Consider the following 144,179-nt stretch of genomic DNA (forward strand, 5'->3'; position numbering starts at 1 on the left):
TAATAAAACAAACTGCTTCATATTAAAGAATACATTCTAGCGTCAGACAAAAGATTTTCTATTATATTTAACAGGTAATTTTTTGGCGCGTAAGAGGTATATCAAAAATTCTCCTTCTCGCAAATGAACTTAGACAACTCCAATGACCAAAACAAAAAATGACTCTTCTGTTTTTTTTTTCTTTGTGCATGTATGGGCAAATTTCCAGTGGTCAAACCTCCTGCCAGTTGACGTAGACTTTGCAGTGAGTTTGCCATCAATGCATATACTAAGTAATGTCACTTCAACCATAACACCTTAAAGAGTTTCTAGACTAGTTCTGAGGAGAAGGTCAGTGATGATGATACAATCAATCACTGGACCAGTCATTCAATCACTACAATGAGCAACAATAATACACAGATCTATCTTAACTTATTTATTATTACAAAGAAATGACGATGTAGGTGTCGTGATGATGACACAAATTAGTATACTTAATTAATTATTAACTGTTGTATTTGAATGGGCTGTATACAGATGCAACTTAATATATGCTAAAAAAGGACGACAATTTTAGGGAGTTCTATGTTCAGAATACAGAATCCGTCACTCAAAATGAAAATTTCCTTCAGAAGAAACCTAAAGATTAAAACTTGTCCGTTTGTATTATGCCAAAAACCCAGTCATCATGTACATCATCCTCTTCCACTTGGAAAAAAAATCTGCACTTTTAAAACTTCAGAGTGCATTTCAATATTTCATAAATACCTTTTTGTTATTAATTACATCACATATTTTCACACACAGACATGTTATTATATAATGGTTCCTCATCTGAAGACCATCGCTTTGTTTTGAGAACTAAGCCTGGGTTATCTCCCTTTCGTCCGCATATCGACGAGAGTTACTTCCCTTGTCACAAATCTCCTTATGACACAGTTGACAAGGAATAAACACTCTGTAGGATTGGATTCAAACTTTACCTTATATACCAGCAGCGTAGAAAGAACGGTGGATATTACAGCACACCACAATGACGCTTAAGCAGCACTTTACTCTCAGAAATACACCGCTAGATTTGAACTCACAGCAACCGTGTTGGTAAGAGGTCCCTTGACAACTGTGCCACTCGGGCACCCTAACCATCACGGCCCCTGCATGAATTTATCTAATTATATACCTAATTTATATTTTTGTAATATTTCAAACAATGGGAGTTTGTGGTGTACATTGGCGACAGGGTAATGTTAGCCAGACCATGGGATTGTGGCACATCCTCAAATTTAGCAAAGTCTATTCCAATATTGTAGTCTATGTGATGATAATGAGTGATATAAGGGTCTTATGACACATCTTCCAGGTCATCAAGTGCTGCAACTTTTTAGTCAGGATATGAATGGTATTTTTCTTGAGGCAGATCTTCTATGCCATCAACTGTCTCAGTCTTTAAGGTGAAGGTATAAATGGTCCATTAGGCGAGAATTGGGTCCTGTGGTGCATAAGGCCTTTTACACACGTACACTTTGTGGTTAGACACTGTTATCACATACATGATGTCCTCCCATACCACTGAAACATAAAACACATGCCTAGTGGTTAGACACCGTTAACACTAACATAATGTCCTTCCACACCACTAACACATAAAACACACATCCTGTGGTTCGACACCTTTATCACACACATAATGTCCTCTCACACCACTGAAACACAAAACACACGTCTTGTGGTTAGACACTGTTATTACACACATGATGTCCTCTCACACCACTGAAACATAAAACACACGTCTTGTGGTTAGACACCGTTATCACACACATGATGTCCTCCCACACCAATAAAACATAAAACGCACATCCTGTGGTTCGACACCTTTATCACACACATAATGTCCTCTCACACCACTAAAACATAAAACACACATCCTATGGTTCGACACCTTTATCACACACATAATGTCCTCTCACACCACTAAAACATAAAACACACGTCTTGTGGTTAGACACCATTATCACACACATGATGTCCTCTCACACCACTGAAACATAAAACACACGTCTTGTGGTTAGACACCGTTATCACACACATGATGTCCTCCCACACCAATAAAACATAAAACGCACATCCTGTGGTTCGACACCTTTATCACACACATAATGTCCTCTCACACCACTGAAACATAAAACACACGTCTTGTGGTTAGACACTGTTATCACACACATGATGTCCTCTCACACCACTGAAACATAAAACACACGTCTTGTGGTTCGACACCTTTATCACACACATGATGTCCTCCCACACCACTAAAACATAAAACACACATCCTGTGGTTCGACACCTTTATCACACACATAATGTCCTCTCACACCACTGAAACATAAAACACATGCCTTGTGGCTAGACACCGTTATCACACACATAATGTCCTCCCACACCACTAAAACATAAAACACACATCCTGTGGTTCGACACCATTATCACACACATGATGTCCTCTCACACCACTGAAACATAAAACACATGCCTTGTGGCTAGACACCGTTATCACACACATAATGTCCTCCCACACCACTAAAACATAAAACACACATCCTGTGGTTCGACACCATTATCACACACATGATGTCCTCTCACACCACTGAAACATAAAACACATGCCTTGTGGTTAGACACTGTTATCACACACATGATGTCCTCTCACACCACTAAAACATAAAACACATGCCTTGTGGCTAGACACCGTTATCACACACATGATGTCCTCTCACACCAATAAAACATAAAACACATGCCTTGTGGCTAGACACCGTTATCACACACATGATGTCCTCCCACACCAATAAAACATAAAACACACATCCTGTGGTTCGACACCTTTATCACACATATAATGTCCTCTCACACCACTGAAACATAAAACACATGCCTTGTGGCTAGACACCGTTATCACACACATGATGTCCTCTCACACCACTGAACATAAAACACATGCCTAGTGGTTAGACACTGTTATCACACACATGATGTCCTCTCACACCACTGAAACATAAAACACACGTCTTGTGGTTAGACACTGTTATCACACACATGATGTCCTCCCACACCAATAAAACATAAAACACACATCCTGTGGTTCGACACCTTTATCACACACATAATGTCCTCTCACACCACTGAAACACAAAACACACGTCTTGTGGTTAGACACTGTTATTACACACATGATGTCCTCTCACACCACTGAAACATAAAACACATGCCTTGTGGCTAGACACCGTTATCACACACATGATGTCCTCTCACACCACTGAAACACAAAACACACGTCTTGTGGTTAGACACTGTTATCACACACATGATGTCCTCTCACACCACTGAACATAAAACACATGCCTAGTGGTTAGACACTGTTATCACACACATGATGTCCTCTCACACCACTGAAACGTAAAACACACGTCTTGTGGTTAGACACTGTTATCACACACATGATGTCCTCTCACACCACTGAAACATAAAACACACGTCTTGTGGTTAGACACTGTTATCACACACATGATGTCCTCTCACACCACTGAAACATAAAACACACGTCTTGTGGCTAGACACCTTTATCACACACATAATGTCCTCTCACACCACTGAAACATAAAACACACGTCTTGTGGTTAGACACTGTTATCACACACATGATGTCCTCTCACACCACTGAAACATAAAACACACATCCTGTGGTTCGACACCTTTATCACACACATAATGTCCTCTCACACCACTGAAACATAAAACACACATCCTGTGGTTCGACACCTTTATCACACACATAATGTCCTCTCACACCACTGAAACATAAAACACATGCCTTGTGGCTAGACACCGTTATCACACACATAATGTCCTCTCACACCACTGAAACATAAAACACATGCCTTGTGGTTAGACACTGTTATCACACACATGATGTCCTCTCACACCACTAAAACATAAAACACATGCCTTGTGGTTAGACACTGTTATCACACACATGATGTCCTCTCACACCACTGAAACATAAAACACACGTCTTGTGGTTAGACACTGTTATCACACACATGATGTTCTTCCAGACCACTGAAACATAAAACACATGCCTAGTGGTTAGACACTGTTATCACACACATGATGTCCTCTCACACCACTGAAACGTAAAACACACGTCTTGTGGTTAGACACTGTTATCACACACATGATGTCCTCTCACACCACTGAAACATAAAACACACGTCTTGTGGTTAGACACTGTTATCACACACATGATGTCCTCTCACACCACTGAAACATAAAACACACGTCTTGTGGTTAGACACCGTTATCACACACATGATATCCTCCCATTACACTGAAACAAAAAAACAGATCTTGTGGTTAGACACTGTTATCACACACATGATGTCCTCCCACACCACTAAAACATAAAACACACATCCTGTGGTTCGACACCTTTATCACACACATAATGTCCTCTCACACCACTGAAACATAAAACACATGCCTTGTGGCTAGACACCGTTATCACACACATAATGTCCTCTCACACCACTGAAACATAAAACACATGCCTTGTGGTTAGACACTGTTATCACACACATGATGTCCTCTCACACCACTAAAACATAAAACACATGCCTTGTGGTTAGACACTGTTATCACACACATGATGTCCTCTCACACCACTGAAACATAAAACACACGTCTTGTGGTTAGACACCGTTATCACACACATGATATCCTCCCATTACACTGAAACAAAAAAACAGATCTTGTGGTTAGACACCGTTATCACACACATGATGTCCTCTCACACCACTGAAACATAAAACACATCTTGCGGTTAGACACAGTTATCACACACATGATGGTCCTCTCACTCCACTGAAACATAAAACACACGTCTTGTGGTTAGACACCGTTATCACACACATGATGTCCTCCCATTACACTGAAACAAAAAAAACAGATCTTGTGGTTAGACACCGTTATCACACACATGATGTCCTCTCACACCACTGAAACATAAAACACATCTTGCGGTTAGACACAGTTATCACACACATAATGTCCTTCCAAACATTTTCAATTTCTCATGATGAAATTAATAAGTACCCTCAATTTTAGAAACATACTGAAATCTACAGTCAAGTTGTTTCAGTGACAGATGATGGAATAATGACTTTTTACCCATCAAGAAGGACGACACACAGTAATGGATGAATTCACTTAACAATATTTATTTATTTATTTATTTGATTAGTGCTTTTTATGCTGTACTCAAGAATTTTTCACTTATACAACAGCTGCCAGCATTATGGTGGGAGGAAACTGGGCAGGACCCGGGGGGAAACCCACAACCATCCACAGGTTGCTGGAAGGTCTTTCCATGTATGGCCAAAGTGCGCCTAACAAAAAATGAGGTTCTTAATACATTTGTGTAACAAATTTAATGAGATGTGTAGGGACAGGAAAACCAGATATACATGTACACTACACTCATCTTACCTGACACTCGCTTGAAGGTGTCTCGCCTGTCAGACAACTTTACTTTGGAAGTTGTCTGAGCGAGACTCATGAAATAATTGGCTCGTCTCTCATCGTTCTCTAAATCACCGCCAGACTAAAATAACAGAGCAATACCAAATTTTTATTTTTGTATTTACTTCATTATTTACTTCATTATTTACTTCATTATTTATTCATTCATTAATATGTTCATTTATTTCTTTGACGTTTTAAACCTTACTCAGGAATGTTACTTAACGATACGAAGGCAGTCAGCATTATGATGGGAAGAAAACCTGGCAAAGACTGAGGGAAATCAACAATCATCTGCAGATTGGTGACAGAACCTTTCCTTGTATAACTGGAGAGTAACTTTGTTATTTCTTTGTTCATTTCATTTGATTTATTTACTTATTTATTTGATTGGTGTTTTACGCCATACTCAAGAATATTTCACTCATTCAACGGCGGCCAGCATTATGGTGGGTGGAAACCAGGCAGAGTCCGGGGGAAGTCCATGACCATCTGCAGGTTGCTGACAGACCATTTTACTTGAATGTTTAAAGCTGTGTTTTACAATTTTTCACTTACGAGGCTAAATGTACAATTCAGCCATGGGTGAAACTTTAACTCATGTTATTTAATACCGTATTTGATGGTGGTCACATTTATGTATACATTCTTGGGTTTGAATGTCGTACTTAACAATTCCTTAGTCATATGTTCGATGAGAAATAATTAGGTGTGAGAACATACATATACTGTGTCATCTTGTGGCAAGGCGAGTCCATGTCTCTAAATTTAATTATTTGATTGGTGTTAGAACTTTCTGAAGAATATTTCACTTTAATGACAGCACAGAGCCCGGGGGAAACCCACAACTATCCGCAGGTTGCTGCATGAGTTAAGACTTGAACTCACAGCCACTGCATTTGTGGGAGGCTCCTGAGTCATTGAACCGTGCTGGCATGCTAATCCCCTCTGCAAATGGAAGCCCATCCATGCCACTTAAGTGATTCTGCCACTGAAGTATCATGCTGAAGGCACTAGGCATGAAGCCCACCCTGTCAAATTGCACTGACACTGGGCCAACCAGTCCTGTCTCCTTTCTCTAACCTCTCTGTTCTGAGCTTCAAGTAAGGCAAAAACAGGTACCTTGTTTTGAAGAAGTGTGATCCCAGGTCTTTGGACTTCGAGGTGGATGCTCCATTACGCTACCGAAGTAGACTGCCAGATTTATGGGTGGAGGAAACTGCTCTGTTTTATTTTAAGCTTCAAGCTATTTTGCTTATACCAAATTGATGAGAAAGCTCAATGATTATTGATGGATGGGGGCTTAAAGTTGATTTAAAAATTCTTCATTTCACAGTGTCTCCATTTAATAGGTCATTTCCAATGCTGTCATATTTACAGTGCTGTATCACTGGAATGTCATGCCAAAGAAACCAAACAGTATACCAAATTTAGTCCCAGTATACTGCCACTGTACAATCTTTATTGTTCTGCTGAGCTACATACAGGGAGGTGCCAAAACTGTCTAGTTTAAAGCAGAGGCTTCATTAATTTCAGAAAGGTTATGTATAATGACACCTCTACATATAAAGTGAGTGAGTGAGTGCTTGGGGTTTAACGTCGTACTCAACAATTTTTCAGTCGACGACGAAGGAATCTTTAAGGTGCATGTACGTGTAATGTGCCTCCTTGTTGCGGGATGGATTTCCACCGCGATTTTATTTAGTGCTGCTTCACTGAGACGACTTACCAAAGGCAAGTAAGCCGCCCCGCCCGAGCCATTATACTGATACGGGTCAACCAGTCGTTGCACTATCCCCTTCATGCTGAACGCCCAGCAAGTCTTAGGTGTGACTTGATCAATGCATTGATCCTGGATCTACCGGTCCCGAAGCGGATGCTCTACCAACTGTGCTATCCGGGCCGGTCCACAAATAAAGCTACATGTATATATCTTGATTTTGGAGTGCCGGGCACATCAATACTTGATGTCATACACTGGGCTCTCAATGCTAGCTCTGGGTATGCTCGCCTGCCCACCCACTGCTAACCACCATAGGCAAAACCCTGAAGGATCAATGTTTGTCACTGTATTTTCTTGTCACTGTAATAAACTTTTACCTGTGCAAAAATGTGTTGGTTTTATTTAATCTTACCAGTATTTGTGTTGGCAGATTATGCAGCCATTTGGTCAATGTTGCTGCGATTCAAAACGAGACCTGCTGTAGTAACGTAACTTCTACTTGAGTTTTTGGAGGGCTGACCAGACATGGAACTAAACTGTTGATCTCTTGCTTATGGGGCAGACATGCTGCCATTCTTATTTTAGGGTAGATCAAATAAGTACCTATCACAAACTATCAGCCTTGTATGTGCATGTTTTACTGTTCTACATCAGTAATAAAGTTACTAAAATTTATAAAACCTGACAACTTTTTTCAAACTTTAGAATAAATGAAACAATATAAATAATACAATTACGAGTCTGATATTTACCGAGAGGCCATAATTAAAGCTTTTCTTGATAAATAAAAAAAAATCTGATTTGATTACCGAATGTGTATTTATTGCCCCAAACCTCAGGTAAAGCCTCTTTAAAATGCAGCCCCAAAGCTGAACTACGCTGATTAGTATCCGTAATCATGACATTTTAACAATTTTATTGCACGCTACCTCCAAAGCATACAGCAAAAAACTTACGGCAATCACTGCCCCTTCTTCAGTAAGGACTAGATATCCAAGGGAATCCTGTATTCTCTCTAGCCCCTGGGTAGCCATGGTAACTTGGATTTATTCTGGGAAATAAAACAGAGAACAAGTACCCTGATTAAGTTGTACCCCAGTAACTCTACTTCAGTCAAGTCTTACCCAACTTGTCAAGCCATAAATTTAAATAGCCATAATTTACCTTGACCGCACACTTCTGTGTGTTGACTGTTGCTTTACATCTTGCAGCTTTCTGCTCAAGAATATTTCACTTAAAGCACGAGCTACGACTGTGCTAATGAACAATGTTTTTGTTTTTTCCCCTAATACCTTTAATTTCTGTACACAGTATGTCAGAAGAGCTGGTGATTATGTTAAGATTATTGCCCTGTAGGGCCTTCCTACTCACTGAGCCAAAGAAGTTTTAGTGCTTGGAGATTTATTTACCTGGTAGGGCCTACAATAAATTTGGTCTTGTGATCTATTATTTTCGACTAGTTCCATAATTAAATTAGCAATTTTAAAGAATATAAAATAAATCGAATCTGAATAAAGTCAAATCAATTCTTGAACTGTTCACTCAAGAACGGTTGCACTTCTAATACTATTACTAATATTTGTGGAATAGAATGTCAAGATTTGAGAATAGCATGTGTCTTGCAGAAAAAATCGTGTCAGTCGAGTCTATTCCACAAAGTTGTAATCACCTAACGTCTACAGGATATTATGGCAACAACCACGTGTGTTGATAACGCCACTCAGATCACATCATCCCTCCACCACATCTGCTGAGGTGTTCACGTCAACATCACAAGCTTCGTCTGCAAAAAGTCATGTGAATAGGCCAAAATCTCGAATTCTCACGCGATATCTCGATGATACATTAAACAAATTCGACCGTTTTTTGTCACTCCTAACTCTGATTTCGTATTTGATGACTTATTTCTTTCATCAGTCTAGCGCATCAAATTATCAGTTCTCCGCAGATAGGTTTAAGAAATGGAAAAAAGTCAAATAATGCATTGGTCACGTGATATTGACGAGACGATACATTTCCTGAAAATGGTGGATGGAGCCAATGCAAGGGGTCAACCCCCCTTTTACTATAGGATGTATTCTTTAAATTCTTTGTTTGACTTCACGCATTCGGCGCACGGCAATATTTAGGCCTCACAGCAAGTATAATTTCTGCAACGATGGCAAGTCCAGACAAAGCTATCCCTTTGAATCCGTTCGATCTTCCTACCCAACAGGTTTGCGCCCCGTGCTCAGAGTTCGTCTTAGTGTTGTTATTGTTGTTAATTCTGACACTTGACTGTTTTTCAGCTTTTGTATAACTGGTCATTCTTGGTGACTGGAGTGTCTTTTGGTGGCAAGTAATTTAATCCCGCAAAAAAGACATATAATGAAGGACTAACCGTCTTACTCATTTGAGCTTAGGGACAGCTGATAGATCTGCACATTGATCCCTGCTTCGTATACATGGTACAGTGATCAGCTGTTAAGCGGGTGTGTCCAGTGCGGAATTGGAACCATATGCATGTAGCGAAGGGTACAATTTCTCAAGCCCAGATCCCCACTTAACCGTGTCCATTACTACAAAAGCAGATGACAGTTTGCAGTGTGCTAATGACATGTCATACGTTAGTAAGCCCAACCGGTCGGTCATGGATTGTGCGTTTCCCCCGGGCACTGCCCGGTTTCCTCCCACCATAATGCTGAACGCCATCGCATAAGTGAAATATTCCTGAGTACGGCGAAAACACCAATCAAATAAGTAAATAAATAAAAAAAAACCAATCGGCATTTCTGGGGTCTCAGATGTTCACGCAGATTTAGCCAAGACAGAATGGGGGCTCTCGCAGACTACCCCAGCCAAGAGAAGTAATTTTACGTTTAGTGCCAACAGCGTCTTCGAGTCGACAGACACTTGTGCATTCCATCAAGTAACTACCGTCAAATAATCTGACCTCCTTTATCTATATTAGGTTGGGAGAGAACTCGTGAGAACCCTGAAATGCCAGTTGGGCTTATTGAAGTGAACACTGCAGAGTTGTTCATTTAAATACACAAATTTAAGAGGCAGCCTAAAAGGTGACTGACCGTCAGTTGATAGCGTGTGAGTTTGTGGTGTAAGTCTTGGTAAAATCAGTTTAAAAGATCTTGTATGTAGATTGACGGGTCTTGTCCTTACATAGATATACCTTATGTGTCAGAATTGGACAACTGTTTGCCAAGAAATCACCAAATTTTTAAATACGGCGAGTAGTGTTACGTTAGCATAGGGCGGTGTAAATGCCAACTAGATGACAATTAACATGCATCAGCAGTGTTTAGAAATTCTTGTCCAGTTTTGATGTACTGGTATAATATATGTATAGACAGAACAAACACATGATAAAAGCTGTTGTATAACAGTTTTCCCAGCCCTTAGGCGCCAAATTAATAGGCTGTCAGCATTGTGGGTTAACCATCTTTGTTTCCAGATGCATTTGCCTCCAGATATCCACTTACATGTTGTTCCTTTCCCTTCCGGGAGGAAATCAGTGACTCCACAGTCTCCACTGAGTCTTTGGTCAGTATGGTGGCCTGTTTTGTCTTTGCAACTTTGGGATTCGAGATGATATGACTTGTCCGGTGGCCATTGAATGAGTGAATGAATGAATGCTTGGGGTTTAATGTCGTATTTGACAATTTTTCATTCATATGGCAATGATACGTCATTTGGTCTGGGGACATATGCAATGTTTTCTTGTGACCAGGCGAGTCCATGACACTGAAATGTTTCTACCACTGAAGTATGATTTTGAAGACCCCATACATGATGCCCACTCAGTCACATTATACTGACATCAGGCCTACCAGTCAGGTTTCCATGCTCTAATCTCTCAGTATGCCGAGCACCAAGCACAGCAACAACAAGTACCATTTTTAAAGTCTTTGGTCTGACTCAAGCTGGGTTTAATCCAGAGTCTCCTGATTTCACTAACGATTAGGCCACCGAAGTGGTCTGTTGGCCATGTAATTAGCCACCAGTGGAAGGTACATAAGGGCTGTACTTTTGATGGAGCTCATTTCTTATTCTGAATTATACACCCTGGAATTGTTTACTTGTAGAGACGACTGCGCCATTTCAAGTCTCTGGCCGTGAGGAACCTGGTATGTAAAGGTTACATGGGAAGAGATGTGGTCAAACTACAGACTTACTTCACTCTACACAGAGATGTTGAATCAAGAGGTGAGTTGTTTCCTCCCACCATAATGCTGGCTGCCGTTGTATAAGTGAAATATTCTTGAACACGGCTTGAAACTGCAATGATAGAAATAAGGCAAGAGGTGGGTCCATGATGTCATGATATGGTACAAAATTACATGTGGTAAAATATATACAGTATGTCTGAAACATAAATGTGTAGTGCCCTAAATGACTTGAAATTTCGCTCAAAAAAGTGCATTTTTAGAGGCAAATAAATGTCACAAAATATTTTTTTGGGGGGCTGAAACTTACAATTTTCCAGTAGAATATCACCCCATGTTCCAACCAAACATCAGAAAACCTTTCTAAACTCAGTAGAACTCTTAGAATCCGGAGAAATAAGCAAGTTAAGTCATGGACAAAATTTATGGTCATTTAGGGTATTGAAGAATAATTATTCACCTTAGACAAGACACATACTTGCCCAGAGTGTATAAAAGACACAAGAAGAAACGTCTGCAGATACGAGGAGGTGCTTAGCCAGAGACCTGATTATATCAGTACCAAGTTTGTTTTTGCAGAGAAACTGTCAACATGTCAACATGTGACATTTCAGCATATAACAGTGAACATTATTGCACAGAATGGAAATGCAGCATTTTGGCACATCATTATTGTCATCAATCCGAAGTCCATCCTCTCATGGGGGCCTCCGTGGCTCAGTTAGTTAGCGCGCTAGCACAGCTTAATGACCCAGGAGTCTCTCACCAATGCGGTTGTTGTGAGTTCAAGTCCAGCTCATGCTGGCTTCCTCTCCGGTCGTAAATGGGAAGGTCTGTCAGAAACTGTGGGTTTCCCCCGGGCTCTGCCCGGTTTCCTCCCACCTTATCTGGTCACCGTCGTATAAGTGAAATATTCTTGAGTACGGCGTAAAACACCAATCAAATAAATAAATAAATAAATAAATCCATCCTCTCATGATAACAGCAATGGTACACAGTGTTCATTTGGCAAGGTCACTGTCCCTTCTATGCTTTGAAGGCAAAGTAAACACTAAAATGAAGTATATATCAGATAAAAGACCATCACACACTGTCCAGGAAAGTATTTTGATTTATTTATTTAGAATTCTTCCAGCCAAGTAATTTAAAATGGTTTTAGAAGGTGAGATTCTGTGGCAGTCTGTACCGACTGAGATTTTATATGTGACGTCATATCCATATTCTCTGCTGGAAATAGTTTGTTTCATGGTCCATTCGGCTAATGCCTTCTTAGCTTTTTATGATATGCATTTAGAATGATGAAGTCCCGCAGTCTGCTTGTTAAGTGATAAAAACCTCATGTGACGTCTATTGCCCCAATATGGTCAGAAAAGACTACCATAGAATCCCACCTTTCGTATGCATTTTACTGGGTTGAAGACTATTTTTGTGGACAGTGTTTAATAGTCTGTCGTCTGACATATATATATACCACGTATGTGAGTGGGATACATGTAAGTTCCTGCATTTAAGTAGCAATATGTATTTATATGTAAAAGTAGAGTATGTTAGCAAATTTTATTTAACAAGAGACTGCTAATACTAAGTTTGTCTGCACGCTTACATTTGAATGAAGTAAATGTTAAATTTCTCTATACATGGTTCCGTAGTTAAGATGCCATGTTTTTATTAACTCATGTATGTGTGTGTGTTCATGTATGTTTGCTTTTTATGTTCATTGCAGCATTCTACACCAGTGAGAAGATTATTGGCTCCTTGGTAAGTTTTTACTTCACAGATAACATGTGTAGAAATGAATAATGTCGATATAATAAAAGTGGGTTTTAAATCAATGAAGCATCCCCCATTTTAATCTGATTAGTGTATGAATTAATCTACTGTTTGCGTGAAGTGAGTTATGTTTGTGTATTTTAGTACATAATTTTACTTATTTTACTTGTATTGATTATAGTTTACCTGCTGATTAATTCTTTTGACAGTAATGCAGATCATAAAAATCAAAATTCTAGCAATTCACTTGAGAGATCTTGTTGGTATCCAGTGTTAGCCGGTTAGGCTGCAGCAATAGGTTAGGATTTTTGTTAGATACCTACAGAGACCTGTGTTTACTCTGACTATAGGTTTAGCCAGCTACATGGTTTCATCTACCTTTCTAAGAGGATAGGTAAAGTAGAACAGTAGTGCTATTTGAGCTCCCTGTTTCATACACTTTTCATACCCATGTTTAAGGGCTCTGCCGGGTTTCCCCCCACCCACAAAGCTGAACACTATTCTATAAATGAAATATTTTTCAGTACGACAAGAAAGCAGATTCTATATAAAAAGAAAATGCTTGATGAAAAGAACAAGGTTCAATAGTTGAGGTCATTTTATTGCCAACTTTATTCAGTGTCGTCACAGATTTATGATTGACCCTGTCTGTTTTATTAAATTACCTTTAATCATGATTGTTGGCATGTATTTCAGAACCCCAGCTGGCAAAGCTTTGACCTTTCTAGATTGGGTGAAGAAGTTGATATGGCTGCAAAGTGTATCCTTTCTGTTGTGTATAGGAATCGTATTTGGTCTCATTTTTCTCTCAGGTTCTGTTAGGTATCTTATATCCCTGAATCCAACTGCCTTTTAAGTAAGAAGTAGACAATTACAAAAACAAATTGTGAACCAGTAAAATATGAGTTTATATGGGCTGTTTTATCGGATGTTTACATTTTGGTTTTAGTGTAGTGTGAATTTTAACTTTTGACACTGGTGATGGTGTCCCTTCTGCAAGATTCAAACACATTTTTTGATGATGATGTGTCTCATCTACGTGATTTGGACACATTGTTTGATGATTGGGTGTCTCATCTACCTGATTTGGACACATTGTTTGATGATTGGGTGTCTGATCCGGCGCATTCAGACACATTGTTTGATGATCTGGTGCCTCATCTACCTGATTTGGACACATTGTTTGATGATGGGGTTTCTCATCTCCTGGAATTGTACATTTTCTTTGATGATGGGATGTCTCATACTCCGGACTTGGACACATTGTTTGATGATGGTGTGCCTCATCCACCTGATTTGGACACATTGTTTAATGATTGGGTGTCTCATCTGGCGCATTCAGACACATTGTTTGATGATCTGGTGCCTCATCTACCTGATTTGGACACATTGTTTGATGTTGGGATGTCTCATCTTCCGGATTTGGACACATTGTATAGTGTTGGGATGTCTCATCTTCCGGATTTGGACACATTGTATAATGTTGGGATGTCTCATCTTCCGCATTTGGACACACTGTATAATGTTGGGATGTCTCATCTTCAGGATTTGGACACATTGTATAATGTTGGGATGTCTCATCTTCCGCATTTGGACACATCGTATAATGTTGGGATGTCTCATCTTCAGGATTTGGACACATTGTATAATGTTGGGGTGTCTCATCTTCCGGATTAGGACATTTCGTTTAATAATGGGGTGTCTCATCCTCTAGACTCCGACACATTGGTTTGATGATGCAATGTCTCATCTACCAGATTTGGACACATTGTGTGACGATGTGAAATAAGTCTCATAAGTCAAATAAATAAATGAACAGATCCTTGACAGTGGCACAGTTGTTGTTGTACGGGTGTGGGGAGGCCATGACAAGAAGTTTCGTCTGTTGTTAGAGTGGCAGGTACACTTCTCTGGTCTCGTTTTCCTCACAGAAAAGGTGAGTGTTTGATTTGGCTAGTTTAGTACCTGCTTGTGATGCCATCATTGCCAATTTGATATTACCATTGCTAATTTGGCATGTACATTACAAAATTTTCAAACTCTGAACACTGTACTTCCTGGGTTACTAAGCGTAATCTGGCAGGTATCTAATTCTGACGATCAGTTTTGAAGGAAATTAAAGGACTGACATACACATGCATGCATTATGATACTTACATAAATATATGCATGCATACATGTATACAAACATATTGAGATTCCTTCTGTGTGGGAAGGTCTGCCAGCAACCTGTGGCTGTTTGTGGATTTCCCCGGACTCTGCCGAGTTTCCTCCCACCATAATGCTGACCGGTGTCGTATAAGTGAAATATTCTTGAGTACGGCGTAAAACACCAGTCAGATAAATAAATAAATCTGTCATTCATGTAGCTTGATTTGTACACAAAAACCTTTATGATAATGAAAGCATGATGCTATTTGTAAAATGTTTATGCATTTACTTCAACTTCCTTATCTATAATTAAAGCTGTTGAAGAAATAAATAATTTCTACTAGTGTGACATGTAACTCCAGTTTAGTAAATGAATAAATCACTGCAGTTGCAGAAGGATGGAATGAAGTTTGCTGCCAATTCACTTGTGTTTGGACTCTTTGAGAAATACTTCACGATGCTATCTGAGTCCAGAAGACTACAACAGGTAACTGAATGTAATGTTCTGATTTAAAGTGAAGGAGTATCGCTAAAATACATAAGCCTCATTGGAAACAGGCTTGAAAACTTTGTATGAAACTGTCCTCATTTTTTTCTTTTTTAATTTTTTTCTGATGAGCGGGGGCCTCCGTGGCTCAGTCGGTTAAAGCGCTAGCGCAGCGTAATGACCCAGGAGTCTCTCACCAATGCGGTCGCTGTGAGTTCAAGTCCAGCTCATGCTGGCTTCCTCTCCGGCCGTACGTGAGAAGGTCTGTCAGCAACCTGCGGATGGTCGTGGGTTTCCTCCGGGCTCTGTCCGGTTTCCACCCACCATAATGCTGGCCGCCGTCGTATAAGTGAAATATTCTTGAGTACAGCGTAAAACACCAATCAAAAAAAAAAAAAAAAAAAAAAAAAAAAAAAATCTGATGAGCGACTGATTAAAGTGCAGCCGAATGCTTGAAGTTTATAAGAAATATAGTTTATAAAGAGAACATACAGCATCAAAACCACTCCAAGTAAAGAAGTAAATAAGATTTTATATTGTGATACAAATGATGCTACTTTTGCTGTAACCTCATTTAAAGGTTTCCTTTTAAAACATTTGTTTGACAGCGTTAGAGATTGTTGCTTGTGAGGTCAGTAAGAGTGTCTCAATAAAATTTTGGGTGCAGGTGATGGTCTATTGGTTGGAAGCGCTTGTCTTTCATTGGCTGAAACACTTGAGCTGCGGGTTTAAAACCGGCCTTGGAGAGGTAGTGTGTAGATTTCTCTGCACTCACTGCTTGTGACAGTAAGCATTCAGTGATGATTGTGAGGCTGTTTGTGCAGTCTGTCTGTTCCATCACACATATGGAAAAGTTTGTCATTAACTTACCAAACTTCCTTGGGCACACCAATTTCTTCCACGCATAAAACTCATCACAGTTTTTCTTGTAACTATAAGTGAAAAATACTTGAGAATGCCATGAAGCAATAATCAATCAATCTATCAATCTATCAGTTAATCTTACAAATTGCAGCCATCATCTGAGGCGAATAACGAGTCTCGACAACCTTCAATCAGAGTGGATCAGATGACCGTGCACAATTCCTATGGAGTTAGCTCCCTTGCCAGGTACGTTCCCGATTATCCAGATAACGCATAACTATAGATTCTAGTACATGATACGTGTGTCAGTCTTTGTTTTGAAATTTGCTGTTATTGATCAAAAGTATGGATAAATAGAGCAACAGCAATATTTCTGCCATCTTACGCTGGAAGGTTGTTCAACTTACCAGGTTCATTAGAATGATTCACCGTAGAGTAAAATGTTTGCTGATAAAATGCAAAACATAAATTGACAGTCAAATTAAAGTCAATTTCAACCCTTCTGGACAGAGTAATACTGTAAGTATTCAGAAAACCCATTCTGGTCCATATAAAAAGAATGTTCATCAGTGTACGCTAGCATCCAGAAATACTTGACAAAAATCAAAAAGATAGGGATTTTAAAGAAATTAAAATCATGAGAAAAATGAAAAATTATTTAAACCAAAATGCAAATAAAAGCTTCAGAGTGAGGCTCTTTTTTGATAGGCTGGTTGCATTGTGCCTAATAAAAACACCTTATAAGATGGCCTTTATATGAGAGTTTTTTTTCATGTTGCATTTTGCTCTAGGATCCACACGGTTCTGCGGGCAATTCGTCAGACTCAGGTCACGGTGAGGAGAGTCCACAGGTCTATTGAGGACAAGCTTTTGGCCTCTCAGGAAACATCCTCCAAGGTACATGTCCTACTCATTTACAGCTCAGTTTTCCTTTGTTAATTTAACCCTTTGATGCAGATAGATCTAATTGGTACTGTTATCACCGAGGGCTCAATCACCTGAGCTTTGTCACTGGTTTCCTCCGCTCTTGAAACTGACCGCCATTGCGTAAGTGAAAGATTTTTGTGTATGACAGTAAACAAAAAGCAATAATATATAAATATTTATTGACTTGAGATGGTGTTTTGCACCGTACTCAAGAATATTTCACTTATACGATGGCGGCCAGCCTTTTGGTGGCAGGAAACCAAGCACAGGCCGGGGGAAACCCACAATCACCCGCTGGTTTCATATATAAGTAAAACTGTTGTTTAACTTGAAATAACGAAGTTAAATATTGGGTGGTTGTTTACACTGGGCTCAACTTGATTTCCTTATTTAAATGAAAGAATTGGGGCTCTCAGGTTTTTGCACTTGCGACAGAGAATTGCTTGTTTATGTCCTAGAGTCATCAAGCAGAATTTCTTTCCATGAGTTAGAGTGAAAAGTAAGTCAACTGTGTGCTATTTTTGTCCACAAGAAGAAAGAAATCTGTGAGGTATTCAATAACCAGTTTCATCAGAGTTTCCAAATTGTCTTGTCTTTCCAGCTGTCGGAGAGAGAGGAATTGTTATTGAAGGTGAATCAGTTGAGAGGAGAGCTCCAGTGGCAAACGACACAGCTTCAGTGTGATAAAGACCGGCATGATCGGCAGAGAAACCTTCTCAAACTGAGGGGTAAGTTCTCCGCATTGCTTCTCGTAAAGCTTGTTCTGCCTGTCTGGAGAGGGATGGGTGGTAGGTGGGGAATGTATCTGAGCGAGTAAGGTGCACATGTCCTAACCATGAATTACAAGGGGTGGAGGTTCAATCCTGAGCATGGTCATGGAATTTGTAGATTTTCCTTGTTCTCACTGTTCATGGTCAATTGAGAGTGCTACTGAGGCCAGTAACGCAGTCTTAAGTTTGTTGCAAAGCGTTTGTTTTCCGCAAGTACGATGTGCAATTCTGTACGTCATACACAGGAAAGCTTGGCAGTAACCTAACATGGTTTACCCTGGACTTGCTGGTTTCCCAGACGCCAGGAAAGCTCAGTTCTTCAGTTACGTGGCATATAAAAACATGAAAGAAGTGTCACTGTTTATCACTTATCACCGAGTTCACAACGCTAGATCACTTTCTCTGTTCACGGGTATGTGGGAGGGTCTTCCAGCAACCTGCGAATGGTCGTGTGTTTCCTCCGGGCTCAGCAGGCTCTCCTCTCACTATTATGCTGGCCGACGTCATATAAGTGAAATATTCTTGAACTCAGTGTAAAACACCAATCAAATAAATAAATAAATAAATCTGTTCACAGTTTTAATGCTCCATTTGCCAGAGCAAAATACAACTGCTCACTTCCTGCCAACTTCCCACGACTTTTATGATTTTACGTTGGTCTCATAACTCTTCTGTGTTGAAGCTTTTAAAGTAACCATTAAACCAGGAAGTGACTTTTGTCCAGAAGAGCATTTATGAACCCTAAAGTTTTGTTTACAGCATTTCAGTTTATTAACTTCATAAATAGGTACTGGGTTGGCTGACAGACCTATTACATAGGCTTCATATTAAAATAGGCACTTGGTTGTGTGACAGACTTATTATTTAGCCTTCATAAATGGGCGCTATGCATTTTGACAGTAAATATTCAAATTCTTCAGTTAGTGTGCTAGCGCAGTGTAATGACCCAGTAGCCTCTCACCAATGTAGTCGCTGTGAGTTCAAGTCCAACTCATGTTGGCTTCCTCTCCGGCAGTACGTGGGAAGGTCTCTCAGCAACATGCGGATGGTAGTGGATTTCCCCAGTGAGAATCTTGAGTAAAACACCAATGAAATAAATAGATAAATCAAATTCTTCAACCTTTTCAGGGGCCTCTGTGGCTCAGTTGGTTACCGCGCTAGAGCAGCGTAATAACCCAGGAGCCTCTCACCAATGCGGTCGCTGTGAGTTCAAGTCCAGCTCATGCTGGCTTCCTCTCCTGCCCCAGCAACCTGCGGATGGTCATGGGATTCCACCAGGCTCTGCCCGGTTTCCTCCCATCATAATGCTGGCCGCTGTGATATAAGTGAAATATTCTTGAGTACGGCATAAAACACAAATCAAATAAATAAATAAATCAGCCTTTTCAGCCGCCTATGCAGCCTATACTTCAAAACACTTTGGGAGATATATGACATTTTTAGAAATGATTTGTACAGTTTTATAAAGCTTGCATCTTTAGTGACATAAATAAATCATTTTAGTTTCGTTTTCATAGGTTTTCACCAGGTTGACTTACTTCATGGTTACACATATTGAACTGCGATGACAGCTCAAGAGTGTCTAGATGGATTATATGTATTTGCTCAGCCAATAAAATAAAAATGCTTTATTTAACATGCAGGCTTGGAACTAAAGGAAAACTTTACAGCCATGTCAAACCAGAGAGAGGAATTGTTGCATGGGAAACAGCAACATATCGTTACGAGGTAAGTCAGACTACTCAGTCAGTTTGTGTTGCTATGAAAAAAAAACAAAACAGAAACATGTTGATGCACCAATAAGCTTAGCATAATGTAATAAGCTATTAAGCATTTTTGCTCGGAAAAAGGTTGCATATTTTGACGTTTCAATATTTCGACAAAATTTTATTTGTGATCTTATCTTAAGTTGATAAATTAAATTTTGTCGAAGTATTGTGTAGCAAAAAAAAATAACTTTTTAATTGTCATCTTCAGTATCAGAATTGTCATCTTCATTATCAGAAGATGACAAATAAAACCAGGTGAGCTATCCAGTATACTTTAAATGCCTTGTTTTCCTTTGCTGTCTTCTGTTTTTTAGGGAAACGCTTGTGAAGACTAATGCTCAATTAAACATGAGACGGAAGCAACTTATAGAAGAATTGGCTACTTACATCTACCCCATCAAAGAGGTAAGAGCCCGATTGCTCAAAGTGTGATAAGGCCACGCCAATGTGAATTGTTGTATTACATGGAGAATAAACATGCTTAAATGCTGAAGGTGGATGTGAAAATAAAACTTGAAAATCATCTTATTTGTGGAAAATGTGAAAAATCCCACCATTTTTGACTGGACAAAATGAAAAGGTGACTTTTCAGTTTTATATTTTTTCCATTTTTTAATATTTTCCAGGGAAAAACAAAATAAATTTGATGTTGGCTAAGCTTAGAATTAAATAGATTCTGGATTTTTAACTTTTCACTACAGTTCGACCGATGGAAAATACTTTGACCTTTTTTAACCGCTTAAAGAGTACTTCTCTCTACCTGGTTTCCTCCCTCGTCGCTGTCGTATAAGTGAAATATTACTGGGTATAGCGTGAAACACCAATCAGATAAATAAATAAGAGTACTTCTTTTTTGTCAAAGTTTAAATCTTTTTTTTTTTTATTGTTTACAACTTCCAAGGTGTGACATTGCTGTCCATTATGAAGAGAGTGTATAGATGCTGGGTTTACTGTAGAAAATGTGGTTATTGGTTTACCAGTGACTGTGACTTACTTTGGAACTATTCTAATTCCTCAACCTTTTTCATATATGAAACAGTAACTGTCAGTGCCTTTGATTCATGTTTTTAATATGATTATGGAGACAGAACTACAATGGTGGGTTTGGCCAGTTTCAATTTTGTCAGTCTGCACAGAATAATGACCTCAGAATTTGCTTGAATGATCACCTTGTAAAAAATGTGAAAAGGTTAAAGAATTACAGTAATGGCTGAAAGTTTCCCCAACTTTTGACCAGTATGAGGCTGCACGTTCGTATCCATATTGTGCTGATTCAGTTGTGAACTTACTAATGGCTGAAAGTTTCCCAACCCTTGACCAATATGAGGCTGCACGTTCGTATCCATATCGTGCTGATTCAGTTGTGAACTTACTAATGGCTGAAAGTTTCCCAACCCTTGACCAATATGAGGCTGCACGTTCGTATCCATATCGTGCTGATTCAGTTGTGAACTTACTAATGGCTGAAAGTTTCCCAACCTTTGACCAGTATGAGGCTGCACGTTCGTATCCATATCGTGCTGATTCAGTTGTGAACTTACTAATGGCTGAAAGTTTCCCAACCTTTGACCAGTATGAGGCTGCACGTTCGTATCCATATCGTGCTGATTCAGTTGTGAACTTACTAATGGCTGAAAGTTTCCCCGACCTTTGACCAGTATGAGGCTGCACGTTCGTATCCATATCGTGCTGATTCAGTTGTGAACTTACTAATGGCTGAAAGTTTCCCCAACTTTTGACCAGTATGAGGCTGCACGTTCGTATCCATATCGTGCTGATTCAGTTGTGAACTTACTAATGGCTGAAAGTTTCCCAACCCTTGACCAATATGAGGCTGCACGTTCGTATCCATATCGTGCTGATTCAGTTGTGAACTTACTAATGGCTGAAAGTTTCCCCGACCTTTGACCAGTATGAGGCTGCACGTTCGTATCCATATCGTGCTGATTCAGTTGTGAACTTACTAATGGCTGAAAGTTTCCCAACCTTTGACCAGTATGAGGCTGCACGTTCGTATCCATATCGTGCTGATTCAGTTGTGAACTTACTAATGGCTGAAAGTTTCCCCGACATTTGACCAGTATGAGGCTGCACGTTCGTATCCATATCGTGCTGATTCAGTTGTGAACTTACTAATGGCTGAAAGTTTCCCCGACCTTTGACCAGTATGAGGCTGCACGTTCGTATCCATATCGTGCTGATTCAGTTGTGAACTTACTAATGGCTGAAAGTTTCCCAACCTTTGACCAGTATGAGGCTGCACGTTCGTATCCATATCGTGCTGATTCAGTTGTGAACTTACTAATGGCTGAAAGTTTCCCCGACATTTGACCAGTATGAGGCTGCACGTTCGTATCCATATCGTGCTGATTCAGTTGTGAACTTACTAATGGCTGAAAGTTTCCCCAACTTTTGACCAGTATGAGGCTGCACGTTCGTATCCATATCGTGCTGATTCAGTTGTGAACTTACTAATGGCTGAAAGTTTCCCCGACCTTTGACCAGTATGAGGCTGCACGTTCGTATCCATATCTTGCTGATTCAGTTGTGAACTTACTAATGGCTGAAAGTTTCCCCAACTTTTGACCAGTATGAGGCTGCACGTTCGTATCCATATCTTGCTGATTCAGTTGTGAACTTACTAAAGGCTGAAAGTTTCCCCAACTTTTGACCAGTATGAGGCTGCATGTTCGTATCCATATCGTGCTGATTCAGTTGTGAACTTACTAATGGCTGAAAGTTTCCCAACCCTTGACCAATATGAGGCTGCACGTTCGTATCCATATCGTGCTGATTCAGTTGTGAACTTACTAATGGCTGAAAGTTTCCCAACCTTTGACCAGTATGAGGCTGCACGTTCGTATCCATATCGTGCTGATTCAGTTGTGAACTTACTAATGGCTGAAAGTTTCCCAACCTTTGACCAGTATGAGGCTGCACGTTCGTATCCATATCGTGCTGATTCAGTTGTGAACTTACTAATGGCTGAAAGTTTCCCAACCCTTGACCAGTATGAGGCTGCACGTTCGTATCCATATCTTGCTGATTCAGTTGTGAACTTACTAATGGCTGAAAGTTTCCCTAACCTTTGACCAATATGAGGCTGCACGTTCGTATCCATATCGTGCTGATTCAGTTGTGAACTTACTAATGGCTGAAAGTTTCCCCGACCTTTGACCAGTATGAGGCTGCACGTGCGTATCCATATCGTGCTGATTCAGTTGTGAACTTACTAATGGCTGAAAGTTTCCCCAACCTCTGACCAATATGAGGCTGCATGTTCTTATCCATATCTTGCTGATTCAGTTGTGAACTTACTAATGGCTGAAAGTTTCCCCAACCTTTGACCAGTATGAGGCTGCACGTTCGTATCCATATCATGCTGATTCAGTTGTGAACTTACTAATGGCTGAAAGTTTCCCAACCCTTGACCAGTATGAGGCTGCATGTTCTTATCCATATCTTGCTGATTCAGTTGTGAACTTACTAATGGCTGAAAGTTTCCCAACCGTTGACCAATATGAGGCTGCATGTTCGTATCCATATCTTGCTGATTCAGTTGAGAACTTACTAATGGCTGAAAGTTTCTCAACCCTTGACCAATATGAGGCTGCATGTTCGTATCCATATCTTGCTTATTCACTTATGAACTTACTAATGGCTGAAAGTTTCCCAACCTTTGACCAGTATGAGGCTGCACGTTCGTATCCATATCTTTCTGATTCAGTTGTGAACTTACTAATGGCTGAAAGTTTCCCCAACTGTTGACCAATATGAGGCTGCACGTTCGTATCCATATCGTGCTGATTCAGTTGTGAACTTACTAATGGCTGAAAGTTTCCCCGACCTTTGACCAGTATGAGGCTGCACGTTCGTATCCATATCGTGCTGATTCAGTTGTGAACTTACTAATGGCTGAAAGTTTCCCCGACCTTTGACCAGTATGAGGCTGCACGTTCGTATCCATATCATGCTGATTCAGTTGTGAACTTACTAATGGCTGAAAGTTTCCCCAACCTTTGACCAGTATGAGGCTGCATGTTTGTATCCATATCATGCTGATTCAGTTGTGAACTTACTAATGGCTGAAAGTTTCCCAACCGTTGACCAATATGAGGCTGCACGTTCGTATCCATATCGTGCTGATTCAGTTGTGAACTTACTAATGGCTGAAAGTTTCCCAACCCTTGACCAATATGAGGCTGCATGTTCTTATCCATATCTTGCTGATTCAGTTGTGAACTTACTAATGGCTGAAAGTTTCCCAACCCTTGACCAATATGAGGCTGCATGTTCGTATCCATATCTTGCTGATTCAGTTGTGAACTTACTAATGGCTGAAAGTTTCTCAACCCTTGACCAATATGAGGCTGCATGTTCGTATCCATATCTTGCTTATTCACTTATGAACTTACTAATGGCTGAAAGTTTCCCAACCTTTGACCAGTATGAGGCTGCACGTTCGTATCCATATCTTGCTGATTCAGTTGTGAACTTACTAATGGCTGAAAGTTTCCCAACCCTTGACCAATATGAGGCTGCATGTTCGTATCCATATCTTGCTGATTCAGTTGTGAACTTACTAATGGCTGACAGTTTCCCAACCTTTGACCAGTATGAGGCTGCACGTTCGTATCCATATCGTGCTGATTCAGTTGTGAACTTACTAATGGCTGAAAGTTTCCCCAACTTTTGACCAGTATGAGGCTGCACGTTCGTATCCATATCTTGCTGATTCAGTTGTGAACTTACTAATGGCTGAAAGTTTCCCCAACTTTTGACCAGTATGAGGCTGCACGTTCGTATCCATATCGTGCTGATTCAGTTGTGAACTTACTAATGGCTGAAAGTTTCCCAACCCTTGACCAATATGAGGCTGCATGTTTGTATCCATATCTTGCTGATTCAGTTGTGAACTTACTAATGGCTGAAAGTTTCCCAACCCTTGACCAGTATGAGGCTGCACGTTCGTATCCATATCTTGCTGATTGAGTTGTGAACTTACTAATGGCTGAAAGTTTCCCAACCTTTGACCAGTATGAGGCTGCACGTTCGTATCCATATCGTGCTGATTCAGTTGTGAACTTACTAATGGCTGAAAGTTTCCCAACCTTTGACCAGTATGAGGCTGCACGTTCGTATCCATATCGTGCTGATTCAGTTGTGAACTTACTAATGGCTGAAAGTTTCCCAACCCTTGACCAGTATGAGGCTGCACGTTCGTATCCATATCTTGCTGATTCAGTTGTGAACTTACTAATGGCTGAAAGTTTCCCAACCATTGACCAATATGAGGCTGCACGTTCGTATCTATATCGTGCTGATTCAGTTGTGAACTTACTAATGTCTGAAAGTTTCCCCAACCTTTGACCAATATGAGGCTGCACGTTCGTATCCATATCGTGCTGATTCAGTTGTGAACTTACTAATGGCTAAAAGTTTCCCAACCCTTGACCAGAATGAGGCTGCACGTTCGTATCCATATCGTGCTGATTCAGTTGTGAACTTACTAATGGTTGAAAGTTTCCCCAACCGTTGACCAGTATGAGGCTGCATGTTCGTATCCATATCTTGCTGATTCAGTTGTGAACTTACTAATGGCTAAAAGTTTCCCAACCCTTGACCAGAATGAGACTGCTTGTTCGTAACCATCTCTTTCTTATTCACTTATGAACTTACTAATGGCTGAAAGTTTCCCAACCTTTGACCAGTATCAGGCTGCATGTTCGTATCCATATCTTGCTGATTCAGTTGTGAACTTACTAATGGCTGAAAGTTTCCCCAACCCTTGACCAATATGAGGCTGCATGTTTGTATCCATATCTTGCTGATTCAGTTGTGAACTTACTAATGGCTGAAAGTTTCCCAACAGTTGACCAGTATGAAGCTGCATGTTTCTATCCATTTCCTCGAGGTGACTTTTCGGCAATTATATTTCATTTTGTTGTTGTTTTTTTTTTTTGCAGATGCCAGATAGCCAAGATCATACAATATGTGGGGTTAAGCTCCCTAATGCAGAAGAGTTTCATGGTAGGTAACGCCCTCAAAACTGGCTTTCCCATTCAACTTTTAATACAGGTTACAGAGTAAAATTTTCATGTGTATTAATCATGTGTTCGAGTCCAATCCTGGCTCTGTTGGTGTCTACATTATACGTTAGATGGCAGCAGGATACCTTCGCAGGGTGGTGGCTCTAACGCATGTCAAACTGAAATTCCTCCAGACAGATCGTCAACCTATACAATGTAGCGCAGTCACTTCATGATGATGATTGGACCCAAGCTGTCATGCACAATAACCCCAGGTGATGTCGCTACATGTACCTATGACAGTTTGTGTTGTGTCATTTGACTTCCTATGATACATACACCAATGAGGTCTGTGAGCAACCTGCAGATGGTCGTGGGTTTCTGCTGGTCTCTGCCGGGTTTCCACCCACCATAATACTTGCCGCCATCATATAAGTGAAATATTCTTGAGTACTGCGTAAAAAACACCAAGCAAATAATAAATAATTGAAGGAAACGCTACTCTTTACCCACACATACCTTCTGGCAAGCTTGTGTAATGTGGGTTTTTATTACACAGTTTTCACACCTTTTGCCTGTCTTTGAACATTGTGGTGATTGTGTGGTTCAAAACGCAGTATGTGTTTCAAAGGCCATTCATAGCAACATTTATTTATTCACATTGAAGGGCAGTGTTCATAAGGTGACGTTACTGCAAACCGACTCTCTACATATTCTTTCGAAATTTATAAAAATTACTATTTTTAGTTTGCTATCTAAAGTTTGCTCCATACACATAGTTTAATTGATTTATTTTTGGTGTATAATAAATAGGTTATTGGATATGTTATTGGTCATGTGGACTTAATCTATTTTTTTTTCCTTTGTGGGAGCGCAAACTTGCGAGCTTGTTCACGCTTTCGGGCCACACCAAAATAGAACTCAGTAACCTATAATTTTATGTGTGTGGTCTGGCAGATGACCTCTCTACAAAAACAGTATGCAGGATCAGGATTTTCACAGTATGTAATCGTTGATCAAAATGGCCAAAACATTTGACTAAATGTGGGGGTCAGCCAGTAAGAAGAAACTCTGCTGATTTTGTTTTAAAAGATTTTTCTTCCCTGAATACGATTAAAATATCAGCATAAAACACCAATAAATTAAAGGAATAAGGAATATATTTGTTTAAGTTCATCCTTGATCTTATAGATTCCGTTGTGGGAAACTCATAAAAGAGCACATCGTTTTTTCAGTCATATCAGTTTGAGATTTTGCCTTTTTCTAAACTCATATTAGTTTGAGATTTTGCCTTTTTCTCTTTACATTCAGGTCATGATGATAGCAGTATAGCTGTTGCCCTGGGTTACACCTGTCACATGGTTGTGATGATGTCAGAGTTTCTAGACACACCCCTTTGGTACCCGCTAGAACATCGAGGATCCAAGTCTGTTATACGAGATCACATTATATCCAAACTGGCTGACAAAGACAGAATGTAAGTTTGCACATTCTTCTCGATCTCCATGCATGTTTTAATCTCTGGTATGAAGGTCAGCCATTGCTGTACACAAGATAACATTATATCCAAACTGGCTGAAAAAGATCACATTATATCTAAGACTACTTCATATCCAAATTAGCTGAAAAAGATTACGTTATATCCAAACCAGCTGAAAAAGATTACATTTTATCCAAGATTACATCATATCCAAACTAGCTGAAAAAGATGGCATTATATCCAGTCTAGCTGAAAAAGAAAGAGAAAGCTTGTACACTCTTCTCAATCATTCATATTACAATCTCTGATATAAATGACAGTCATTATTGGCGGCTGCAGCTGTAAGTGATAGTCTGTTTATACCAATTTTGAAATGTAAGGCCATCATTTAAATATAAATTATTTTTCTTGCCAGAGTTCGTTGGAGCATTTTAATGAATTTTTTAAATGACAAATATATAATTTCTGTACTGTTTTAGGTTTGTTTTGTATGGCAAAAGCAAGGACAGGATCCAATTTCACTATGGTGTCTACCTCTTGAACAAAAATATAAGCCAGGTAAGTCCTTGAGTGAGTGAGTGAGTGCTTGGGGTTTAACGTCGTACTTAACAATTTTTCAGTCACATGATGATGAGTAGGTCCTAAATGTGAATTACATATTAAATTATACTTTTATAACTATTTTATATACTTACATATGCATTTTTTAAGCTGAAAGAATGTAGTCCTGTAGAACTTTGAACCGTCTCACTTTACATCCTGTCCTATAATAGAGCCGAACAAAAGTTTTGTATAGCACTACGGGTTTGCACCTGTTTATGTGTTCGTCCGCCGTCTGTCCGGACTTTTTTTTTTTTTTTGATGAATTGTGTATAAAAATGAAATTTGTTACAGTTCTTCACCATGACAAGTTACATATTAAGTTCGCCTTTTGGCGAATTCTCGAGAATTATTTTTCAAAATGGTTCATCACATCGACAGAAGCTTAGAACATGGCCTGTTGCGTTGTTCCATCCATTTTCAACAAAATTATGGCTGTTTTTCATTCGGTTGTGGTCAAAGTGATTTATTTTGACAGCTCAAGGTGGAAGATCCTCTTTGGTGGTAAATGGGAAGGTCTGCTAGCAACCTGTGGAGTGTCCCCTTGGCTCTGCCCGGTTTCTTCCCACTGTAATGCTGGCAGGCGTTGTAGAAGTAACACGTTCTTGAGTATGTCCTGGAACACCTGTCAAATATTTCCAGAAGCCTTGTTTTTCTCGATTCATGTGATTTTTTGTGTTTCTGTTGTGACTAGCTGAGATATCAGTTTGGCCTAGGCACACAAGATCTTCGTCTGACGCTACACAACCTCAAGTCATTGCTGGAGCTCCGACTGGGCGTCAAGTAGTAAGTTTGTATTTGTCAGTTTCATTCACACATTTCTGAAGGGTTTGATGACTTTGTGTTATGTACATTGGATGTTGATATATGCTTAACGTTAAAGTAGTGGAAGTATTTACAAAATATGCAGCTTACAGGAATGATCTGGAATGTACTGAAGTGTATGGATTGAGGGGAGTTTTTCGTTTTCTGTGTTTTTTTGTTGATACCGTATAAAAATGTGTCCTTGTTGAAATTCAGCATCGGAGATAGACTAAATCCAGCAGCTTTGGACACGCTTGAATAAATGTGCCATACCTAACATTCAGCCTTTCCGTAACATAGCCTGGGCTTGCCTATCTCTTAGCCAGCTAGTCAGTGATGATTCTGTATCTCTTTCAAAGTGAAAGTGAAAGCAGAAGTATTTACAAATATGCGGTAAGTACAACATTATACCCCAAGGTTACATACATACATACAAAATATGCAGTGTACAGGAATGATGTGGGAAATAGGGATATGTACAGATTTAAATTGTGAACTTTTTATTTTCTGTGTTTTTGTAGTGACACCGTACAAAAACCTATCCATCCCTCTGTGAACATGGCTGGCCGTCAAGTCAGTGTTGACACCAACAACACTCATTCCAAGGATGGCCTGCTTAGTGGTAACCATGGAAACGACCTCTGTGAAGGCCGTGGAAATGATCTTAATGATCGCCATGGACACGAGGAACAGATGCTGGAGCAGCTGATGCAAGAGAGTCGTGCGATGACTGGAAACTCCAGCCAGGCCTGGGTTGAAAATTTGAATTCAAAATCCACATGGTCGCCAAGCATGCAGAAAAAGTTTGAAAATAATCACAGTGGACAGGGTAGCTGTGAGGTAGAGAAAAATTATGAAGACATTTTCAAGGCGTCCGATGATGAATTTTTCAAAGCTCAAAATTCTGCGCCTGAGGAATTATTGTCTGGAGAAAAATTGTATGCCGCAAATAATACAGTGGTGGAGATGTTCGGAACTCATGAATCCCGTACAATATTAGAATCTGGTGGAATGCATGCCCCGAACCCTAGGTCACCAGATAAACTGAAAAGACAAAATGCTCAAGAATCTTTTGACTCAGAGTTTCGTCATGTTTTGGGTCAAAAGTGTAGTACACAGACTTCAGAACACACCCACACTCAGACTGAAAGTGAAGCTAAAAGTGCCAATCAGTGTGGTAATTCACAGATCCAGCAAGACTCTTTGTCCAGGGCTGAAAGTGAAAGTGCTGGCCCTAGTGAGGCAAACCTGACACGGGACTCTTCACAGATAACACAGGGCTCTCTGTACTCGGATTCCTCAATTGGCACGTTCAAAACTTCTGCATTTAGTAAAGTAACTAGTATTGATTCCAGCGAAGAAGTGACAGAGCAGACAGATTTATCTCCCCTTGATGCACGAAATTCGGTGGCAGATCCGAGCGATCTGACAAATCGGACAGAGGTTTTGTGTGAAGGGCCTACGTCCTTTCGGCAGATTGATGATTTATCAAAAGCAACCATCAGCAATTGACCGTCAACGTTATCTAGTAATAATGCAATAACTACAGTCAGGATTAGTTGTTCAGATGAGGAAAGCAAGTGATTTTATTATCAAAAAATCAAGTACAAATTTGTAACAGATGTGACATCCCCCCCCCCCCAAAAAAAGTTGACCGTTGACAGTGGATTTTTGTGTTGTATTCTCAGGTCTTAAATGGTCTTCGTTGAAAGATAGAGTTCAAAGATTTAACTGATTAATAAATCAGTTAACAGAGCTGTTTATCACAGCTGAAAATGATTTCGGCATACGTGCAACATTTGTAAAAAATTTTATCTTAAGATGAACATGGCAAAAGTATAAAATTTTGTATCTTAAAATATCTTAAAATGAACATGGCAAAAGTATAAAATTTTGTATCTTAAAATGAACATGGCCAAAGTGTAAAAGTTTGTATCTTAAAATGAACATGGCAAAAGTGTAAAATTTTGTGTCTTGAAATCTGATCTGTTTGGCCACATTTCACACAATTTTCACAAACATGGAAGTTTATCAGCCTGGGCACAATATAAATAATGCATTTGTCATCTTGCCAAAATGCTGCATTTTGCAAATTATCATTATTAAGAAGGAGAAAATGTAATTTTTCTTTTGTGTGCCCAATTACAAACATTTCAGTCACTTGACATCAACGTGACATAGACCAGGTCTGTTCTTGGAAGCTGCCATCTTCCTGTATTAAATACCAGAACTCTTCTTACTTAAAGGTAGAAATTTGTAATTCGATGTTCCTCTCTTCATGCTTCTCATTGCATTGCATATTGGCCAGTGTTCAAGTACAGGAATTTACACCCGTTTCTTCAACGGGAAAATGTGGCAATTGAATGGTTTTAGTTACTATACCAACCACCCCCTTTTCCTCAGCAAATCAAATCATGACTCTTTCTGTGGCCTTTTTTTGCATTTTTTTAAAATGATTTTTTAATTATATACTTGATATAGCTGACAAGTACTTTAACAAAAGATTTAGGCGGATTTAAATATAGATTATAGATATTTATCAGGTTGCACATTACATTCACATGAAATTTATCTATTTATTGATTTTCTTAAAATTAATCAATTAGTGTATATTTCCCGTGGGGAACTGGTTTGATTTCGTGTTGATAAGAAATGCATCGTGCAGGTAAGTTTACAACCATGTTGATAGGGATTAAGCCTTGAATTAACATAGACGTCTAGCTTAATCCCAAGTTAAGCTGAAAGCATGATGAGGAATTAGGGAAAATTTGATCCGTGATAAACTTAGTACTCGCGTAACGCGCTTCACTATTAAGTTAGCAAATCTTCAATCAGCATACCTTTTGTTCCCCGTGGATTTTAACTTGTAAGCATTAACATCTTCTGTTGTCTGGAAGCATTTGTGATTAATAAACCTTTATTTTGTTTCCTCCGGACAGCCCGAAAGTTGAAGATCTCGTTATCTCGCTGGCTTGGGCGAAAACAAAATAGTTCCACAAAATACTCGGGCTATCTGGGAAGCTGAAAATTACACATATCCAACGCGTAATATGTAGCTGAAGGGGATTCCAAAATAAGCATTTTCCTATCCTATTACGGAAGGGGTACATTTTTCACCCACGCGGTCTGTTACTAAGGAGGTCACGTGGTTTTCCGGGACGTATTACAGAATTGTGCTTAATTGAAGAATCGCTCATCGCTTTATGTAGACTAAGGGTTATGGGGCCTCTTCTAGAATGCAGTGATCGTTGGGTCGTCGATTGTGTGTAAGCCAGGAAGTAATAGACTTGGTGCATAATGACATCACGATCTGTTTAACCAATGCATTATGGGATATAAAGTGGGGTAAGACTGGATTGCAGGAGTTCATGAGAGGGCTTTACACAGAAAGCAAGAAGTCCTGTTTGTTCATCTTTATGACAGTACTATGCTCTGTAGGAAAATTGATTCCTAGACGTTTTGTACATTTAGGGATAATTACGGAGGCATATGTGTAAATTTCTTCACATGATTTCTTTCACATTAGAAAAGCCAATTGCACATGTATTCTGTAAGACGTGTCGGAATTTGGGGGTTAATGTGGATACCCTTTCGTGTCTGAAACAAAATGGCCGTCCAGTGTTAAAACATTGGGGAAAAGGTCACTTTGCCATTTCGCTGGCAACAAGTAAGGCCTAGTTGTACAAAATAACGTCGCGAAAGCTCTGCAGAAATAATCAGACTATCTGGAAAACTGAAAACTATAAAAATCTAATCGATGTAAGATCGCTGACAGCGATTCAAAAATAGGCATTTCCTATGCCATAACGTTAGGAGAACCGTTTTCTTCACCCGCGCCATGAGTTACTAAGGAGATCACGTGGTTTCTAACTTCCGATCCGTCTTACAGAATAGCCATCAGTTCTTTTCTAACACTCATTTCTTCTGCTTTCCTTGCCTTATTGTCACTCAAAGTTAGACATCACGCGCGATAGCACTTTTTAAAGGGTCAATATAAGAATGCCGCAACTGATTATTGTCGTATCTCCGTGGAATCACCTGTCATGCGTGACATGTATTTCCGCTTCCGTGTTTCTCCCCACTCCGAATACCATAATGCCTTCGGGAGTTAGGAAGTGGTCATTATTCGCCTGGGCCCTCTTTCACAAAACTGCGTAAATCAGTTTTTCGAAACTTTTATCGTAAATTACGCATGACTTCCGACACTATAACCCAGACAACGTCTTTTGCGAAAAACGTTACGCGAAGTATGACTTAGGAAGTTTTGTGAAAGTGACCCCAGGGTTAAGTACTCCATGGTTGTATGAAGAAAACCGCTCTGCCCAGAAAATGTCCTTCGTCATTTGCCTGTGTATACCTGGATAGTGCCCTGTATCCAGTATTAGCTGTGATCTATAGTGATATACGCGTAACAAAACACCACACACATGTATCAGACTGCATGTGCCACTGTTCACTTTGACAAAGTTTTATCCATACATTTTACCGTGCTTTTCTCTACTTTAGTATCACTACCCTTGCGGTATTATATCTTAGACAACGTCGGTTGAGAGAAAACAAATTCGATCAAGAAAGTCATTTATTCAAGGTTCTTGCCAATGTGGCCCCTTACAGCTGCACCAGCTGATGACCCGTGGTGTATTGTATGGGACATGTGGAATGACTATAAAGCATTTGCTGCTCTATATGTTTTTGTCTGGACTGTGATATTAAACGTGTAACTGTTCGTATATACATGTATTCCTGTCTACATACAAAATATATCCCGGCCGTTCTATGGGTAGATTTTACTTTACGGAAGCGGGCCGTGATACAGTGGTTAGAGAAGATTGCCTTTCAGTAAAGTCTGTCACTAACTTGCCACTGGGCGAGGGTTTACGTCAGGCAGTCTGGTTTCCTTCACCAATAAAAATACTGCCATCGAGTATGGCGTGAAGAAAACAAACGAGCAAATAAGTAAACGTTTGCATTACCACATTCAGATTCAGTCAGTGCCGTTCAGTGTAACCGTTTGTACTGTCAAAATCTGTACTGGATCAGAGGGGGCTTTTGGTTGGACCTTGAAATCTGAGTGAATGACGGTAGTTGTATAACTTTTCAACTCTGTTTAGCTCATGCTGACTTCCATTCCGACTGTACGTGGGAATATCTTGCAGCAACCTGCGGATGCTTGTGGTCTCTGCCCGGTTTCCTCCCACCATAAAGGTGGGTGCAGTTGTGTAAGTGAAATATTCTTGGGCAAGGGGTAAAACAACAATCAAATAATATAATGTTTTTCTTCACTGTTAACACTTAAGTGTATTTTGAGAAAATCACTTTGTCTCTCCTTTGACTTGATAAATTTACAATCTAGAGAGACAGCAATAAGAGAGACAACTCCTACTTCGTGCTTTTGTTAAAGATATTATTTTAGTGCTTTGTCGTGAAATTGTAGAAATACAAATCTTTCAGTACTGATTATCGTTTAAGTTTTGTTTTCATGATTAGTTAAAGTTTGAATGACAAGGGCCATTATATGGAAGGGTCATGTCAAAGATTAAAAAAAAACATGTTACATTTGCTGCCTTGCTAGGCGCTCAGCAGGGAATAATGAGAGCAAGGAAACAGGACTGGTTGATCCGGTGTCCGTATATAATGTGACAAGGTGGGGTGTCATGTCTGGTGTTTTTGAAATGCATGCCTGGCTTGGAGTTTAGCATGAAGGGGATAGTGCAACGACTGGCTTACTTGCCTCCGGGAAGGCGTCTCAGTAAAGCAGCACTAGATAAAAGAGCGGTGGAAATCTGTCCTGCAACAAGGAGGCATATTGCATGCACTACAAGCATTCCTTCGCCGTCATATGACTGAAAAAATGTTAAGTACGACGTTAAACCCCAAGCACTCACTCACTCGACATGCATGAAATATACACAGTTGCGGAAGCCTGCAGGAAAAATATACGCAATATACAGATCGGTTGTTCGAGGTACAAATCAGTGGCAGACGGGACTAGATATGTGCGCGTAATTTTGCCACATGAAGTGAAGTCGTTACCGTGTGCCATGAAATTCCGCACAGGTAATACTGTTGAATATTTCAAAGTTGTTCATGATAACTAAACGGAAGTATGTAGATTATGCCTCAGTGCCGATCAGGCGCACAAATCGTACCCAGAGTTTAGATGTCGTCGCTGTAAATTACAAGGTCAGGTTGTAAGAAATTGTGGGACTGATGTGCGATAAATATGGTTACTATGTCGAGAACTGTGTTGGCGACTATTGTGAAGATCGTGGAGAGTTTCCGTGCGAGTGAGAGCAATTCCACTGTTCAATAATTCTGACGCCTTTGAGTGATGAACAAGTGAAATATAGGAGTTCTCTGGTACCAGCAGAAACTCCATTGCCAGCACGTGCCGATTTCCAGTCTGCAGGTCAACCCTCAGCCAGTATCTCCTCCACCCCACTTACATACCTTAAGCTGGGGAATCGAGGTTCCAAGTGCCTGAAATCTCGGACAAATCCGTATCAGCAGCCAAGAAAGCAATCGTCAAACCGAAGAGGGAGAATGGACAATTGTGGGATCTAAGGAACTCGAACCAGAAAAAGAAAGAGGGTGAGGACAACTTGATTACCAGAAGGTCCTGAAATAAACCGGTACCCAATTTGTCGAAAGCTAGACGGGTTACCCCATATGAAATATTTAATTCGCAATGGATATGCCACTGAAAGTTTTGTTAACAAAGATTTATATACCGTCTTTAACTGTGAATGGGCTTAGAGGCGTGGTTAAGCTTAGAAATGCTTTGAATATTGTTAAGGAGGACATTTTGGGACGACACTTTTGTGCAAAACCACAAAGAAATTTTTGAAGGTGAAATATATCCAAGTAACTGCCCCAATGGATACAATTGTGTGGGTGTAATTGTAGCCAAACACTTAGAAACAATGTTGTTGTAGTCGGTCGGCTTGTAAAGGTTAGATTCAACTTTGACGGAAAATTGTTGATGTTATTAATATCTATGCGCTCATTAATGTCACTGAACGTGTCCGCTTTTTAGAACTGCTTAAACGGTTTTGTACTCATAATAACAATTATTGTGGGCAATTTCAACACCGTCTTTTCCAGTTTTGATCGCTCGTGCAGGTTAGAAACTGACAAATCTCGGGCAACACTAAAGCATATTTTGGAAATGCACGATTTACGTGACTTGTGGCGGTTAGGTAACCATGCACTTAATTGGCGTGGAACCGTTGACAGAATTGTTCGGCAGCGCTGGATTGACTAAGCTTTTGTTTCTAGGGATATCCGAACATGCGGGAAACCTGCGGATGGTCGTGGGTTTCCCCTGGGCTCTGCCCGGTTTCCTCCCACCATAATGCTAGCCACCGTCGTATAAGTGAAATATTCTTGAGTACGGGGTAAAACATCAATCAAATAAATAAATGAAAATAACACGAGTGAAGTCAGTCTATTAAAAACACAACAGCTTTAGTGATCACGGTAGTGTATGTCTAAATATAGACTGTGAAGTGGTTGAACGCGGAACGGGTTTATATGTATTCAACAGTACTCTGTGGTTTGACAAAAAGTTCTTTGAACGCATTAGAAAAATAATCAGCGATCAGCAGCACTGTCCGTTATATGAAATGGATATTATGACTTTGTGGGACAATTCAAACTTTCTACTGAGTATAGAAATGCCGCAAATGGAGGACACTGTCACACCAGGGTTATCGAAATCTTGCAACAAAATTTAATCTTTTTGAACAGAAAAAATGTAATGGTGCTATTTTGAGGAGTAAGGCTATCTTCACGCAGGAAAGTCATTGTAACAAGGTATTTTTTGAAAACAATGTATTTTTTTGAGAAAAGCAGACAGGAAAAGAAACTGATATCTGAACTAGTGGGTAATCAACTGAAGTCCTTAACGAACACAGATGAGATCCTAGATAATATTAATAATTATTACAAAAACTTAAATAGGAGAGATGTCGATGGCTTGGTCATGGAAAGAATTTGTCCTCTGTGAACAAAGTATTATCTACCAGGGATTCAGACTTCTGTGACTTAGACATTACCCAATAGGAACATAAAGTAGCTGAATGTAAAAAAACAAGAGTTTGGGTTAGGATGGGCTGACAGTAGAATTCTGTGTACATTTCTGAGAAGAAGATCGGGCCGATTTTATTTGACCTGTACATAGAAGGTTTTAGCTCAGGTCGTCTTTCAAGATCTGCTCGTCTTTCAAGATCAATGAAATCGGGGGTTATTTCTCTTGTTATTTCCCGCTTCCTTTCAAGGGCCAGCTAATGCTGGCTTCCTCACCGGCCGTACGTGGGAAGGTCTGCCAGCAACCTGTGGATGGCCGTGGGTTTCCCCCGGGCTCTGCCCGGTTTCCACCCACCATAATGCTGGCCGCCGTCGTATAAGTGAAATATTCTTGAGTACGGCGTAAAACACCAATCAAATAAATAAATCAAAATCCTTTCAAGGGGAAAGGTGAAAGGTCTGGTCTGAAGAATTGGCGACCAATTAGTCTTTTAAAGTCGATTATAAATTGATTTGAAGGTTAATGGCTAATAGACTTAAGCGTGTAGTGGATACAATAATAGATAACTGTCAAACGTGTTGTATACCTGGGTGTGATAACGCCGACACTATTAGCTCGATCAGAGATGTAATGTGTTTTGTGGAAGCGACCAGTTAAAAGCTTATTTCATCAATATCGATCAAGAGAAAGCATTCGACAGAGTGTCTCACGAATATCTCTTTAAGGTTTTGTATAATTTTGGTTTTGGGAACAACTTCGTGAAGTGGATTAAAATGTTTTACATCGATAAAAGGAGTTGAGTAAAGTGTAACAGTTTTGTTACAATCATATGCCCTATTTCTGACCTGTTATACGTTCTGACGACAAAATCCTTTGGGGTCATTAATAAGATCTTGTCATGAAATAAACGGTATAGATATTCCAAGATCTAGTGCTGTGTCATTCTCATATTAGCATGCGGACGACACCACGGTTAAAGACCGAAACTCGGTGAAACATATGCTGAATTGAATAAGGTTGTATAGCAATGCGTCTATCGCAAAGCTCAATGTTGATAGGCCGGAGATAGATCTGGTTGAAGCTGATGTAGATGACACTGACACAATTGAAAATATATCTTTTAGGAATGTACGTGGATATCAACAAAGTAAGATGTGAGGAAAGGAATTTTAAAGAAAAATTAAGCAAGGTGAAATCTTTAGTTGATCTGTGGTCACACAGAAGCTTAACCCTACGGGGTAAAGTATGTATTATTTCTAGCTTGCTTTGTCTACAGTGTATTACACAATGTCGGTGCTCCCAACACCAGACTGATTTGTGACTGAAATGAAAGAGACATGTATCGATTTTTTGTGAGAGAAGGGCAAGCACCTGATGTCTTATCAAGCTGTTACAGACGAACAATGTGATGCTAGACTAAATCTGCCGGATGTAAACAAACAATCAAATGAATTTGTTTGGAAGTCATGTTTTTCCATGTACCTGGGTAATTTGTTGAACGTAGGAGTAAATGTGGCTTGGTTATATACTTCTTTAACGGAAGATATTCTGTCACGTTTACCGTCCATTTTGTAGAGAGGTTACAGCTGCTTAGTCTGATTTTCAGCGATGTAAATCCTTAGTCTTGACTATCAAGGAACACATTTGACAGCAGTCTGTATTTTTTAAAAGCTGGCTAATTAGAAATGGGAAAACTTTGTTTTCAAAACTGTTCATTAAATCTGGCTTATTTTGTGTGAGGGACTTTTTTGTACTAAGATCTTCCAGGATTTTTGCCAGACATGGCCGTGCGTGAAATAATCTGGTCTGTTATCCAGGAGGCTGATGGTGGCCGCATTGAAATCTTGTATTATTTTATCAAATTTTAGACTGCGCCCCTTCTAGAGAGCTACATAAATTAGTGGGACAGATTTTAGAAGACCTTTTTTAGTACAGGTTTGCTTATATGCTAAATAATCACGGTTATGATAAATTAAATCTGTTTGACTATGTGGATCGTAGTATTGATGTAAATCATTAGCAAGTCAATATTGTATGTAGACTTGCGCGTTAACTACTTTCCAAACCCGGAACTCAAAGATGTGTTATGACAAGTCAGACAAGTCAGTATGTCCACTGTGACTGTTCAAAACTTATGATAACATATTTATGTGAAAAAAGGTTAAAACTTTGAGACAGGTTAATCGAACACTTGTTTTTTTTTATTTGATGTATAAGGATGTGTACAGGACAGCTTTTTAAAATCCATATATGCTGACTTAGGCACAGATCTCCGTCACTTGTGATGACTTACTTATGTAACACATAACACGTGCACACTCCCAGACGACCTCAGACAAAGGAAGATCGTCCACTTGAATTTTGTGAGAAAACTGCAGACGTTGCGAAAGCCTTTGTCCACTTGAACAGGGATTCTTTCAGGAAAGAATATTTCATTTCTTCTGTGGTTACATTCTAAAGCGAGAATTGGTTGCATAGTCAGCCTTGAGAAGAGTGACGTAATGCATGCATAATAGCAATTCGGCTTGTTGGTCTAGTGGTATGATTCTCGCTTCGGGTGCGAGAGGTCCCGGGTTCAATTCCCGGACAAGCCCTAATGTCTTGTTTTGCTCTTTTTTAATTTACCTAAGGTCTTACGTGTTGTCACTTTTCAAGGACCTAAGATCGGGGTTTTTCCATTTGGGAACGAAAGTGTTGTTGGGGGACATAAATTGTAATTGTTAATGTTTAACATTGCACAGGCGTCAGTGTGAATTTGGGAACCGCTCTTACGTTGATTTCTATATTACTGCCTTTGTCCACTTAAACAGGGTTTCTTTCATGAAAGAATATTTCATTTCCTCTGTGGTTACATTCTAAAGCGAGAAATTGGTTGCATAATTTTACATATCCCATGCAAATTTGTCCAGATAGCAAAACGAAAACCTTATAGTTTAGGTGTACTGATAGTAAACAGAGTTGTACTGTTCTGATATGAAAGCGTTTCATCAGCAAACTCTTTTGAATAGGTTACTGCACGACATAAAAAAAAATAGCGAGTAGGCTTGTTGGTCTAGTAATATGATTCTCGCTTTAAGTGCGCCCTAAGGTTTTGTTTTGCTCTTTTTTAATTCACCGAAGGTCTAGCGTGTTGTTACTTTCCATAGACCTAACATCGGGGTTTTTCCTTTTGGGGACGAAACTGTTGTTGGGAGACATTAATTGTAATTGTTAATGTTTAACATTGCACAGGCGCCAGCTTGAATTTGGGAACCGCTCTTACGTTAATTTTTATATTACTGCTTTTGTCCACTTAGTCATGGTTTCTTTCAGGAAAGAATATTTCATTTCGTCTGTTTTTACATTCTAAAGGGAAAATTGGTTGCATAATTTTACATATCCCATGCAAATTTGTCGAGATGGCAAAACGAAAACTTATAGTTTACGTGTACTGTTAGTAAACAAAGTTGTACTGTTCTGATATGAAAGCGTTTCATCAGCAAACTCTTTTGAATAGGTTACTGCACAACATAAAAAAAATAGCGAGTAGGCTTGTTGGTCTAATATTATGATTCTCGCTTTAAGTGCAAGAGGTCAGGGTTTTAATTTCCGGACAAGTCCTTTCTTTAGTTTGATGTGGAAATAATATTTTACGAAGTTTTTTTTCTGCATAAATCTAAAGCCATGTTAAACTTGTGATTCATAAAAACTGGGCACAAATTTGTCCATTGTGTTTCTAATTCAGTTCTCGTTTTGTGCTGGCTTTGATTTTTGTACAACTGTACGATTGGAGTTGCCTTTGGGAAGGTCGAAATGGGCTGGAGGGGACAAATCTCTTTCTTTTAACTGATAATAACAAGCTTGAGTGACAAAAAGTTTATAAACCTTTAAGACAGGTTTATCGAACAGTTGTTTTTTCATTCGATTTATAAGACAGGATACATTCATGTAGTGAGCCAGTGTAAAAGGTTTTTACACCTTTTAGCAAGCTGCAAAACAATAGTACAGCAAGTTATAGTGTGTAAAATACAAACAATAGTAGAGGAATTTTATCGTGCATCATCAACGTTTAATGTCAATGTGGCAGTATATTCCAATGAGCGTCCTAGCAATCTTCAGTCCGGAGGCAATCCTTGGACCTAACTGCATTAACCGCGCATATGTAACCAATGAAAACGTAGACGGAATACAAACTGTGATTGACAGCTCGTCAGAAGACATGGCGCTGTACGCACCGTGGAGAGCAGAAGAGAATTTTTCAGCGCGGCGGGCGACCAATGGAAGCAGCCACTTTGGGAGGGATATGGCCTCCGATTTACACAAAGATACAGGATGAGGATCTAGTCCAACAGATTGACAAGAAATTGGTTTCAGATGTCTGTGAAGAATATAAAAGCCTAGTAAGTGTCAAAAGCCACAAAACATAGTATTTCACGAACTGTATTGAAGGCGTTTTGTTAGTGCCTTTGTCAAGCTTGAAAAGCCTTCTCGCTGGACATCTCTTTAAAATCCATATATGGTAATTTTGAGACAGACCTGCGGCACTTGTGATGACTTGCTTATGTAAGTAAACATGCACACTCCCAGACGGCGTCAGACGGAGGAAGATCATTGCGTTGGATTTTATGAGAAAACTGCAGACGTTGGGAATGCCTTCGCCCACATGACACCACTTTCACTTGGGCGATAAAACCCCACTGATGGGGATTCTCACAGCTTAGTCGAATTGCGCGACATCACAGTGAGCCTTGAGAAGAGTGACGTAATGCATCCGTGATAGCAATTCGGCTTGTTGTTCTAGTGGTATGATTCTCGCTTAGGGTGCGAGAGTTCCCGGGTTCAATTCCCGGACAAGCCCTAATCTTTTGTTTTGATCTTTTTTAATTTACCGAAGTTTTTACGTGTTGTCACTTTTCATAGACCTAAGATCGGGGTTTTTCCATTTGGGAACGAAACTGTTGATGGGGGACATAAATTGTAATTGTTAATGTTTAACATTGCATGGCGCCAGCTTGAATTTGGGATCCGCTCTTATGTTGATTTCTATATTACTGTCTTTGTACCACTTGAACAGGGTTTCTTTCAGAAAAAAATATTTCACTTCCTCTGTGGTTACATTCTAAAACGAGAATTGGTTGCATAATTTTACATATCCCATGCAAATTTGTCCAGATAGCAAAACGAAAACCTTATAGTTTACGTGTACTGTTAGTGAACAAAGTTGTACTGTTCTGATATGAAAACGTTTCATCAGCAAACTCTTTTGAATAGGTTACTGCACGTCAGAAAAAATAAGCGAGTAGGCTTGTTGGTCTAGGATTATGATTCTCGCTTTAAGTGCGAGAGGTCAGGCTTTTAATTCCCGGACAAGTCCTTTATTTAGTTTGATGTGGAAATAATATTTTACGAAATTTTTTTTGTATAAACCTAAAGCCATGTTTAATTTGTGATTCATAGAAGTTGGGCAAAAATTGGCCCAATGTGTTTCTCATTCAGGTCTGGTTTTGTGCTGGCTTTGATTTTTGTACGGCTGTACGATTAGAATTGCCTTTGGGAAGGTGGAAATGGACTGGAGGGGACAAAACTCTTTCTTTCAACTGATGATAACATGCTCAAGTGACAAAAGTTTATAAACCTTTAAGACAGGTTTATCGAACAGTTGTTTTTTTCCATTCGATTTATAAGACAGGATAAATTCATGTAGTGAGCCAGTGCAAAAGGTTTTTACACCTTTTAGCAAGCTGCAAATTAATAGTACAGCAAGTTATAGTGTGTAAATTACAACGAACAGTAGAGGAATTTTATCGTGCATCATCAACGTTTAATGTCGATGTGGCAGTATATTCCAATGATCGTCCTAGCAATCTTCAGTCCGGAGGCAATCCTTGGACCTAACTGCATCAACCGCACATATGTAACCAATGAAAACGTACAGGGAATACAAACTGTGATTGACAGCTCGTCAGAAGACATGGCGCTGTACGCACCTGTGGAGAGCAGAAGAGAATTTTTCATCACGGCGGGCAACCAATAGAAGTAGCCACTTTGGGAGGGAGGTGGCCTCCGATTTACTCAAAGATACAGGATGAGAATCTAGTCCAACAGATTGACAAGATATTGGTTTCAGGGGCCTGTGAAGAATGTAAAAGCCTAGTAAGTGTCAAAATCCATAAAACATAGTATTTCACGAACTGTATTGGAGGCGTTTTGTCAATGCTTTTGTCAAGCTTGAAAAGCCTTCTCGCTGGACATCTCTTTAAAATCCATATATGGTAATTTTGAGACAGACCTGCCGAACTTGTGATGACTTGCTTATGTAAGAAAACATGTACACTCCCAGACGACGTGAGACGGAGGAAGATCATTGCGTTGTATTTTATGGGAAAACTGCAGACGTTGGGAATGCCTTCGCCCACATGACACCACTTTCACTTGGGCGATCAAACCCCACTGAAGGGGTTGTCACAGTTCAGTCGAATTGCACGATATCACAGTGAGCCTTGAGAAGAGTTACGTAATGCCTTGATAGCAAGTCGGCTTGTTGGTCTAGTAGTATGATTCTCGCTTAGGGTGCGAGAGGTCCCGGGTTCAATTCCCGGACAAGCCCTAATCTTTTGTTTTGATCTTTTTTAATTTACCGAAGTTTTTACGTGTTGTTACTTTTCATAGACCTAAGATCGGGGTTTTTCCATTTGGGAACGAAACTGTTGATGGGGGACATAAATTGTAATTGTTAATGTTTAACATTGCACAGGCGCCAGCTTGAATTTGGGAAGCGGTCTTACGTTGATTTCTATATTACTGCCTTTGTCCACTTGAACAGGGTTTCTTTCAGGAAAGAATATTTTATTTCTGCTGTGGTTACATTCTAAAGCAAAAATTGGTTGCATAATTGTACATATCCCATGCAAATTTGTCGAGATGGCAAAACGAAAACCTTATAGTTTAGGTGTACTGTCAGTAAACAAAGTTGTACTGCTCTGATATGAAAACGTTTCATCAGCAAACTCTTTTGAATAGGTTACTGCACGTCAGAAAAAAAAGGCGAGTAGGCTTGTTGGTCTAGTATTATGATTCTCGCTTTAAATGCGAGAGGTCAGGCTTTTAATTCCCGGACAAGTCCTTTCTTTAGTTTGATGTGAAAATAATATTTTACGAAGTTTTTTCTGTATAAACTTAAAGCCATGTTTAACTTGTGATTCATAAAAGTTGGGCACAAATTTGTCCATTGTGTTTCTCATTCAGGTCTCATTGTTTTGCTGGCTTTGATTTTTGTACGACTGTACGATTGGAATTGCCTTTGGGAAGGTCGAAATGGACTGGAGGGCACAAAACTCTTTCTTTCAACTGATGATAACATGCTGAAGTAACAAAAGTTTATAAACCTTTAAGACAGGTTTATGGCACAGTTGTTTTTTCATTCGATTTTTAAGACAGAATACATTCATGTAGTGAGCCAGTACAAAAGGTTTTTACACCTTTTAGCAAGCTGCAAAATAACAGTACAGCAAGTTATAGTGTGTAAATTACAAAGAATAGTAGAGGAATTTTATCGTGCATCATCAACGTTTTAATGTCGATGTGGCAGTATATTCCAATGAGCGTCCTAGCAATCTTCAGTCCGGAGGCAATCCTTGGACCTAACTGCATCAACCGCACATATGTAACCAATGAAAACGTACATGGAATACAAACTGGGATTGACAGCTCGTCAGAAGACATGGCGCTGTGCCCACCGAGGAGAGCAGAAGAGAATTTTTCAGCGCGGCGGGCGACCAATAGAAGTAACCCTTTTCGGAGGGAGGTGGCCTCCGATTTACTCAAAGACACAGTTTGAGGATCTAGTGCCACAGATTGACAAGAAATTGGTTTTAAGGGTCTGTGAAGAATATAAAAGCCTAGTAAGTTTCAAAAGCCATAAAACATAGTATTTCACGAACTGTATTGGAGGCGTTTTGTTCAATGCCTTTGTTAAGCTTGAAAAGCCTTCTCGCTGGACATCTCTTTAAAATCCATATATGGTAATTTTGAGACAGACCTGCGGCACTTGTGATGACTTGCTTATGTAAGAAAACATGCACATTCCCAGACGACGTGAGACGGAGGAAGATCATTGCGTTGGATTTTATGAGAAAACTGCAGACGTTGGGAATGCCTTCGCCCACATGACACCACATTCACTTGGGCGATAAAACCCCACTGATGGGGTTGTCACAGCTCAGTCGAATTGCACGACATCACAGTCAGCCTTGAGCAGTGTGACGTAATGTAGGTGTAATAGCAATTCGGCTTGTTGGTCTAGTGGTATGATTCTCGCTTAGGGTGCGAGAGGTCCCGGGTTCAATTCCCGGAAAAGCCCTAAGGTTTTCTTTTGCTCTTTTTTAATATAGCGAAGGTCTAGCGTGTTGTTACTTTTCATCGACTTAAGATCGGGGTTTTTCCTTTTGTGGACTAAACTGTTGTTGGTTGACATTAATTGTAATTGTTAATGTTTAACATTGCACAGGCGCCAGCTTGAATTTGGGAAGCGGTCTTACGTTGATTTCTATATTACTGCCTTTGTCCACTTGAACAGGGTTTCTTTCAGGAAAGAATATTTCATTTCCTCTGTGGTTACATTCTAAAGCGAGAATTGGTTGCATAATTTTACATATCCCATGCAAATTTGTCGAGATAGCAAAACGAAAAATTATATACTATCCAAAAAAAGAAACGCATAACCCGGTTTTTTGCGGAGGTGATGCAGTCTTTTCAATTATGCATAACTAAATAAGAATTGCTATTCTGCAAATATTTTTTTACACAGATTAAGGAAGGGTCCATATCTAGACAACAAGGCCATCAACTTGAGGTAAGACACTCACAATGAGTCTCCCACTTGAGTGGAATGTCAGTATCTGTTGTGACCACCACGGGCACGAATAACAGTTCTGACACGCCTTGTCATGGACTGGCTGAGACGCTGGATTGAGGCCTGGGGAATGTTCTGCCACTCCTCCTGCAAACATGCAACTTGCTCTTTAAGCGTTTGGGGTTGAGGTTGACGTTGGCGTAGACGTCGATCAAGTTCATCCCACAGATGCTCAATTGGGTTAAGATCCGGGGAACGGGACGGCCAGGGTAGCACATTTACCTTGTTTTCGGTGAGGAAGTCCCTTGTGACACGTGCCGTGTGCGGTCTGGCGTTGTCCTGCTGGAACAACTCCCGCTGAACGTCAATGACAGGTAAGAGGTGTGGCTGCAGGATGGTGTCTCGGTAGCGTACGGCCGTAAGATTTCCCTGAACTTGGACAAGATTTGTACGACCAGTATACGATATTGCTGCCCACATCATCACACCCCCTCCACCAAATCTGTCCACTTGGCGTACGCAGTTAGGGACATAACGTTCGTGAGCACGTCTGTAAACCCGGTTTCTACCATCACGTCTCTGCAATAGGAATCTGGACTCATCACTGAACCAAATGCGTCGCCAGTTCCGTAGATTCCATGCAGTCACGTTGTTACACCATCGGAGGCGATTGGCGCGATAGTGAAGCCGCAGCACGATCCCAACATAGGGCCTCCTGGCTCTCAGTCCATGTTCCCTCAGCCTGTTCCGCACTGTCTGACCTGATATCCTCCTCAGTCCCGGTATGCTGGCTGCTGTGCTTTCAGCTGTAGCACAACGGTCACGCAAATGGAGGACCCTTATGTAGCGATCTTGGGCTGCTGTAGTGACACGTGGTCGACCTGAACGCCGACAATCATTTGTTGTCCCAGTATTGTTGTAGCGGGCAGCACGCCGTGAAATCGTGCTCTGGCTGACGTGTAGACGCCTAGAAATGGACGATTGGGACTCTCCAGCTTGAAGTCTTCCACTGGCAATATTTCTTGTGACAGTGTCAAGACGTGGCATGTTGAATCAGCTTGAAAACACCACTTGAAAGACGCCGATTTCTGGCCCGAAGTTGCGGTTTTATAGTCACACACTTCATGCTTTCCATGCGTAAGTTTGGCGTGTAAGACTGCACGTGATGCAGTGTGGTGCTGTATTTTTTACTTCTTCCAAAAACGGCCTCCAAACTCAGCTTTTTCAACCAAGAAATGTTTTGAGGAATAAAATGTGTGCTAACTGTGACTATTAACAATATTAAAACACATTTTGCTCATGAAATAAAGACAAAATGTATTTATTTCATTTTAAAAAAAAACAAAACACCTATGCGTTTCTTTTTTTGCATAATATAGTTTAGGTGTACTGTTAGAAAACAAAGTTGTACTGCTCTGATATTAAAACGTTTCATCAACAAACTCTTTTAGATAGGTTACTGCACGTCAGAAAAGATAAGTGAGTAGGCTAGTTGGTCTACTATTATGATTCTTGCCTTAAGTTCGAGAGGTCAGGCTTTTATTTCCCCGACAAGTCCTTTCTTTTGTTTGATGTGGAAATAGAATTTTACGAAGTCTTTTCTGTATAAGTCTAAAGCCATGTTAAACTTGTGATTCATGAATGCTGCGCACAAACTTGTCCATTGTGTTTCTCATTCAGGTCTCGTTTTTTGCTGGCTTTGATTTTTGTACGACTGTACGACTGGAATTGCCTTTGGGAAGGTGGAAATGGACTGGAGAGGTCAAAACTCTTTCTTTCAACTGATGATAACATGCTCAAGTAACAAAAGTTTATAAACCTTTAAGACAGGTTTATCGAACAGTTGTTTTTTCATTCGATTTATAAGACAGGATACATTCATGTAGTGAGCCAGTGCAAAAGATTTTCACACCTTTTAGCAAGCTGCAAAATAACAGTACAGCAAGTTATAGTGTGTAAATTACAAAGAATAGTAGAGGAATTTTATCGTGCATCATCAACGTTTAATGTCGATGTGACAGTATATTCCAATGAGCGTCCTAGCAATCTTCAGTCTGGCGGCAATCCTTGGACCTAACTGTATTAACCGCGCATATGTAACCAATGAAAACGTACAGCGAATACAAACTGGGATTGACAGCTCGCCAGAAGACATGGCGCTGTACACACCGTGGAGAGCAGAAGCGAATTTTTCAGCGCGGCAGGCAACCAATAGAAGTAGCCACTTTGGGAGGAAGGTGGCCTCTGATTTGCTCAAAGATACAGGATGAGGATCTAGTCCAACAGATTGACAAGATATTGGTTTCAGGGGTCTGTGAAGAATATAAAAGCCTAGTAGGTGTCAAAAGGCATAAAACATAGTATTTCACGAACTGTATTGGAGGCGTTTTGTCAATGCTTTTGTCAAGCTTGAAAAGCCTTCTCGCAGGACATCTCTTTAAAATCCATATATGGTAATTTTAAGACAGACCTGCCGAACTTGTGATGACTTGCTTATGCAAGAAAACATGCAGACTCCCAGACGACGTGAGACGGAGGAAGATCATTGCGTTGGATTTTATGAGAAAACTGCAGACGTTGGGAATGCCTTCGCCCACATGACACGACTTTAACTTGGGCGATAAAACCCCACTGATGGGGATTCTCACAGCTTAGTCGAATTGCACGACATTACAGTCAGCCTTGAGAAGAGTGACGTAATGCATGCGTGACAGCAATTCGGCTTGTTGGTCTAGTGGTATGATTCTCGCTTCGGGTGCGAGAGGTCCCGGGTTCAATTCCTGTACAAAACCGAACGTTTTGTTTGCTCTTTTTTAAATTTACTGAAGGTCTAGCGTGTTGTCACTTTTCATAGACCTAATATCGGGATTTTTCCATTTGGGGACGAAACTGTTGTTGGGGGACATTAATTGTAACTGTTAATGTTTAACATTGCACAGGCGCCAGCTTGAATTTGGGAACCGCTCTTACGTTGATTTGTATATTACTGCCTTTGTCCACTTGAACAGGGTTTTTTTCAGGAAAGAATATTTCACTTCCTCTGTGGTTATATTCTAAAGCAAAAATTGGTTGCATAATTTTACATATCCCATGCAAATTTGTCGAGATAGTAAAACGCAAAATTATAGTTTAGGTGTACTGTCAGTAAACAAAGTTGTACTGCTCTGATATTAAAACGTTTCATCAACAAACTCTTTTAGATAGGTTACTGCACGTCAGAAAAATAAGCGAGTAGGCTTGTTGGTCTAGTATTATGATTCTCGCTTTAAGTGCGAGAGGTCAGGCTTTTAATTCCCTGACAAGTCCTTTATTTAGTTTGATGTGGAAATAATATTTTACGAAATTTTTTCTGTATAAATCTAAGGCCATGTTTAACTTGTGATTCATAAAAGTTGGGCAAAAATTGGCCCAATGTGTTTCTCATTCAGGTCTGGTTTTGTGCTGGCTTTGATTTTTGTACGACTGTACGATTGGAATTGCCTTTGGGAAGGTGGAAATGGACTGGAGGGCACAAAACTCTTTCTTTCAACTGATGATAACATGCTGAAGTGACAAAAGTTTATAAACCTTTAAGACAGGTTTATCGAAGAGTTTTTTTTCCATTCGATTTTTAAGACAGGATACATTTATGTAGTGAGCCAGTGCAAAAGGTTTTTACACCTTTTAGCAAGCTGCAAAATAATAGTACAGCAAGTTATAGTGTGTAAATTACAAAGAATAGTAGAGGAATTTTATCGTGCATCATCAACGTTTAATGTCGGTGTGGCAGTATATTCCAATGAGCGTCCTAGCAATCTTCAGTCCGGCGGCAATCCTTGGACCTAACTGCATTAACCGCGCATATGTAACCAATGAAAACGTACATGGAATACAAACTGTGATTGACAGCTCGTCAGAATACATGGCGCTGTACCCACCGAGGAGTGAGTGGGTGAGTGCTTGGGGTTTAACGTCGTACTCAACAATTTTTCAGTCATATGACGACGAAGGAATCATTAGGGTGCATGTACGTATAATGTGCCTCCTTGTTGCAGGACGGATTTCCACCGCTCTTTTATTTAGTGCTGCTTCACTGAGACGACTTACCGAAGGCAAGTAAGCCCCGCCCGACCCACCGTGGAGACACAGAAGAGAATTTTTCATCACGGCGGGCTACCAATAGAAGTAGCCACTTTGGGAGGGAGGTGGCCTCCGATTTACTCACAGATACAGGATGAGGATCTAGTGCCACAGATTGACAAGAAATTGTTTTCAGGGGTCTGTGAAGAATATAAAAGCCTAGTAAATGTCAAAAGCCATAAAACATAGTATTTCACGAACTGTATTGAAGGAGTTTTGTCAATGCCTTTTTCAAGCTTGAAAAGCCTTCTCGCTGGACATCTCTTTAAAATCCATATATGCTAATTTTGAGACAGACCTGCGGCACTTGTGATGACTTACTTATGCAAGAAAACATGCAGACTCCCAGACGACGTCAGACGGAGGAAGATCATTGCGTTGGATTTTATGAGAAAACTGCAGACGTTGGGAATGCCTCGCCCACATAACACGACTTTCACTTGGGTGATAAAACCCCACTGATGGGGTTGTCACAGTTCAGTCGAATTGCACAATATCACAGTGAGTCTTGAGAAGAGTTACGTAATTCATGCGTGATAGCAATTCGGCTTGTTGGTCTAGTGGTATGATTCTCGCTTCGGGTGCGAGAGGTCCCGGGTTCAATTCCCGGACAAGCCCAAGTCTTTTGTTTGCTCTTTTTTAAATTTACTGAAGGTCAAGCGTGTCACTTTTCATAGACCTAATATCGGGATTTTCCCCCAACAAAACTGTTGTTGGGGGACATTAATTGTAATTGTTAATTTTTAACATTGCACAGGCGCCAGCTTGAATTTGGGAAGCGGTCTTACGTTGATTTCTTTATTACTGCCTTTGTCCACTTGAACAGGGTTTTTTTCAGGAAAGAATATTTCACTTCGTCTGTGGTTACATTCTAAAGCAAAAATTTGTTGCATAATTTTACATATCCCATGCAAATTTGTCGAGATGGCAAAACGAAAACCTTATAGTTTAGGTATAATGTCAGTAAACAAAGTTGTACTGCTCTGATATGAAAACGTTTCATCAGCAAACTCTTTTGAATAGGTTACTGCACGTCAGAAAAATAAGCGAGTAGGCTTGTTGGTCTAGTATTATGATTCTCGCTTTAAGTGAAGCTTTTAATTCCCGAACAAGTCCTTTCTTTAGTTTGATGTGGAAATAATATTTTACGAAGTTTTTTATGTATAAACCTAAAGCCATGTTTAACTTGTGATTCATAAAACCCGGGCAAAAATTTGTCCATTGTGTTTCTCGATCAGGTCTCATTGTTTTGCTGGCTTTGATTTTTGTACGACTGTACGATTGGAATTGCCTTTGGGAAGGTGGAAATGGACTGGAGGGCACAAAACTCTTTCTTTCAACTGATGATAACATGCTCAAGTAACAAAAGTTTATAAACCTTAAAGACAGGTTTATGGCACAGTTGTTTTTTCATTCGATTTTTAAGACAGAATACATTCATGTAGTGAGCCAGTGTAAAAGGTTTTTACACCTTTTAGCAAGCTGCAAAATAATAGTACAGCAAGTTATAGTGTGTAAATTACAAAGAATAATAGAGGAATTTTATCGTGCATCATCAACGTTAAAGTCGATGTGGCAGTATATTCCAATGAGCGTCCTAGCAATCTTCAGTCCGGAGGGAACCCTTGGACCCTAACTGCATTAACCGCACATATGTAACCAATGAAAACGTACAGGGAATACAAACTGGGATTGGCAGTTCGTCAGAAGACATGGCGCTGTACACACCGTGGAGAGCGGTGTGTACAACCACTTTGGGAAGGGAGGTGGCCTCCGATTTACTCAAAGATACAGGATGAGGATCTAGTCCAACAGATTGACAAGAAATTGGTTTCAGATGTCTGTGAAGAATATAAAAGCCTAGTAAGTGTCAAAAGCCACAAAACATAGTATTTCACGAACTGTATTGAAGGCGTTTTGTTAATGCCTTTGTCAAGCTTGAAAAGCCTTCTCGCTGGACATCTCTTTAAAATCCATATATGGTAATTTTGAGACAGACCTGCCGACTTTGTGATGACTTGCTTATGTAAGTAAACATGCACACTCCCAGACGGCGTCAGACGGAGGAAGATCATTGCGTTGGATTTTATGAGAAAACTGCAGACGTTGGGAATGCCTTCGCCCACATGACACCACTTTCACTTGGACGATAAAACCGCACTGATGGGGATTCTCACAGCTTAGTCGAATTGCACGACACCACAGTCAGCCTTGAGAAGAGTGACGTAATGCATCCTTAATAGTAATTCGACTTGTTGGTCTAGTGGTATGATTCTCGCTTAGGGTGCGAGAGGTCCCGGGTTCAATTCCCGGACAAGCCCATATCTTTTGTTTTGATCTTTTTTAATTTACCGAAGTTCTTACGTGTTGTTACTTTTCATAGACCTAAGATCGGGGTTTTTCCTTTTGGGAACGAAACTGTTAATGGGGGACATAAATTGTAATTGTTAATGTTTAACATTGCATGGCGCCAGCTTGAATTTGGGAACCGCTCTTATGTTGATTTCTATATTACTGTCTTTGTACCACTTGAACAGGGTTTCTTTCAGAAAAAAATATTTCACTTCCTCTGTGGTTACATTCTAAAACGAGAATTGGTTGCATAATTTTACATATCCCATGCAAATTTGTCGAGATAGCAAAATGAAAAATTATAGTTTACGTGTACTGTTAGTAAACAAAGTTGTACTGCTCTGATATGAAAACGTTTCATCAGCAAACTCTTTTGAATAGGTTACTGCACGTCAGAAAAAAAAGCGAGTAGGCTTGTTGGTCTAGTATTATGATACTCGCTTTATATGCAAGAGGTCAAGCTTTTAATTCCCGGACAAGTCCTTTCTTTAGTTTGATGTGGAAATAATATTTTACGAAATTTTTTCTGTATAAACCTAAAGCCATGTTTAACTTGTGATTTATAAAAGTTGGGCACAAATTTGTCCATTGTGTTTCTCATTCAGGTCTCGTGTTTTGCTGGCTTTGCTTTTTGTACAACTGTACGATTAGAATTGCCTTTGGGAAGGTCGAAATGGACTGGAGAGGGCAAAACTCTTTCTTTTAATTGATCATAAGATGCTCAAGTGATAAAACTTTATAAACCTTTAAGACAAGATTTTAGCTCAGTTGTTTTTTCATTCGATTTATAAAACAGAATACAATGATGTAGTGAGCCAGTGTAAAAGGTTTTTACACCTTTTAGCAAGCTGCAAAGTAAAAGTACAGCAAGTTATAGTGTGTAAATTACAAACAATAGTAGAGGAATTTTATCGTGCATCATCAACGTTTAATGTCGATGTGGCAGTATATTCCAATGAGCGTCCTAGCAATCTTCAGTCCGGATGCAATCCTTGGACCTAACTGCATTAACCGCGCATACGTAACCAATGAAAACGTATAGGGAATACAAACTGGGATTGACAGCTCGTCAGAAGATATGGCGCTGTACGCACCGTGGAGAGCAGAAGAGAATTTTTCATCACGGCGGGCAACCAATAGAAGTAGCCACTTTGGAGGGAGGTGGCCTCCGATTTACTCAAAGATACAGGGTGAGGATGTAGTTCAACAGATTGACAAGAAATTGGTTTTAAGGGTCTGTGAAGAATATAAAAGCCTAGTAAGTGTCAAAGACTATAAAACATGGTATTTCACGAACTGTATTGGAGGCGTTTTGTTCAATGCCTTTGCTAAGCTTGAAATATCTTCTCGCAGGACATCTCTTTAAAATCCATATATGGTAATTTTGAGACAGACCTGTGGCACTTGTGATGACTTGCTTATGTAAGAAAACATGCACACTCCCAGACGACGTCAGACGGAGGAAGATCATTGCGTTGGATTTTATGGGAAAACTACAGACGTTGGGAATGCCTTTACCCACATGACACCTCTTTCACTTGGGCGATAAAACCCCACTGACGGGGTTGTCACAGCTCAGTCGACTTGCACGACATCATAGTCAGCCTTGAAAAGAGTGACGTAATGCATACGTAATAGCAATTCGGCTTGTTGGTCTAGTAGTATGATTCTCGCTTAGGGTGCGAGAGGTCCCGGGTTCAATTCCCGGACAAGCCTTATGGTTTTTTTTGCTCTTTTTTAATTTACTAAAGGTCTTGCGTGTTGTTACTTTTTATAGACATAAGATTGGGATTTTTCCTTTTGTGAACGAAACTGTTGTTGGTTGACATAAATTGTAATTGTTAATGTTTAACAGGCGCCAGCTTGAATTTGGGAACCGCTCTTATGTTGATTTCTATATTACTGCCTTTGTACCACTTGAACAGGGTTTCTTTCAGAAAAAAATATTTCACTTCCTCTGTGGTTACATTCTAAAACGAGAATTGGTTGCATAATTTTACATATCCCATGCAAATTTATCGAGATAGCAAAACGAAAAATTATAGTTTACGTGTATTGTTAGTAAACAAAGTTGTACTGCTCTGATATGAAAACGTTTCATCAGCAAACTCTTTTGAATAGGTTACTGCACGTTAGAACAAAAAGCGAGTAGGCTTGTTGGTCTAGGATTATGATTCTCGCATTAAGTGCGAGAGGTCAGGCTTTTAATTCCCGGACAAGTCCTTTATTTAGTTTGATGTGGAAATAATATTTTACGAAGTTTTTTCTGTATAAACCTAAGACCATGTTTAATTTGTGATTGGGCACAAATTTGTCCGTTGTGTTTCTCATTCAGGTCTCGTTTTGTGCTGGCTTTGATTTTTGTACGACTGTACAATTGGAATTGCCCTTGGGAAGGTCGAAATGGACTGGAGAGGGCAAAACTCTTTCTTTCAACTGATGATAACATGCTCAAGTGACAAAAGTTTATAAACCTTTAAGACAGGATTTTCGCACAGTTGTTTTTTCATTCGATTTTCAAGACAGAATACATTCATGTAGTGAGCCAGTGCAAAAGGTTTTTACACCTTTTAGCAAGCTGCAAAATAAAAGTACAGCAAGTTATAGTGTGTAAATTACAAACAATAGTAGAGGAATTTTATCGTGCATCATCAACGTTTAATGTCGATGTGGCAGTATATTCCAATGAGCGTCCTAGCAATCTTCAGTCCGGAGGCAATCCTTGGACCTAACTGTATTAACCGCACATATGTAACCAATGAAAACGTACAGGGAATACAAACTGGGATTGACAGCTCGTCAGAAGACATGGCGCTGTACGCACCGTGGAGAGCAGAAGAGAATTTTTCATCACGCCGGGCAACCAATAGAAGTAGCCACTTTGGGAGGGAGGTGGCCTCCGATTTACTCAAAGATACAGGATGAGGATCTAGTCCAACAGATTGACAAGATATTGGTTTTAGGGGTCTGTGAAGAATGTAAAAGCCTAGTAAGTGTCAAAAGGCAGAAAACATAGTATTTCACGAACTGTATTGGAGGCGTTTTGTCAATGTCTTTTTCAAGCTTGAAAAGCCTTCTCGCTGGACATCCCTTTAAAATCCATATATGGTAATTTTGAGACAGACCTGCGGCACTTGTGATGACTTGCTTATGTAAGAAAACATGCAGACTCCCAGACGACGTGAGACGGAGGAAGATCATTGCGTTGGATTTTATGAGAAAACTGCAGACGTTGGGAATGCCTTCGCCCACATGACACCACTTTCACTTGGGCGATAAAACCCCACTGATGGGGATTCTCACAGCTTAGTCGAATTGCACGACATCACAGTGAGCCTTGAGAAGAGTGACGTAATGCATGCGTAATAGCAATTCGGCTTGTTGGTCTAGTGGTATGATTCTCGCTTAGGGTGCGAGAGGTCCCGGGTTCAATTCCCGGACAAGCCCTGATCTTTTGTTTTGATCTTTTTTAATTTATCGAAGTTCTTACATGTTGTTACTTTTCATCGACTTAAGATCGGGGTTTTTCCTTTTGGGAACGAAACTGTTGATGGGGGACATAAATTGTAATTGTTAATGTTTAACATTGCATGGCGCCAGCTTGAATTTGGGAACCGCTCTTATGTTGATTTCTATATTACTGTCTTTGTACCACTTGAACAGGGTTTCTTTCAGAAAAAAATATTTCACTTCCTCTGTTGTTACATTCTAAAACGAGAATTGGTTGCATAATTTTACATATCCCATGCAAATTTGTCGAGATAGCAAAACGAAAACCTTAGAGTTTAGATGTACTGTTAGTAAACAGAGTTGTACTGCTCTGATATGAAAACGTTTCATCAGCAAACTCTTTTGAATAGGTTACTGCACGCCAGAAAAAAAGGCGAGTAGGCTTGTTGGTCTAGGATTATGATTCTCGCTTTAAGTGCGAGAGTTCAGGCTTTTAATCCCCGGGCAAGTCCTTTCTTTAGTTTGATGTGGAAATAATATTTTACGAAATTTTTTCTGTATAAACCTAAAGCCATGTTTAGTTTGTGATTCATAAAAGTTGGGCAAAAATTGGCCCAATGTGTTTCTCATTCAGGTCTCGTTTTGTGCTGGATTTGATTTTTGTACGATTGTACGATTGGAATTGCCTTTGGGAAGGTCGAAATGGACTGGAGGGCACAAAACTCTTTCTTTCAACTGATGATAACATGCTCAAGTGACAAAAGTTTATAAACCTTTAAGACAGGTTTATCGAAGAGTTTTTTTACATTCGATTTATAAGACAGAATACATTCATGTAGTGAGCCAGTGCAAAAGATTTTTACACCTTTTAGCAAGCTGCAAATTAATAGTACAGCAAGTTATAGTGTGTAAATTACAACGAACAGCAGAGGAATTTTATCGTGCATCATCGACGTTTAATGTCGATGTGGCAGTATATTCCAATGAGCGTCCTAGCAATCTTCAGTCCGGAGGCAATCCTTGGACCTAACTGCATCAACCGCACATATGTAACCAATGAAAACGTACAGGGAATACAAACTGGGATTGACAGCTCGTCAGAAGACATGGCGCTGTACGCACCGTGGAGAGCAGAAGAGAATTTTTCATCAAGGCGGGCAACCAATAGAAGTAGCTACTTTGGGAGGGAGGTGGCCTCCGATTTACTCAAAGATACAGGATGAGGATCTAGCCCAACAGATTGACAAGATATTGGTTTTAGGGGTCTGTGAAGAATATAAAAGCCTAGTAAGTGTCAAAAGCCATAAAACATGGTATTTCACGAACTGTATTGGAATCGTTTTGTCAATGCTTTTGTCAAGCTTGAAAAGCCTTCTCGCTGGACATCCCTTTAAAATCCATATATGGTAATTTTGAGACAGACCTGCCGAACTTGTGATGACTTACTTATGTAAGAAAACATGCAGACTCCCAGACGACGTGAGACGGAGGAAGATCATTGCGTTGTATTTTATGAGAAAACTGCAGACGTTGGGAATGCCTTCGCCCACATGACACCACTTTTACTTGGGTGATAAAACCCCACTGATGGGGTTGTCACAGTTCAGTCGAATTGCACGATATCACAGTGAGCCTTGAGAAGAGTTACGTAATGCATGCGTGACAGCAATTCGGCTTGTTGGTCTAGTGGTATGATTCTCGCTTAGGGTGCGAGAGGTCCCGGGTTCAATTCAAGGACAAGCCCTAATCTTTTGTTTCCTCTTTTTTAAATTTACTGAAGGTCTAGCGTGTTGTCACTTTTCATAGACCTAATATCGGGATTTTTCCTTTTGGGGACGAAAATGTTGTTGGGGGACATTAATTGTAATTGTTAATTTTTAACATTGCACAGGCGCCAGCTTGAATTTGGGAACCGCTCTTACGTTGATTTGTATATTACTGCCTTTGTCCACTTGAACAGGGTTTCTTTCAGGAAAGAATATTTCATTTCCTCTGTGGTTACATTCTAAAGCGAGAATTGGTTGCATAATTTTACATATCCCATGCAAATTTGTCGAGATAGCAAAACGAAAAATTATAGTTTACGTGTACTGTTAGAAAACAAAGTTGTACTGCTCTGATATTAAAACGTTTCATCAACAAACTCTTTTAGATAGGTTACTGCACGTCAGAAAAAAAAAGCGAGTAGGCTTGTTGGTCTAGTATTATGATTCTTGCCTTAAGTTCGAGAGGTCAGGCTTTTATTTCCCAGACAAGTCCTTTCTTTTGTTTGATGTGGAAATAATATTTTACAAAGTCTTTTCTGTATAAGTCTAAAGCCATGTTAAACTTGTTATTCATAAAAGCTGGGCACAAATTTGTCCATTGTGTTTCTCATTCAGGTCTCGTTTTGTGCTGGCTTTGATTTTTATACGACTGTACGATTGGAATTGCCTTTGGGAATGTGGAAATGGACTGGAGAGGGCAAAACTCTTTCTTTCAACTGATGATAACATGCTCAAGTAACAAAAGCTTATAAACCTTTAAGACAGGTTTTTCGAACAGTATTTTTTTCACTCGATTTATAAGACAGAATACATTCATGTAGTGAGCCAGTGCAAAAGATTTTCACACCTTTTAGCAAGCTGCAAAATAATAGTACAGCAAGTTATAGTGTGTAAATTACAAAGAAGAGTAGAGGAATTTTATCGTGCATCATCCATGTGACAGTATATTGAAATGAGCGTCCTAGCAATCTTCAGTCCGGAGGCAATCCTTGGACCTAACAGCATTAACCGCGCATATGTAACCAATGAAAACGTACAGGGAATACAAACTGGGATTGACAGCTCGTCAGAAGACATGGCGCTGTACCCACCGTGGAGAGCAGAAGAGAATTTTAGCGCGGCGGGCAACCAATAGAAGTAGCCACTTTGGGAGGGAGGTGGCCTCCGATTTACTCAAAGATACAGGATGAGGATCTAGTCCAACAGATTGACAAGAAATTGGTTTCAGGGGTCTGTGAAGAATATAAAAGCCTAGTAAGTGTCAAAAGCCATAAAACATAGTATTTCACGAACTGTATTGGAGGCGTTTTGTCAATGCCTTTGTCAAGCTTGAAAAACCTTCTCGCAGGACATCTCTTTAAAATCCATATATGCTAATTTTGAGACAGACCTGCGGCACTTGTGATGACTTGCTTATGTAAGTAAACATGCACACTCCCAGACGACGTGAGACGGAGGAAGATCATTGCGTTGGATTTTATGAGAAAACTGCAAACGTTGGGAATGCCTTCGCCCACATGACACGACTTTCACTTGGGCGATAAAACCCCACTAGCAGGGTTGTAACAGCTCAGTCGAATTGCACGATATCACAGTCAGCCTTGAGAAGAGTTACGTAATGTAGGTGTAATAGCAATTCGGCTTGTTGGTCTAGTGGTATGATTCTCGCTTAGGGTGCGAGAGGTCCCGGGTTCAATTCCCGGACAAGCCCTAAGGTTTTGTTTGCTTTTTTTTAAAGCTACCGAAGGTCTTGCGTGTTGTCACTTTTCATAGACCTAATATTGGGATTTTTCCTTTTGGGGACGAAAGTGTTGTTGGGGGACATTAATTGTAATTGTTAATGTTTAACATTGCACAGGCGCCAGCTTGAATTTGGGAAGCGGTCTTACGTTGATTTCTATATTACTGCCTTTGTCCACTTGAACAGGGTTTCTTTCAGGAAAGAATATTTTATTTCTTCTGTGGTTACATTATAAAGCAAAAATTGGTTGCATAATTTTACATATCCCATGCAAATTTGTCGAGATAGCAAAACGCAAAATTATAGTTTACGTGTACTATTAGTAAACAAAGTTGTACTGCTCTGATATGAAAACGTTTCTTCAGCAAACTCTTTTGAATAGGTTACTGCACGTCAGAAAAAATAAGCGAGTATGCTTGTTGGTCTAGTATTATGATTCTCGCTTTAAGTGCGAGAGGTCAGACTTTTAATTCCCGAACAAGTCCTATCTTTAGTTTGATGTGGAAATAATATTTTACCAAGTTTTTTCTGTATAAACCTAAAGCCATGTTTAACTTGTGACTCATAAAAGCTGGGCACAAATTAGTCCATTGTGTTTCTCATTCAGGTCTCATTTTTTTGCTGGCACAAAACTCTTTCTTTTAACTGATGATAACATGCTGAAGTGACAAAAGTTTATAAACCTTTAAGACAGGTTTATCGCACAGTTGTTTTTTCATTCGATTTTTAAGACAGAATACATTCATGTAGTGAGCCAGTGCAAAAGGTTTTTACACCTTTTAGCAAGCTGCAAAATAATAGTACAGCAAGTTATAGTGTGTAAATTACAAAGAATAGTAGAGGAATTTTATCGTGCATCATCGACGTTTAAAGTCGATGTGGCAGTATATTCCAATGAGCGTCCTAGCAATCTTCAATCCGGAGGCAATCCTTGGACCTAACTGCATCAACCGCGCATATGTAACCAATGAAAACGTACAGGGAATACAAACTGGGATTGACAGCTCGTCAGAAGACATGGCGCTGTACGCACCGTGGAGAGCAGAAGCGAATTTTTCAGCGCGGCGGGCAACCAATAGAAGTAGCCACTTTGGGAGGGAGGTGGCCTCCGATTTACTCAAAGATACAGGATGAGGATCTAGCCCAACAGATTGACAAGATATTGGTTTCAGGGGTCTGTGAAGAATGTAAAAGCCTAGTAAGTGTCAAAAGGCATAAAACATAGTATTTCACGAACTGTATTGGAGGCGTTTTGACAATGCCTTTGTCAAGCTTGAAAAGCCTTCTCGCAGGACATCTCTTTAAAATCCATATATCGTAATTTTGAGACAGACCTGCCGAACTTGTGATGACTTACTTATGTAAGAAAACATGCAGACTCCCAGACGACGTGAGACGGAGGAAGATCATTGCGTTGGATTTTATGAGAAAACTGCAGACTTTGGGAATGCCTCGCCCACATAACACGACTTTCACTTGGGTGATAAAACCCCACTGATGGGGTTGTCACAGTTCAGTCGAATTGCTCGATACCACAGTGAGCCTTGAGAAGAGTTACGTAATGCATGCGTTACAGCAATTCGGCTTATTGGCCTAGTGGTATGATTCTCGCTTAGGGTGCGAGAGGTCCCGGGTTCAGTTCCCTGACAAGCCCTAATCTTTTGTTTGCTCTTTTTTAAATTTACTGAAGGTCTGGCGTGTTGTCACTTTTCATAGACCTAATATCGGGATTTTTCCTTTTGGGGACGAAACTGTTGTTAGGGGACATTAACTGTAAATGTTAATTTTTAACATTGCACAGGCGCCAGCTTGAATTTGGGAAGCGGTCTTACGTTGATTTCTTTATTACTGCCTTTGTCCACTTGAACAGGGTTTGTTTTAGGAAAGAATATTTCACTTCCTCTGTGGTTACATTCTAAAGCAAAAATTGGTTGCATAATTTTACATATCCCATGCAAATTTGTCGAGATGGCAAAACGAAAACCTTATAGTTAAGGTGTACTGTCAGTAAACAAAGTTGTGCTGCTCTGATATGAAAACGTTTCATCAGCAAACTCTTTTGAATAGGTTATTGCACGTCAGAAAAAAAAGGTGAGTAGGCTTGTTGGTCTAGTATTATGATTCTCGCTTTAAGTGCGAGAGGTCAGGCTTTTAATTCCCGGACAAGTCCTTTCTTTAGTTTGATGTGGAAATAACATTTTACGAAATTTTTTCTGTATAAACCTAAAGCCATGTTTAACTTGTGATTCATAAAACCCGGGCACAAATTTGTCCATTGTGTTTCTCATTCAGGTCTCGTTTTGTGCTGGCTTTGATTTTTGTACGACTGTACGATTGGAATTGCCTTTGGGAAGGTCGAATAGACTGGAGGGCACAAAACTCTTTCTTTCAACTGATGATAACATGCGCAAGTGACAAAAGTTTATAAACCTTTAAGACAGGTTTATCGAAGACTTTTTTTTCCATTCGATTTATAAGACAGAATACATTCATGTAGTGAACCAGTGTAAAAGGTTTTTACACCTTTTAGCAAGCTGCAAAATAATAGTACAGCAAGTTATATTGTGTAAATTACAAAGAATAGTAGAGGAATTTTATCGTGCATCATCAACGTTTAATGTCGATGTGGCAGTATATTCCAATGAGCGTCCTAGCAATCTTCAGTCCGGAGGCAATCCTTGGACCTAACTGCATTAACCGCACATATGTAACCAATGAAAACGTACACGGAATACAAACTGGGATTGACAGCTCGTCAGAATTCATGGCGCTGTACCCACCGAGGAGTGAGTAAGTGAGTGCTTGGGGTTTAACGTCGTACTCAACAATTTTTCAGTCATATGACGACGAAGGAATCATTAGGGTGCATGTACGTATAATGTGCCTCCTTGTTACAGGACGGATTTCCACCGCTCTTTTATTTAGTGCTGCTTCACTGAGACGACTTACCGAAGGCAAGTAAGCCGCACCGTCCGACCCACCGTGGAGAGCAGAAGAGAATTTTTCAGCGCGGCGGGCAACCAATAGAAGTAGCCACTTTGGGAGGGAGGTGGCCTCCGATTTACTCACAGATACAGGATGAGGATCTAGTGCCACAGATTGACAAGAAATTGTTTTTAGAGGTCTGTGAAGAATATAAAATCCTAGTAAGTGTTAAAAGCCATAAAACATAGTATTTCACGAACTGTATTGAAGGAGTTTTGTCAATGCCTTTTTCAAGCTTGAAAAGCCTTCTCGCAGGACATCTCTTTAAAATCCATATATGCTAATTTTGAGACGGACCTGCCGAACTTGTGATGACTTACTTATGTAAGAAAACATGCACACTCCCAGACGACGTGAGACGGAGGAAGATCATTGCGTTGGATTTTATGAGAAAACTGCAGACGTTGGGAATGCCTTCGCCCACATGACACCACTTTCACTTGGGTGATAAAACCCCACTGATGGGGTTGTCACAGTTCAGTCGAATTGCACGATATGACAGTGAGCCTTGAGAAGAGTTACGTAATGCATGCGTGATAGCAATTCGGCTTGTTGGTCTAGTGGTATGATTCTCGCTTAGGGTGCGAGAGGTCCCGGGTTCAATTCCCGGACAAGCCCAAATCTTTTGTTTGCTCTTTTTTAAATTTACTGAAGGTCTAGCGTGTTGTCACTTTTCATAGACCTAATATCGGGATTTTTCCTTTTGGGGACGAAAATGTTTTGGGGGACATTAATTGTAATTGTTAATTTTTAACATTGCACAGGCGCCAGCTTGAATTTGGGAAGCGGTCTTACGTTGATTTCTTTATTACTGCCTTTGTCCACTTAAACAGGGTTTCTTTTAGGAAAGAATATTTCACTTCCTCTGTGGTTACATTCTAAAGCAAAAATTGGTTGCATAATTTTACATATCCCATGCAAATTTGTCGAGATGGCAAAACGAAAACCTTATAGTTTAGGTATAATGTCAGTAAACAAACTTGTACTGCTCTGATATGAAAACGTTTCATCAGCAAACTCTTTTGAATAGGTTACTGCACGTCAGAAAAATAAGCGAGTAGGCTTGTTGGTCTAGTATTATGATTCTCGCTTTAAGTGCAAGAGGTCAGGCTTTTAATTCCCGAACAAGTCCTTTCTTTAGTTTGATGTGGAAATAATATTTTACGAAGTTTTTTCTGTATGAACCTAAAGCCATGTTAAACTTGTGATTCATAAAACCCGGGCACAAATTTGTCCATTGTGTTTCTCATTCAGGTCTCATTGTTTTGGTGGCTTTGATTTTTGTACGACTGTACGATTGGAATTGCCTTTGGGAAGGTCGAAATGGACTGGAGGGCACACAACTCTTTCTTTCAACTGATGACAACATGCTGAAGTAACAAAAGTTTATAAACCTTTAAGACAGGTTTATGGCACAGTTGTTTTTTCATTCGATTTTTAAGACAGAATACATTCATGTAGTGAGCCAGTGTAAAAGGTTTTTACACCTTTTAGCAAGCTGCAAAATAAAAGTACAGCAAGTTATAGTGTGTAAATTACAAAGAATAGTAGAGGAATTTTATCGTGCATCATCAACGTTTAAAGTCGATGTGGCAGTATATTCCAATGAGCGTCCTAGCAATCTTCAGTCCGGAGGGAGCCCTTGGACCTAACTGCATTAACCGCGCATATGTAACCAATGAAAACGTACAGGGAATACAAACTGGGATTGGCAGTTCGTCAGAAGACATGGCGCTGTACACACCGTGGAGAGCGGTGTGTACAACCACTTTGGGAGGGAGGTGGCCTCCGATTTACTCAAAGATACAGGATGAGGATCTAGTCCAACAGATTGACAAGAAATTGGTTTCAGATGTCTGTGAAGAATATAAAAGCCTAGTAAGTGTCAAAAGCCACAAAACAGTATTTCACGAACTGTATTGAAGGCGTTTTGTTAATGCCTTTGTCAAGCTTGAAAAGCCTTCTCGCTGGACATCTCTTTAAAATCCATATATGCTAATTTTGAGACAGACCTGCGGCACTTGTGATGACTTGCTTATGTAAGAAAACATGCACACTCCCAGACGGAGGAAGATCATTGGGTTGGATTTTATGGGAAAACTGCAGACGTTGGGAATGCCTTCGCCCACATGACACCACTTTCACTTGGACGATAAAACCCCACTGATGGGGATTCTCACAGCTTAGTCGAATTGCACGACATCACAGTCAGCCTTGAGAAGAGTTACGTAATGCATGCGTGACAGTAATTCGGCTTGTTGGTCTAGTGGTATGATTCTCGCTTAGGGTGCGAGAGATCCCGGGTTCAATTCCCGGACAAGCCCTAATCTTTTGTTTTGATCTTTTTTAATTTACCGAAGTTCTTACGTGTTGTTACTTTTCATAGACCTAAGATCGGGGTTTTACCTTTTGGGAACGAAACTGTTGATGGGGGACATAAATTGTAATTGTTAATGTTTAACATTGCATGGTGCCAGCTTGAATTTGGGAACCGCTCTTATGTTGATTTCTATATTACTGTCTTTGTACCACTTGAACAGGGTTTCTTTCAGAAAAAAATATTTCACTTCCTCTGTTTTTACATTCTAAAACGAGAATTGGTTGCATAATTTTACATATCCCATGCAAATTTGTCGAGATAGCAAAATGAAAAATTATAGTTTACGTGTACTATTAGTAAACAAAGTTGTACTGCTCTGATATGAAAACGTTTCATCAGCAAACTCTTTTGAATAGGTTACTGCACGTCAGAAAAAATAGCGAGTAGGCTTGTTGGTCTAGGATTATGATTCTCGCTTTAAGTGCGAGAGTTCAGGCTTTTAATCCCCGGGCAAGTCCTTTCTTTAGTTTGATGTGGAAATAATATTTTACGAAATTTTTTCTGTATAAACCTACGGCCATGTTTAATTTGTGATTCATTAAAGGTGGGCACAAATTGGCCCAATGTGTTTCTCATTCAGGTCTCGTTTTGTGCTGGCTTTGATTTTTGTACGACTGTACGATTGGAATTGCCTTTGGGAAGGTCGAAATGGACTGGAGGGGACAAAACTCTTTCTTTCAACTGATGATAACATGCTCAAGTGAGAAAAGTTTATAAACCTTTAAGACAGGTTTATCGAAGAGTTTTTTTTCCATTCGATTTATAAGACAGAATACATTCATGTAGTGAGCCAGTGCAAAAGGTTTTTACACCTTTTAGCAAGCTGCAGAATAAAAGTACAGCAAGTTATAGTGTGTAAATTACAAACAATAGTAGAGGAATTTTATCGTGCATCATCGACGTTTAATGTCGATGTGGCAGTATATTCCAATGAGCGTCCTAGCAATCTTCAGTCCGGAGGCAATCCTTGGACCTAACTGCATTAACCGCACATATGGAACCAATGAAAACGTACAGGGAATACAAACTGGGATTGACAGCTCGTCAGAAGACATGGCGCTGTACACACCGTGGAGAGCAGAAGAGAATTTTTCAGCGTGGCTGGCAACCAATAGAAGTAGCCACTTTGGGAGGGAGGTGGCCTCCGATTTACTCAAAAATACAGGGTGAGGATCTAGTCCAACAGATTGACAAGAAATTGGTTTCAGATGTCTGTCAAGAATATAAAAGCCTAGTAAGTGTCAAAAGGCAGAAAACATAGTATTTCACGAACTGTATTGGAGGCGTTTTGTCAATGCCTTTGCCAAGCTTGAAAAGCCTTCTCGCTGGACATCTCTTTAAAATCCATATATGGTAATTTTGAGACAGACCTGCCGAACTTGTGATGACTTGCTTATGTAAGTAAACATGCACACTCCCAGACGACGTGAGACGGAGGAAGATCATTGCGTTGGATTTTATGAGAAAATTACAGACGTTGGGAATGCCTTTACCCACATGACACCACTTTCACTTGGGCGATAAAACCCCACTGACGGGGTTGTCACAGCTTAGTCGACTTGCACGACATCATAGTCAGCCTTGAGAAGAGTGACGTAATGCATACGTGATAGCAATTCGGCTTGTTGGTCTAGTGGTATGATTCTCGCTTAGGGTGCGAGAGGTCCCGGGTTCAATTCCCGGACAAGCCCTAATCTTTTGTTTTGCTCTTTTTTAATTTACTAAAGGTCTTGCGTGTTGTGACTTTTCATAGAACTAATATTGGGATTTTTACTTTTGTGAACGAAACTGTTGATGGGGGACATAAATTGTAATTGTTAATATTTAACATTGCACAGGCGCCAGCTTGAATTTGGGAACCGCTCTTATGTTAATTTCTATATTACTGCCTTTGTCCACTTGAACAGGGTTTCTTTCAGGGGAGAATATTTCATTCCGTCTGTGGTTACATTCTAAAGCGAGAATTGGTTGCATAATTTTACATATCCAATGCAAATTTGTCCACATAGCAAAACGAAAACCTATGGTTTACGTAAACTTTTAGTAAACAGAGTTGTGCTGCTCTGATATGAAAACGTTTCATCAGCAAACTCTTTTGAATAGGTTACTGCACGTCAGAAAAAAAAGGCGAGTAGGCTTGTTGGTCTAGTATTATGATTCTCGCTTTAAATGCAAGAGGTCAAGCTTTTAATTCCCGAACAAGTCCTTTCTTTAGTTTGATGTGGAAATAATATTTTACGAAGTTTTTTCTGTATAAACCTAAAGCCATGTTAAACTTGTGATTCATAAAAGCTGGGCACAAATTTCTCCATTGTGTTTTTTTCATTCAGGTCTGGTTCTCTGCTGGCTTTGATTTTTGTACGACTGTACGATTGGAATTGCCTTTGGGAAGGTCGAAATGGACTGGAGAGGGCAAAACTCTTTCTTTTAATTGATCATAAGATGCTCAAGTGACAAAAGTTTATAAACCTTTAAGACAAGATTTTTGCTCAGTTGTTTTTTCATTCGATTTTTAAGACAGAATACATTCATGTAGTGAGCCAGTGTAAAAGGTTTTTACACCTTTTAGCAAGCTGCAAAATAATAGTACAGCAAGTTATATTGTGTAAATTACAAAGAATAGTAGAGGAATTTTATCGTGCATCATCAACGTTTAATGTCGATGTGGCAGTATATTCCAATGAGCGTCCTAGCAATCTTTAGCCCGGAGGCTGGGCACCGGATGAAATGTCCGATGACACTATGGAGGCAGCTTTGAAACTCTATGGCTAATGCCTGGGTTTGACGAAACCCAGATTTTCAGACCCGGAGCTCTCACATGTTCGGACAGGTATTAGGATTTACAGATTTAGGTGTTACAAAGTTCGTTATGTACCAAATTTTATTAATTTCGATGGTGACATTGTGATGTTTACCTACACCGGGCAGACCTATGAATGTCGGAAGTGTGGCCAAAAATCACACAAAAGGCGGCAGAGTGTAGGGCACTGTGGTGTTCTAGCTGCAACGGTTTCTCCCCCCATTAGAATCCTCATACAGAGAAGGACTGTACAGATCCATGCCGAATGTGTGAGTCAGGGCTTCATACGGTCAGTGACTGTTGTGCGAGAGCAATGTCGTACGCGGCGCGGGTTAAGGGGAACCTACCGACTAAGCGCCAGTATAGTAAGGAAGACGCCGTAAAACAAGATGACGTTGATGTTGACGTCAGCGACGATGATGACCCATTCAACCCACCTGCTATGGAACTGGTTCAAGACAGCGACGAGATCGAAGACGAAATCGACGGGAATGGTGACGACAACGCCGATGATGACGTCAGCGACGACAGCGAGTCTGACAAAGAGATGGACGTCTGGGAGAATACTAAGAACACCGAAGAAGTGGATGTTGGTGATAATGAAACGTCATCAGCTATCCCGAGGTTGAAGAATGTGGTGGTGGCTGACATGCACGCTCCCGACGTGCGTTCACCGGTCCCAGTCGAAGAAAAGCGAGCGAAGTTGGACAATGGCAGTACAGCCGAAGAGGCAGCGTCATCTGTCCCGCCTAGTTCCCATCCTACTGACTATGATGGCGTTGATGCCGATCAGTCGTCAGACTGTATGACGCCGACTCCATCTCAGGAGGGGGACACCATGCTTCTGGAATACAGGAAAAGAAAATCGCTTGCTTCTCGTGCGAGGCAGCGAATGAAAAGAGACAAATGAGTTGCAGTGTAATTAGGACTCTCTTATTTTACCACAATGGGTATGTACGCTCTACCTTTACTTATTTGTATAATGAGCTTAAATAATATTCGTTTTGGGACTTTAAACATTAATAGTTTACGGGATCCGTCGAAACAAGGACATGTTAAGCAATTTGTTTTCGATAAAGGAATTGATGTACTATTCTTACAGGAAACACACTTTGAAAACTATAATGACACTAAATATTTGCAAATCCTGGGCAATGCAAGGTGGGCGTATGGGTCAAATCGAAGTTGTGGGGTGGGAATAATTATTAGGTATACGGTAGATTGCATTATACGGAAAATACAGAGGTGTCCTAACGGTCGGTACATAAGCCTTAGGGTTGAACTCAACAACATTGCTTTAAACCTTGTTTGTGTATATGCCCCTAATAATCCAAAGGAAAGAAAAGAGTTTGTTTCTAATTTAGATAATGTGATACAGGGCAGTGAGTTGGTTATTATGGGTGGGGATTTTAATTGTGTCGAGAGCATTGAATTAGATAGAGCTGGCTGTGCCACTAATGGAAGGAATGATGGAGTGGACGAAATTAATAATTTGAAAAGAGATTTTGGTATTTGTGATATTTTTAGGAAATTGCATCCGAATAAGAATTGCTACTCGTGATCTAGGCGCAAATGTGCCAGTAGATTGGATAGATTTTATATCCCTAACGCTGTGTTTAAGTATGTAACCCAGTGTGATGCTGTACATGTGTCCTTTTCTGATCATTCCTGTTTTTTTATATTTCTTTTGAAGATGTCATTTCATTGGAGCCGTTCTACTGGAAGTAATACTTCTGTGTTAAATAACACGGAGCTTGTTGATAATATTAAATCCGTCTTCCATGATATTTTCTCTGTCTGTACAACTGGTCATGCAAATCTAATAAACAGATGGGAGACATTTAAAAGGGAATGTAAAGACAGAATTCGGAGTTACTGTAAGGAGAAATCTATGAACAAAAAACGTGATTTGTTGGAACTTGAACAAGAATTAAATGCGTTAAAATCTAGTCCAATCATTAACTGTGAGCGTATTGACAATGTGAAAAAGACCCTTTATAAGTCGAATCATGCGGGAGCGGTTATCCGTACTAAAGCTGTTCATTTTGATCAGGGAGAAAAACCAACGAAATATTTCATTAGACGAGAAGTTGGTAGGGGCAGAAAGAAGATGATCAAAAGTATTACTTGTCATAGTGATTCTTCAATATCCCATGAATCTCAGGAAGGTATTGCTAAGTGTATAAGGTCGTATTATATGAAATTGTATGCTGAATAAGATACTGACTCCTCCATTCAAGATGAGTTCTTGCCATCGCTTCCGATGTTAAATGAAGATTGTAAAACTGCCTGCGATGGCCTTTCGACTGAACAGGAGTTGTTTTTTGCAGTAAAAAATATGTCTAAAAACCGTTCGCCGGGATGCGACGATTTGCCAGCAGAGTTTTATGTACAATTTTGGCCTCTGTATTCGGGTGTGTTTACGGATGTAGTTAATTACTGTTTTAACTTGGGTAGATTAAGTAATTCACAGCATTCTGGGTTAATCACACTATTATGTAAGGACCCCGACAATGCCGAAAGCATAAAAAAACTGGAGGCCAATCAGCTTACTAAATGTAGATTATAAGATTGTTTCTAAAGCTTTGTGCAATCGGTTAAAAAATGTGTTCCATACAATTGTACTTCAGAATCAGACATGTGGAATACCAGGCCGAAGTATTTTTGACAACCTTCACTTATTACGAAATACATATGATTATGTTGAACAAAAAGATTTAAAAGGATGCTTTCTTAACTTAGACCAGGAGAAAGCCTTTGACAGAGTAGACTGGTCATTTTTGTTCAAATGTTTAGAGAAATTTAACTTCGGACCCGGCTTTTGTAAGTGGGTGCAATTATTATATACTGACATTACAAGTAGTGTTATTGTGAACGGGCACATAACAGAAGAATTTAAACTGAGTCGAGGTGTCCGACAGGGTTGTTCTTTGTCACCATTATTGTATGTGTTGTCCTTAGAGCCCTTTATAGCGGCCATTAGAAACAATGACGAAATTAATGGTGTACGGTTACCCGGCACAAATAAGGAAACAAGAGTGTCGGCATTTACAGATGATACGACTGCAATTTTATCTGAAGAGAGTTCTGTTCCGCATGTAATCAAAATAGCAGAAAGTTATAGAAAAGCCTCAGGAGCAAAACTCAACTTGTTGAAAAGCACGGTTCTTCCCATTGGTAACTGGGACGAAACTAACATGCACAGTGGTGGGCTTAACATCACTACAAACTCAAAGATTTGTGGGGTATTTTTTGGACTAGATCAAACAGAACTCAATTCTGAGTGTGTTTTAAGTCAGGTAAAGAAACATGTGTCAGCATGGAATGGAAGATATTTGACCCTACGAGGGAGGTCTGTCTTAATTAATACAGTTGCTTTAGCTGTCTTATGGTTTTCTGCACAGTGTACTCCGTTGCCACCTAAATGTGTCAATCAATGTTCCCAAACTGTGTTCAGATTTTTGTGGGATAACAAGCCCGAAAGTTTGAAGAGAGTTGTCGTACATAATAAAATAGGGAATGGAGGTCTAAACGTACATAACATAGAATGTAAAATAAAAGCACTTGTTACTCGTCATGTTTTAAAGATAATTCATGGAACAACAGCGGAATGGAAATACTTTGCCATCTGTTGGTTGGGTTTACCCTTAAGGCATGTTTGTCGTGAATTCTGTCGTTCCAATGTCCCACATTCTGAAAACATTCAACCTTTTTATAGACTGGCTCTGAGCGCCTGGAGAGAATTTACCACAGGTGTACAACAACCTGTAACATTATGTTCAAACAGGTGTCAGCCTTCAGAAATGTGACGTAGTATAAATGTTATAATAGTTCAGCTTGTTGTTCTAGTGGTATGATTCTCGCTTCGGGTGCGGGAGGTCTCGGTTTGAATTCCCGGACAAGCCTCTAAAGTTTTGTATTGCTGAATTTAATTTACCAAAGGTCTTGCGTATTGTCACTTTTCATACATTTAAGATCGGGTTTTATTGCTTTTGGGTGACGAAACTGCTCTTGGGGGATGTAAATTGTAATTGTTAGTGTTTTAACATTGCACAAGCGCCAGCTTGGCATTCAGATCAGTTTTTGCGATCATTTCTGTATTACTGACTTTGTCCACTTCAGGAAAGAATGTGTCATTTCCTTGATGGTTACATCCTAAAGCGACAATTGGTTGGGAAATTTTACATATCCCATGCAAATTTGTCGAGATAGCACCACGAAAACTTATAGTTTATGTGTACTGTTAGCAAACAAAGTTGTACTGCTCTTATTTCAAAACGTTTCACCAGGAATCTGTTTAAGATAGGTTTCTGTTCGTGAGAAAAAATAACCGAGGAGACGTATTGGTCTAGTGGTATTATTCTCGCTTTAGGTTAGAGAGGTCATGTTTTTAATTCCCGTTCAAGGTATTTCTTTACTTTGATGTTGAAATAACATTTTACGACGTTTTTTCTTGATAAACCTAAAGCCATATTTCACTTGTGAATCATAAAATATGAGCTTAGGTTTGTCCAGTGTGTTTCTCGTTTAGGCGTCGTTATTTTCCCGCTTTGATTGTATGTACGACTGTACGATTGGAATTGCCTTTGGGCAGTTTAAAGTCGCCTCCGGGTGACGAAACTCTTTCTTTCAAATGATGATAACATGCTTAAGTGGCAAAAGGCCATAAACGTTAAGACATGGAAATCGAACAGTTTTGTGTTTTTTATTCGAATTATAACGACGAGTAGATGCAAGTAGAGGGCCAGTTCAAAAGATTCTTGTACGTTTTAGCAAGCTGCAAAATAAACGTAGAGGAACTTATAGTGTGTTAATTATAAACAATAGTAGAGGAATTTTATCGTGCATGATCGACGTTTAATTTGGGTGTGGCAGTATTTTCCAATCAGCACCCTAGCAATTGTCAGTTTGGAGGCAATCCTTGGACCCAGCTGCACCAACTGCGCATATGTAACCAATGAAAACGTACAGGGAATACAAACTGGGATTGACAGCTCGTCAGAAGACATGGCGCTTGTACGCACCGTGGAGAGCAGAAGAGAATTTTTCAGCGTGGCGGGCACCCAATGAGAAGTAGACATTTTTGAAGGGAGGTGGCATTTGATTTACTCAAAAATACAAGGTAAGGATCTAGTCCAACACATAGACAACAGATTGGTTTCAGATTGCTGTGAAAAATATAAAACCCTCGTAAGTGTCAAAATTTATAAAACATCGTATTTCACGGACTGTTTTGGAACTTTTTTTAAATGCCTTTATCAAGCTTGAAAAGCCTTCTCGCATGACAGCTTGAAAAGCCTTCTCGCAGGACAGCTGGAAAAGCCTCCTTACAGGACAGCTTTTTAAAATCCATGTATGCCGACTTTAACACAGATCTCCGTCACTTGTGATGACTTGCTTGTGTAACGAAACGTGCACACTGCCAGACGACCTCAAAATGAGGAAAATGATCCAATTGGGTTTGATGAGAAAACTGCAGACGTTGGGAAAGCCATCCTGCGCATGATACAACTTTCACTTCCGTCCTCTGACGAGGTTGTCACAGCTTTGTCGACTTGCACAACAGCGCAGTCAATCTTCAGTAGAGTGACGTAAAGTAGATGCTTAGGGTGCAAGTGCCCGGGTTCAATTCCCGGACAAACCCTCAGACTTTGTTTTGCTATTTTTTTCAACCGAAGATGTCGCGTTTTGTCACTTTTCATAAACATAAGATGGGGTTCTTACCTTTTGGGTGACGAAACTGTTTTTGGGAGACATTAGTTGTAATGTTTAATGGTTAACATTGCCCAAAGGCCAGCTTCTACTTCAGATCAGCTCTTACGTCCATTTCTATGTAACTGAATTTGTCCAATAAAGAGCTTTGTTTCAGGAAAGAATATTTCATTTAAGGAAAGAATATTTTGTTTCCTTTATGATTAAATCCTACGGCGACAAATCGGTTGCATAATTTTAGAAATTGCAAATTTGTCGAGATAGCACAACGAAAACTTGTAGTTTATGTGGCCAGTTTTTGAAATGCTTGTCAAGGTTGAAAAGCCATCTCACAGAACAGGCTTTTAAAGTCCATTTATGCTGACTTTGAGACAGATCTCCGTCACTTGTAATGACCTGCTTATGTAACAAAATGTATGCACCTCTAGTCGACTTTAAAATGAAGAAGATAATCCCCTTGGATTTTATAAGAAAACTGAAGACGTTGGGAAAACCTTCCTGCACAAGATACGTCTTTGACTTGTGTGAAGATCCGCGTACACAGTTTTGTCAAACTTCAGAAAAATGACGTAATGCACTAGTTATAGCCAGGGCGGCCACCATTATGGTGGGTGGAAACCGGTCAGCGCCCGGGAGAAACCCACGACCAAGCGCTGCCAGATCCTATCTAAGGTAAGTTTCAGCATTGGTGAAACGTTATGGTTCAGCCTCTCTTAACCTTGCGTCACACTGGGCCCCTGACAAATTTCCAGATGACACTATCGCGGCTGCTTTGAAACCGTTCGGAGAATATTTATAGATTTAGATATCACAAGACACGTTCCGTTTCTGGCTTTATTAATTTTGGTGAGGTGTTACATATAATGTTCACGTACTCTGGTCAGACATATGAGTGCCGGAAGGGTGGCCAAAAGAACCACAAGACAGAGGATTGTAAAGCTACATGGTGCAACAACTGTGGTGGCTCTTTCCCTCACGATGACACGCACACCGAGAATAACTGCCCTGGGGCTTGTCGTTCGTGCGGTTCTGTGGCTCACAATGTTAATCAATGCTGTGCCCGCGTTTCGTCGTATGTGGCAAGAGTTAAGGGCGTCCTACAGAGATCACCATGTCGTCAAAGTATCTGATGGCGAAGACGAAATCGTAGACGGCGATGGCTTTATTGACGTCGATGACCTCGACACTACGTCGCATGGCGTTGAACTTGCGAAACTTGAATCCATGAGCGAGAAGAAAAGACAGAGGATGAAAAGGAAGAAGCAGGCGACGTTAACTTCGTGTCTAATGACGTCACGACCGATGAAACTGAGACGGCTGTTCTTTACCCTCAAAGTATGTGGGATGTGCAAGTGGAAGTACATGGCTTAAGTTCTCTGGGGCCATTACGACAGAAGGAAGCCAAGTTGGAAGCATCACTAACTACAGAAGATGGTAGTGAAACCAATGTTCCGAATACATCTTCGTCAGATGATGTTCTTGATGGCGATTCGGAGGTGTTGGAATGACACCGACTCCATCACAGTGCAGTGATTTCATGTTGAGGGAATGCAGAAAGCGGAAATCAGCCGCCCCTCCTCGTGATAGAAGGCGGCGAGGAAAAGATTAATTAGACATAATTAATCAAGGTACTTCAGTGTTCCAGTTCAACTCAGAACAATGGGTATGTATGGTTTATTTTTTCTACTTTCTATAATGGCTGCTCAAGATTATAATTGGTTTTGGTGCCTTACATGTTAATGGTGTACGTGATGTGTATAAGCAGGGGCAAGTAAAAAAGTTTGTTTTTGATGACATAGATGTTATATTTGTTTAAAAAACTCATTTTGCTAATTACAATGATGCTAAAGGTTTGAATATCCCTGGGGGTTCAAGGTGGGCTTACGGGACTAATAAGAGTTGTTTGGTGGGTATTATAGTCCGGTATTCTGTAGATTGCGTAATATTCAAGGTAATTAGATGCCCGTATTTCCATTATTTAGTAATGAAGGTGGAATTGAATAGCACAGCAATAGATCTTGTTTGCGCTTACGCCCCTACTGTTGCAAGGGATAAGAAGGAGTTTATTACCAGCGTAGACGCACTTATAGGCGGTAGTACACTATAGTATTAGGAATGGATATCAGCTGTGTTGAAAACAATGTACTGGGTAAATTTAGTGGCAACGAGAATTCCAGGAATGGCGGGTTTCATGAAATGAATGAATTAGAAAAGGATTTTGCGATATTTTTAGGGAACTTAACCCAACAACAGATGTTACTTCTTGTCGAGGGGTATAATTGGCAGTAGACTTGATAGGTTTTTATTTGACAACTACAGTTAAAAACTACGTGATATCATCTGACATTTTCCATGTCCCATTTCCCAGTCACTCGTGTGTGTATTTTAATGTATGTTTTAAGGACTGCTTTACATGGCGCCCTTTCTATTGGAAATGTAATGTCTCCATTTTTACAGACAGTGCCTTAGACATTAAAGTTTAAAATATGTTTGATAATTTATATCATAATTAAGTTCATTTAAAGGATGCCAGTTTAACTGACAGTTGGGAACAATTTAAAGCTGACTGTAACGATATTAGCCGAACACCTTGCAGCATTTTCTCGGCACAGGAAAAAAGACAGATTAGCTGAGTGGGAAAAGGAATCAAATGCTTTGAAGTAGGATCCAATTTCAAATTCTGAAAAAGTTAACGATGTAAAGAAAACAATGAATGCCATACATAAGACAGATCGGGACGGGCAGTCATAAGAGCTAAGGCCGTGTACTCTTCTTTTTTTCTTTTTTCCCTGACAATTTAGACAATATTAAAAACTGGAGACCAATAAGCCTGTTAAATGATCAAAGTGAGAAACCAACTAGATATTTTATTAGGCGTGAGATGTGAAGACCGAAAACGAGGTGATGAAAGGTATTAAACGTCATGAAGACGGGACTGTTCTTCACTCTTGTCAAACAGAGATTGATTCCGCATTCGATTTTATTATAATGTTCTCTACGCGAATTAATTGACTAATACTGATTGTTAGGATGATTTTCTAGCAGGCCTACCGAAATTATCAAACGATTTAAAAGATTTTGTTGACGGAAGATGAATTGATTTTTTTGCGGTGAAAAATATGTGCAAATATCGTTCTCCGGTGGGGATGGTCTTCCGGTATGTCCGATTTTGGCCCATTTTAGGCAAATTGTATACTCACGTTGTTAATTGTTGTTTTCGCTTTGGTGCGCTTACGTCATCTCAGACATGTGGTTTAATTACTCTTCTTTGTAAGGACCCTGGCAATTAGACAATATTAGAAACTGGGGACCAATAAGCCTGTTAAATGCTGATTACAAAATTTTGTCCTTATGTAATCGGCTGAAATCTGTCATCTCTACAGTTGTTAAGCAAAACCAAAATTGTGGTCTCCTAAGCAGGAATATATTTGTCACTTTACACTTGCTTAGAAATACGTATGATTATGTCGAACAAAAACACCATAAGACATTTTTTATCAATTTAGACCAGGAAAAAGCCTTCGGCCGAGTTGATTGGTCGTTTAGAAGTGTTTAGAAAAGTACAATTTTGATCCAGAGTTCTGTTGATGGGTCAAAATATTATTCATGGATATATCTTATTGAGTTATTGTAAATGGCCACTTGTCTTATTCCTCCAGTTCATTTTGAGGCGTCCACGAGGGCTGTGTCCTTTCGTCGCTATCTTATTTATTGTCACTGGAGTCATTTTAGCTGCTGTTCGAAAGAATAGTTCAATTAAGGGTGAAGGTATGCCTGGAACTGACAATGAGGCCAAGGCGTGTGCTTTTGTGGACGATTCAACTGTCATTGTTTCCGAAGAGAGCTCTGTTGAGCATGTTGTACATACAGCAGAAATGTACGGTGGAGCTTAAGGGACCAAACTGAATCTGTCCAAAAACGCTGCACTGGCCATAGGCAAATAGAACACTGTAAATGTTCTTGACATTGGCCTCAAGACAGCTAAAATGCCGAGATTTGTGGTGTGTACTTTGGCCCTGACGCCACAGTATTGAACTATGATGGCATTCTCACAAAAGTTTTAAAAAATGTTTCTTCTTGCACAGGAAGGTTTCTAACGCTCAGGGGGAGGTCTGTGTTGGTTAATTCAGTAGACTTAACAGTTTTGTGGTTTATTGCCCAGTGTGTGGTTTATTGCCCAGTGTGTTTATTTACCCACTAAACACATTTCTCAATGTCCGAATGCTGTTCACGGATGTTTTTTATGGAATAACAAACCGGAGTCATTGAAGAGAACTGTTATTTGCAATACATTTGCCGCTGGGTGGCCTTAATGCGCAAAATATTTATTTCTGGTAATAAGTATTTGGTATAAAACACATTTTGAAACTGCTACGCAGGCAATGTGCTGATTGGACATATTTTGCCATTTACTGGATTGGAGTGTCACTTAGAAACTTTAAACCAGAATTTGGAAAACCTAATGTTCCGCACTCTGAAGATGTACCTCAGTTTTATAAGTTCGCCCTCGATGCTTGAAGGGAATTTTATACAGGTTAGAAGTTACCCACTATGATTTACCCCAGCAAGGCTGTTTATGTTGTTATGTTGTTACTTAAGAAAGTCATTGAAGCTTCAAGTTGTTATGAATCGGCCGCAGTTAAACTGGCCAGTCATACTGAAGAGTGTTTTTAACAAATTTCTAGACCATAACTTAATAAATTTGTTTAAAGTTAGTTCATGGCATCTTGCCTGTTAAAAAATAGCGTTTGCGTCGTAACATAGTCACTGATGACGCTTGTGTGTTTTGTCAATGCTGGGAAACACAAACTCTATTTTTTTTTATGGAATGTCATATGATTTAGTATGTCACTAATGAGTTTCTTGGAGTGTTTATGAAATATGCCATTTGTTTTACTTTCCTTTAATGAAAAACATCTCAAGTTTATCCACAAGTTACTAGTTTTTGAGAAAGTGAGAATGTAATAAGTGTCATACAATTTTTACTCTGGTGTGCTAGAAATGACATTGTCTTTGAACGGAAGAAAAGAGATGCGACTTATTTTGTTGATTTTGTTGGCATCAATCCAAGGAGTTTCAAAGAAATATGGTGTACAAACAATGTACTCTGTAAAGTTGTAAACCGTAAACTTATTTATTTCCTTTGGGAGCTTCCTTAAGAACTGGCAAATTATCAATGAAATAATAAGCAGTAATTGTCACTGTGATGCATTTTTCTGAAAATCACGGTTACAAAATACGTGACTAGGTAGTCACAGTACATCCCGCCTGGTTTTTAAATTTTGAGATTTTCTTGGATGTCCAAAAAAATTGCCAGCTTCTTCTCAAAATTTTGAACTTGACAGCTGTTTCCCGATCAGCTGAAGTGAACAATTGCCGGAGTATAACGGCTTACAGGAACAGCAATGTAACAGTTGACGTGAACAATTGCCGGAGTATAACGGCTTACAGGAACAGCAATATAACAGTTGAAGTGAACAATTGCCGGAGTATAACGGCTTACAGGAACAGCAATGTTTTCACTGGCCTGTAGAAATGTGCATTGATAAGTAAGTTGTATCTCTTAAGAATACCTTATGTGACTTATTGCTATGAAGGCATGAAATAATTTGTTTTTCTTGCCAAAGAATAGGAGAGTGTAGTGTGGAATGCTCATTTAAAATTAGAACAGGTAGAAATTTATCTTGCCAAGGTATGACAAACAATTTGTTTCCGGAGTTATGCAATTATTTGCATCATCTGGCGGCTATAGGCAGACGTGTTTGTAATCAATGGTTCAACGGAATTTTAAGCAGACACCACTGGACTTTTAAAGAAATGCAACATGACTTGATTATGTCAGAAGTCATGAATTTTTGTAAACACTGGTGGTAAGGACTTCATTTTGCGAACTTTGCAACCTAGTTTCGAATCCTGTACACAGCCAATGAAATGTTGTTTTGATTGTTTTTATGGATCCGTTGTTGACGATGTGATGCCCGTTTTTATTCCAAACACGTGACGAGGTAGTGAAAGTACTTCCCTTTGTTTTTTTAAGTCTGAGATTTTGTTAGATGTCAAGAAAAAATTCCCATTTTGTTTTCTCAAAATTTTAAACTTGACAGGTGTTTTTCGAACAGTCGAAGTGAGCAATCACTAGACTATAACGGCTGATCGAGCTTACAGGAACATTTCTCTTCAAATAACAATGCTGAAACAAAACAGCAAGTCGTCATTATCCCATTTCCAAAGAAAAACGTACTCGTACTGATAAATTGAATTAATATGGTTAGTACAGATAACCTATTACTTGCTCGTGTCATGGTTTTCACATGCTCGTGTCATCTTTCTTTCACAAAAATATCACATGAGTTTTTCGTAAAGAAAACAACAACTTTGGAGCTGAATATATCAATGCGCACTAAAGTAGCTTCTGTGGAGACCCACAACAGTGACCTTAAAACACTGAGCAACATTCGATCTCATTCCAGCACACTGCACTTTACACCATACAGAGCATTAACATGATTAAACCGTAACGCCAGGCGAATCCCGGGTCAGTTTGATAACGTGACAGTGGTTTAATTTAAAAGTTCACATTTACAAGCTCCATTGCGCGACACGCCTGTGTGTGACGAAATATAACACATCTGATATTTTGTTTGACAAATATATAAAAGTTCAGAGTTCTTTCGTGAGGAACGTGGAATAATGAAGATGTTGACTGGTTTCGGAGCTGGCTGAGTCACAATTTTTTGCTCACTTGGTTGTCCCAGCTGTGGATCCTGTGAATGATGACGCATTTCTCCAGCTGAGATTCAGGTATGCATTGAAAAGTTTTCGCAGCTATTCAGACTGTAAGGTCGTAGACTTTTATTTTACTTGGCTAATGTAAGGTTTTAGATTTGATCAAGCGTAACTTTTAAGCTACAGATCGTTTTGGCTGCCGTTTAAAAAAAAATGAGACTTTTGGTACTTTAATACCAACAGTTCCTTTAGAGATTCACAAAAAATTTGGAAGTTTGTGTTTATGTTCATTTAAGGAATTATTCCACATGTTAAGACCAAGTCTGACTTAAGTCCAAGACAGCTTCGTGATCCGGAATCCAGGAGGTATTGTGGGTAATTTTCGCCTTTTCTGTCCCAATACCCTGACCGCATTGATATAAGCAATATACATGTATTTTGTATATGCTATTATACACACTACTAAAACAAAATATTTTGTAAGTTAAAGTTGGAAAATATTTTAATAACTTGATACAAAAAGAAGTGGATAATTCAAAGCGTAAATTACAGCTTGTTCTCAAAACTGGATAACGTCTTGATGTATATTCTTATACGGCAGTTTCAGAAGTAACAAATTCACAAATGCCTGTCAAATATGGCGTTCTTAACATTGTGCAATGAATACGTGTAGTCTATATATACACAGCATCAGAATGGAGAATGAAACCGAGAATGACGCCAAGATCACCAAATCTTTGGAGAACCCCGCTGGCCCGAAAGCAATTGAAGTGAAGACCGCACCTGTCAGCCATATTGTTTACAAAGTAGCAGACATTCCCTCGTTTCCAGCCACTCTAGTGTTTGCATTACAGGTAACACTGCAAAACACACGTGGGATCATCTTTTTATTTATTTATATGATTTGCGTTTAAAGCCGTACTCAAGAATATGTCACTTGTACAACGGCCAGCATTATGGTGGGAGGAAACCGGGCACAGCCTTCCCACGTACGGCCCGGAGAGGAAGTCATCACGAGGTGTACTTGAACTCACAGAGACCGCATTGATGAGAGGCACCTGGGTCATTGCGCGCTGGCACGCTGCCCACGTCGGCAACGGATACCCCCGCCTTAGATTATATGTACCATCCTAACGCTAACACTTTAGATGGAAAACTTTCTGATTTTATGTCTCCATGATCCCCCCCCCCAAAAAAAACTTTTCTCGTCTTTGTCTTGAAAAGTCACACAGAATAAGTACCCATGAATAATTATCCAGTAGGTTACGAAAAATACATATCGTAGTCATTAGACAATCTACTGTACAACAATACGGGAGTTTCCAGTTCAAAATTTTTTTGTTGTTGAAGATAAAAACAATCCTCCTGTATCATATGATTCGTGAAAAATATTAGGCAATCTTTTTTGACATTAATTTACCGATCATTTGTCTAACCGTGTTTCAGAGGCAAAAATCACAGTTTTTTTCTTTCCTTTAGAAACGTCTCAAGTTCACAAACGTTTAACTCTTCAATTTTCTCCATCGTTTGTCTGCTCTAAATATCTTTTTTGCGAATTTTTTGCAAACGCCCATGTTATATTAAATGTAATCCCGCAATTGTTGCTGAACATTTTTGACAGATAACATAATACGCTAGGGCTTTTTCTACCTTTAACGATAACAGAGTTCGAAATCGAAACCCACCTATTGTATTATTATGTCCTACTGCATGTATTGTACTACTCCAATGCTGTATAATAGTTCATTTTAGTCGGTTAACTTCCCCAATGTCAGTCGAAAAAGAATATTTTCCTTGATGCATCTTGTTTTGACCTTCAGGTCGCATTACAAGTTGTCTCCGGTGCTGTCACAAACTCGATCTTGCTATCAGACGCCATTTGTGGTACAAGCCACGTGACAGCCAAGCTGATGAGCACCAACATGTTCATGTGTGGCCTGACTACATTCATACAGGCTGTGATTGGTGTGAGGTAAGAGTAACAGGTGCTTCTGTTCAATTTATTTATTTATTTATTTGATTGGTGTTTTACGCCGTACTCAAAAATATTTCACTTATACGACGGCAGCCAGCATTATGGTGGGAGGAAACCGGGCAGACGTTGGGAGAAACCATTTGACCATCCGCAGGGTGCTGGGAGACTTTCCCATGTATGGCCGGGGAGGAAGCCAGCAAGAGCTGGACTTGAACTCACAGCGACCGCATTGGTGAGAGGCTCCTGAGTCTGTTCAATTTAGTTCTGTAGGAAAGATTTAAAGGCAAAGGAACCACTAACGTCAAGTATATGTCAGATGAAAGACAATCGACGGTTGTCTACAAATATAGTTATTATTTTTTTGAAATGTTTCCAACCCACTAAAAGCAGTTGAAACTTTGGATTCCACGGTGGTCTTTTCTGACCATAATGGGACCAGTGACGTCACATCAACTATTTACCACTTAACACACAGAAGTTGCCAGATTTCATCATTCTAAATGCATATACATATAGATCTATGAATATATTTGCAGAGTGGACCTTGAAAAGAGTTATTTCAAGCAAAAATATGAATGTGACGCCACTGATACCCTCTGGGTCACTACAGATAATTTGATGTTTTTTAAACTTTTTTTTACTCTTATGGATAAATTCTAAGAACATAAATCAAACTATTCCCCCGAACCATTTTTAAATGGTCTTTAATCTGACATATACTTTATTTTAGTATTTTCTTTGTCTTTAAATCTTTAGCATTCAAATAGATCTAACGATGATCCGTGATACTTCAATGGTCGAGATCTAACTACAACAAATATTTGTGGTGACTGAACGAACCAAACCTTTGAAATACGCGATGCAAAATCACCATGAAACTTACAATAGTTTGTCTTAAGGGGAGAAAGGAATGGTCCAGGGAAATGAATTAAAACAGTATTGAAGTCGTGTACCATTCTAGTTCATAAGTTGTTATTCAAAATACGTAACTCAGGTGGTCTTTGACTGCAGCTGTTCATATATCCAACGTGGCGATCTTGCTCAACACTTTAGATATACATCCGCTACATGTGGGTTAAGCAGAATTAGACACAAAAACGAAACAGTGTGTCAGAGATTACGGACACTGTCCGTACTTATCTACGAGAAAACTAAGTTCATTGCAATATTTAAGAAACTTGGGATGAAGATGTTCGATGGAATATCCTCGACACACTGGTTGTTGCAGAGATAACTTGTGACGTTGATTGCTATAGTCACACAACACGCAACATCCAACAAGTGTTACAAGGCTAGGTAGGTACATGTCGTATACAGGACCGTTCGGTATATATTGCTCCCTCTTAAATCACATCACCGAAATTGGTAGGTACAGCCTGCATATATTTTACAAACATCAGCATCACCTTGATATTGTCATTAACTGTTCCACATATCGTTCTTAAAGATTTATGCATTTTGTTTTATTTATTTGATTGATGTTTATCCCGTGCTCAAGAATATTTCATATATACAACGGCGACCAACATTAAGCAAACAGTTCTTAAACACGACTAACTTCTTTTTTCTCACGAGTCATCCTGAAAAGAGTGCCGGTTTCCTCCCACCATAATGTTGGCCGCGGTCGTATAAGTGAGCTATCATTGAGTACGGCGTAAAACACCAACCAAATAAATAAATAAATAAGCCAATAAATAAATAAATAAATAAATAATAATAATAATAATAATGCTCTTTATTTCATATCGATGGCCTTAGTAGGTGTAGCACCTATTGTCACAAGGGTCGATTGCAAGTAACCAGCGATAACAATAGATACAGGCTATACATATATGGCAAATTATTTTGAAAAGCATGCAATAATAAAAATGTATACAGGCCTTAACAAGACTTGAAAAATACGTTAAAATTTTACATACTTGGCAGTCGTGGAGATAAAACGCCTCTGAATTCATTAAAATAAAATTCGTGACAAGATCGTTTTAAAGATTCCAGACTAATTCATTGTAAAACATTGGCCCTGAGATTCTAAAAAAAAACGTTTTAAAATTTCCTTTCGTGAGAATGGTATATTCAAAGTCTGCTGAGAATGTGATCTTAGATTACTAGCTGGTTCGCACACAGAGAAGACTAGAGATATAAAGAGGTGCTTGACCACGTACACTCTTAAAGACTAAAACAACAAGATTAAATTTATATCGATAAAAAGTGGATACCACTTCAATGCTACGAACATATCATGAGACGAATTCTGGCATCGTAACCCAAAATAAGGCGCATAGATCTTTTTCGCGATGCATCTAGTCTTGACAAATCTGATTTACTACTGTTGCCCCAAACAGAAATACAGTAATCCAAGTATGGTTGGACAAAACTATGGTAAAATTGTTTTCGAGCCGTTAAGGGTAAAATTTTCTTTACTTGGACTGAAATTGCAAACTTCGAGGATTTACATTCATGTTAATTGGGGGCTAGAAGTGGCTAAAAGTTGCCTCAGTACGATTCAGGAATGAAACACCGCACATGCTGATTAAAATAAATGAAATGGGTTTTAAAAGTTTGGTGGTAACGGGATCTTGTCAGCGGGCTTTCGTAACCTTGAGGCAACCTGCTAATGTGCGATTTGTAGCTATGGACAGGGTAAATATTATCGTCTTTGTAATGAATATATATTCTTTTGTGTTTTCAGACTCCCGATTTTCCAAACACCTAGTATTTACTACGTGGTTCCTATAATCTCCAGAGCGGACCTACCAGACTGGGCATGCACCAACCAAGATTATGGTAATGACTAGGGCAAGAAATGCTGCAGTGGAGATCTACCAATCTTCATTCAAGGGGCGTTATTCGTTTTATTAATTCTAACAGTTCTAAGATTTCTTTCCTTCCTCGCTAGATGCATAATAATCGCTGTGATAACAATTTTATTTATTTATTTCACTGGTATAAACCTAAAAATTGTAGGTCGATGTAGTTATAGTAGACTATATAAGATATATAGTTAAAAAGACAAATCTTGACCACAATTTTCTGGCCAACCTAGTACATTTATTAAGATTCTCAACACCCTCGTAACTTTGATTATGTTTAATCTTTTATTTTATTGACGTTTTGTGTAATGCTTATACATACACGGTTGGATAAATTCTAAGAAAATAAATCAAACTATTTTCCTGGACAGTTTTTCATGGTCTTTCATCTGGCATATACTTCGTCTTAGTATTTTCTTGACTTTAAGTGCTCAGTATTCAAATAAATCTACTGCTTGATCCCTGGCACCACAATGATCGAGATCTAACCAGAATACATGTATGTGATCACCGAAGGAACCATTCCTTTCCTGAGATAGGCGATACAGATTCACCCTAAAACTTACAGTACTTCACAGTTTGTCCTTTGAGAGATCAGAATGATCTAAGCGAATGAATTAAATCAGTATTCAAACCGTGTACCGTGCTAGTTTATCAGTTGTAGATAAGAATATTTCTTTGACTAGTGGTCATAAATGAGAGGAAATTGGCCAGGACTGGGGGGAAAAAATTGCGACCAATCGTCACGTGCTTAGCAAACGTTTTGATTGCGAACAAGTGACCTCTTTGGTCAAGTCATCGTCATAGTCATCTTCAGTACCAGCCATTTAGAAAGCTTTTCCCACTTTCATCTATCCAGTATCGTCCTCAAACCAAACGATGTCAGCGTTCAATGGAACTACTTTGTCCCCTCCTGAAACTGGAGACGACATTTGGAGAGGAAGGCTTCTTGAGGCAAGTGATATCTGCTGAATACGAAAAGCGCTAATACAGCTTTATTGTATTGTCAACTGTTAAAATCCTACTGTTAGCGAAGTAGTATTTCCATGACTTTTTACGTCAGTAACGCTTCATATTTTAATCCTGTGAGGTGGCGCTAGTGTGAAGCTTGACTTCAAGCTATTCTTACGTCAAAAGTAGATTGTAGCGTAACGTGTACACCGTTACAATGTATCATTTTCAGCAGTAACCTAATACTGTCTTCATTGTGACGTCATCATGCTGACGTCAATAAAACGACGTCAAGGTGCCTGGCGTTTGGTGTAATGAGTATTTCATTAAGCTTAAAATACTCAACGGTTAACTAACCAGCCAAGGTAAAAAAAAAGAAGTCTTGTGTGTTTTGACAGATCTGCGGTGTCCTGATGATAGTGTCAATCCTCCACGCCCTGATCGGAGCCACGGGTTTGGGTGGACAGATTGCTAAGGTGATTGGCCCCTTGACCATCGCTCCTGCTGTGGTTGTGATGATCCTCAAGTTTTTGGACACAATCCTCAAACTGGTTTTTATCCATCTGGGAGTCGCAGTACTGTAAGTAAGACGTAGTTCTTAGACTACACTAAATATTTTTCAAGGAGAAAAACGGTTGTTTGAAAACTCTCTTTGTGTCTAAGGATGTCTTCTGTAAGAAGAATAACTCAAATGGAAACCATGTTGATATCAGCAGGCTTTTTTTTACTCATTTGATTGGAGATAAACACCAGTGTCAAGAAATGTTCAAGAATATGACGTCTCTTGGGTTTGTGGGGCCAAGTAGTCACGCCAGTCGAAAGTAAACAACGTCCCTCCGCTAGGTATCACGGGATGATTCCACAAAGGCGATTCTGACTTAAGTCCAAATTTTAAAACTCCATAAGATGCTAGCTTTTTTTACTTGAAGTTGAAAATAATATGGACACATTTGTCTAAAGATAACATTGATAAAGTGGACAAAACTGTAATTTCTAAAGCCACGAAAATAAGCTCTATGGTCATATTTCAAATTTTGACTGAAATAAGAAATGGCTTTATCGGCCCCAAAAAACTTCTGATTTAACGCGACAAATGCCATGTCACAGGTATGATAACTATGCTGAATTATGACAGAAACAGCTATTGTGCCTAAGGATTTTTGTTGTTAAATTAAAATTTGAAGATAAAATTTGAGTTAAAGTCTAAAATTTGATATCAAGTAAAAACATTTCACCCCGCAAAATGTCATAATATATTGCCTGCAATATGCATATATTTAGTTTTCGTCAGAAAAATTTTTTCCACATATACGATATGTCGGTGAGTATTATGGGTGGAGGGAACAAGTGCCAGGGATAAATCCATCGGCCGTGGGCAAGTTACTGACGAAAGTTCCTCCATGTGACGTAAAGATATACACAACTGCTTTTTTAATGAATGTCAGATGATATTGTCATGCAAGCAATGAACGCAGAGTAATCTACAAATGGGGTACTGTCAGATTTTCTTCTCACAAAACGTGGCGCTAATGTACCATCGGAAGTGCGCATCACAAGTCTTTTGTTGTGCGACGCAAAACATGTTTCTTTCTGCGGTTTCATCTGTGACGTATTTGGTCTACCTTCTGTGACGTCGCGCTGTTGACTCTGCAGTGGACCACTTCGGATTTCTGCCGGTATACCATTCCTCGTCCATTGCCAAATTTGAACCAAGAGGCTGAATAACTAACATGCATCTGTAACCACCACACCACGGCCCGTTACCCAACAGCCGTGACGTTTCATTGGAAACAATTCATTTCATATACACATTATACTCGCTAATTCTTTGAATGCCTAATTCTTAAGGGCATAAACTGGGGCTTTAGGCAACTTTACCATGTTTGTGTCCGATCTATCACAGCACTCTGGCTACACTGCTCATCCTCACCACGTACATGGCCAATGTACTCGTTCCCATACCCTACTGGACGAGAAGTCATGGCTGGAAAATGACCAAGTCAAAATTCCTCAGAACTTACGCCGTGAGTTATCCCCCTTTTTACCCGGACGTTTTTAGATAAATAACTAGTGCATTCGGTAGAAAATCTTTCATTTTCATTATGGTTGTATCTGCATCTTGTTAAGCTTTTTTCTTTACCAAATTTAACCTTAACTCTCAATATGCCCCTTTCAAACAAATAGCAATTCTGTCAATGCAGTGGTTAGTATAAATACTTTCCCCCTTAGGTTAATCTACGTAAGTCTTCATGCTTCTTTAGTAGATGTCGTTTAAAGGGACATATTGCCGACGGCAAAAAGGGTTGTGTTTATTCTTAAAGTGATCTACACTTAGATAAGCCTTCCAGATGACTACTGACAAATATCTGATCTGGAGAATCAAATGTCCAGTTTTATCCGGGATTTCCCTCCGATCTATCCACTCGCTGAAGTTGCTATATTCAGAAACATGGTAGAGGACTGACTTATTTGACCGATTTATCTCCCCTTGTGGCGCCACCTAGTTTGCACCCGATGGGAGGCGTTTGATTAATTTCAAATGTCAGACACGGGATTTTGTAGTGATCATACAACCTAACATGCAACTTGCTCTATCTTCTACATGTAACTTCAGTTCTGCCGTGCAGGTCGTTGGACATTACTTATATTTTGTAATAAATAGTCTACAGAACGTTATATCATATTTCAGCCTGCCACTGATATGTGTTCGATTCACCTATGAACGTTGCATTGTGGTAACCTCTGTGCTGCCTCATTTGCATGTTACCTCTTCGGGTGGACAGTTCATGGATTTTCCTTTCTAATTCTGTTAATTGAAAATTTTTGAGACATATTTTATCTTAGGCCATTCAGTTTAAGTTGAAATGTAACTCATTTTGGTATTTATTTTAACCAACCCAAGACGGCTTTCTTTCTGCAATGTGCCCCTTTTAAGATCGAGTTTGTAAAATTTAATAAACTGGTCTTTTCTAAGAAGGTGTACGAAGAATCCGTCTCTTATTGATGTGGGTTAATCACTGTTCCTGTTCTAGTCAATGGGGCAGCTAAAAAGAAATAAAAAGATTAAGAATTAAATAATTTGAAAGAAATCCCTTTTCTTTCGTGACATCTCTCTTTTAATCTCTACTTTCTTCAGGTATTAATCAGCATCGCTTTGGGTTGGCTTCTCTGTCACATCCTGACCGTGACCGGAGCGTTGCCGGACGACCCGGACAGTTTGCAGTACAACGCCCGGACGGACAATAAGGGAGATACGGTGGAACTGGCAAAGTGGTTCTATTTTCCTTACCCAGGTAAATTACATTTATAACTATTTGTAGTTCACGAATTACTTCCACAAAAATTGCTATGTAGCAAAAACAAAAGAGTCGTAAGTCAGGGTCACATTTTATTTATTTATTTTTTTTATTTGATTGGTGTTTTACGCCCTACTCAAGAAACTTTCACTTATGTATACCAGCTTTATGGTTGAAAAACGGGCATTGATGGGAAACCGACGACCACCCGCAGGTTGAGTTACCTTTTAACTCAACCTTTTATATCTCTTGCGATTTGTATGAACTCAAGAGAGGAACAGAGGTTCCGATCCTAGATTCGGATCCACACTAATTCAGATATTCAAAATGTAATGGATTGTGCCCAGTCCAAGCTGTTCAAGAAAGTTTCATCCCGAAAGTTATCTTTGGTAAACATGTTGCTAGAAGGCTTGCCGAGAGTACAAAGTGAGGATGAGAGTTCCGTGGCAAAGGTGAGAGTTTTGTGGTAAGGGTAAGGGTTTTGTGGTAAGGTTGAGATTTCTGTTTTAAGGGTGAGATTTCTGTTGTAAGGGTGAGATTTTTGTGGTAAGGGTGAGATTTCTATGGTAAGATTGAGAGTTTTGTGGATAGAGTGATAGTTATGTGGTAAGGGTGAAAGGTCTGTGATATGGGTGAGAATTCTGTGGTAGGAGTGAAAGTTCTGTGGTAAGGGTGTGAGTTGTGTGGTAAGGGTGTGAGTTATGTGGTAAGGGTGAGAGTTATGTGGTAAGGATTAGAGCTCTGTGGTATGGGTGAGAGTTCTGTGGTAAGGGTAAGATTTCTATAGTATGGGTGAGATTTCTGTCTTAAGCTTGAGATTTCTGTGGTAAGGGTGAGATTTCTGTGGTAAGAGTAAGAGTTTTGTGGATAGAGTGATAGTTATGTGGTAAGGGTGAGAGGCCTGTGGTATTGATGAGGATTCTGTTGTAGGAGTGAAAGTTCTGTGGTAAGGGTGAGAGTTATGTAGTAAGGATTAGAGCTCTGTGGTATGGGTGAGAGTTCTGTGGTAAGGGTGAGATTTCTATAGTATGGGTGAGATTTCTGTCTTAAGGGTGTTCTGTGGTAAGGGTGAGATTTCTGTGGTAAGGGTGAGAGTTTTGTGGATAGAGTGATAGTTATGTGGTAAGGTGAGAGGCCTGTGGTATTGGTGAGGATTCTGTTGTAGGAGTGAAAGTTCTGTGGCAAGGGTGAGAGTTTTGTGGTAAGGAGCTCTGTGGTATTGGTGAGAGTTCTGTGGTAGGAGTGAAAGTTATGTGGTAAGGATTAGAGCTCTGTGGTATTGGTGAGAGTTCTGTTTTAGGAATGAGACTTCTGTGATGGGGTGAAAGTTCTGTAGAGATGAGAGTTGTGTGGTATGAGTGAGAAGTCTCACGACTATTTACTTGGACAGCACTGTACCGAAGGGCCCTGCACATGACTTGCACATATCTCGCCTTTTAGCATTTGTTAGATCCTGCGTGTTGTGTGACGATTTCAATCAACGTCACTAGTTATTACCGCAAAAATTAGTGTGTCAAGGCTATTCTGTCAATCGCCTTCACTTCAAGTTTCTTAAGGTTTACAATGAGTACAATTATCTTGTAAGTAAATACGGGCCGAGAGTTCAGAATCTTTGGCGTTCTGCTTCATGAGTGTGTCTTATTCCGCTTAACCCGGAACGAGGGAGTGTACATTCATTGTGTTGGATTAAATCGTTAAATCGTTGGATATATGAAAAGTTGCAATCAAAGTGCAACTGAGATGCATAATGACAGCTGATATTCTAGCAATCTAACATGCAGTGGTATTCAGTTTTCTAGTATGAAGAAACTGCAGTGCTTGGAGTAAAACTTATATTAGGCAAGTTACTGACGAACTTTCAGATGTGTGACGTACAGACTTGCACGTCGTATTGATGGAAGACATAGGCTTCAGTGAGCGTAGATGCAAAAACAGCCACAAAAACTTCCCTGACCACTTATTGTCACCACGGCGTAAAAGAACGTTGAGAGAGGGAGGTAATATTGGACATTACGACATTTCCACATGAAGAGAATAAAATACAATTGAAGACGTACAGCATAGAGCGTAAAATTCAGAACAGCGACGACAGTGTGATAGCTGACAAATGGTCACACGTATCCGGTGAAATACGCCCTTTTGTCAGTGTAAGGCATTCAGGGTTTCATTCTAACTTTTCATGCATAAACAGTAGCAAACTACACTCTTTCTGCGCGGTTCACGGCTGGTTTGCGTCAGTGTTATTTGCAGTTCTCTGCGGTTCACGGTTGGTTTGGGTCAGTGTTATTTTCATTTCTCTGCGGTTCACGGTTGGTTACGGTCAGTGTTATTTTCAGTTCACTGCGATTCACGGTTGGTTTGGGTCAGTGTTATTGTAGTTCTCTGCGATTAACGGTTGGTTTGGATCAGTTTTATTTGCAGATCTTTGGGGTTCACGATTGGTTTGGGTCAGCGTTATTTGTAGCTCTCTATGGTTCACGGCTAGTTTGCGTTAGTGTTATTTGCAGTTCTCTGCGGTTCACGGTTGGTTTGGGTCAGTGTTATTTGTAGTTCTCTGCGGTTCACGGCTGGTTTGGTTCAGTGTTATTTGTAGTTCTGTGCGATTAACGGTTGGTTTGGATCAGTTTTATTTGTAGTTCTTTGGGGTTCACGGTTGGTTTGGGTCAGCGTTATTTGTAGCTCTCTATGGTTCACGGCTAGTTTGCGTTAGTGTTATTTGCAGTTCTCTGCGGTTCACGGTTGGTTTGGGTCAGTGTTATTTGTAGTTCTCTGCGGTTCACGGCTGGTTTGGTTCAGTGTTATTTGTAGTTCTGTGCGATTAACGGTTGGTTAGGGTCAGTGTTATTGTAGTTCTGTGCTATTAACGGTTGCTTTGGATCAGTTTTATTTGTAGTTCTTTGGGGTTCACGGTTGGTTTGGGTCAGTTTTATTTGTAGTTCTTTGGGGTTCACGGTTGGTTTGGGTCAGCGTTATTTGTAGCTCTCTATGGTTCACGGCTAGTTTGCGTTAGTGTTATTTGCACTTCTCTGCGGTTCACGGTTGGTTTGGTTCAGTGTTATTTGTAGTTCTGTGCGATTAACGGTTGGTTTGGGTCAGTTTTATTTGTAGTTCTCTGCGGTTCATGACAGGTTTGCAGGAGGATTTTGTCCTGCCAGAACTATGTCGATGCCAGTATAAAAGACTATTGCATACAGAGAAAAGCTGGAGGGTTTTATTTATTCATTATTTATTCATAACTTTTCATATAAATGCTCAAATACTAGCAACTTACACGCCCTAGCACCCTGGGCGAAGAAGAAACTGGGTAAATAATAATAATCATCATAATCATAATAATAAAGCAATAGTTACAAATGCAATTCATAGGACGTCGCTGGTCTAGAATTACTCAAAATACTGTGTTGTTACCACACGTAATGAAACTTTGTAAAGATACCGGACCTTTCTCAAATGCAGCGGACTGTAGAAGTAACATAGAACGTGACATCTCAACCTTAAGTGCATATAAACACTAAAAACGTGTATAAAGCTCCAGCAAAATCTCTCCATTGATGTTAAGTTGTTCGACCCAACGAATACGCCATCTAAATATTATCTTTGAATTTTTTCTCCTCTTACCAGGTCAGTTCGGGGTACCTCGATTCAGCGTCGCAATATTCTTTGGATTAATCGTGGCCATGTTGAGCTCTGTCATTGACTCCTTAGCTGACTACAAGATCGCAGCTCGTGTGTGTCAGATCCCTAAAGTTCCCCCACACGGCACCAACCGGGGCCTGTTGATCGAGGGATGCTGTAGCATACTCTCTGGGGCATTTGGTGCAGGCATGGCCACCTCCACAAATATCTCAGTCACGGGGTCCTTAGCTATATCAGGTGTAAGGTTATTGTTCTTGTAACCGTAAAATAAACATTCTTGTATTTATACCTTACAGTATTTATGTAAACAGCAATCAAATAAATCAATAAATTATACATTTTACGAACTTTATTACTAATGTTAAGCGGTACCACGTGAACCGACGAGGATGATATTTGTGATAGGTAAATATTTGGACTGCTCTAAAAGCAAGAATTCGATTTGCTTTGCGCTGATTGATTGTTTCTCAAAAATCCCTTTGAATAACCAAAGATTTTAAAAAAAAAACATTCCCAAACATATTTATCGGCTTCGGCAGATAACTGGACATGATTATCGAAATAAGGGCGAAATTGATGCCAATTGCCTTTTATTTGCCCTTATTGGGGATAGTTAGGCGATAATGGGAAAGGCGAGAATAGTTGCCTATCACTTTGTGACAGAGTGCCTTCACTCCCTAACACCCTGTCATTGATTGGTGACATCGCCATATCGGTTTGCTTCGTAGTCAGGGGAAACTGCGGTGGAACGATAGTACGAAGACGGCCTTATTTATTTATTTATTTATTTATTTTGTTGGTGTTTTACGCCGTTATTACGGCTGTCTGCATTATGGTGAGAGGAAACCAAACCCACAACAGTCCGCAGTTTGCTGAAGATCGCCCTATCCCTGTCACATGCCATACTGCTTTGAAGTGCAATCATAAATTGCTCTAGTAACTGAATGCAATGAAATCCCAAGAGACATTGAATGTCTGTTTTGACGCCTTTCATTTTAAAACCAACATACTTTTAAAATCACGTAGTCCTTTCATAAAGAAGTCACAAAAGCAAGTTCTCCTTAGTTCTGTTACGTACCTTCGAGAGCAAACACACAAGCGTTATATAGCAGAAATGTATGCATCACAGACTGAGATATCAGTTTCAACACTGTAAATTATCCTTACAGTTGACAATAACAATACACATGTGTAACGATGTGTCGCATACAGTGTGTACCGGTGTGTCGCATATGTATATATCTCGCCTTGTACTATTTGTTACACCCTATGTGCCGTATGGCCATTTCAGTCAACGTCAAGATTTTCTACTGTTTTTACTGTAAGTTTTCAAACTTTTTGATTCATTCTTTGAGTTTACTAAATTTTACAATAAGTAGGCCTAAGGTTTCCCGTTAAATAATCCCTGGTATTCTATTTCATAATTATGTGTAATTCCGCTTAGCCCGAGGCTACCCCGGGCATGTAAATTTTTGCCATCACAGTACAACCAGCGTAGAATTTACTCAACGATAACATACGAATTAGTATGGTACACAATTTGGACATGGATTTAATTAACTGATCTAGAACTGTCAAGGGGCCTCCGCGGCCGAGGTGGTTAGCAAGCCAGAGTAGTGCAATGACCCACCAACACGGTCATTGTGAGTTCAACTGCAGCTCATGCTGGCTTCTTCTCCAAACAGACGTGGGAAGCTCTGCCGGTATAAATGGCATATTCTTGACCACGGCGTAATACTCAAATTATATCAATAAATAAATCAATTAATTAATAAATTAATAAATGAATCATTCTTTGCATGAAGTTTCTAATTCCAAATCCTGTCTTAATTATTTAGTGATTTGTGTTGAACGTTATTTCAAAAAATTGGCCAAATTAACCCGGAACGCAATACGAATGGAATATGAGTGTCTGTTTCGACGCGTATAGATTCTCTATTTGGAGAACCTGTCTATCGAATTTGGAACTTTCTTAACCAAGTAATACAAATTCTTGGGCAATTTCAAGGATTCATTTTTTTGTTTATTTATTTCTTTAATATAAATTTTACGCCGTACTCAATAATATTTCATTTATGCGGCGGCGGCCAGCATTTTGGCAGAGGAAACAAGGCAGAAACCATCCGATTATCGACCATCCTAAGGTTACAGACAAACCTTCTCAAATACGACCGCATGTCCATGTACACCGCTAGCACGCTAAACACTATGTTACTTCAACCTTCTACATTCTCCGAGGGAAAGTTAGGGGTATACTGCTACATTGTCATATATCTTTATTTCTCTTCTCATTAGGTAACTAGTCGTCGCGTGTTCCAGGCCGCCGGATTGTTGCTGATGTTCTTAGGAGTCGTTGGGAAAATCGGCGCCGTTCTGGTCATTATCCCCAAGCCCGTCATTGGGGCGGTACTGATTGTGATTCTGGGGTCTGTCACTGGGGTCCTTATAGCCGAGTTGAACGATTTTGAGATGAAGAGGCCCCGGAACTGTATGACGATTGGGCTGGCTATGCTCTTGGGTTACATGATTCCTAAAATGATCATCGAGTACCACGAAATACTGGACACAGGTTAGCACAAAGCTTCAGAATGAAGGGCAAGTACATACTTTGAGGAACTGTACGAATTATTTTGAAATCATTACAAACAACATAATTTTTCAGTGCAACCGAGATTATAATTCATCGTTTTTAATCTTTTATTCCTTTATCACAGCCTCAATACCGAAAGTTCCTGCATTGGGATCTTTGTAGAATTTGATAGATACCGCGTGTTGTGAGACGATTTCAAAAACTCACAATAAAGTTATTACTGCAAACTTTGACGTAATTAGAGTACTTTCATAACTTTCGTAGAATACCGGAAAATACAGGAGGCACGCGTGCCTCCGCTAATTTCATCCGTGGGCCAAACCTACATGCAGATATCGCTATTTTCAACAGAATGTAGTAAAGCGTATTTATATAGTTTATAGATTCCGACAAGTTTGTAGGAATTACAGAGCTTGGTATTTTCTCGTTACCCTTTTTATTCATCGTCGTCAAATGACTGAAAAATTGTAAAGTACGACGTTAAACCCAAAGCACTCACTCACTCACTCACTTTTTATACATTTATTTTTGTCTCCAGTTTTTGTTGCGGGAAAAAGAGCACACCAGATTCCTAATGTTACAATTGTGTTGTTTCTCCCAGGTATTCCGGAGCTGAACAATGTAATCAGAGCCATGTTTGGGACACCGTTGTTTGTAGCCGGTGTTGTGGCTTGCTTTCTAGATAACACTTTGCCAGGTTCGTTTCCACAGTCTTTAACCACTCTAAGCTGTAAGTTTTTTTTTTTTCATAATTTGTTTTTTGATGTTTTGTGGTATGCAGGACATAGCCTGATTACTTGGGTGTTGCGTTTTCACGGTTAATTTCATAGCTAAAAGGGCAAAATTTCCCACATGTGACGCACAGACATGTGCATTATACTTTCAAAAATGAATATTTTAATTCTAACAGTAAGTGTGTTGTCTGAGTGATGCTAGAATGTATTCTGTTATTACAACACAATATTCTGTCGTAATCAACAGAATAATAGAACATGTGAGTTATGTTTAACAGAACAATCATACAGAAAAAACAGAACAATCTGAAGCAATAACAAAATACATTCTAGCATCACAACAGACTTTCTGATCAAATTAACAGAGTAATGGTTCGTATGTATTGATAGAAGATAACTGGCATTTAACAAATGTGAGAATGCGTAAACTATAATACAAAGCACGAATCAAAAAGTAAGAAAACTAATGGCAGATTATATCAGTGGTTGATTTCTGACTTTTTTTTGATTTCTAATGGTGTTGAAACAGTATTCTTTTCCTTTATATTACAACGAATGAAATCTAATGTATAATTTGACCACGCGGAAAAACACAGGGCTGTGCGAAACAAGATAAAACATAATGACACATGTATAATTTTTTTTCTTAATCTTCATACAAAGGTGAACCGCAAAATATTAATATTATATTGATGATTTCTTTATTCATCAAATGCAAATGAAGCCTATTTTCTTTCTAAGGAGGGCGTGGCCAAAAACCGGATCCGGAAGACGATAAAGGGCAGACTTCCGATGAGACTGCGCCGGCTCACCGCCTACCTTATGTACATGACTATTTTACGAACTGTAAATGGACCCGATTCTGCCCCTTCCTGCCCGGATTTCAACACAACGTTAAGAAAGACGTGCTTATTTCGGAGCCAACGCAAAAATTGGAATTAGTATGAATCGCCAATTCACTACAAGTTAATTTTCATACTTTCAATACATCACCAGAAAGATATCAAAAGTATTTACCTAATCAACATAACAAATTTGCACATCGTGAAGATGACAGCCAATTAGCATATACGCATGGATCATCTTTAGTCTGAAAAGGAAGCGTAATGAAAATCACTTCGTCGTCCTCCATCTTGCCCTTTAAATATCTGATAATTTCAGCCTCGAAAGTAGAGGATATGGACGTAACCAGTGAGAACCTGTAACACTGATACTCCAAAAGTCTCTTTTCGGAACATTTGACTGTTGAGATATCAGCTGATACTTTATCATATCCGAAAGGACTGTGAAGAAATGCATAAAGTAAATACGATTGCTATCTTGACCACCAACCCAACTTCAACATCAGCATCGCCAAACGGCGATCTTTTTTCTGAACCACAGATATATAAGAGATAAACACTTTTATGAATTCCATACTTATGACATGAATAAGAAGACAAAATGTCCGTGGGTCCGTCCTGCAATTGTATCCATTCTTGTGTATGAGGGTTTGGTGAAATTTATTTATTTACGCCGTACTCAAGAATATTTCACTTATACGACGGCGGTCAGCATTATGGTGGGTGGAAACCGGGCAGAGCCCGGTGGAAACCCACGATCATCCGCAGGTATCTGGAATACTTTCCCACGTACGGCCAGAGAGGATGCCAGCATGAGCTGGACTTGAACCCACAGCGACTGCATTGGTGAGACTCCTGAGTCATTACGCTGCGCTAGCGCGGGTTTGGTGAAAAGCCTTGCCCGAAAAATAGCCCGGTTACTGGTGTAACAACGTTGATATCTTTCCGTTCACATGGGTGTCCTTAAATGTTCGCAGTTGATCAGTTAATTTCCTGATTTCAGTAACGTTCATTGTCCAAAAAAAAAAATAAATAAATAAAAGTAGACAACTATTTGTGAAGGAAAGAATGCCCACTTGTAGTCACAATGTTTGACTCTTAACACAGGGAGCGACGGAATGAATAAGAATAAATGGTTTAGCCCTACGCTGCATGCTCGTTATCTGTGAGCTCGGTTGTCTGTTTAGAGCTAGTGTTTTGCACACAGCCCAACTGTTGCAGACATATGTCAGTTAACTTACCGTCTCATTCATCAATTCTCAGTTGATTAGCGCGCTAGAGCAGCGTAATGACCCGGGAGCCTCTCACCAATGCAATCGATGTGAGCTCAAGTCCAGCTCATCTTCGCGTCCTCTCCGGCCGCACGTGGGAAGTCAGCAACCTGCGGATGGTCGTGGGTTTCCATTGGGCTCTACCCGGTTACCTCCCACCATAATGCTGGCCGCCGTCGTTTAAGTAACATATTCTTGAGTACGGTGTAAAACACCAATCAAATAAATAATACACGACAGAGACAGAATGCTTAATGATTCGAATGGTGGAGCTGTGTGTTCTGTCTTACGAGAGAAAGTGATGAAGCGAATCGATCGTTTCTGTAGAATTTCTGGAGGCTTGAGATGACTCAGATAGACATTTCCTCATACAAAATTTGCATATGTTAAATAAGGGTATAATCAGGAAATAGTATAATATAAGAATTTTTGCTGAGTAAACATTTCAAGTGACTTTAGAAGCCTGTGTTTCTGGATATTTTTTGCAGATGTGCGTTATATGAGACACCCATGTAAGCTTATTAATAAAGACAATTCCAAGGAATTTACATTCTGAAATAGAGATAATTTCACTGTTGTTTAATGAAATGGGGGGAGAGTGGGGTGCATTTGTGTGTCTAAAAACTGATAGGTTTTATTAGCATGTACTTAGTTTTGGCGATATTAAGTGATAGGCGGTTGGCTGGAAGCCACAGTTGAACGTTAGTTAATTCCATTTCCATTATGTTTATTGCAATACTTAGAAGAGGTATAGAAAACCAGTATCGTCGGCAAGTCAGATAAATTTTATTAAACTAGCTGCAGCTATCATGTCATTAACGTAGATCAAATATAGTAAGGGGCCCAAAACAGAGTCTTGGGGACGCCGTGCGAGAGTGATTTAAAACATGATAAAACATCATCATAGTATACAAATTGATAACGATTAGTTAAATAACTATCAAGCCATTTATTGCATATTCCACGGAATCCATGATGCTTCAGCTTGTCGAGTAGGATGTTGTGATTTACGGTGTCGAATGCCTTCGACAGGTCACGTTACTTTGCTAAATTCTTTGATTTTTTTTTTATTTGGCAGTAACAAGCCTGTCATGGGGATCACGTGTAATGTAGAATGATTTGATCAAATCCGATACTGATGATGAGTTATAGTGTTGTTACTTTCAAGAAAGTCCGTGATCCTATCTGCTGTGACTTTTTCAAAAATTTTACTGACACTAGGCAGAACCGAAACTGGCCGACAACTTTCCATTTGTTTGCAATTTCCTGACTTGTAAACTGGGGTAAATTTGGCTATTTTAACAAATTAGGATACTGGCCAGTTAGCATTGACAAATTAATAATATGCTCTAGTGGATCAACAATAGCGTTCGAAGCTATTTTCAATACAGACATCGGAATGCCATCTATTCCCGGAGAAGATGATTTACAGTTAAATATAACCGAGGCGACCATTTATATAGACACTGGGTCAAAACACTGGGAATTCGTTAGTGATTGGCTCAGTGAGATACTCATGAAAAGAAGTGTAGGCAGAGGGTATATTATTCTCGAGGTTGGAAGCTACGGATGTAAAATTGTTATTAAAATTGTCAGCAATAGACTGCTTATCGCATGTGTCCATGTTATTTATTTCGAATACGCCAGGAAGCGATTTTCTGCGTTTTTCACCAAGCAGTTGGTTAAGTACTTTCTATGCTTCTTGAATATCACTGTGAACTTCGTTGAATTTGTTTTCGAAGTATGTTTTCCTTGATAGGCGAATAAGATTGTTAAAGTGAAGGAAAGCACCTGACTAATGTTTATGTCCACTGAAAGACTACCATCCAAAGTGTCTTAAACCGGCATTAAATATTTCTTCAGATTATTTTTAACCCAGTAAACGTTTGGCAAAAACTTGGTTTTGTCACAGCTTCAACGCGTCTCCATTATTGACACCAAGGTGACGTCACGTTTACTCTAGAGCTCTAACGTCGAAGGTATTTCACGTATAATATTCTAAGCAAGTTGTGGACTTCGGCGATGAAGGACCAAGAGATAAATAGCTTTGTAGGAAATTAAACATACTGGAAGGATATTTCTGCTTGAACTCTTCATACAGTAGGCCTACTATGTCATTTATAAAGTGTCTGGCTACAACATGCGGATGGTCGTGGGCTTCCCCCAGTTCTGCCCGGTTCCCTCCCACCATAATGCATGCCGCCGTCGTATAAGTGAAATATTCTTGAGCACAGCGTAAAACACCAATCGAATAATAAAAATAAATAAATCATTTATACAGTTTACGAGTAGCCTGCAATTGCACGGCCGAGGTCGTAGCCTCCGGCGGGGTTGTACTGATACCAGTAGTCCTGACCCATATTAAATATTTACAAAATTATAATAGGATTGTCGTCCAACTAGATTCAAGCTCAATTCTGACACAATTGTAAATAAATCCAGGCATTCAACTGTCGCAGAATTTTATGCTTCAATTTTGTAGTGGTGCCTTCTTAGATGAGAGCAGTGCTGACCTAGTCATCGCGGACGTCAGGGAAAGCGCCTCGGCTTAAACGCGGTGTTTCAACAATTTTACTGTATTTTATAAAAGAAAACAGAAAAAACATCCCTTATATACGAGAAAGACAAAGGGCAAAATTTAAATTCATCAGCTGTAATAAATTCAGAGAAAAAATATACCAAAAGATTTAATTAATTTTAGAGTGCTTGGGGTTTAAGGTCGTACAATTTTTCAGTCATATGACGACGTAGGAATCTTTAGAATGCATGTAATGTGCCTCTTTGTTGCAGGGCAGGTTTCTACCGCTCTTTTATCTAGTGCTGCCTCACTGAGACGCCTTACTGAAGGCAAATAAGCTGTCCCGCCTTAGCCATTATACTGATACGGGTCAATCAGTAGTTGCACTATCCCCTTCACGCTGAACGCCTATCGAGGAAGCTGCAACTTGCTCTTTTAAAGTCTTAGGTGTGACTCGACCCAGGACTGACCCTGGATCTACCACTCCCAAAACGGACGTTCTACCAACTGTGCTGGCTGGGCCGGACAAATAGTAAATTAATTTTTGGCATTGTCTGATGAGATGCCCTCTTCTCATTCCAATAAACCTTCGGCATCCCTAGTGAATTTTTCAGTGAGTCTGACATTTGTTGTTTAGCAACTGCATGCTGACTAAACGCCAACATTAACGACAAATATTGTATTTGTATAATTTGAACAGCGTGTCTAAGTAGGCCTTAATACGAGGGAGAAGAATGAAGTTTAGGCGGAGACGGTATGCTGCTGTCAGACATAATTTGTCATACTGACATTGAATACTACACTGACGGCTTGTAAATCAACTGATTTTACGTCTGTGGTGATCCGTAAATGATACAGACCTGTCCCACAACACTGTGTGAAATATGACCCTTCGTCTACACGTAAATAAATTGTTGTAAACCATCTGAAAATGATGTCTTGGGCTGTCCTTTGTTGTCATTTGTCACTTCATGGAGTGAATGGGCAAAGGCTACGTCACAGGTTAGGCCGAGCAATCTGATAGCATCGTTTTTGATTGGATAATTCTTAAGACGGCGGTCTTCAGTCACATCAGCCATTTGTGCGATATTGTCATTTTGTGCTACACGTTATACGGTGAAATGTCATTAAAATAATAAAGTTTGATATTTTTTTGAAAGCTTGACTATCCTGCTTTCGATTGAAATATGTTTTAGCCAGGTGCTGTCTTGTTCTTTACGTTTATTTCTGTGTAATCTGTATTTCGTCCGTGTACTACAATTCGGCGATATCAGTTGTTTCCTGTATAATTTAATTCTTATAGACAGATTATAACAGATCGTGTGTTACCCACGGCTTATAAATTTTGCTTTTATTGGTTTTAATTGTTACGGTTGGGAAATATGTATTATGCAAGAAAAGTAATTTGGCCATTAATATGTCAAGAGCACCTCTTGGCTCATCCATTGTAAAAATTTCATCACAGTTTACGTTCTCCATGACATATAAAATTACACCACCGTTTTTTTTATGTTTTCTGGTACATGAAATTGAGAAGTAGCTGGGAAAGTTGTAAAGTGATTCGGTTGATGAGTTTAGTCAGCTTTTAGAAAAATTATCATGGTAAAATCCTGATCTAAGTTTTGGAGACATTTGGTGACTTCATCAAAATGCTTTCTCAAGTTGCAAACATTAGGTGAAAAACGGAAAGCTGATTTTCAGCATCTGTGGCTAAGTAATTTAATTCTTCATTAATTTGTTTTCATGATAGGATTTCGATTGGTGGGCATTAACGCTGCTCCAGTGGATTTTCGTAACTGTCAAATGTCATGTTTTGTTTGCCATCACTAAGATGAACAGAGTTGAAGTTTGCGGAGGAATTGTAGGGTGATGACGGAATATCACTATGTTCGTGAAAAGGGAGAGAAGAAACTGGGTTCTCAGGTGGAACAAACTGGTCTTTTTGCGGACTAACCTTTGGGTAATGTGAACAGGTGCTCCTGACAGGCATTAAAAGTTATATGGTAGTTTGTGGTCACAAGTATAAAATTGATAAAAACAAGTGCAATGCCTGTATTCAGTTTTCAAAATTTGAAAGTTAGCTCCGTGCCACTGAGTAGAAAGCATGGCAGGTATGTGACTGAAGTTGCGTAACAACCTGATTTCCAGAAAAGCTCGGGATTGACCAGGCGTTGTAAATCAGGTGAGGATAAATATCTCCATTCTGCACGAAATAGCTCGTGCTTCCGGGGGGGGGGGGGGGGGGTCATGTGATATTGAAATGTGCATTTGTATGATAATATAGACATGTGGAGAGCTATTAGTACAGCATGAAATTCTTATACACGTGGCAACCATCCTCGGGTAGGTAAGCAATGATATATTCAACAAAGTTACGTAACTAGTATCTCAGTTACAGACGATAGTCACGTCGTCCTGACATGTTATGTTACATGACATGAAATACAGTTTACGCAATAAGTGTGAAAATCCTGTAAGGCATGTTGTCCGTTCATATGAACAGAGGGTCTCTGTGGGCATCTAGATATATCGATAGTTAGGAGCGAGAACGGTGATAGAAACAAACACCGTGTTCTGGATAGTTATCTACACAACAAACTCACTAGTTGATAAGCTGTAGTATAGTATACACTCAAGGTATCCTGCATTCGCATCACATTAAGCATTCGCCTCGGGTACTTCTTTCCCGTCTACCTTCTTCCCAGCTGTGTAACACGAGTTCATATAGTTCTTCAATAAGTTCTTTTTCAGTCTGTTTTCTGGTATGACGTCTTCAATGACGAATATGGGGCTGTCCTTCAGAAGAGCTTTCCCCTTTAAGAGTGTACCGCGTCTTCTGGCTTGTAGAGAGATTTGACAAACATATGCCCTACCTGGGTCTACTCTATGGAGATTTACTATTTCGGCCTCCGGTACCTTGAGATTGTTTTTAATCACTGGTTGAATTACTTCAGTGTTCCTTAATTGCCCCAAAGCGCAGATTGATGGATCTATTGTAGCGTTCTTGATCTAGCCACTCTCTCAGTTAGGAGTTGATTATACATTTCTCCAAGCGTTTAACATGATTTTGGATATTGCACGTTTCGCTTTTGTTTACCGTAAGTCCATGTTTGATATTGACAAGTTCACTCCCAGTCGTTTGGACGACTTCCTGGCTTTTTTGTTGTTTATTTTTCACTGACGATAAATGGTGAGCAAAGTCAATTTGGTTTCTTTCTAATCGAATAAGAGTTGTTTGAATGTCACATATAAAATGCAATATAGCCGCCAAATCACGTGGCATGAAAAAGATCGGGCTCAGTGGTGCACAGCTTCAGACATCGGGGAATAATACTGCAAAATGTCAAGTCAATTGGTCAATCGGTTTAAGCTGCAGGTGGCACACAAAATCGAATAAATAAAAATAATTCACAGATTTAGACAAAAAATCCATGAATGGTTGTAACTTTGCATCGGTGATCTTACCGCCGTCTTGCTCATTGATTTGCTCTCTCTCTCCCTAGGAGCCACACATCTCCCACATCGGAGGTTGATTTCTATTTCTTTTTGTTACTTCCAGGTGTTTTACCTACTGTATACACTACGTAGTGAAAACGAGCTCGAAAACTTGTACAATCAGATAGGTGTGTTCTATTTACCTCACAGAAGGAGTGTTCACATGGAGTGGACCTCACTGACAAAGTCGTCTCATCGATAAGGTTGGCTCCGTGTTGGATTCGTACAGCTTAATATGCTGGTGCCACTTAGGGCCTCCACCAGGAGCACGAGCAAAGAAATCTTTAAATCCGGATCATGTAAATCCGTTGATTGGTGTTTTACGCCATACTCAAGAATACTTCGCTTATACGACGGCGGCCAGCATTATGATGGGAGGAAACCGAAAACGTGTCAGTGCAGCTCACCAGACACGCCATACTCAAGAATACTTCGCTTATACGACGGCGGCCAGCATTATGATGGGAGGAAACCGAAAACGTGTCAGTGCAGCTCACCAGATACGCCATACTCAAGAATACTTCGCTTATACGACGGCGGCCAGCATTATGATGGGAGGAAACCGAAAACGTGTCAGTGCAGCTCACCAGATTGCGACAATAGGAACTTAAAAAGAGAACTATTCTATAACTCTGCTAAGAGTTACTACAACAAAATGGTCGCACATAACCAGTGAAATACGATCTCTTGTCAATTTACCTCAGTTAGGGTTTTATTTTAACTGTTCATGTAAATGTTACACTGTATATTATAGTCTCTTTCTTTTAACAAGTCGCGTACATTCAATCCTTTTAGTCAGTGACACATAACAATACAATCTGTACACATGGAGATGTTGAAGTCCATATTCTTGCACGGAAAGTCAAATTAGAACACTTTTTCCTATTCATAATGTTAAACTGCATAAGCTCAGTTTCGACACCAAGAACTCATTGCCTCGAGTGATACATAATTATTCAAAAACAAGTCCGATACGTTTTGTGGGAAAGTGAGATCTGTTACCTAATATTTGATTGACGCATGAACCTGTCTGTACAGTGGCAAGGCGAAAACATATGACTTACGAAGAGAAATTGACTGTTTTAAACTGATGCAATCATCTGAAGAATACCACACACGAATGACTGTCAGTTAACAGGAGTGCTGCGCAAATACTGAAGTTGAATGTGAGGGCTATTCAAAGGGCATGAAAGGAATGCAGTACAAATACTCTCAGAGAAGAAAATCCAGCATTTCCTTTGTCGTTTTCGTCAATGTGGAGAAAACTGGAACGAATGATATTTGGTACAGAAAAACAACCGACAACAGGAAAATCACACCAGAAAGAAAGGATATCATAGAGATTAGAAACATTTAATTACGCAAAACAAAGTTGTATAGAGCAGCAGATTATGACACCTTGATTAACGCCTCCAGCTGTCCTGTGTTAAAAAGATGAACACGACCAGATGAAAACGGGGCCCTGTTACAGTCAATCTATACTTCAATGTATATATGTTTCAATAGATGGAACACGAACAGTTGATCGGTCAGGATGCTGAAACACAAATGTTTCATGTTAGAATCAGTCCTGAAACCGCCAGTTTGTGTAACCGGAATTCAGGGGCCATAAAAGGTCTAGCTGTGATCTACGTTATCTGTGCTTGAGGATTACGCCGCCTCTGAAAATTCCTCATAAATAAATGCTTGTCACACGATATGAAAATGACACGTCAAGAATTAAATTTCAACGTTTCAGTTTTATTATTGAGAAACAGAACAGCTCTCATATCTAACTGTAATTGACGGTTCGCTATAATCATGGTTTCCTCCATTATAATATGTAGTGCAGGCCTCGTTTGCTGGCATCTAATGGGTTACTTTGTCTACAGGAACACGGGAGAGAACTCCCATTCCACAAATGTCTTTTATTTACGGGTAAAGCTCGAATTAGATGTACGCCGTTCCTCTAGGCATTGACCAGTCACCAAACAGTGGTAATCACTTGGATATATTTTACTAAATCTATTCACCGGAGATTATCAACTACGGTACAAACATATAGCGAACGATTTGTATCCTGGACGGCTGTACAAATACATGTCCTGTGGTTTCTGGTAGCTTTTCAGAATTCGACTGTGTGTAAAACACATTCACTTAATGCCAGCCCGTGTGTAAACGGTTAAAACGTATAACCTAAAAACCGGTGGTTTACTTTACGGACAGTGACCGGTGATTCATGTCGCAGGTTTCACCGGGAAGTTTGTTTCACTGGGTAACTTTGATGACGTTAGGCACGGTTACTGTCACTGCTCTTTATAACCTGTATTTGGCCTACTCATACAGATTGACGCTACTGGCTACTTGGTTTATATCGACCTATATTTTGTCACCTCTTTACTTTGATCAACATTCTTTCATCTCCTTAATCGGTACCAGTATCTGTATGACTATACATAAGCCCAAAAGTTTCTGTTATGGGTACACAATCCGCAGATGTGAAGGTAGGATGTGCCGCGTCGGCACCCGTACTTTAACCCAGATAAATAGTTATAGGCCGGGTTGTTTTAGAGTTAGTATTTCTCCCAACTCTCGTACCGTGTCAGCCAGCAGTGCACAGATAGCTCTTGGTGGAACTTGACTCGGGAGCTAAGTGATAATTTGTATTTCTGCTGCTCCTTATACCCGAATTCACGCGCCAAAACGTACCCTCTGACGTATGCTTACCAGATAGTCTCCAGTGCAAGCGAGGTCGGCTGTTCACGAAAGTTTCTATCGTTTACAAAAATATCAACTTTATCGACATATAACCTATAGAGGAAAATGGCAATATAATACTTGCAAAGAATTCTTTATAATGGATCTCGAAATTATTGAAGCATTTGCTAACAAGAGTACGGCCTGTTCAAAATGGCCGCCTTCTTAAACTTCTACTGCTTCAAAATGCGATCAAAGTAGGATTTACTCAGACAAAATGAGATCAATGCAGGTACAACATGCTGCAAATTTCAAATGAGTTAAAGACTTCAGATTTATTTCAATAATTACAAAACCACGAAGAAATGGCAAATAACACAGCTGTAAATTATGTCTGGGGATCGTCATCGTCCAAATGCCACCATTTGGAAAAGGGCGGGCACTCGTGCTATTACACGCCGGTTCGGTGAAGACAGATTTTATCCAAGATGCCAGGTTGTTGGTCGAGGCCGAGAATAGCAGATAATCATAACGAAATGGATGGTGATAATTTCTTGAATTGGTTGAAAATGGTGTTAATTCCTCATTTAGAATACCCAAGCGTTCTTATACTTGACAATACCAGCTATCACAGCATCGAACACTCATCAAGTAAATGTCCCTTTGTGTCAAACACGAAACATGAGTGGAAAAAATGGCCTAAAAGTCGAGACATACCATTTCCGGTAACTACTCTCAAGAAAGATCTAAAGATGGTTCAAAGAAATAAGCCGCTTACAACACACCAGTCTGACGTCATTGCCCATCAGAATCGTTATTTGATTACGGATGCCAGTGGCTTGTTGTGCGTTTAATGCGACAGAGCTGATCTGGGCAAACATCTCGCCACAACAAAACCTTCAAGTTAACGGACGTTGGGCACATTCCTCAAGAGGCTATGGACAAGGTGTCACGCACCGACTGGGAAAATGCTGTCAATCACGTAATAAATATATGTTTCATGATCAATTCCCTTTGAGAGGCCACGAAAAGATTATTTGTCAATATTATCTAAATGTCAAAAATTAGGCATCATTTAAAATCTTCTAAATTTTGTTTCTTTTAGTTAATGTTTCGTCAGATATAGTAGTTTATGCTGAATGAAAATGCCCTTATTATGACAGGTAGAGCAGGAGTACTGGCAACTAGATGGTTGTTGCAAGGCTGTTGATCCTGTGGTTTTTAGGCTGAGCAGCAGTGAATATGGCGACTCCAGTGATAGCAGACTGAATCACATCATACACTGCCTTGGGTTCTCAGCGCTCGGTTGGTGAGAAAATCGAAAAACAGAAATACATAAATGCAGACAGAGACTCTTTCCTTCTTAGCTAGATGATCTAAACAAACATCCGTAGCCACAAAATTCTTCTCTGGAAGGATGTCATTCTGGAATGGTGAACCGCGACCAATAATTTTTACTCTCGTTCGGCCCCTGCCATGAGTGAAATCGTTTTCTCGCTTTGTTATAATATGCTGAAATTTCTTTACTTAACTGACTTCGAGCATTAGAGCATTGTGTGCTTAGCGGTTAGGCATTTTGTCAAGCACACGTGGCAATATCGATTGAGGCCTTCAACCAAAAATGTTTATCGACTCTTTTTTAAAAAATCGAGGGAACTTCGTGACTTGGCGGTTAGCGTGCTAGAGCAGTGTATTGAGCCAGGAGCCTTTCATTAAAGCGACCGCTGTGATCGCAGGTATATTATGTTCAAACAATTATAAAAAGGAAGAAAAATGTGATCTTAAAAATTGACTATAAATTTTATCTTGGATTTTTTTTTTTTTTTTTTTTTTGATTGGTGTTTTACGCCGTACTCAAGAATATTTCACTTATACGACGGCGGCCAGCATTATGGTGGGTGGAAACCGGGCGGAGCCCGGGGGAAACCCACGACCATCCGCAGGTTGCTGGCAGACCTTCCCACGTACGGCCGGAGAGGAAGCCAGCATAAGCTGGTCTTGAACTCACAGCGACCGCATTGGTGAGAGGCTTCTGGGTCACTACGCTGCGCTAGCGCGCTAACCGACTGAGCCACGGAGGCCCCTTTATCTTGGAATATGCCGATCTAATTGTATGTATTGTAAATTACGGTCCTTCATGCTATGTTTTTATCGTTTTTCATTTCACTCTCCCGAAATCGCCTAGAAATCATATGCAGACATTTGAGACTCATGACCTTCCTGTGGCCAAGTGGTCCATCTCATTTTGTGCTGGGATAGTCTCCTCGCTACTACCCCGACCCCTAAGACATCCTCCGCCCACTCTGTTCCGTCGTACATAAAATACCATTTTTCTGACCCAAGGCAGCAAATATCTGACAATTTTAGTGATTTCACTTATATTTTACCTAATATGTTAGCATTATGATACTAGTATTTACAAGTTGTCTTTATAACTGCATGACCACTTACTAAAGTTACCGATATATGTAATGGAATAAAGCCAGCGATTCTCAGATAATATCTGAAGATGATATCTGATGTCACGAAAATCTCTGATCACAATTTAAGTTTCGTTTGTTGGGTCAGCATTGTTAATGCACTATTTGCTTTCTATGCGACGAAATCCCGGTAAGATGGGACAGAACCGAGTCCATTTCCGGCTGAATAAATAGTCATGTACGTAAGGTAGGCGATGTACCGGTGCTCTCTCACCGGAAGTCGCGGGCTCACCGTCTTCCGAATCCGGTTTTTGGCCACGCCCACCTGTACAGGAAATAGGTATTGATATTACTTTCAGAAGAGATTATTATTTTGCACTGATCAGCAATAAAGAGGTTTTCTTATCACTATGCGAGAATTCAAATCTAAACTTTGCAGACATAGTTTTCACTTACTTTCTTTCTTGGCGCTCTTGTTTAGCGCCACACTCAAGTATTGTTCACTTATACGAATTGCGGTTAGTCTTACGGGTGGAGGAAACCAGACTGTCTGATGTAATCCACCGACTTTGGCTGCTTACTGACGTGCAGTTATACACAACATATTGGTGGAAGACGAGCGGCCTCTTCAACGATCGTAACACTTCGCAAAAGTCCACGTCAGCAAATCTCACCACGGACCAACAAGCAGTAACAGCGAGGGGATCTACACATTCTCAGTTCAAGGTCGGTGTAGATTTAATCGCCTATCCTTTTGTTTGATGGTAAAAATCTTCAAAGTGACCGCTCTAACTTTAAATTTAAGTTCTATTCATTTTTGCATTCAGTCTTATTTATTACTCGATTTTTTCATTCAATATATGCTACATTAATTACAGTGTCATTATTTTCCTGCACTGATCATTATATTCAATACCTGGCAGCGTGTTGTCAAGAAAACAAGCCAGAACGCCAGCAACAAAAAGGGGAGTTCCAAACATGGCGTAGAGGACGTTATTAAGCTGTGTAATACCTTTAAGAGAAAAGAAGATATCGTCAGTTTTCCTTTGCACATAAGGTAAGCCATAGGCTTATAACGTGTAACATTCATAGTAATATATACATCATTCTAGTTTTTGAGGAGACTCCCAAGTGATCCCTGGCTGTGGGGATTCCTTGATAAAGAAATAAAGAATGAAATTAAATTAATCATTCTAGTTTAATGCATATGTATGATTATTTCTCTATTTAATTATTTGATTGGTGTTTTACGCCGTACTCAAGAATATTTCATTCATACGATGGCGGCCAGTATTATGGTTGGAGGAAACCAGGCAGAGCCCGGGAGAAACCCACGACCATCCGCAGTTAAGTTTAGCTTGAAAATTTTCATAACAATTTTTCAGTCATATGACGACGAAGGAGTCCTTAGTGTGCATGTAATGTGCCTCTTTTTTGCAGGACGAATTTCCACCGCTCTTTTATCTAGTACTGCTTCAATGAGACGACTTACCGAAGGCAAGTCAGCCACCCCACCCGATTCTACCGATACGGGTCAACCAGTCGTTGCATTATCACTTTAATGCTGAACACCAAGCGAGGAAGTTACAACTTCCTCCTTTAAGGTGTTAGATGTGACCCGACCCAGGGCTGACCCTGGATCCACCACCTCCCGAAGCATGGTAATAAAGTTTGAACAACTACCTAAAGGATATAGATCTATGTAACACAACCAGATGATCTTATGAGAAAAATTATCAACCTGGATTTTAATACGATGTTAAGAATTATACCCCACTTCCACGAAACAAGAACAATCTGTACTCCAAAGAGTAAAAGGTATATATTCTGTCATCAAACTGAGTATATGCACACGCTGTGCAGTTAGAATAATATAGTTTAATAATAGCCAATTTATGCCGTAAAATTGGTATAATAATCGTAAAAAGAGCATTACACGCTGTTCAGTTCGAATACTAGGCGTAAAAATAGGAATACAGAATAATTTATTTATTTACTTAATTGATTTTTGTTTTACGCCATACTCAAGAATACTTCACTTATACGAAGGTGGTGAGCATTATGGTGGGAGGAAACTGGACAGGGTCCGGGACCCTGCAGTTAGAATAATAAGCGTACAAATAGGAATAACAAGCCTACAAGGAACGGTCTAAGTTGTGCCATATAGAGCAAAGTACGCGTACACGGAGGTCAAGATATGATTTTTTTTAAAGCAATCAAAACAAATTAAAACCGTCGACATCATATCACCTGTGTCAAGGACGTCTTGGTTGTTCAACACAAGTTTTGGTACCATAGTTCCCATGATGATTGACAGACCGACCGTCATACAGTTTCGGGGCCTCTTCATGTCAAACTCGTTGAGTTCCGCTAGTAGTACTCCCGAGACGGAACCCAGGATAATTAGCATAACTCCGCCCACCACCGGTTTCGGAATGATTACAAGGAATGCACCTATTTTCCCGACAATTCCAAGGAACATCAGAAAGAGGCCGGCAAATTGAAACACCCTCCTGCTAGTAACCTGTTCAAAACATGAATATTTAAATCGGTATAAATATGCCAAGCAGATTCAGCCACTCATCTTGCCGACATTTCGAGAAGCATGTATTATTAGTTAAACGGTTACTCAGTGATAGGACACGCAAATATCTGGTGTCAACAATCCTCATATTGGGCGAGACGTCATACATTTGCGTATCCTATCACTGATTAATCACGTAACGAATTCATCCCAGCGCAGAAGACCGATATATAGGTGAATCGCTTCAGCGATGTGACCACTCTACTCACAACACATCAAAGGGAGATAACCGATTCAGCAGACACATTTGACGTCGTCTGCAGGATTCGAAAAAGTATTTGTACCCCACGTGATCGTTGTTGTCCAATGAAAAGTGGAGTATTTTATCTGATGAGGGATAAATTTTTATACTTGTGGCCCTCGCTGTCTCGCTTGACTCGGGAAAACATGAAAAAACCCAAACTTCATTATTCGAGAACTCTTTTTCCAACTAACAAAAAGATTAGTAGCGTTTAAGGCAAGTTTAATTTCCAACGATCCGTAATGTTTGATCCCAAGAACAAGACAAGGACCATTATTATAGGCATTCAATTTGACATTGTCAGCTTCAGATATTCCCACTTTCTAAAAACAGTCAATTCACCAAGCACTGTGTACTAGTGATGACAATGGCCACTTATCATGCTAGATATATCTATTTTTAAACAGTCCATAATTCAATCATTCCATCAACTTTACAAATGAAATGATAACTCTTAACACTAAAGTGTTCTGTTCAACACTATAAAGATCACCTGGAGTGACTGCACTTATAAGAGTTCTCTGACCACCTTTATAAAGTGTTAATGTTTTAATACTCGTCAAAATGTTAACTTTCCAACTCCATTAAGAGCTGGCTAATCAACATCTTAAACCTACACCTGAAACAAAAATTCTAACACTTCTAATGGAGTTGGAATATGAACACCTTTGAAGAGTGCTGAAACATGAACACTTCAAGTGCAGTCACTCCTCGTGATCTTTACAGTGTAAATTGTAACACTTAAACTTTAAGAGGGTAAGTCTTACATCATTAACCTAAATTTTAACACTCGCTTGATTATAATTCATGCTGATTTCGTCTGGCCTGAGAACACAAAACTTTCCCTAGATGTAAGTGGAAATTTTGAGAAAGCCGGTGAAAGGTCTATTAGGATGATGATGGGCGTCTCCCTGGCGGATTTATAGGGAACATCGGTCATACTGCTTAGACCCAGGTTCTTGACCCATGAGGTCGCATACTCGAATACAGAATTGGGCGGTTTCCCGGGTACCCGGTGTGGAGAGGAAAAACACTGTTTTCAACTTTTGACTGGTTTCCTCCACTAATATTTATTTATTTATTTGATTGTTGTTTTACGCCGTACTCAAAAATGTTTCATTTATGCGACGGCGGCCAGCATTATGGTGGGAGAAAACCGGGCAGAGCCGGGGGGATACCCACGACCATTCGCAGGATGATGGCAGGCCTTCTCACGTACGGCCGGAGAGGAAGCCAGCATGAGCTGGAATTGAACACACAGCGACCTCATTGGTGAGAGGGTCCTGGATCATCATGCTGCGATAGCGGGCTAACCAACTGAGCCATGGATTCCCCCACCCCTCAGGGCACTAAAAAGGTTTACTGCCATTGTGTAGAGAAAGATTCTTGACTAAGTATACGGCGCTAAACCCCAGCCTAATAGTAAATAGCCGATGGCCGTGAGTTCCCCCGGGCTGTGCTCTGTTTCCTCCTACCATAATGCCGGCCGCCGTCGTTTAAGTGAAACATTCTTGAGTACGGCGTAAAACATCAATCAAATAACTAAATATTAACAGATAAATGCATAAATAATCAAAAGACAAGTTACTGTGAAGTCTGGGACATTCTCACTGGAGCTTACCCCTGTAATGGCTAAGGCTCCAGTAACCGATATATTGGTGGAGGTCGCCAGACCAGCTCCAAAAGCGCCTGACAAGATGCTGCAAAACCCTTCAATCAGCAGCCCCCTGTTGGTGGCGTGTGCGGGGGGTCGCGGGATACGGCACACTCGGCTCACAATGTTGTAATCTGCCAATGAGTCGATCACAGAACTAAGCATTCCAACAAGCAGGCCAAAGAAGAGGGCCAAGCTTAGGCGGGGAGAGCCAAATTGACCTGAAATATATGAATAAAATGTCCGATGTCTAGTCAAAAGCTGTATCAAGAGTAAGAAGTGTGGTATGTAATCTGCAACAACAACAAAACCACAACAACAATAACGATTTCTTCGTACAGAGTTGTTCGTCGCAGGCAAAAATTGTGTTAAGGTTTATTCTGTCATGCATAGAACAGGATATAATTAAATAACGTGCCAGAGGATTACAATGTTAACAATCTAAAATGACACAGAAATGACCAGTTCAGCTTTATGCTGGCATACGTGAGCCTACAGGGCATGGCTTGACAGCATATAGCGAGTTAAAACACAGACATAAACAATCCAATTTAATCTGATAACTGATCATGTAACACATTAACTGTCATTTAAACGAATCAATGACTTTAAAGGAATACTGTCAAGAAAATAAATTATTTGTGCTCCCAAACTGTTTAAAAAGATCATATTGATAGTATTTGGGCCCCTGTAACCACAAACAGCCTGCTTGTAGTCGTTCTGATGCAACCGGCGACGAATACCGCTCGGCTGAATATGCATATAGTGCCAGCAAATCGGAAAATAGCAAGGAATTAACTGAGATAAAATGTAGTCACCAGGTCAAATTGTCGGTCCGAAAATCTTCTGGTTTCTGACAGCTGTCGACGTGGTCAGACTCGCTGTCGGATGAGTGAGGGGAACGGTTTACTGGGCTGAATTCATGGGTTCCACGCGCTGAATCCGTTCGTATAGGATCATACATGTACGGGTCTATAGGTGGTATACACATTGGAATTTCTAGTATGTCCGTTTCACAGTCTGACATTATTTTATTTTGGTATTTTCGCGCCTAAGATCGTATGTGGTATGTGAAACAGTGTTGTTCAGTATGGGCCCGTTCTTACGGTGACGTCACTGGGATCACGTGACGGGCACCTCATTAACTCCACTCTGGCTGACGGCTCCCTAGCGTGGGAAGCGAGTCCAGGGGTAAACAAACATCCAGGTTCGTTATAATGAGGGATTATGAGGTAATTATTAAATAAATACCGATGATCATAAGACCTTGACAGTATTCCTTTAATTCTTGAAGTGGTGGATTAAATGTGGTGGATATTTTCAACAAACACAAATATTTACGTATTTGATTGTTGTATTACGCCCTACTGAATGAATGAATGAATGATTATGGCTTAACGCCACATCGGCAATATTTCAGCCATATCGTGGCGACGCCCTACTGAAGAATAGCCTATTTCACTTATACGACGGCAGCCAGCATTATGGTTGGAGGAAACCGGGCAGAACCCAAGGAGGAAACGACTATCTGTAGATTTCTGTTCACAAACTATCTCGAGAAGGGGCGTAGATGTCATAACACTCACCTGGGTAAGGAAAATAGAACCACTTTGCCAACTCCACGGTGTCTCCCTTGTTATCTGTCCGGGCGTGGTACTGTATGTTGTCCGGGGTGTCCGGCAATGCTCCGGTCACGGTCAAGATGTGACAGAGAAGCCAGCCAAAAGCAATGCTGATAAGAACCTGAATAGATAAAACTGGGCAAATTACACACGAGTCTAACACAGCCCATGACCAAGGATCACGAAGGCTCCTTCGCCTTATGTCAGATGTAGTTTTTGACTTCAAAATGGTTATGTGTCATCCAAAAATATGTTTTTGTATATGCTTTTTAAAGTGAGTAGATTAAAAAGTTGATTGTTAAAAAAAATAATGATTTTTCCAGTGTTTTTGTCAACTTTAACGTCACGAGTAGACATATAGCCAACAGTGGCGGCCAACGACAGGCGTGTCAAAAAACTATATGGAAAAGCATAAGAGTGACAGGAATGTGTTATGCGATGGTAGAAAAAAGACCATAGAAAGATAGAGATTTGAATTAAACTAAATTTTCTTTGTCTTTGAAGGCAGTATTTCAAACCCCCAGCTCCGTGTCATCAGCTAAACTGCCATGTTTATATCTGGCTGTCTCAAACAATGCCTCATATACGTCACTAAAACAGTTCTTCATGTTCGTACTATTCTTACATTTCTGGTATGAATGTGTGTAGTTACGTCCGTTATTACTGAATTTGTCATTGTTGCAGTGACTTCTATGTATATACATTGAATTTTTTCTTTGGTGTTGAGAGCTCTGAAATAATACCACATGTTAAAACTAAGTCAGACTTTGAGACAACTTTGTGATTCTGGCCCCGTTTGTTCAAAATTGGTTACAGATTTAATACCCGATTTAACTTTAAGCCAAGTCTTCAGTTTTGTACTTAGCTTAAAATAAATTGCGTACCAGTATATTAAATATGAACTAAAACTGCGGCTGTTATACTTTGACTTTGGAAATCTGCATTGGCTGCTGAGACTGGCTAAAATTTTAAATGTAAAATATGACTTGATACCAGCATTAGCTAATACACTTTCGCACAAATGGACACTGGACACCCATTTATCAAACGTCTCGAGACTTTAATAAGTCAAAAATTCAAACACAGCTACAAATAAAATGCTCTGCTCAAGAAAGTTCAAAATTTGTACACTGATTCTTTGTTGCAGATAAATGTACTAACCACAATTTGAGTTTTCCTGTTCTGAGTTTGGCCTTCTGACTTGCAATTTATGACTTACCGGTATATCTTATGTTGCTTGATAAATGCTGGCCCTATTGTCCTGCAGCCCAGTCTACAAAGCGCACGCAAATTTGCACAAGCGTAACTGTCATGATAATACGTACTGAATGATGTGTTACCATGACAATTTGTTTCTGAAGCAAAGTTGTTCAACCTTTGTAGAACGGAGCCCAGTTGATTCTTTAGTCTAGAAAGTATGTATCAGCTTCTGTTTCCATGTCAGGACATGCACCTAAGGTGGTCTAGCCAAATTGGACTCTTCCAAATAAAGGCTGGGTAGTTTATGGTGGATAGGTTATGGTAGTAGTCTGCTTCATTCAAATGAACAATTCTCACGTAGTTGTCAAAACAGATACTGTAATAAATGTAAAGATCATTTTAAGTCAAATCAACTCCAATAGAAAAGTACGGATATTTGAAAACAGTCTCGTTAGTCGAAACCGTGGCCTAATGTCTTTACATTGAAAATCAAACACTTCCACCATCTGGACTGGGTGTGGTATGTTTATGTGTCTAGAAATAAATGCCTGGTCGTTTTTGCAAGGATTATTTAAAAATATATCAAACTATTAACACTTTGGTGAGATTCATGTTTCATTATTCAAAACAAAGGTTTTTATATTTGGCCGTCAATTGACTCTTAATTTTTATAATGCTGAGATGATGTCTAAGTAGTACTAAGTGCTTTAAGCCTGATTCTTCATTGTTATCTCACGTGAAATGTGTCACATCCACATTACAACTTTGTTTCACAATGGAATAAATTTAACATTGACTGAAAGATATAGTAGGCTTTGGGAATCTCGTTTGACTTAAGAGTGATTCAGTTTTAAAAAAATTATATTTTCTATTTCTCCCGACCCCGTAAACTTGACTACTGCGTGTCCTAAACGCAAATCATTCGGTTGTACAACGTTATTAAATAATCAAATAAATAAGTCGAGCTGAAGTTGTTTCTGAAGCCAAACAAAATGCATAACATGTTCCACGTCTACAACACGTCCACAGTGGATTCCTTTTTATCCTAACAGATTTTTGGTCGCTGGCTGAAGTTTGTTTCTTTTCTGACAATAGATTTTGTAAAAAAAGGGTTGATTGGACAATTTATAACAACAATCCAATAACATTATAATATTTCTTAACACTTATCAAAGATCAGTTCTTGATTTTTGGTTAGCTGTGGGGCAGTTGATTCCTATTGCTAGTTGTATTCCTGTATATTGATGTTCAGGACATGCAGGACACAAGAACACTGATACAACTGGACCGTCTTCTGGTGTCGATTTGCTGATGTCCTACATCGATTATCAGTCCTCTAGAAAAATCAGTGTACGCATCGCTAATGACTATGCTCCAAAGCTAATTGCACAAATTAAAGTCCAAATTCAGCATCGAATTGTACACAGTTGTGAATTAGCCATTGGTTTACTGTTAGATGGCTATCCATAAGGGAGAGAACTCACGGCATATGTTCTGAGGAATCTTGTCCGGGTAATTCTCCAACCCTGACCCCTTGACCAGTAGGGGATCGGAGCCAAGATGTTTGCCATATACGTGGTAAGGATGATAAGAACACACATAGTGCTGGAATGAAGAACAGACATAGTGCTAGAATGAAGAACAAACATAATGATGGAATGAAGAACAAACAAACAGTGCTAGGATGAAGACACATATAGGGTTGATATGAAGATACACATGATCTAATGAAGAACAGACATACATTGCCGGAATGATGAACACACATAGTTCTAGAATGAAGAACGCACGTAGTGCTGGAATGGCGAATACACATGGTGCTGGAATGAAGGACGCATATATATTCCTGGAATGAAGAACACCGATATAGATCTAATGAAGAACAAATACATATTGCTGGAACGATGAACAAACATAGTGCTATAATGAAGAACACGCATAGTGCTTGAATGAAGAACGCACATAGGCCTAAATATTGCTGGAGTGAAGAACACCGATACAGATGTAATGAAGAACAGACACACATTGCTGGAATGATGAACACAGATAGTGCATAATGCTGGGATGAAAAATATTTGAGCTGGAGTACACTAACGTCATTGTTGGTAGGGAGAGACAAGGCTGAGAAAGAAAACAAAAAATTCAGGATTTCACGGAAAGTCGGGAGCCTTAAAGAAACAGAGCCAACCCCTGAACAAACCTAACACTAGATAACTTGTTCAACTGGGATAATGGTGTATTTTCAGCAGCGAAATGGAAATTTGCTTTACGTTTCATTAGTATAAGCACTGAGAAGACTGTCTCATCACCCCAGTGATTAAATTGCAAGCATCGTCAAGAGATATTTTGTACTCTGATAAAGCGAAACCATCAAACATACCGGCTCCTGTTAGTCATGAGTTCGAATTTCACTCGAGCCACTAGTCTCACTGGCATCAATTTATCATTGCAGGAAATCTTATCTCACAAATAACTTTTTTCATTCATGACTATGGACTTACAAGAATGTCACCCCAAGATGGATGAGAGTGAACTTAATGAGGGTGTCCACTATCTTCAGTATCATCACGACAACCGCTGGAACCACGGTGAGGGGTCCGATCACCCTGGCAACGTGCCCACCGATACCCGTGGCTCCGATCAGAGCGTGAATGACTGACACCAACATCAGGACGCCCGAGATCTGCCGAGAATCAACGAGACTTCATCATGTGACAATTATAGCCCATAACTCGAGAATATTTCACCGCCTCTTTTTAAGAAGACAAACATGTATCTTGGCGTTAAAACAGACATTCGTATAGCAGCCGTCAATTAACCAAACTGGACGTCCAAGGGCTAAAATCATGCTAGTTCCCAAAACAATGTTTAACAACAAACCAACTACGAAAGTATATAAAGTACAAAAATATGACGGATGCAGGACAAGGGAAGTTGTCAAAAGTTTTCAGTGTTGTTGGGAAGGTGTATGGAAAGGCTGTATAGGTGAATGAATGAAATTAGTATCCAGACTGTGAATCGCATTTCAGGCAAACTTGTTGACTTATAGCAACAGGTGAATCAGCGCCCACGTGACGTCATGGGTCGGTCGGCCGCCGCGTTGCGAACAATGTAAAGACACGTAACTTAACTGCCCAAACGTAACAATCCACGAATTACGCACTGGGGTGGCAGAAACTTTAACTCACTCGTGAAATATACTTTTTTGTCCAACAACCATTTTATATAATTACAATTCGGCAGGTAATAATCAATTAATGTATTTATTTCATGGGTAACTACTAGATAATGATTTAGGCATGCAGACGGAAGCTACCTCGTATTAAGCCCAAATAAGTCCCATCATTCCATACAATGCAGATGGAACATTGCTGCTGTATGCCTTGTTTTCGAAAATCACATGCATGGAAACCTTTGCAAATAAACAAATTATTTAAACTTTGACCCCAAGTGTAAGGGCCACTCCACCATTTTCATCTGGATATAGTGTGCTAGCTGCTACGAAAGTTGTATGCTAGCTTTATATCATAATGATACGAAAGTTCCAGGCTGGCTTCTGAGGTAATGCTCTCTTGTAGTATGGAGCCGATTGCGCCATTCCTACATAACTTTGATGATCGCCAGTGATTTCCTGTCTTTAGGGACACTTACAACAAATGCTACCGTAACTTACTTGGCTATTTATCTCATGAGGTAGTTGTAACACAGGCGCAGGAGTTATTTGGCGATATAAAGTATTATGTTGTCAAAAATCGACGTTGAAAGTTGTCAGAGCGAACGTAGCCGCACGAATGTGGCTGCACTGATCTAACAACGCACTGACGCGCCGACCAGAGAGAGCCACAATGACTTCTGGTATCACACAAGATGTCCAACAGATCTGTGAGCATCGGCAGCAGAGCATTACGTTTTTAACGATGTTATTTTGTCCTAACCTGCGTAAAACTGCGTAAAACAAACACGCACGGTCCCTACTGCAATATACACGAGACAATCAAACGATTTCGGCGCATAAGTTGCCTCCACTTCGATGGATTGGTCATCATTTTAGCTGCCGTACTCGCCACCACGTGACCCGGAATTCTGATTGGAAACGTCATAATCTGTCAAGCTATAAAACCACGCGGTTTCACGATGTCGATCACGTGACATGAAATTGATTACTGCTTGAAATTTAGTCCAAACATGGTGACAGGATACCGAAGCGAAGGCCTTTCGTCAAAACACCCAGGAATTACTTTACCGACTCCTGTTGATCGGAACCTAAAATTATATGAAGCTAGACTTTTATGCAGACATGATTTATCTGTTCATCGATACATAAATGGTCAGGGTTAACGCAGAACAGCGAGCGCATCTCGGATCACTGAAGGAGTGTGTGAAGCTGACCTAACTGCTCGGTAGGGAGTTCGTTGTTAAATCTGCTGTCAGCTTCACTCGTGGAGCTAAAGCGTACGAAGCCTCAGTTTGGTCAGTGTAGACATTTTGTAGACATAGGGAACGAAGTTACGTGTGGTATTGTCACTAATAGATACATGTGATATATGACTGTAAAAGTAAGCAGAATTGTGGTTTCACGGCAAAGGTCATTATAATGTTACCATCAGCTAAATACTGCTGAGTGGAGAGAATGTAATTAACAGCCACGTGCGTGTAACGTATTATTATACTGTTACAGTATGTTGTCACGTGTAACGCATTTCTATACTCTAAGTGTACGCTGTTTTACTATACATGACATAAAGGCGAGAATATACATGTAGATAAAGCGTTAAATCCTGTCAAAGTACCGCTTTTACCTGCCAAAAAAAAAAAAAAAAACGTGATTTGTGTGAATATGAAGTGTTTTTGTATCATACTACAAGTTTGTAACGAGACTGTATCTCTGTCGCAGGTGTCGCCCTGTTTCGCCAATTCACGACGTAAATCAAACGAATCAGAATCTCAGTGGATGTTTTTTTGTGATCCTTGTATCCCTAAAGCTCTTTACGTCTAGAAAAGGCTTTCTCGACGTTCAGAAGAAGTTTTCTATTTTATGTGTGTTTAAGTCTCACCTCATTTAATCGCCTCTGCCACTCTTCCTCTTCGTCGTCAATTGTCGCCGTGATGACGTCACTCCCGTTTGTGCTGGTGTGGTTGCTTGCTAATGGTTGTTAAAAAAAACAAACAAGAGGTTTTGCGTGGTATATGACAGACGTACAAGCCTGTGAAAAAGAAATGAATGAAAACGATGTGCCATTAATACCGTTTGTCACTATTACATGTAGGCCTAGATAGTTATTCATCACATAAATCTGTTGTTTATTTTTTTAATGGAATAAAAATGTTATGGATCTCAGGAAGCGGAGTAGATAAATGTACATACTGAAAGTTGTTTGGTTAAAGCTGCACTCAGCATATATTGTTGCATTCAACTGGAGACCAAACTTGTTTGGGTAAAAGCTGCTGTGAGCGTATATTGTTGTACTCAAATGGATGCCAAAGTTGTTTGGGTCAAAGTTGCACTCAGCATATATTGTTGCATTCGAGTGAAAGCAAAAGTTGTTTGGGTAAAAGCTGCACTCAGCATATACTGTTGCATTCGAGTGAAAGCAAAAGTTGTTTGGATCAAAATTGTTGTGCTCAAATGGGGGCGAAAGCTGTGTAGATAAAAGCTGCACTCAGCATATGTCGTTGCATTCGAGTGAAAGCAAAAGTTGTTTGGGTAAAAGCTCCACTCATCACATATTGTTGCATTCAAGTGGAGACGAAACTTGTTTGGGGAAAAGCTGCACTGAGCATATATTGTTGCATTTGAGTGAAAGCAAAAGTTGTTTGGGCCAAAGCTGCACTCAGCATAAGCTGTTGCATTCAAGTGGAGGCAAAATTTGTTTAGATGAAAAGTGCACTGAGCGTGTATTGTTGTATTCAAGTGGATTGAAAACTGGTCAGAAATTGCAGTCCACTGTACGCATACTAGAATAACAGATCAACAGGTGAAGAAATAATAAGAATCAAAATTCATATTTACCCACCATGGTTGACATCAACACACTTCCAGTCTGGCATGTCAGCTCGCGCTAAAATCGGTACCAGATAATGTATTGTGGGAGCTTGGAACACAGGTAGCCTATAAATGTAAAATGGGACTGCTTTGAGGTATAATTAAGTTATTTTGGTTTGCTTATCCACTGAAGACTTTTATATCGTGTATTTTCTCTTGCGTGACACCTGCAGACTGTATTTGCGAATAGGGTGTAGAATGTAGTTTGTTTGCTTCGTGTTTAACGTCACATTCAATTCTTTCACGTCATTTCATGGTGGTGTCTAATGGTCACAGGCCTGGCTCAATGTCAATACAGTTATTGTGCTGACTCTGTCACACTTTAAAAGACAAGCAGGCTATTTTTGCGCAGTTATAGTGTAATGTTTCTAGTATTTTACACTGTATAAGTTGAAAATAGGGCAACAGTAATGATTTCCTTATTATACGTTGATTAGAACGTAGACACAAAAGCTTATAGTAAACTACCCAACCTCATCTGATATATGTTCCTCAGTATAAGGTTTTTCGCAATTTTCACTCACCTGACTCCAAATACGGCCTGTAAAAATGTGGTCAAACCCGCCATGAACATACTGGTGCTCATTAATTTGGCAGTCACGTGACTTGTTCCGCAAATAGCTTCTGATATCAAAATGGCGTTCGTCACTGCAGATGACACAACTTGTAAACATACCTGTCGATGCCAATGCGCAACAGTTTTAACACAAAATTCATTTTAACACAGAACACAAACTGTCATCACAGCACAAAACACAAGCTGTCTTTATAACACAGGACACAAATTGTCATTATAACACAGAACACAAATTGTCATTATAACACAGAACACAAGCTGTCATTACAACACAGAAAAACAAGCTGTCATTATAGTGAGTGAGTGCTTGGGGTTTAACGTTGCCCTTATCAATTTTTCAGTCATATGACGACGACTGTCATTATAACACAGAACACAAGCTGTCATTATAAGACAGAACTCAAGCTGTCATTACTTCACAGGGCACAAGCTGTCATTTTAACACAGAACACAAGTTGTCATTATAAGACAGAACACAAGCTGTCATTATAACACAAAACACAAGTTGTCATTATAACACAGAACACAAGCTGTCATTATAACACAAAACACAAGTTGTCATTATAACACAGAACTCAAGCTATCATTACTGCACAGAGCACAAGCTGTCATTCTAATACAGAACCTGTTCTATAGCAACTACCGGTGCTGTTTTGTCAACAGACCCGACCATGCAATATGTATAATCTAGCAACTACCGAAAAATCACGCGAGAGTAGCGCTAGTATGAGAGGTCTCAAAGTGTACTTTCCTACATGTATGTGAGTTTCCAAACTCCTGAAATGCTTATTTGACTTATTCTAGAGGAACGCAGACGTTACCTGGAAAGCAAATATACAGGTAGCAGGAAGTGGTGGTACGTCTGACACTTTGTACAAGATAGTACTCAGTGGAACCTTTTCGACTTCCATTTTCTCCTCTCCATCTGTTTCTTTCTTTTCTAGAGGACATTTCTCCTCCACCTCACTGCATACAGATCTTCTCTCCATTCCAAACTAATGAATCTGTAACTAAAATCAAGACATGTTATTTGAAGTGTACGAACATGAAGCGCATGACAAGTCTCTCCAGGGCCCTGTTCTACAAAAGCGTGCGCACAATTGCGCAACTGAGGGGATTTGTTCCCATCACAGTTGCGCCTGTCCAAAAGTTACGCACGCTTCTAGAACGTTTTCGATGTAAGTGGGATTCACGCCAGCTGTTCTCCCAGCACTTTTCATGGTGACTCTCATGTCTCACAAAAATATCGTAAGTTTGTCTGGAGGACATAATTGTTAAATTTTTCCATTCGCCAGGCACTCCAGATCGACAAAGCTTCCCTTGCCGAATATAGCCAGAAACCACACCTTGTATAAATTACAAGTGTTCATCAATTATAAACTACAATAGATGTAAAGAAAAAGTGAACTAACTGTTCAATTACTGACCTCTGTTCACAAAGGCACCGTGGGTCCGTCACCGCTACACGGCCAACCTTCTTACCACCACCTTATCATTACCATTGAACTGTTGACACTTGTGAAAACCTAGGTCAGGGTTGATAGCACTATATACTTCAAGAATGTAGATTTTGTATGTATGATGGAAGTGGGACGGAACCCGGAATTGGCATTTGCGAAGAACAACTGATCCTCAAACAATGCATTGCAAGTTCAAAGTTTATTCCAATGTCCAAAAATAACCAGGGAAGAGCTCTGCAACATACAAACGAATACAGACAATTAGCTTAAATATGCATGTAGCCTTGACAGCAATCAAGCATTCGTATAATGTAGCTACAATAAATCCTTCCACATGTATTCAGATATAGTGTGTCGAGAATGGCATCCTTATTCTGATTTTAACACAATATTGTAACGGCTATTAATACCTCCTGCACTATCTGTAACCATTAGCACTCTTATATCTTAGCCATGTACACATGTAGTGCAATACTAGGATTAATGCAGGTCTTTAAAACCACACATAATAATCTATCCTCGCTAGTCAAAATCCCTTAGTCCACTAGAACAACTTTATCTGTTTAATAATTGCTGCTATCATGTACTCCATACTTTAACGGTCATGTAACAGGGGCATAGTAAGATAAGCTGCATTGGCCTTCCTCAGGGCAATGACAAAAAAATAGAAAAAATATCAAAATTCAAACATGCAGCAACAGCTGTACTTGTCGCAACCGTTAAAAGTATCCAAAATTAAGGAACTACAACTATCCTCCAACTATTGTGTTGCTAAATAATATTCTAATGTTACGACGGGTATTGATACATTAATCCTGTACCTTACTTAGTCCAACTTTGAACATGTATCAACAATACAACCTAATGTGCTCTTATACTACACGTATGAATCACCTTGACATTAGCACGCATGTGTTACATGTCTTTACTCTTCTCACAGCATAGAGATAACCGTAAACTCACTAGACTTAACACACAAGTTTTACATATGCCTCTGATCATAATTACCTTTATATACTCTAAATAACTATCTGCCACACAAAATATATATACTATAGTATGCAATTACACACAACAGTTATGAATAGTCTGTTCTCTCTAATGACAATATACAGCAGCCAATGCTAGTTACATCTAACAAGCTCTGGTGGCAACAAGGATCGTCTGTACTATAAGCCTTTATATGCACAGTTCATACCAATAAAATGTACAAAACCTGCATTACGGTACACCGAATTGTACTCCATCAGAATTTTCACCACATGTTTCAACTCAGGTGACCACATCATGCGTCAGACACACGCAGAATTCAGCTCTCATGCGCTGTATACCGCACATACACAGCCTTAAAATGAACAAATTTCAAACAAGTGTGCTCCCAATGATATAACGTGTCAACAGGTCATATTCCATAACCTGCTTTTTTATGCGAGCAATAGAGACAAATTCAAAATTGCTGACACCTTTACGTGTCAACGAATGGGATGCTGTTTCACAAGGTGGGAAATAGTGAGTGAGTGAGTGCTTGGGGTTTAACGCCGTACTCAACAATTTTTCAGTCATATGACGACGAAGGAATCATTAGGGTGCATGTGCCTCCTTGTAGCAGGACGGATTTCCACCGCTCTTTTATTTAGTGCTGCTTCACTGAGACGACTTACCGAAGGCAAGTAAGCCGCCCCGCCCGAGCCATTATACTGATACGGGTCAACCAGTCGTTGCACTATCCCCTTCATGCTGAACGCCAAGCGAGGAAGTTACAACTTCCTTTTTTTAAAGTCTTAGGTGTGACTCGATCAAGGATTGATCCTGGATCTACCGGTCCCGAAGCGGACGCTCTACCAACTGTGCTATCCGGGCCGGTCCAGGTGGGAAATACCATAACAGTATAAGAATCTTGTTTCAACCGTTTGACTCCATTACACTGTTCCATCCTGGTTGTACTTGTACTCATAGAGGACATACTCGAAAAGTACTTCGAAAATTACAACAAGAACAGGTCTAATGCTTATTTTATCCGAACTTTCAATTATTCTTATCCTCAACATTTCAAAGAATATCCAACAAAAAAATAGAACGCACAGCATTATTGGCAACCTAATGATTACAATGTCCATTATAAACCACTGAGCAAAAAAGGCGCGAAATCATGATCACATGACAACATATCGTCAGCAATGTTTGAGTAACTTTCAGCCATAACTTGAAAAAAATACAAACATCCACCGTCTTAACTGTCCACACTTGTTAATACATATTCGTTGAACTATCATGAATATTCTTGACACAAAACACTATTTGCATATAAAAATACCAGAAATTGCTGTTACCTGAATCCGCAACTTTCCAGACGTTGTTTGATTCGCCTCAGAGAAAATTATCTCCAACGCAAAAGATCACCGAAACTCCGACACAGAACCACGAGAACAGGGGCACCACTTGAGAACGGTAAAGCACATATAGAGAACAAAATGCTATTTGCATGTACATACAATCATAAAAATATTACCTCACCTGTCACATGTAGATTTCTCCCCAGATAAATGACGAGTAAAGAGTGTTAGCTATTACATACAGTAATGCTGACCTACAAACACGCTTTAATTACGAAGAGCTCAGGTTTATTTTAGATGACTTGACCATTTAAGATGAAGTCAGAGCTTGATTAATTCCCGTCTAAATAGAATATCTCTTAATTTGCTAAATAATTTAGGAACGACTTCTCAATCATGCCTAATGTAGTGCCGAATTCTCAGCTTATTTTCATGTCGAACGTGCAAGTTTCTAAATGTACCCATAATAAAGTAGATCATCCCGTTTGACACTCACCCTTAAGTTTATGCAGGACATTTGAACTTGTACACAATAATTATGAACTACTACGCCCATTTTGATGAAACTTACCATTCATCTTTCCTACCATCTAAACTTGTGTATGATTAAGTTTAATTACAATCAGGTAATTATTTTCATAATTACCCCCATTCTAAGTACTTATTGCAATAATGAATTTTAATGTGCACAGATTTTTTCCATGTAACTCATGCTAAAGTATTGCACTAAGTTTCCCTGAAACGTTGTGTATACGTTTCATATCATCTGAACATCTACGTGCTTAATAATATTGACATTCTGATTATTATTTTTCATTTTTGGAGGTGTTGGGGATGGAAGGGGGAGTGTTTCAGACTTTCGGATTCCAGTTTTTCTTTAAGTCACCACCTATAAATCAATTTCACAAAAAGGGTGATGTCAAAAATACGTTAAAATGGCACAAATATGTTTTTGTGTCTTTCGTGAAGCTGGGTTAAACACAGAACGGCGTCTTATGCCATTAGCACACATAGTACTCGATATTACCGATAACCTTGTGAGACTAACCCTAGATTTGCGCAGAAACAAAGATAACAGTCACAGCTGCTTCGGGGCCTCCGTGGCTCAGTAGGGGCCTCCGTGGCTCAGTCGGTTAAAGCGCTAGCGCAGCGTAATGACCCAGGAGTCTCTCACCAATGCGGTCGCTGTGAATTCAAGTCCAGCTCATGCTGGCGGCCGTACGTGAGAAGGTCTGCCAGCAACCTGCGGATGGTCGTGGGTTTCCCCCGGGCTCTGCCCGGTTTCCACCCACCATAATGCTGGCTGCCGTCGTATAAGTGAAATATTCTTGAGTACGGCGTAAAACACCAATCAAATCACAGCTGCGTCTCCCAGCGAGGTTTGTAATTGAAAAGTGTTGGGAAAAGTGCAAGAAAAATGCACTTGAGATAATGGGAGGTCATCTTAGCGTCAAAAACTGCCTCCATTTCAAGCAGGGAATTCGCACATGTTTAGCATGGACAGGGGTGGTAGGGCAGTTCATAGAGACGGATGGTGGGAGGTTGATTGACTTCTCTGATTATAGCAAGGAGCTATAGATATGGGTTGTTTTCATTCCCGTGAAAACCCTTAATTGTCAGGAATCCCTGCTCGTTTGCCGTGATCACCTTCTCGGGCGTCGCGCAATCCTTTTCGCTCTCCGGCATGGTCGCCAGAGTGTCATCTTTGTGGAATTCTTTGCAGGGCCTTCGTTCGGTGGGGTGGCACACCGGTTCAGTGAGCGGGAATGTTTGTGCGGACCCCTTTGCCCGAGCTCTGCCCGGTTTCGTCCTACCATAATGCTGGCCACCGTCATATAAGTGAAATATCCTTGAGAATGGCGTAAAACACCAATCAAATAAATAAATAACTAAATAAATCAATCAGTGCCGACATATTTATCGTGTTACGTCAGTGTGATGCCATGTGGCAGACACCAGACACAATGCCGACGTATTTATAATGGTGTCTCACTGTTACGCAATACCGTACACCACTGAAATAACGTAGACATATTTAAAGTCTTGCCTGACTGGAACATCATGCCGAACACACCAGTTAAATACCCATGTAATCACAGCCTTACCTCAATGGAACGTCATGCCGAAGACATGCAGAAGATAGTGCCGATATATTTATCTCTTTAGAACGCCATGCTGACGACATCACGTCCAGAAGACACTTAAGAGATAAAACTCTCTTTTATTTGCTTTCCATTAATTGTGGCCCGTCTTTCTCGAACAATGAGCTTTAATCGAGCTGCATTGTGATTAGGAAGAGTTTACGAAGCCCTGTTGCCAACACCAGCGTTAAAATGCAAAGTATGATAAACACATATAGGATAAAATCACGGTACAGTTTTAACAAATACAGAACTAGAGATATAACGCAGTAACAACAATCAGGGAAACCATTTGGAGTCATGCAGTATGGGTGGATATACATCGCATACTCTCAAAAAAATAATCTGTTAAATTTAACGGAAAGTCTGTTGTTTAAGTAATGCTAGAATGAATTCTATTTTTCCAGTAGATAATCCTGTTAAATACAGCTCACCTATTGTATCAAAGCAACATAGAGATTGTATTAGACCACCAGGATATTATGTTAAATATGCCATATTGTTATGTCATAATAACAGAATACATCATAGTATCACACAGACAGCAGCCTTTCTGTTAAAATGAAAAGATTATTTTTTTCAGTGTACCACGTACGGCGCAAAACACCAGTCAAATAAAGAAATAAATACAGCATACATCTTCAATAATGGAGGCGTACAAAACACGTTATGAAATACTGAGTTAAATGTCTTGAATAAGGGTTAACGCAAAAGTTTTGATTCTTCATTTTAATTCATTACTGCATCCATATGGATCTAAACACGTCAAATGCCTGGCGCTAATATTTACACTGTGCCAACCAGCTGGACCAAAAACACGTCAAATACCTGGCACTAATATTTACACTGTGCCAACCAGCTGGACCAAAACACATCAAATACCTGGCGCTAACATTTACACTGTGCCAACCAGCTGAACCAAAAACACGTCAAATACCTGGCGCTAACATTTACACTGTGCCAACCAGCTGGACCAAAACACATCAAATGCCTGGCGCTAACATTTACACTGTGCCAACCAGCTGGACCAAAAACACATCAAATACCTGGCGCTAACATTTACACTGTGCCAACCAGCTGGACCAAAACACATCAAATACCTGGTGTTAACATTTACACTGTGCCAACCAGCTGAACCAAAAACACATCAAATGCCTAGCGCTAACATTTACACTGTGCCAACCAGCTGGACCAAAAACACGTCAAATACCTGGCGCTAACATTTACACTGTGCCAACCAGCTGGACCAAAAACACGTCAAATACCTGGCGCTAACATTTACACTGTGTCAACCAGTTGGACCAAAAACACATCAAATGCCTGGCACTAATATTTACACTGTGCCAACCAGCTGGACCAAAACACATCAAATACCTGGCGCTAACATTTACACTGTGCCAACCAGCTGGACCAAAAACACGTCAAATACCTGGTGCTAACATTTACACTGTGCCAACCAGCTGGACCAAAACACATCAAATGCCTAGCGCTAACATTTACACTGTGCCAACCAGCTGGACCAAAAACACATCAAATACCTGGCGCTAACATTTACACTGTGCCAACCAGCTGGACCAAAACACATCAAATACCTGGTGTTAACATTTACACTGTGCCAACCAGCTGAACCAAAAACACGTCAAATACCTGGCACTAATATTTACACTGTGCCAACCAGCTGGACCAAAAACACGTCAAATACCTGGCGCTAACATTTACACTGTGCCAACCAGCTGGACCAAAACACATCAAATACCTGGTGTTAACATTTACACTGTGCCAACCAGCTGAACCAAAACACGTCAAATACCTGGCGCTAACATTTACATTGTGCCAACCAGCTGAACCAAAAACACATCAAATGCCTGGCGCTAACATTTACACTGTGTCAACTAGCTGGTGCTTGGTGCTAATATTTATAAAATACAAATCCCTTGGATTTGGATCTCATTAAATGCCTGGTGTTAACATTTACGCTAAAGAAGTAGTACACATCCACTTCTGCGTAGTGCAGAGTATTCCGTGCTTGTAAACAGCTTGGAACCGAATTGTGTAGGCGGGAAATTCCGAAAGCTCGCACCCATGCGGTGGGGATCACAGTATATAGTTCTGCAGTAAAACATTTTGCTTCTGCACAACAGAATAATTACAAAGTGCCAGCTATTTGGATTTAATCAGGGCCAGTACAAAGTGCTACCTCGCTGAAGTATCGCACCAAAGAACTGTGTACCAATATAACATGTACATGGTATATACACTGTTTAACCCTCTGTTTTTTTTTTGTTTTTTTTTTCAAGTATATTTAGTTAGTGAAGCTAACTGTTTTGAGTATTTACTTTTCTTTCCCTGACAACCACTAATGCAACAGTATCATCTTTGATCAATATTGCTTTCAACTTTCTTGAAGTGGCGTAACAAAAGCAGTGGTAATACAGACGCCATTAGTGAGCAGACCAGAAGGATTACCCAGGCCCACCAAAAGCACTCACTCCCGTAACACACGTTAGATTCCCCTGTTCTGTTGTCCGAAGTAAACTGGTCGTAAATTATGCCAGTCATTAAGCTAAATACTAAGCCGAATGCTTCAAAACAGGTCATCAGTATGCCTTGTACCATAGCAATGTGCCTCAAGCCGAAAATATTCGCGCTGAAGTTGAGATAAATTGAAAGGCCTCCTCCATTGGTCAGACTGGTTAGAATGCTCGAGATGAAAACAAGGACGATGTTATTCACAGTCATCAGCATGACTGCAAACGAGAAGATATTACACACAGCCACGGCAATGATGAGGTACACCTTACTGCTGGCAGTTTTAAAAAAATCGTAAAGAACGCCTGAGGCGAGATTAGACACGGCCACGGTTAGCAGCATTGTGACTATCAAGCTGTCTTGGTACTGTCTCAGTCCAAGTGACTGCAACAACAGGCATATGTCTGTAAAAGCCAACAAGTTAGATGCGAGTATTATAGCCCCTGACCAGAGATAGAGGTGAAATTTTCCCGATAAAAACATTTCGTACACAGAAATATTCTCAACGCCTAATGACTCTTGTTTTTTCTCCTCCGCCTGCTCCCTCTTTGACAGTAGCCCGCCTTCTGTGGAGGAGGGACAAAAGGAGTTGCTGTCCGTGGGCGGTCGGCTCCCTTCCTGGTAACATGACCCCAGCTCGAGGAATTGATCTTCACGGAACGTTTGGTTCCCCCCGGTCAACAGGTGCACCGCCAGATACACGACAGCGCCGACAACGAATACTCCCAAGCACGTGAAGAAAAACGCTGCCGTTTTCGTCGTGTCAGCGAAATGCGAGTGGTAAAATGGCGCCACAAAGACTTCTCCAAAGAACATCATGGCGGCAGTGCAGCTGACGGCTTTTCCCGAATGGACAGTTGGAGTTGAAGTCATGGCCGTCAGAAGACACAAGAAGAGGATCCCACACCGTCCAAGAGCTGGTGGGTGGAGAAACAGAAAGGGATCCCATAAAAACCCTTATCTTGATTTGAATATCCCATGACCCTTTGCCCATACCGCTGTGTGGACCAGAATAGGCCCCTTGTTTCTAGCTGACATAATCATCGCATGGACTAGAATAGGTCCCTTGTTTCTAGCTGATATAATCATCGCATGGACCAGAATAGGCCCCTTGTTTCTAGCTGACATAATCATCGCATGGACTAGAATAGGTCCCTTGTTTCTAGCTGATATAATCATCGCATGGACCAGAATAGGTCCCTTGTTTCTAGCTGACATAATCATCGCATGGACCAGAATAGGTCCCTTGTTTCTAGCTGACATAATCATCGCATGGACCAGAATAGGTCCCTTGTTTTCAACTGACATAATCATCGCAAGTTCCTTGTTTCTAACAGATTTGACCGTGGTATGGACTAGAACAAGTTCCTAGTCTTTTTTTATCTGCATTGATCTGCATTTATCTGTAGCGTGGACTAGAATATGTTCCCAGTTTCTATCTGATTTGACTGTTGTGTGTAGTTTCAAACGGACTTCACTGCGCCATGTATCAGGACAAAGCCCTTGTGTCTTACTGACTGGATTGTGGCATGAACAATAATACGCCCTTTGTTTCTAATGTGACTGTTCCACGGACCAGAAAAATCCCTTGTTTCTCGCTGCTTTAACCGTGCCAGGGATCAGAATACATCCTAGCCTATGTTTGATCGGTACGTAGACCAGAATAAGTCCACTGGTTCGAACGGAATTGTACATCGATGGAATGATTTATTTATTTCCCCTTGGCCATTGGTGTTCGTGGGTTCGAATCCAGTTCAGTGTTACAAAAAAGCAAACCATGGAGTTTGTGACAACTGCCTTATAAAGCAGATGCCTTGAAGGAAAGGATTTTTCATCAAACGTAAAACCAAAATCATGTTACGACATAAAGAGGAATGAAAACAAACATGTTAAATAAAAAACCTCCGTTATGATGGTTTCAAATTACAAACCGTCTACTTACAAAACAAGAACATGTATATGTAGAGAAGCACGGGGTGTCCAAGGTAAGACTCCGGCATCATGGCCGCAAAGGCTATCAACAGGAAACCGGAACATGTAAGGAATGTGCCAAAGAGGAATGCTGGGTAATAACCGTATTTCTTGTGGATGATGGAGAAGGGCAAGAACCAGTAAATGCTGATGATGTGTACACCGCTGAGTATTCCAACTGAAATGAAATCACAGGATAATGCATAAGGAATTTATTTATATATTTATTATTTCAATTTCAAACTTTCTTTCAACGTGCATCCAATTGAAGAAAGCATGTTTAACAAAAATTTATTTTCTGTGAAATTATGCTTGTACTATGTTTGAGTTTCTCCATGAAACTCATATTTACATACCTAAAACAACAAAAACCGCTGAGCGTAAGTTTACTGTTTTCCTGACTCAAAACCACTGTCGGAACTGCGTGAACTGGATTCGAACCCGTGACCCCATTGGTCAAGTGCCTATCCGCTATAGTGAGAATGTCACCTCAGATGAACGGTGTTTTCACATAGCCTAGGATGCTTAGTTCGCGGATGTATTTGTGTAAGTAATGAATCATAGCGATTTGTCCATTTACTCGCTATATCGGACACACGCAGCAGCCAGCAGTCTAAAGATTCTCTACCGGTACCTTTTGTGAGTCGCCAAAACATTAAAATGAGTTTTCAATGATTCAGGTCATACGACTCAATTTTCCGAGTTGAATGGGTTGCCAAGGACGGATCCGACCCAAGTTGTGTGCACTATGTGCGCGAAACTTTACTTTCTTGGACACAGAACGTGATGAATGAACGACACAGGCCTGGATAAAGGTTCCCCAATAATTGAAAAAGCGGACCTATGCCTTTTTTTTTAGATGTTCAAAAGATTCGTTGATTTATTTATTTATTTATTTATTTGATTGGTGTTTTACACCATACTCAAGAATATTTTATTTATATGACGGCGGCCAGCATTATAGTGGATATAAACTGGGCAGAGCCCGGGGGAAACCCACGACCATCCGCAGGTTGCTGCCAGACCTTCCCACGCAAAAGATTCGTCGACGACGGCTTATTATGACCAATGCCATATAAAAGCAGTGAGAGCGAGGAATCTATAAGTTCCCTGTCCAAGACCGGGTTTGAACTCGCACCACGTATGCTTAGGGCTTTCAGGTGATACTGTAATATTTACACTATTCACAGGTGAGTGTATTTCCTTGGTGTAACCTTCTAATATAAACTCATGCAGCAAGTAGGAAACGCCGTTTCACACCAACAATATGCTAACGGCATATTAAAACTTACCTTCAGTCTGTGTGAGATGAAACAAAGCTTTAAGTTCTATGTAGAAGGCAAAGTCAATCCCACCCCAGCACAGAGCCAGCGACATGAAACAGCCTGCCAGGAATTGGCAAAGAGCTGTTAGAAAAAAACAAAACAAAAAAAAAAAACAAACCAAAAAAAACAGCACACTATTAAAATATAGCTCTGTTCTCCGTTTCCCTGTGATTTCACTCTACTTATAAACATGCAGGTGTGGTCCTATATATATATATATATATATATATATATATATATATATATATATATATATATATATATATATATAAATGCTTTCTGTGGCCCGTTGAGCCGACAGACCTGACTATGCGCCATGTCTGCGAACCTATGCGAGATATCTGCGACATAGCAAATAGCGTAAAATCACGCCACTTCATCGCGTTAGTAACGACAGCCCTCACTCTGTCTCCTTCTCGTTCTGCGACATATTTAAATTAACAACAAGTCAATACAGAAAAATCTAATACACACATGGTCTGGACCTGTACAACGTTTCTAATACAAGCATGGTCTGAACCTGTACAGCGTTTCTAATACATACATGGTCTGGACCTGTACAACGTTTCTAATACATACATGGTCTGAACCTGTACAACGTTTCTAATACATACATGGTCTGGACCTGTACAACGTTTCTAATACATACATGATCTGGACCTGTACAACGTTTCTAATACATACATGGCCAGAACCTGTACAGCGTTTCTAATACATACATGGTCTGGACCTGTACAACGTTTCTAATACATACATGGTCTGGACCTGTACAACGTTTCTAATACATACATGGTCTGGACTTGTACAACGTTTCTAATACATACATGGCCAGAACCTGTACAACGTTTCTAATACATACATGGCCAGAACCTGTACAACGTTTCTAATACGTAGGTGGTCTGGACCTGTACAACGTTTCTAATACATACATGGCCAGAACCTGTACAACGTTTCTAATACATACAAGGTCTGGACCTGTCCAACGTTTTAAAGCTTCAGGTCTTAAATCTGATTTACACTCTCCCCTTCAACGATGTTCTTCCTGACCTCGTTCATAAGTTATAACCCTTCTTATCATTCCTTTGGTCAACAGGTTATGGTATTTTTGCTGGCGAGCGGTTTTAATTGTGACCTGATGTTCAGTTTAATTCAATATCTTTTATTTATACCTCTATAATTTCGCAAATGCCCATGTCACAAAATTACATGGGCCACAAAAAAAAGCAACATATGTACTCTCAATAAAATAATCTGTTAAATTTAACAGAAAGACTGTTGAGTCTGGGATGCTAGAATGTATTCTCTTAATGCAGTAGATTATTCTGTTAAATAGCACACCTATTCTATTAATTCAACATAAAGATTGTATTAGACTAACTGGATGTAATGTTGAATATGACACGTTATGTTATGATACCACAATACATTCTCTCTTCACTCAGACAATAGATTTTTTTAGTGTCTAGTCAAATATCACAGATGGGGAAACCTTTTCAGCATAGTTTTCTAAATATATGGATATACGCATATTGCTTTGAATTAAAAGCTGATTTTGCTACAAAATGTCGTATGTATTACTAACAGATCCTATTTAAATGTTGGCAGATCAAGCGAAAACAACTTACCTTGTTTTGTATTGACTTTGGGGCTCTTAGCTGCCAGCAAATTATCCCCCTCATCCGCCATGGTTTATAGTCTTTAATATGTGATTACTCCCGTACCGCGTTTTCTGGGAATTCTAAGCATCTGCTACATATGGTCTTCTATAGGTGTAATGTACATCTGCTAGCACTATACAGTTGTAGGTAGGTGGACGCCCGTGTACTAGATGTATCTTACTGTTGTACGTGCAACATCTACACTCTTCTGTGTTGACTAAACTAATCTTCTCTCTAGTCAGCCATGACATACATGTATATTTTCCTAAAGACGTTTGTTTTAAATACGTGTTAGTCATGCGCAGATGAGCGAATGCGCATTGAACTTATCTAATGGAGGGAAAACAGACGTCCACCGGATTGAAGTAGGAGTGAAGTTAGACTGCGGTTCGCAGTTAGGAACCGTCCCCAATTATCGTTCGTTTTTTTATACGTTTTAAACGCATGAAAACGACTTAAAAACACGAGTTAAAAACGACTTGGTTATCTCTCATTCGTTTAAAACGACTGAAAAATGTAATAAAAACACCTGTGTTGAGAAAAACAACTTTGTGTGCTGTTTTATGCTTTGAGAAAATAGAACGACAGGTGACGACAGAATCAAAGTTCGTTTTCCATTGTAAGGTATGCAGAAGCCTAGGATAAAACTGCTGTGTATTTTGTCCTGTTTTCTCTAACAATTCATGATCTGGGAAACTGTTGTATATACTGGTTATGTTCCCAATATTGTTTGCTCTGTTTCCGCCTTAAAACTTCACTTATGTAGATGATTTTCTATATATATCAGCTTAATCCATGCATTCATCTGGCTAATCTATATCTTTCAACCTTGTGTCATCCGTAGGATATACCTGTCGCATAGCATGTTGTTGCTGTATCAAGCATTTTGAAAAACAAAACAATGGCTGCAGGCACTATTTGCCGATTTCGGCGGTAGGAGACCTTATAGTTATGTCTCTCTTACACATCACAATACACTCTTGGTGTATTAATATGCAAACGATTTCGTGTTCTGTTCGTGTTTCCAGGCAGGTGTAACATGTGTGATGAAGCGTGCAACTCGAGCGAAAAGCGCAACAAAAAAAGAATTGGTTAAACCACATACGGTTTAAGTAATTCGTGTTTAACGAGTAGATACAAAACGATAATTAGGGACGGTTCCTTAGCAGTTAGCTATTCAACGGGGACAAGTCCTTATTTCCATAAATTATATATTCGGCTATAACTCCACAAAATACTGCAAATACCTACCTATTTGCAATATAAATGCGGGCTATCGCGTAATGCCAATGATCCCTGATTGCGACACCAGGGGGCGCTTCTGTGAATAGCCGTCTGAATAGCGGTTTGGCCCATATCTCCATAGAGACTGCACCTACAGACATCATACTTGGTACATTAATGACAATGAATGCAAGCACAATGCATCACATCATGCCAAAAATTCCCAATTCTGACACCAAGGGGCGCTTCTGTGAACAGCAGCCTGAATAGCCGTCTGTGCCATATCTCCATAAATCCTGCACCCACAGACATTATATTTGGTTCGATAATGACACTTCAGCCGGGCTATCACGTGATGCCAATGATTTCCAATTCTGACAACAGGGGGCGCTTCTGTGAACAGCAGCCTGAATAGCAGTCTGGCCCATATCTGCATAAACACTGCACCTACAGACATTATATTTGGTACGATAATGACGCTTCAGACGGGCTATCACGTCATGCCAATGATTCCCGATTCTGACTCCAGGGGGCGCTTCTGTGAATAGCAGTCTGAATAGCAGTCTGACCCATATCTCCATAAATACTACACCTAAAGACATCATATTTGGTACGATAATGACGCTTCATGTGGGCTATCACGTCTCTTCGATTCTGTCACCAGGGGGCGCTTCTGTGAGTAGCCGTCTAAATAGCAGTCTGGCCTATATATCCATGAATACTGCACCTATAGATATCATATTTGGTACGATAATGACACTTAATGCGGACTATCACGCCATGCCAATGATTCCCAATTCTGACTCCAGGAGCAATTCTGTGAATAGCAGTCTGAATAGCAGTCGCCACGATATGGCTGAAATATTGCCGATGTGGCGTTAAGCCATAATCATTCATTCATTCTGAATAGCAGTCTGACCCATATCTCCATAAATACTGCACCTACAGACATCATATTTGGTACGATAATGACGCTTCATGCGGGCTATCACGTCTTGTCGATTCTGTCACCAGGGGGGCGCTTCTGTGAATAGCAGTCTGAATAGCAGTCTGGCCCATATCTCCATAAATACTGCACCCACAGACGTCATACTTGGTACAATAATGTCACTTAAAGCAGGCTATAACGTCATGCCAGTGATTCCCGAATCTGACACCAGAGGGGGCATATGTGGTTAGTAGCAACTTTTTATTTCCATTAATACTGCACCTACTGCACCAACAAATCAATGGGGCTATCACGTGATGCCAAAAAATCGTGATTCTGACACCAGGGGGCGCTTCTGTAAATAGCAGTTAGTGGTTTGTCCCTTTTGAATTGGTTGAAAGTCTGAAAGCAGTAAACAATTTTGTTAAAAAGTTAACAATTTAGTATAATTTTAAACGGCATTAAACGTTTGACAACGTTTTGTTGGGCTGGAAAAGAGGTGTTTGTGTATTAAGTATGATATCTCTACATTTATTGATCTAGGTGATAACTCCGGTTAAGAGATAAATTAATACTTGTGTAAGCTATTCAGCGTAATGTCACCTTACGACATACTGGTAAAGGCGTTGGAACCATTTAAAACTCAGTAAATGTTTGGATTAAAACCTCAGTTTGACGTCATCTGCCGTCGGGGCAAAGGCCATTGATAGCGTTCTGCACGACTTTTGAAGTGCGCTGTAATCACCAAATACAATCTATGTGTATCTGTGATATTATCTTTATAAGAAATTATTATTTTTTTTCGTAGAAAATAAATGATTTGTAGGGTTTGTGAAGTGATGTTTGTCTATGAAGTCTGAGATCTGTATGCCTATTGTTTCAGGAGCCAATGTCGGTTTACAGATGAGTTAACAGTTGGGCTACTAGTAACTGCTGATTTTGACGCCACCTGCTGTCGGATGTCAAGATTCTTGTCGCCAATTTTTAACATTTGGAAAGTTGTGTCTAATTATTAAGTATGAATAGTGTGTATCTGTAACACTTTATATGAGAGATTCCCATTTTCCATATGCAAAGTATAGCTGGTTAAGTCTTTAAAACCATTAAATAGCTCCGTTAACAGTCTAGTTAAAAAAGCAAGTCTGACGTTAGCAGGCATTCGACGTCAAAGTATTTCACGCCCTTTTGTACGGTTTTTTAATATCAAGCTTCTGTATTGGTAACATTTTAATTTATATAAATTTATGTTTTCCAGACAAAGTAGTGGTTTTCTCTTTTGAACTGCTTGAGAATCTGAATCCAGTGAACAATTTTATTAACAATTTAAATTCGGTTAACAATTTAGTGTGATTTTAGATGACATAGGACGTTAGCATAGCACTGTTTTGTAGGGCTGGAAAAGAGGTGTTTATGTATTAAGGAGATTTCTACGTTTATTGGCCAAGGTGATAACTCCTATCTTTTTTCTTTTTGTTTTTTTTTTCTTGCAGGAAATAAATGACTTGTAGGCCTTGTTGAGTGATGTTTGTGTATGAAGTCTGAGATCGGTATGTATATTGCTTAAGGTGTTCATGCCATTTTACAGATCAGTTAACAGTGTTAACTGCTTATTTTGACTCGGGCTTTTGACCCCACAAGGTGTCGGATGTCAAGACTCTTGGCGCCACTTTGTAGCATTTGAAAAGTTGTGTTTAATTACCAAGTATAAACAGTGTGAGTCTGTATTAAACGTTTTCCTTAAAGCCTTTAAAAACCAGTAAATAGTTCTGTTAACAGCCTAGTTAACAACTCACGTGAGCAGTCATTTGACGTCAAAGCATTTCACGCCATTTTGTATTGGTTAAGACGTAAAGGCCGGTTAAAAAGATCCATTAACAGTTCTGTGAATACTTTAGTGGGACATCATCCTAAAGCTTATTTGTGAAGGCTTTAAAGCCAGTTAACAGTAGAGTTTAGAGTTGATATCCTGTTGGTCTTCACTGACGTCGGAAGTTGAGAATACTGACGCCTAACCAGATATATACTATTTTATCTGAACACTGTTCATAATAAAAAAATATTTTCTATAAGACAATAATGACTTGTAGGGCTTTTCAAGTTGTGTTCGTGTGTTGAGAATTTGGTAAACATTTCAGTGTGACCTCACATTAGGGTATATTAGTTCAGGCGTCATAACCAGTCATCAGCTGAGTTTACTCCTTGGTCAACAATTTAGTGTTTAATTCACCTTGCGTCGGATGTTAAAGATTTCTCAAGCAATTTTTTTAGATTGGTAAAGTAGTGTTGAAGAACCATATTATGTAAGAATCGGCGATCATTAGCATTACGTGATAGCCTGCATTAGGTGTCATTAATGCACCAAGATGTCTGTAGGTGCAGTATTTAAGGAGTTATAGCCGAATATATAATTTATAGAAATAGGACTTGTCCCCGTTGTCCAACTGCTAACTGCAAACTGATATCTAACTTCACTCACGTACACGATCGTAATACATGTAGGTTTCCAGTCACTAGAGTTACAATTTTCCGCATGAGACATATATATGTGCCTTCGTGCGTGGGTCGCTCATTGATGTTTGAGATATTACCATGCATGTATATATTTAAAGGTAGGGAAAACATAAAAATTACACCAAGTTCAGAGTTGAAATGCTAGTTATATATATGACCTTCAGTATATTTTTCAATTTTTCTTTAATGAGAAAAAGACAGTTGAAAATAATTTGTACGGTGAGTATTTGGGACCGCCTTTTTGATATATATTGTCTTTGCGTCCATAATGTTATAAATGAGGATGTAACATGTCTTTGATAAATACATTTGTATTGGAATTTGGTCTTTTCTGCAAAAAAATGTGTTCGGCTTGAATTTTAATTCTATTTGTATTTTTAATATATTCATAAATATGATCAAAATTCTGATTAAATGCAGGTGTTTAGATATAAACAAGTTTACATTGAAATAGATTTATTAGACATGCATCACATCCTTATCTAGAACATTATTATTCAAGGTCTGTATATGCAAAGAGGAGGCCCCAGATACCAGACAAAAATATTTTCAAATACCCTTTTCTCCTGAAAGAAAAAGGCGAAAAGTAGTAAAGGCCACGATTGCAAAAAAACTTTTCACGCTCTTTCATCTGATTTTAGCATCATTTTTACGTTTTCTTCTCCTTTAAAGCCTATATTTCTGTGATGTATAAGAGATAAACATTATTGTAAGTCAATTACAGGATATGTTCAAAAAATACGTAAGAATAACATCAGGTCTGAGAGCTTGAACCGGATGGAATAACTGCTGACTACAAAAGATCTCAAATCAACTTGACGATATTTAATAATCTGTGAACTGTACGAATAATACATTTGAACAGTTTCAGTCATTAACAGTTGACGGACAATTTGGAATATCTTTAAACCTAACCTAGGGACCTTGGAGCAACTGGGTTAATGATAGCAAGCATCTCGGGGCCACCGGAAGCAATTGGGGCATACGATCGGAAGCTGGTTTTAGTCGATCTACGTGGGGCTATGTCCCGACAACGGCTCAGTTTTCTGGCACTCAGAGCATTCAATACTCTTCTGTTGCATCGATCTACGAGTGCCTTCGCACGGCTGAGGACAGTTTGCTCACACTTGTACATTGTCATGGTTGCGTAACAATCACATTGGTACGCTAGAGCTAACAGTTGTGGACTTTTTATGCATAGATACACTGTGATGAGCTGGAATGAATGAATGAATGACTATGGCTTACGCCACATCAACAATATTTCAGCCATATTGTGTTGAGGACAAGGTGAAAACACGAGGCGGTTGAGGTTTTTCGTTATGATAGTGAGAACATCAAAATGAAACAAAAAATTTCAGACATGTTTAAAATCAGATAAAGAAACACAAGAGTTAAAACTCTTAGAACAGCGAGTCCCTTCTCTTCGTCCTTCCACCTTCATCTTCTGTCTTTTCTGCCGATGCCAGGGCCATACTCCTGGCTTTATCATATGTTTCCTCTGAACACGCCCATAGGGCAGTGATACACAATGACTCGCTGTCTTGCCTGTTGGCAATTGAAAATAATAAATTTAAGAATCCACTAATTCTTGAGATATTAACCAAACACAGAAAACTAATTAAAAGAGGTAAAGATATTATATTCTGTTGGATACCAAGTCATATTTGTATCCATTGAAACACAGTCGTGGACAGGGAAGCGAAAGCTGTCTTATATAAACCTGTATCTCATGTTTAAGTCCCTTATACTGACATTAAGTCCAATATTCTTAAATATATTGCGTCGACTTTGGGCAATAGGATTTAATGATTGGACTACCTGTGCTATTTCAATAAAATTTACCTTAAGACCTCGACAGTTCCTTTGTATAATTTTGTCATTTATAGACATTATGGAGGGAGACGTATCGGAGATTTCTCTTATATTTGGACCGGGAACGACCCTTCTGAGATTATTTCCAGACTTAGTTTCTGGCAGTTTTGTTTTTTGGTTTGATCATATTCGATTTATTGGTTTGTAGTGTAATATTCACTGGTTTTATTTGCTGTACTGTAGTGGTCTGGTTGAGGAGGAATAACGAGCAGGTTGAGCAGCAGGTTGTAAAGATATAGAACTAGGTTTGTCGTTTCCAATGGGCCAAGTCAAGGGAAGTTTGAGTAGCAACAGATGTTGTACAGTTTGCTGGACCACATTGGCAAACGAAGTCTTGCGGAGAAGTGGGTAGAGTGTAAAACTAATTTGCGGGCTTCCTGATACGATATATTGTTTTTAGTTTTAATATATGCAAATTAACCAATACGGGCCAATGTAGATATACGATGGTAGAGAGGTACCACTGAAGGTCAAATACTGAAGGTATTTAATTTGAAGATGTTACCAGCTTTTTTGTTGTTAAACGCTTCACCCTGGCAACACCTTGTGGTTTTAATTCTGTACATATTCATTACAGACAAGTCACTGATATCATCATCCCTATCACGTATTATTCCCTGACAGCTGTTCAGGGAATTGTGATGGGATGTATAAACAGATATATCAGAGATTTTATTTAGAGATAATAAAACTTTAGAATGTTGTTTCCGGAAACATTTGATGAGAATGTCTCCCGATCGTAGTTTTTCAATGTTTTTTAAAGTGCTTGCTGCCCCTTCTAAAGCCCTTTTTAACAACAAAAGGATGGATTTTAGTGGCTGGCTTTTGTTCACTCCTAATGGAAAGAGAACGATAAAAGCGGGCCAGTTGTCCTGTCTATTATCAAGCGGGTCAGACAAAACTTCTAACTTCCTCTTTTTATCAGCACCTGAAGTTGGCTGAGAGGAAGATCGGATAGATTAGAGACGTTCGACGAAAGGTTTAGGGTAGACATAATAGATATTAAATAGGAATTCACCCCACGTGTTCCCCACCCACCACGGAGTGCCGACAAGGGCGATGCTTGAAGCCGTTGATCGGACCGGGCCCATCCGACCTCCCGTCTCACTCCA

At 39.8% G+C, this 144,179-nt stretch overlaps 4 protein-coding genes and 13 non-coding genes across 17 annotated transcripts; 16 read left to right on the forward strand and 1 right to left on the reverse strand.

The window, feature by feature from the left end:
* Positions 1-403: 403 nt before the first annotated feature.
* Positions 404-9,079, reverse strand: LOC135479437 (ragulator complex protein LAMTOR4-like). The gene is made up of 4 exons (XM_064759264.1): positions 8,946-9,079; positions 8,233-8,327; positions 5,521-5,635; positions 404-1,551 (listed from the first exon to the last, which is right to left on the reverse strand). Exons 2-4 carry the CDS (start codon positions 8,308-8,310, stop codon positions 1,454-1,456), a joined length of 291 nt encoding a protein of 96 aa, XP_064615334.1. The 5' UTR covers positions 8,311-8,327; positions 8,946-9,079; the 3' UTR covers positions 404-1,453.
* A 247-nt stretch (positions 9,080-9,326) lies between these two features.
* LOC135479260 (UV radiation resistance-associated protein-like) lies at positions 9,327-30,723 on the forward strand. The gene is made up of 16 exons (XM_064759072.1): positions 9,327-9,491; positions 11,356-11,476; positions 13,160-13,194; positions 13,903-13,966; positions 15,045-15,142; positions 15,746-15,844; positions 16,860-16,954; positions 17,500-17,605; positions 18,237-18,363; positions 20,049-20,133; positions 20,489-20,579; positions 26,141-26,204; positions 27,515-27,680; positions 28,163-28,241; positions 28,978-29,069; positions 29,609-30,723. The coding sequence occupies exons 1-16, from the start codon at positions 9,435-9,437 to the stop codon at positions 30,597-30,599; spliced, it is 2,370 nt and encodes a 789-aa protein (XP_064615142.1). The 5' UTR covers positions 9,327-9,434; the 3' UTR covers positions 30,600-30,723.
* Positions 30,724-39,638: 8,915 nt separating this feature from the next.
* Positions 39,639-39,710, forward strand: Trnap-cgg (transfer RNA proline (anticodon CGG)). Its single transcript has one exon. It is a non-coding gene; the product is annotated as a tRNA-Pro (tRNA).
* A 2,171-nt stretch (positions 39,711-41,881) lies between these two features.
* Positions 41,882-41,953, forward strand: Trnap-agg (transfer RNA proline (anticodon AGG)). The gene has a single exon. It is a non-coding gene; the product is annotated as a tRNA-Pro (tRNA).
* Positions 41,954-43,630: 1,677 nt separating this feature from the next.
* Positions 43,631-43,702, forward strand: Trnap-agg (transfer RNA proline (anticodon AGG)). The gene has a single exon. It is a non-coding gene; the product is annotated as a tRNA-Pro (tRNA).
* A 1,680-nt stretch (positions 43,703-45,382) lies between these two features.
* Positions 45,383-45,454, forward strand: Trnap-agg (transfer RNA proline (anticodon AGG)). The gene has a single exon. It is a non-coding gene; the product is annotated as a tRNA-Pro (tRNA).
* Positions 45,455-50,611: 5,157 nt separating this feature from the next.
* Trnap-cgg (transfer RNA proline (anticodon CGG)) lies at positions 50,612-50,683 on the forward strand. Its single transcript has one exon. It is a non-coding gene; the product is annotated as a tRNA-Pro (tRNA).
* A 1,631-nt stretch (positions 50,684-52,314) lies between these two features.
* On the forward strand, positions 52,315-52,387 carry Trnap-agg (transfer RNA proline (anticodon AGG)). Its single transcript has one exon. It is a non-coding gene; the product is annotated as a tRNA-Pro (tRNA).
* A 1,674-nt stretch (positions 52,388-54,061) lies between these two features.
* Positions 54,062-54,133, forward strand: Trnap-agg (transfer RNA proline (anticodon AGG)). The gene has a single exon. It is a non-coding gene; the product is annotated as a tRNA-Pro (tRNA).
* A 1,659-nt stretch (positions 54,134-55,792) lies between these two features.
* Trnap-agg (transfer RNA proline (anticodon AGG)) lies at positions 55,793-55,864 on the forward strand. The gene has a single exon. It is a non-coding gene; the product is annotated as a tRNA-Pro (tRNA).
* A 1,675-nt stretch (positions 55,865-57,539) lies between these two features.
* On the forward strand, positions 57,540-57,611 carry Trnap-agg (transfer RNA proline (anticodon AGG)). The gene has a single exon. It is a non-coding gene; the product is annotated as a tRNA-Pro (tRNA).
* A 1,661-nt stretch (positions 57,612-59,272) lies between these two features.
* Positions 59,273-59,344, forward strand: Trnap-agg (transfer RNA proline (anticodon AGG)). The gene has a single exon. It is a non-coding gene; the product is annotated as a tRNA-Pro (tRNA).
* A 3,561-nt stretch (positions 59,345-62,905) lies between these two features.
* Positions 62,906-62,977, forward strand: Trnap-agg (transfer RNA proline (anticodon AGG)). The gene has a single exon. It is a non-coding gene; the product is annotated as a tRNA-Pro (tRNA).
* Positions 62,978-64,611: 1,634 nt separating this feature from the next.
* Trnap-agg (transfer RNA proline (anticodon AGG)) lies at positions 64,612-64,683 on the forward strand. Its single transcript has one exon. It is a non-coding gene; the product is annotated as a tRNA-Pro (tRNA).
* Positions 64,684-66,358: 1,675 nt separating this feature from the next.
* Positions 66,359-66,430, forward strand: Trnap-agg (transfer RNA proline (anticodon AGG)). Its single transcript has one exon. It is a non-coding gene; the product is annotated as a tRNA-Pro (tRNA).
* A 1,422-nt stretch (positions 66,431-67,852) lies between these two features.
* On the forward strand, positions 67,853-68,449 carry LOC135479763 (uncharacterized). Its single transcript, XM_064759669.1, has one exon. It carries the CDS (start codon positions 67,853-67,855, stop codon positions 68,447-68,449), a length of 597 nt encoding a protein of 198 aa, XP_064615739.1.
* A 12,223-nt stretch (positions 68,450-80,672) lies between these two features.
* Positions 80,673-96,916, forward strand: LOC135479765 (solute carrier family 23 member 2-like). Its single transcript, XM_064759670.1, has 11 exons — positions 80,673-80,831; positions 81,798-81,949; positions 84,642-84,736; positions 85,622-85,716; positions 86,112-86,293; positions 87,617-87,737; positions 88,850-89,006; positions 92,631-92,884; positions 94,941-95,214; positions 95,837-95,932; positions 96,711-96,916. Exons 1-11 carry the CDS (start codon positions 80,673-80,675, stop codon positions 96,914-96,916), a joined length of 1,791 nt encoding a protein of 596 aa, XP_064615740.1.
* The last annotated feature ends 47,263 nt before the right edge of the window (positions 96,917-144,179 follow it).

The sequence above is a fragment of the Liolophura sinensis genome, chromosome 12, assembly GCF_032854445.1.
Source record: "Liolophura sinensis isolate JHLJ2023 chromosome 12, CUHK_Ljap_v2, whole genome shotgun sequence".
Classification (NCBI taxonomy): Eukaryota; Metazoa; Mollusca; class Polyplacophora; order Chitonida; family Chitonidae; genus Liolophura; species Liolophura sinensis.

Coding starts and splice junctions, on each gene's coding strand:
- LOC135479260 (XM_064759072.1), top strand. CDS start 9,435: ATGGCAAGTCCAGACAAAGCTATCCCTTTGAATCCGTTCGATCTTCCT. Junction 16,955..17,499: donor GGAGTTAGCTCCCTTGCCAG/GTACGTTCCCGA, acceptor ATTTTGCTCTAG/GATCCACACGGTTCTGCGGG. Junction 26,205..27,514: donor TAATGCAGAAGAGTTTCATG/GTAGGTAACGCC, acceptor CTTTACATTCAG/GTCATGATGATAGCAGTATA.
- LOC135479763 (XM_064759669.1), top strand. CDS start 67,853: ATGTCGTACGCGGCGCGGGTTAAGGGGAACCTACCGACTAAGCGCCAG.
- LOC135479437 (XM_064759264.1), bottom strand. CDS start 8,310: ATGGCTACCCAGGGGCTAGAGAGAATACAGGATTCCCTTGGATATCTA. Junction 5,636..8,232: donor AAGAAGGGGCAGTGATTGCC/GTAAGTTTTTTG, acceptor CTGTTATTTTAG/TCTGGCGGTGATTTAGAGAA. Junction 1,552..5,520: donor CACCTTCAAGCGAGTGTCAG/GTAAGATGAGTG, acceptor TTTATGTTTCAG/TGGTATGGGAGGACATCATG.
- LOC135479765 (XM_064759670.1), top strand. CDS start 80,673: ATGGAGAATGAAACCGAGAATGACGCCAAGATCACCAAATCTTTGGAG. Junction 81,950..84,641: donor CAGGCTGTGATTGGTGTGAG/GTAAGAGTAACA, acceptor TTGTGTTTTCAG/ACTCCCGATTTTCCAAACAC. Junction 95,215..95,836: donor CCACGAAATACTGGACACAG/GTTAGCACAAAG, acceptor TGTTTCTCCCAG/GTATTCCGGAGCTGAACAAT.